Source organism: Nannobrachium achirus (assembly GCF_963921795.1).
Source record: "Nannobrachium achirus genome assembly, chromosome: 19".
NCBI classification, from domain to species: domain Eukaryota; kingdom Metazoa; phylum Chordata; class Actinopteri; order Myctophiformes; family Myctophidae; genus Nannobrachium; species Nannobrachium achirus.
Window position 1 is genome coordinate 44,270,440 of NC_137826.1, and position 144,179 is coordinate 44,414,618.

General features: G+C 41.7%; 4 protein-coding genes and 1 long non-coding RNA gene across 6 annotated transcripts; 3 read left to right on the top strand and 2 right to left on the bottom strand.

Annotated features, from left to right (window-relative positions):
• Nucleotides 1-14,351: 14,351 nt before the first annotated feature.
• LOC308304851 (solute carrier family 22 member 4-like) lies at nucleotides 14,352-22,990 on the top strand (the record flags this gene model as incomplete). Its single annotated transcript, XM_080749479.1, has 7 exons — nucleotides 14,352-14,741; nucleotides 15,302-15,405; nucleotides 16,125-16,206; nucleotides 17,360-17,418; nucleotides 19,220-19,446; nucleotides 22,227-22,409; nucleotides 22,851-22,990. The coding sequence occupies 7 exons, from the start codon at nucleotides 14,352-14,354 to the stop codon at nucleotides 22,988-22,990; spliced, it is 1,185 nt and encodes a 394-aa protein (XP_080605605.1).
• A 6,245-nt stretch (nucleotides 22,991-29,235) lies between these two features.
• On the top strand, nucleotides 29,236-36,416 carry LOC308304480 (uncharacterized protein). 2 transcript variants are annotated; one of them, XM_080749083.1, is made up of 3 exons: nucleotides 29,236-29,328; nucleotides 32,019-32,105; nucleotides 34,969-36,416. In XM_080749083.1, the coding sequence occupies exons 2-3, from the start codon at nucleotides 32,051-32,053 to the stop codon at nucleotides 36,198-36,200; spliced, it is 1,287 nt and encodes a 428-aa protein (XP_080605209.1). In that variant the 5' UTR covers nucleotides 29,236-29,328; nucleotides 32,019-32,050; the 3' UTR covers nucleotides 36,201-36,416. The 2 variants fall into 2 exon arrangements, with proteins under 2 accessions (XP_080605209.1, XP_080605210.1); XM_080749084.1 differs by lacking the exon at nucleotides 29,236-29,328 and having other exon boundaries at nucleotides 31,951-32,105.
• A 6,633-nt stretch (nucleotides 36,417-43,049) lies between these two features.
• Nucleotides 43,050-50,299, top strand: LOC308303911. Its single transcript, XR_013963032.1, has 3 exons — nucleotides 43,050-43,167; nucleotides 46,123-46,224; nucleotides 47,683-50,299. It is a non-coding gene; the product is annotated as an uncharacterized lncRNA (long non-coding RNA).
• A 2,158-nt stretch (nucleotides 50,300-52,457) lies between these two features.
• LOC308304853 (interferon-induced protein 44-like) lies at nucleotides 52,458-54,025 on the bottom strand (the record flags this gene model as incomplete). The annotated part of the gene is made up of 4 exons (XM_080749481.1): nucleotides 52,458-52,637; nucleotides 52,675-52,831; nucleotides 53,323-53,395; nucleotides 53,551-54,025. 4 exons carry the CDS (start codon nucleotides 54,023-54,025, stop codon nucleotides 52,458-52,460), a joined length of 885 nt encoding a protein of 294 aa, XP_080605607.1.
• Nucleotides 54,026-54,578: 553 nt separating this feature from the next.
• Nucleotides 54,579-71,345, bottom strand: LOC308304854 (uncharacterized protein; the record flags this gene model as incomplete). The annotated part of the gene is made up of 5 exons (XM_080749482.1): nucleotides 71,290-71,345; nucleotides 69,326-69,432; nucleotides 69,065-69,151; nucleotides 61,927-62,268; nucleotides 54,579-54,616 (listed from the first exon to the last, which is right to left on the bottom strand). The coding sequence occupies exons 2-5, from the start codon at nucleotides 69,393-69,395 to the stop codon at nucleotides 54,579-54,581; spliced, it is 537 nt and encodes a 178-aa protein (XP_080605608.1). The 5' UTR covers nucleotides 69,396-69,432; nucleotides 71,290-71,345.
• Nucleotides 71,346-144,179: the final 72,834 nt, after the last annotated feature.

Genomic DNA, 144,179 nt, shown 5'->3' on the forward strand with positions numbered 1-144,179 from the left:
GAAAATAAATGGAGTCATTCTGCTGATGTGGGCCAACTCATCAGACTGGCTGCCGTTGTAACCCAATTACTCTCCCCGCCGGTCCACATGTTTGTCAGAGCAGCGGCGTTGTGCAGACAGGGGGAAGCCCTCTCTCGCCTCCCTCCTATATGTACGATCACCCCATTAAAAAAAAAGAAAGAAAAAAACACATTTACATTTTCAGAACGAGGGATATAAAATCTAATAAAAACAGAAGGGATAAGAGGGCTCGGCCTAAGAAGTGTTGTTCCATATTACCTAAGTGACGTTTCACTGTAAAATGACTGATGGCTGCAGGTGAGAGAACTCAGGCCAGGCCCGGCGCTACAGGGGGGCCTGGGGGGGCATTGCACCCTCAGTTGCAAGTTGTGCCCCCTCAGTTGATATTCTATGTAAAGTCAAGAAAATATCAAAAACAACACATATATTGGCTGAATATTATTATTGTCATAGGGATTACAATAACAGTATTGAAAGACAGTCGAATCCGCAATTTAAAATCACCTAAACCACAGCACAGTAGCAGCGGCTGTTATTTCAGCTCCCAAAAACTGGCATCTGTTGTAATGTAGGTATTATGGATAATAATAAGAATGTTCATTATTACTAGCCTATATAAAAAAATATGTGCCCCCTCACAATTTTCAAAAGCCCCCTTAGTCATTTCATCCTGCAGCCGGCCCTGACTCAGGCCTACTCATACCCACAAGGATACTGAGAGCTTGTGAAGGAGTGGGGGAGTGGGAGAGTGACGGAAGGGAATAATATGATTCAATGCATTGACACTGTTTGTTTTGTTTCGTGTTATTCGGTTCTAAAAGACACTAATGCTCATGACAAGAGTGAGCTCTTGTAGCAGATAGTTCAGACCTGAGTTTCTGCTCCAATAACCTACATCAGGAGGTAAAACGCGAGGTAAAAAGGTGACTGTGGGGAATATGGGTAGAAGAAGAGAGATTGACAGGGAGAGTGATAGAGGGAGACATGCAGGCGGAGGTGGAGCTAAAGAAAGTGACAGGATGTGGTTTTCAGTATTTAGGGAGGAGGGTAATTAATGATGTGAGAGCGAGTGGTTGTTACATGCAACCGCATACGCAGGTCACCCCCGTCTGTCATTACGTACGCCCTTCATAAACCTCCCTCAACCCCTCTGCACTGCTACAGTAATGTTTGTGTGGAAAAGGGATTCCCCTGATAATGCTCGAGTATATTGGATGTCTCAAGTTGCTGGGTCCCCCTCCACTATATGTGAGGTGCAAAGTTGCGTCATTGTTGTGAGTTGCATGGCGTTGCTGCTTGCACGCCATGGCTGTGGTAGTTGCATTTGGATAGATTCCAAACGAAGAATCGTTGTTGTTAGTGTTTTGATTCTAGATATAGATAATGGTCTAAAGCTGAAAGTAACAGTTATAATCCATGATTGATTCATCTGTAGATTTTCTATGGGATTCCTGGCTAATAAACTACAGGAAACTACAGCCTTTCTCTTCCTGCAAAGTTAACATACTGAAATAGAAGCCATTTTTGCATTCATAAAAATAAAAATAATCTTGAAATCGTTGTTTGAAATGACCAATGACCACCTGATGTCATTGATAGGCAGGTTTCTGAGTGTCCACAGCCCCCCTCTGAGTACACAGATCAAGAAACTGTATCATCTTAAAATTATACAATGAGGGCAATTAATATCTGAAGATAGGTTGAACATTGATGAAATGCTCCTTTAAGTTATTCATCATGCTAATTAGTGTATAAACAGAGCCCTGAATAACTTTGATACCAGTGACTCTCATGGTAGCTTAACACTGAATGAATTGCAGCCTATTAATGCTGCTGAATGCAGATTATATTCTATGGTCTGTTGCCATCTAGTGGAAGATACAGGGACCATTAAAACCTTGTTTTGCTCAAACTGTTATTGTGCTGGTTGTATTGAAATACAAGTCAACGTGCCAGCTGTCAAGTCACTACAGTGAAGTTAAGTTAAAACATTTTGTAATGAATGTTGCGCAGCCATTCTGATAAAAAAGAGTTGATAAACCAAAGCATTCTCACTCCAATGTGTTTGCAATTGCAACAATATGTAGCCTATTAATATGAACAAACTCTGAGACCCAGTGATGTTCATTTGCATTTTGTTTTATTCTTTAAGGCATAATTATGGGAATCCAAATGTAAACAAAAGGGTAGCCTACATTCATAGGCGATTCTAGCCTCTTTCAGCAGGGGGTGCACGACCTCTATTACCTCATGACCGCACGACGCACAAAATTGCGGATATTAGCGGTTTTGTAATGTTGTTTTAGCGGATTTCTGCAGTTAATTTTGTACCCAAATGTAACACAATATAAACAAAAAAAAGTGTAAAACAGGTGCTTCTTTTTCTAGACACCATATGTCTATCTATAGGATTTATTTACTTATTTTGCAGACAGAGGCAGCACAGCCAGGACATATAAAGCCAAACATCAAGTTAATCATCATTCATCAAGCAATCAAGCAGTCATTTACATTGGTGGTGTGGCACAACCACACCACCAAAGATCCATAACCAGCAGCTACCAATATTTACAAGCAAGTGAAGCAAGCATGCGCGCTCGCTCGCGCGCGCGCACACACACACACACACACACACACACACACACACACACACACACACACACACACACACACACACACACACACACACACACACACACACACACACACACGGAGGAGAAGAAAACAGGCTGGCTAACTCCACAGTGAGCTTTAGTTAAATAAAGCCATGTCTTACCTTAAGAAAATGACAAGAAAATATCCAATGTTATATTGAGGTGCCCAGAAGAAAGTGTTATTCCTTGGAGGCACAGAACACATTGTGTAATCCAGCCTCGTTGAGCAGCGCCGAAAACTTTAGTTCACGTGTATGGTAAATGTAAAAGCTATCCACATGTCCTATGGATGTCTGTAGTTAACCCCAGGTAGCATATTCCACTGTGAAACAACTGTTTAATTCTGTTATTTAGATAAATCTGCAGGTGTCATCATCTGCCGTTTGTTTTTCAGCTGTGCTGTCAGAGACGTTCAGACAGTCACTGTGATTGGTTGAGAAACCAGTAGTCCTATTACCTCCCGCCCCCCATTTGCTGTGATTGGTTTAGAAGTCATGCTATGGGTGCTTCAAAGGGTCAAAAAAGGCGAATTTGAGATGTTCTTCTTCTTAATGCATATTGCGTGTTTATTATGATAAAAAAAAATCAAAATGGCCGCCTGGCGGCCAGGGGGTGCACGTGCACCCTAGGACACCCCTTAAAATCGCCTATGCCTACATTTGATATAATGGTGACCGTAATGCATTACCAGTAAGACACCCTAAGGGCGAGAGCGACCTCGCCCTTTAGAAGAAGAAGAAGAAGAAGAAGTATTAAAACGAAACAAAGGTTAAAAAGTGCTTCACATAAGAAGAAAAAAAAAGCTATAAGAGACTATAAGAGAATCAACAAAAAATTACAGCATTCAAATTATGGAAAGGACATTTTGAAAAAGTAAGCAGATTAATAATGGAAACCAAAACTTTAACCAAAAGGGCACCCAAAGGCTTAGAACAGGGATTTTCATAATTATACAAGTAGTAACAAAGTCAAGATTTTATTTCTACTATTATTGAGAAACTTAGACCAACAGTAACCTCGTGTCACCAGGTTTTCTCGGGGGCTGTTTGATCCGGTCTAGGCGGAAACCACAAGCAGAAGAAGCGGCGTCGCTTTGTTTTGGTTTTGTTTCCCCAATCCCTATTAAAATGCTCGAGTAGCCTTGTGTACAGTAGTCTTGCCAGTCGCTACGAGTTGGACTAAAAGATGCATATACCAAACAAACTTTTCAAAAGCAAACTACGGTCGTAAGGGGTTTATTAGGTAGGCCCTAAAAGTATGTCCTCTAGCGCAGGTTTTGATCTTTCCGGCCATATTTGAGTCCTTTGAGGACTACAACATGACGTAGAGTGGTTTCTGCTCCCGACCGGATCAAACCCCGAAATATGAAGGGATACCAGGCTAGTGGTTTAGGTTTCTCAGCTATGTTGTATGATATGATATGATTGTGTGATATGATGAGGGCGGTGGAATTAAAGACTAGCATTATTAATGGTCATTTGAGGAGGCTTGTGTTTCCATTCAAAAAGTACTTCAAGTGGGTGGATGTCTGTTTTTTTGTCTTTTCTCATTCACGGTGACGTCTGCACCTATGACAACACTGCGCGTTCAGAGTTACCTATAGAATAGAGACAGAATTGGCAAACTGTGAGATGAAATAAATCATTCCAAAATAATTAAAGTCCACACAACAGCATTGCTCCTAAGGGTGCAGCCAGTCACACTGAACTTTGATTCTGCCAATGCGGCGGATTCAGCCTACGTTTCAATGGGAACAGATCGGTTTATTGCCATTCATTGATTTCCACAAAAAGTGAAAATGATTAGGCAGAATATAGGCAGAATCAATGTTTGGTGTGACTGTACCTTTAAAGTGATTCTTTTTTCACTTTAAAACACAGAAAAGTAGTAGGCTACAGGAGGTAGGCTACAACATTTGGCCACACAGCCTTCATCAAGCGGTTTAAAACTTTAAAGTAGCCTATAAAAAAAAAAAGAACTTTTAGGGTATAGTCACACCAAACTTTAATGCAGCCTATGTGGGCAGATTCTGACTATGCTTTCCAATGGGAACGGAGCGTTTTCTGTAAATCAGCGAATGGCAACAAACCACTCCATTCCCATTGAAAAGCATTGGCAGATTCCGCCTCATAGGTAGAATTAAACTTAGGTGTGACCATAACCTTAGGAGCAATACTTATTCTTTTGAACTTTCTTGCCACCATGAGGCCAACATTTGGGGAGATTTTTAGACCTTGGCAGAAGTTTGCATTCTTGTTTTACCTGCATTAGCAGTAGGGGAATCACTCGGGAGCTGGTTCATGCAGGGGAGCTGGTCAAGCAGCTCGTGACGCAGCTTATACAGAGAGTAAGCATCGATCAAGGAGTTGAAAGCAATGACAACAATCCAACCCAGAATCAGAAACGTTGCATCTGGAAGTACACGCAAAATATAGGCCTATTTTGTTTATGTTTCTGTCATCAACCTGGCAATGTTAATTGTTTTGTGCATTGGTTTTATTTGAACAGTTTGCAACCCAACTAAGGTAATTGCATTTTAGGAGGGACACAAAATGGTTATTGACAAATACATACTGTACTGACATCAACAGAAAGTAAATGATCCTTCTCTCTCACCATCACGATCACAAGCTATTAGCTGGACTGTTCGACTGACGCTGACTTTGTTCAGAACAACAACACAAGTCAAGTTTCCCACTAAATGACCATGTAAGGTGATGTTGCTCATGGTGACAGGTGTGGCACTGCTCAGTGACTGGCTGCTGCTCAGGTTCAGTAGAACTTGGTTGTCCAGCTTCCATATGAACTCAAGGTCATCTCCCTCTGAAGAACAGACAACCTCCTTCTCATTCTTTGGATACATACACACTTGATACACACCTGGCTTGGATGACACAGGAGCTGGAAAGCAAACATGGGCACACACAATTCAATTCAAATCAATTCAAAGGCAGTGGCGGGCTGGCCTTCTGGCATACAGGGCATTTGCCAGGTGGGCTGGTAGGCTAGGGAGCTGGGGGGCTGGTGGCCAAAAAAAAAAAGAAAGAAAGAAAAAAAAAAAGACAGTAACATACAGTAGCCTATAGTCTACTGCATATTGAGCAATCAAATACAACTTGTTTGTCCAATTCTCAGATCAATATGCTTCTTTTCCATTCATTAGCTAACTAGCCAAAGTTCTGACACATTTTGGCACTAATCATGTTCATACTCTGCTTGTTGGTGGTGAGAACTGTACGCTAACTTATACAATTTATGGATTGTGTAGTTGTATAGTTATCATTATGTTGTTGGTAAAAGTTGTGGTATTAAAAGCTTGTGTATTTATATGTGCCGCCCTCGACCTGACGAGTCGGTAGAGTATCTGCGCGTGCGCTGGTTGTGGGGGCTGGTCTGGCCAAGATGCCAGGGCTGAATTTTAGTCCCAGTCCGTCCCTGTTCAAAGGGCTTTATTGGCATGATAAAACATACCGTACATACACACACACGATTCCAACTGGTAATCTCCAGAATCATCCTTCAGTGAGTCCAGCTTTAAAGGTCAATTAATATTGATTACCCCATTCCCCAAATTTTGGTTTTGTTCTTTTTACTGATAACATTTTATTTTCGCCTCTTATACGTATCAATGTCTATGTCATAATTACTAGTAGAGGTCAGATGAATTAACAGAGGCACACCCAATGCTGCATTTCTTTTCTTCTTTTTTTTGCATGTACAGTATGTATTTCCGGTATACATTTTGATGCCTGCATCATTTTTCTGCAAGTGTTACAAGTGTTACACACATCATTTTGCTGCAAGGTTGCAATAGTTTATCAAACAATTTAATTTAAGCCCATAACATGTCGCATCACGGCACGTTGTGAAAAGGTGACTTCATTTGTTACACAGAATGACTTTTCTTTTAGTATATCGACTAGTAATGTTTTTTTTTTTTCTTTTTGGTTCAATAGTTATAAACATGTTTAGAGGAATTATGCATTTTAAAATATTCACTTCATAAATGTAAACAGTTTTTACCATTCATATATTAATTGGTAAGTAAAGGGTCTTCTCATGCACTGCTAACGATTCTCTTTGAATTATAAGAGATTGATAAAATGGTGATAATATGCAGATATTGAAACATACCTTGTGCATTTGCTGTCAGTGCCAGAGCTGTGATGATGATGTATATGGACTTCATTTCTTCTGCCAAACAAAGTGAAAAGAGCAGGTTCAAAGTTCAAAGTTTTGTAAGAGTAAATGTACTTTTGTTTGTTTCCTTTAGACAATGTAGCAGCATTAAGTAATATAATAGTAAAGAGAAAGACATTAAAAGAAAAATAAGAGAGTCAGTAATCTAATACTATAGTAATAAGATAATAAGATCAGCGCATAATGTACAATATACAACTTCATAATGTATTAGTACGTACCACAATTCTTTATGGAACAGCAGTCTAAGTAATCCTGTGCATTGAGCAGCAGGTGTGTCTGGTGGCTTAGCCAGTTGGTAGTACACACTAGACTGCTCCTTGTGAGAGTGATGGTTCAAATCTGAGTGTCTCATCTCTCTGTCCGTGGTTTCCTGTTGCTCGACTACAACAAGCGTTGGAAACCTTCTTGACATGATTTTTTTTATTTCCTTGATTAGTGTGCTATCAACATTACGTTCTTTTGAAATATTTTCTTTCACATGAGGATGTAATGATCATTAGAGCAATAACCCACCTATCTTCCAGACTCCTTCCCCGGTCAGAGTTCAGAGTTTGAATGAATGTAGAATTATTTGCAGGATGTAATTTGCATACAGGTGTGAGGAAACTTAATTTAATTGACTATTTTTTTAAAGATTTTATTTTAAAAGAGAAATCCTCTCACACATTTATACCAGTGTGACAGTGATCACCCTCCCCCTGTGCAAGTCAGTGTCAGTTATCTACATTAATAAGATAATAAAATAAGCGCATGCATACCGGTAAGAAAGACAGTCTAAGGGTGAGAAGCGACCTAAGGGCGAGATCGGGCACTTGGGTACATGCACATGGGTTCTTTGACCTGTACAGTATACTCTTCTGCTGAGCTGGTCGAGTCATCACTGTGATGTCAGAACAGGTCAGCTATATCCATATATGGAGTCTGTGTGGTCAGATGTAGAGGTATTGACCAGCTCCATATATGGAGATCTAGGTGATGATCCAGTCGTCTCCATGTATGAATATCCAGGGTCTGATGAGGTCAGTGTCATGATCTTCATGGAGATCCAGGTGATGGAGCAGTCTTCATTTGCAAATGAACTCTGTCTGGCCATATATGGATTGCCAAATATGGGTATTCCCAGATATGCGCTTAATATTGATGACATCGGGACAAGGATTTCCATATATGGGCATTGTTATGATCAAACACAATGCAATCTCACTTAGACAGTTCATTCTAACCCTTGCTTTATTCCTGTGACCTCCTGCGATCTCTGGGGCCGCTGTCTGAGACATTTACTGTCTGGTGCGGCATGGTTCAGGCGGTGTTTCTCAATAAGTTTCCATAGGTTTTCTTATGTTTCTCAGAAAGACTGTTGCTTGTTGAGTGATATTCTTGCACAAGTATAGCTACGTGCAGAATGCAAGCATCTAACTTCCTGCCATCCTTCAGTTAGGAGCCGCCCAGATAATGTTTCCTGCACTGTGGTTGCATTTCGCTCCATCTCCTATTCCATTGTATTTGTGAAACACAGCGAGCGTTTACTCAGAAAGGTTAACCAATGTATCTTTTGATGTTTCACAATATGTAACCTCTTCTTCACCTTACCCCACGTGACTACCACTGGGATGAACTTCCTACTATGTTATAATATCTTGTCTGAGTGAATAAAGACAGAACATATTGAACTCCAACACCTGTTTGTTGTTTCAGTCTGTTCTCTGGGTTTTCATAATTTCTCTCCACATCACCATAATCAACTCAAAGGAGGCATAAAGGGGACAAGGATGGAATTAATTTGCAAGTGTGACCCGTGTCGCGTCAACGATATGTCCATATGGGCATTCCCAGATATGGGCTTAAGCCCATTGCACACAGGCGCGTTTAACCGCACGGATAAAACGGACAATATCATTTTTTGAAAAGAAAACAATGATTCTCTATGACCTCATGCACACCGGCTCCGAATTAGCCGTGCGACGAGTGGCTGCCGCCGTGCGTTTTTTTCTCGATCGAACCCAGTTCGATTCGTGCGTCTTGTCGCATGCGGTAAAAAACTCATCACTCCTTTTATGACTCCTTTTTGGATCCGCAGCGCCGATTCCGCACAGCCTTGCACACCAAATCCAATGTGTTTTATTCATGCCGCAAACGAAAAAAAACGCAACTGTCCTGTGTGCAAAGGGCTTTAATATTGATGGGCATAACAGATATTCTATTGTATGGGTATTCTCAGATATGGGCTTAATATTGATGGGCATAAAAGCTAATGTATTAGCGTCGCAATAAGAAAAATCATCAATTATTTGTGCAAACGTAGGCTATAAAAATATAAAGGCTATGAATTCTTAATGTGAACCATAATGTCAGTGTTATGCCTGCTTCACTATTGTATTTCTTAAGAAACATGTCTGCAGCACACACTTGAATTTAATGTTTTTTTTATGTCTGCCAGTGGACGTTCCAAGAAACTACTAATGCATTGCAGCAAGCTATTTCTGTATGTGTAATATGAAAACCACACCTTGTTCCATCGCCTGTTTCAACAGCAGCCCACAGCTAAAATAGGGTTTAGTTACTGCAGAATTGGGGAGAGCATGAAGAGGGGGGGAGAGGGTATGACCCAGATGGGTGTGGTAAGATGGTGGTAGATTGAGGAAGCTGGTGTGAAGAGAATTCACTTTACCCATGATGCATTGAATTTAGAGATGCATGTTTTCTCGTAATTAAAAGGGGGTTTTGGTTCAGCATAATAAATGCTCCTTAAATGTCAATGTAATTAACAGGCACGACTATAATATAGTCTGTATAGTATTATGGCTACATACAGTAGCAACTGTGAAGTAGTTACTTGGGCACTAAGCACACCACTCAAAAGCTGATCACCTTTTTAAGGTCACATTCTGCATGATACCCACAGTCACAGGGGTGTAAATATAAACTGTGCAGGCAGTGTGGTTTCACTGGGGCCCTTTGAGTGGGGAGCCGGATACAGAACGGACCCTCCAACAGTGTGTTGAATGGCCGGATGGAGAATGGACACCCACACCCACACACCACACACACCACACACACACACCACGCACACGCACGCACGCACGCACGCACGCACGCACGCACGCACGCACGCACACAAACATAACCCTAACCTTAAAAGAGATTCTATTGTATGGGTATTATTCTCAGATATTGGCCTAATATAGATGGGCATAAAAGGGATTCTATTAGTGTGGTTGCCCTAACAGGGCATCTGGGAATCAGATGTAGAGATCAGCTCCATATATGGAGATCTAAGTGATGATCCAGTCGTCTCCATGTATGGATATCCAGTGTTTGATGAGGTCAGTGTTGTGATCTTCATACATGGTTATCCAGGTGATGATAGTCAGCAGTGTTGATTCAAATGAATTATGTCTATATGGAGCGTCCATATATGGGCATTGACAAATATGGGCTTAATATTGATGACATCAGGGATCTCCATGTATGATTGCCAGAACAGGGTGTCTTGGTCATCGAGTCAACAATATGATGTCACTAACAGGTCAGCTATTAGACATTGAGGCGTTACCCACTGACCGACTGGTTTCATAGAAAACTGCGACCTACGGCAATAACTTCAGAAAGAAAAATCATCAATTATTTTACTAAAGGCTATGAATCTTAATGTGAACCATAATGTCAGTGTTATGACTGCTTCACTATTGTATTTCTTAAAGAGGTGGTGCCATAGTTTTGTACTTTTTCTGTTTTTCATGTGTCTAGGAGGTTGAAAGTACTACATTAGACCCCCTGGTGTGGTTTTTATGAGCAATTATGTATTCTCTTGGTATTTGTTTGTTTTCTCTTGGAGGCTGCCACCTTGTGGTCAAAAGTGTCAGTTAAAAAACACAGATACAATTACATCACAGAATCAACTCCTCCCCTAATTACCATTCACCCTACACTGTGGGGTGTGGCTAACTGAGCTGGGTCACCACCCACCATGACATCCATGCATACTTAATGAACTGGGGGTGTGGCCACATAAAAACCCAATTTTAACTCTTTCTGTATACTTTTTTGGAAAATATCTTCCTCCTAGTATAATCATAATACCTGATAATCATGTTTTAGAGGGGGGGGGGGGGGGGGGAATCATGGCACCACCTCTTTAAGAAACATGTCTGCAGCCCGCATTTGAATTTAACATGAACACATTGCATGTCTGCCAGTGGGCGTTCCAAGAAACTGTTAATGCTTTTGCTGCAAGCTATTTTTGTATCATATGTGTGATATGAAAACCACACCTTGTTCCATCACCTGTTTCAACAGCAGCCCACAGCTAAAATAGCCTTTCGTTATAATTACTGCAGAATTGGGGAGAGCAGCATGAGCTGAGTCTGATGGGTGGCCCAATTCTCCCTCATTATATGATTAGGAAAGCAACCTTGAAAAAATTACTTGTTGTATTGTAAAATACTGGATGATTGTGAATTGCAGTAGGCCTAGATAATGAAACGTCAGTGAATGTTTCTTTTTTTTCTTTCTTTTTTTTAGTTAATGTAGCAGGGTGGGCATTGTCCACCCTCACCCATTAGTGGGACAAAAGACACCTGTGTTAACGACACCTACCTGGTTGACACCTGCCATTTACATTGCCCTACAGAGCCAGGGTGCAGTAATTCCATCAAAGATTTGTCTGAAAATGGGTTTAAAGGTGTTTCAACTGGTCAGCCAAATGAGATATAGGCATATAATTGATATTACACTAATTGTATATCTGTTCTTCAGCGGGTAATTGTAAAACACAGATAAGTCACCATCGGTGTGTCCAAAAACGTAGTTACTGCACTGAGAGAGAGAGAGAGAGAGAGAGAGAGAGAGAGAGAGAGAGAGAGAGAGAGAGAGAGTATAACTGATATTCAGATCATCCAATGGAATACTTTTCATTCTGAGCATTACAAGAAACAACAAACTAAACAAAAATTATCTATGGGGATTCCAAGCTAATAGAAACTACCGCCTTCCTATTCCTGCTAAGTTAGCATACTGAAATAGAAGCCATTGTTCTTGCATTCATAAAAAAAAAAAAAGCTTGAAATCTTGTTTGAAAAGACCAAACCTGATGTCTGATGTTTTGGAACTGACACAGACCAACCAGACAGAAATTGTATCATCTTAAAGGGGTATTGTTCACCCCAAAATTACTTTTTTTTCTATTGATTACTCACACCATGGAGACTTGAGGCCAATAATATTTTTTTGTATTTGTCGCATTCCTAAAACAATAATTTGATTACAATAAATTGATCCCCATTGATTCCAGATGGGGACCCAAATGCATTGTATTTTACTCCACTGCAAAAAGAATTGGCCGTTCGAAAATAGCAGATCTACAAGCTCAGGCCGCCCCCCCAGTACCCCATACTTCCTGCAGTAATGCCAAACGGTTCAAGTGTACCAAGTTTCACGCTTTTATGAAGAAGTGAACGATTTTCGTCTCAATTCACTGGACTAACAGCTTGCTGCTTTAAAGAACGCAACATAACGTCTCCTCTCCTGTCTATAACTAAGACATCTTCTGCTAACAGGTATAACTCTTTCCTGAGGCCAGTACTACGTATGAAAGGTAAGAGCACATGCATGTGCAAATATTTGGCATACTTAAATATGAAAAACACTGCGCCTTAAAGGAGAACAAACTGCAGGTTGGAAGCTGCATGAGCCACTACTGAGCCTTTGATTATTTCTTTCACTTTTCTCAGTTCTAATGAAATATTTTGCCTCACTCCTCCACTGCCACCACACTGAAGTTAAGAAGTATTGATTGATTCTGTCCCACAGGCTGTGTGTAAGTACCTTTACTTAAGTACTACTTAAGTAACATTTTGAGGTATTTGTACTTTACTTGAGTATTTCCAATTTCCAATACTTTTACTCCACTATATCTTGGATCCAAACTACATTTATTTGAAAACTTTAGTTACTAGTTACTTCGCAGATATAAATTATAATATTATAAACATAGACATGAACCACTTTAGCCCTATTTTATACCTAGGCTATTTGAAAATAGCCAATCTACAAGCTCACAACGCGTCGCATCAGATCTGCTATTTTCAAACATGTTGTACTTTTACTTTTGGACTTTTGGTAATTGTATCATCTAATCAGGCTTTTATGAATACCCTGAACAGTTTTTAATTAGCTTGATTGAATATTTAGATATTTGATGTAAATGTTACCAGGCCCTCCTGGCCCAGGGCCTCTCCCCACACACACCCATTGTAACTTCAAACTTCATATGATAGATTCATTAAAAACACCCATTATTTTTTCTGGTGACTCATGCTACCCTCCTAATATGTGAGCAGGCCGTGTTTTTTCGATAACTTTTTTCATTTATTTTTAATAATTATTTTGTTGTATTTCATTTTTTCCATTTTCCCAAATAATTATAAAAAATTAATGAAAAAAGTTATCGAAAAAACACGGCCTGCTCACGTATTAGGAGGGTAGTATGAGTCACCAGAAAAAATAATGGGTGTTTTTAAAGTGATCCCTGACTAATACGACAAATATGTCTTAATACATTATAATTGTCCTCTATAACTACAATGTAAAATTAAAAACACCTTAAATATTTTATTTCTTCTAGAAATAGCTAATCTTTCACTCAGTAGGGGAAATGCCTGTCGCAAGTTGATGATGTCATAAATGCCATGTGTCATTTTTATGGCATGCATGTGCAAAAAAACAAAACACAAACACATTTGAAATATTGATTTGATGCTCATATTAACCATAGGAAGTATTAAGTTTGTTTTTATTTTCACATGCATGCCATAAATTCCATAATAGGGATAGATCACACTTGACATTTATGACATCATCAACTTGCGACGGGCATTTCCCCTATTGAGTGAAAGATTAGCTATTTCTAGAATAAATAAAATAATTGAGGTGTTTTTAGTTAGGGATCACTTTAATGAATCTATCATGGTTAAAATGGAGTTTGACGTTACAATGGGTGTGTATGTGGAAAGAGGCCCTACCACTGCTCCCTGTTGAAAGTGGAGTATCCCTTTAAGTACACAATACTTTCATACTTTTACTCAAGTACATTCTGAATTCTGGACTTTTACTTTCTCTACATTGCAGTATTGATACTTTTACTTGAGTAAAAGATGTGAGTACTTTTACCACAGGGGTACCTGCTGACTCTGCCACTAGACTGTACTTTGGTCAAATCAAGACAATGAGGTGGGTTTGCTCACTCACTTAAGTTCTAATGAGTAACTTGTGGCTTGTTAGGCACAACTCTAATGGGTTATGGCACGTGTGGTATAACTGTCATTGGAGTTGAAGGTGAAACACGTGCCATACTGCACCTGGAAGGTTCTCAGCAACCTTCCAAGCCTGGTATCTGGGAGGATTACAGAGGTTTGTTGGGATTTTCTAGCCTGAGTTTTTCTTTTTCATCCAAGGGCTTTTCTTTTTCGTTAACAAATGGGAGAATACGATGATGCCACGGCCTTCCTGGGGCAGACTGGCCCTTATTTCTGGAGGATGTTTTTCCTCATAAATGTCGTCTTCCTGTACCCCGGACTCAATGGTTTGAATAGTGTATTCATCGCCGCCACCCCAAAACACCACTGTTTCATTCCCGAGGCCAACCTGAGTGCGGCGTGGAGGAAGGCCATCATTCCCATAGAGGTGGTGAACGGACAGGAGGGGCAGAGCCGATGCCGGCGCTACAGACTGGATGAGGTCAGGAACCTGTCTGCTCTGGGCTACATCCCCGGTCAGGATGTGAACCTCACTGAACTGAGACAGGAGAGCTGTGTGGACGGATGGAGCTACAGCCAAGACGTCTTCCACTCCACCATAGTCACGGAGGTCAGTGTGTGTGTGTGTGTGTGTGTGTGCGTGTGCGTGTGGGTGTGCGTGTGCGTGCTTGCGTGTGTGCGTGCGTGTGTGTGTGTGTGTGCGTGCGTGCGTGTGAGTGCGTGTGTGTGCTGAAAATGTTAATGGCCCAAAACTGTGCAAGTTTACCAAGTTTCTGAATTTGATAAAAAAAACACCGGACTATAAAAAAAAAAAAAGAAATAGCCGATCTACAACTGGTGATGTGCTGTAAGTTTGTAGATGCGCATGTCTGTGTTTGTGTGTGTGTGTGTGTGTGTGTGTGTGTGTGTGTGTGTGTGTGTGTGTGTGTGTGTGTGTGCGTGTGCGTGTGCGTGTGTGTGTGTGCGCGCGCGCACGGCAGGGGTGGGGGCATGTGTTCACGTGTCTGCTCTGCATAAGGAATTGTTGGTTGTGAGAAAAGATCAAATCTGCTGGGATCCTTTTTTTTTAATCAAATCTGGTCCCCCCCCCCCCCTTCTATCCAGTGTCATTGTTGCTGTCTTTCTTTTTTTCTTGTGTAAATGAATCACCAGAATGATCTCTCCTAACAGTGGGACCTTGTGTGTGACAATCAGTGGATGGTTCCGGTTTCAACCTCAGCTCTGTTTGTGGGCTTCCTGTTTGGGGCCTTAATCTCTGGACAGTTGTCTGACAGGTATTTTAATTTTTTTGGTAATTTTCTCGTTTATGTTTATGTTTATGTTTATTCAACTTTCAGAGTTGGGTTATCACAGATGTTTAAAAAAAGACAGGTGCCATTAAAAAACACTGAATTATTTTGCTGATTACAATAAAAATCATAAAATCTAAAAATGCATTTGCCTATCTAAAAGTCCATATAAGCTAAAAACACAAATGTAGAATCCACTATCATTTAAGAAAGAGTCTGCACATGTATGGGATTGGTGATTTCTTGTATCTCTCAGTTTTGCATGTTGGAGTGTCCAGGTCGTCTCCATTCGCCTAAAACACAGGTTCTTGTATTGCTGCAGTTATGACTGCAGTACCTTACAAGATGATTTCCTCCTATGTAGCCAATGTATGATATTATTAATGTGATGCAAAGAACACAAATTCTGTACTCTGTATGACTCTTTTTGGTACAAACAGGAACAATCTTTGTCCATGACAACAGCTCCATCTACTGTTATGTAATGGATTTGCATGACAGAAGATGGCAATACAGTGGATCAAATGCTTAAAGATGGCCCAGCCAGCCCTGCATTCATGATGTCACCACCTCTTTCATTTCATATTCCATTCAGAAGTTTGTTGGCGTCCCTATTTTAATGTGTTGAGACGTGTTGAAGTTTTGAATTGTCATTTACATTAAAAATTTGCTTTGTTGTCAACAATTATTTCTGTTCCATGTAGGTTTGGGAGGAAAAAGATTGTCTTCTCCTCACTTGGATGTCATTGTTTATTTGGCGTGCTTCTGGCCTTCTCCTACTCATGGGTGATGTTCTGTGTCGTCCATTTTCTTGTTGGAGCCTGTCAGATAACTATATGCGTCTCCACATATGTACTTGGTAAGTACAGTATATATTCCTCAGTCACCCTTTGCTTATCTAATTTACCCAATCACCACAAGAACAGTCGATTACTGACTGTTCTTGTGAAATGACCAGTGGTGGAAAACTTATGTTTTACTTAAATACAATTATCAATACTGCAATGTAGGAATACTCTGTTACAAGTAAAAGTCCATAATTCAAAATTCACGTGAGTATAAGTAGAAAAAGTATTGGCACCACATGTAGAAAGTGTAGAAAGTTCCTCCTATGTTTTCAAATGCATAAAAAGAAATGTGACGTAGGCCTTGTAGACCTTGTAGAACGTCTATTTTCAAATCACAGAAATGTATATAGGGCTGAAATGTTTTATAATAATCTAAATCTACAAACTAACTAGTAACTACAGTTTTCAAATAATTGTAGTGGAGTAAAAGTACATTTGCCTCTGAGATGTAAGTAACTAGTAACTACAGTTTTCAAATAATTGTAGTAGAGTAAAAGTATATTTGCCTGAGATGTACTGGAGTAGAAGTAAAATATGAAAATTGTACTCAACCCTTAAGTTCTGTTTTGATTCACTTCACCTTTGTTCTGTTCGCAGTTCATTTTGACACGTGGGATATTTGGTTTCAAAAACAATCCTAATATAAATTTTAAGTTAGCAAATCATCATCATACATTGACTTTGTCTCAATCCCAAACAATTCATATGATGTTCAGATGTCAAAGCAGGTTGTGTGCTGTCGATGTTGGAAAAAGCCTCCACCTCCCCGGCCTCCTCCCTGTGGCATTTAGCTTCAGTTGTAATAGAATGTAATGTAATAAGATGAAATGCAGATTCTTCTTTTCCTTTCGGCTGTTCCCTTCAGGGGTTGCCACAGCGAATTCATCTGCCTCCATCTCACCCTGTCCTCTGGCCTCCTGCCTGGAAGTTCCAACCTCAGCATCCTTCAACCGATATACTCACTATCCCTCCTCTGTACATGTCCAAACCATCTCAGTCTGGCCTCTCTGGCTTTATCACCCAAAACATCTGACATGTGCTGGCCCTCTAATGTACTTGTTCCTGATCCTATCCATCCTTGGTACTCCCAGAGAGAACCTCAACATCTTAGTCTCTGCTACCCCCAGCTCTACTTCCCGTCTTTTCCTCAGTGAGAGTGTTGTCGTCTTGTACGTCTTCCCTTTTATTCTTGCTGATACTTTACTATCACACATCAACCCTGACACTTTAGTCCGTTCAGGTTATTCTATGATTGTGGCAATTATTGGAAGTTCATGTTTGTTTACGTACATCTGTAATTTATGCTCTGCTCTGGGGGGGTTTGATATCAGATTCGGTGTTAGGGGTACACAGATAAATCTGTTATATCACATGAGCAGAGTCACACCGCCAAACTCAATGCAATATTATTGTAATAAATGGCAAATGGTTATACTTAAATAAATAGTAAATGGTTTGTTTATTTTGAGCTGAAGTGTCTAAATGAACTACCTTTTTATTTATTTATTCAAATGAAAATGTAAAACAGGTCAAAAAGACCCGAACAGTACTGGAGGTAACTGTGATTCCTTTGGATTATATTGTCTTCCACAGGGACAGAGGTGCTGAGCAATTCTATGCGGGTGCTCTTTGCAACACTGGGGTCCTTTCTCTTCCAATGCATTGGATACACGATGATGGCCCCGATTGCATTTGGTGTGAGGACATGGAGGATTCTTCTTACGATTCTCTCCGTGGTGTCTGTGGCTTACATCCCATTATGGTGGTAAGTTCCTCATATCTGCAGGGGTCTATGAGAGGTGCTGACTGCTGACTAAAGGCATACAGTACTGTTTGGAAGTGATCAACTCAAAAGTCAATCAAATCCTTGAGTGGCTCAAACCCTTGATCCATGTGAGACACTTCCGAGCAAGCTAAAGCGAGCTTGTCGGCCTGCCGAGCGTTGCGAAGGTCGCTTGAGCCTACTCAGTGCCTCTGTTACATACCGATAGGGTCAGAATACTAAATCATGTTTGGGATGAACTGTCACTCAAAGTGCCTCTGGCCAATCACAGCTCATCCGCCGCTACAGTTCATTGGAGAGACCAGTAAAACGTGAATACTGGCAGATCACAGCGCATATTGTTCTGGACTTAGGATCTAGTTCCTATATCCGAACGTACCTCAGGTTATGAAAAGACCTGCCCCAACCTGCCTCTATTGGCCTACTTAGATCACGCAGGGCCTATACCAAACTTTTCGGAATTTCCCAGACTCTTAAAATAGAAACTCAAAAATACAAAATAAAGTTTCCCACACAGCAGGTACGTAGGCCTTGAATTACTAAAGTTTGAGAACTCCTGTTATAGCTTATAAAATCAACACCCAGTAAATACAAATTGTTTGTGCAGGTTGCTCCCAGAGTCTCCTCGTTGGCTGTTCACTCAGGGCAGAACAAGGGAGGCTGATGCCATACTGAGGTATGCAGCCAGGAAAAACAAGGTTGAAGCACCACTGGTGATCTTTAAAGAGGCAGAGGTAAGGACCATTATGCTGGTTAGTGGAAGCGTCCCATGAAATCTTAGCTTATTTTTCAATGACGACACTAATCCTGTTAAATGCCTTGTTTGTATTACTTTATAGAATGAGGTTTCACTGACACCAAAACAATACACCTTCCTTGATATTCTGAAATCCAGAAACATAAGCTGCATCACACTCTTGATGATGATTTTATGGTGAGTCCCAGTCTCATCTTTCTGTTTACAGAGAAGGTTTTGCATTCACACACATTCTGATTAAAGAGAAGGTTTAACATTAACACATATCTGCATTCTTAAAGATTCAAGTTGATTAAAAGAATATTATGCAAAAAGTGAATTGTATTTAATGAATGTGCTTGATAAAACAATGTAAGGTATCAACAAACAACTAATGTGATTAACTTTTGAATATTTGTTTTTATTCTCAAGGGTGGCAGTAGTCATGGGCTACTTTGGACTCTCCTTGAATACTTCTAATCTAAGCGGAGATCCCTTCTTAAATTGCTTCATATCATCCTCCATTGAGGCCCCTGCTTATATTGCAACTACATGGCTTTTGAAGAAATGTTCCAGGAGAATAATGCTGTCCTCATTCGTCATCACCGGAGGAGTGTTTCTCCTGCTTATCCAAATCGTCCCCAAAGGCAAGTCTAATTGTGTGTTACATGAAACCCACATAAAGGGGGAAACCACCCATTTTCAACATTGAACTGTCATTAATATACTTTAGAGGTATATTAATGACATAGTTCAATGTTGAAATGGGTAGCTTTCCCCTTTAACCTAATCTCACAAAAGCATTGATTCAAATGTTTATCTGCATGATGGCATATAACTTGTACCTATCTTGTATTAAGTATTGCCAGTGGTTATAAAAACATAATCAGACCAGGCTAAAGGCCTCTCCATACTTCGACCGAAATGTTCGGTGAGTTGTGTTTTCCGACGTGCAAATTTCCGAACTCTCGTTCGGTCCAATGCTTTTCAGAAGTCCCGAGGGATATAATTTTATGGTAGAAAAGGACCTTTTGACCGAAAATGGCGGTTTCGGTCAAAGTATGGACAGGCCTTAATACGCAACCCCAAACAGAATGTCTCATACAGTATCAAACAAAGTAATTACTACAAATTCCCATTTGCCTTCATCTTTCACAATCCATGTTCTACTTTCAGGTCAGTTTGCATGACAAACTTAATGTTTAAATATAAAAGCTTATTTAGTTAAAACAATGATTTTTTTTTTGCGCACCCACAGGGAAATAAAACAAAATTCCTTTTAAATTGTTCATTTGGCTTCCCATCAAGCCTCCAGGGCTGTGTCTGAGGTCCTTAAATAAACTTCTAACCTTTCCTTATATGTTAGTTCCGCCCACTGAGTAAGCATGTCTGAAACGAAAAGGAAAGAGGAGAACCGGAGCTAGAGAGCACTCCTTTTTGTTTGCTTGGACAGCGCGGAGGTGCCGAAAGATTTACTATTCTGTACCCCAGTGTATGAAACTCGGATGGCGCTGAGTTGGTTCATGCGACCTTCGCTACGCTAGACACGGCGATTCGCTCACTACCGCTCGCTCGGCGGTGTCTCACGTGGTTCAAGGTCGCCTCAGATGCCGCGCCTCCGCCATGGTCAATGGAAACAAGCGCTCCCGCCCAGAACTCATGGACTATTCCAAATGAAGCAGACATGAGACGCTGCCCAGGTGTCTGTTTTTTGCTGTCAATTCCCATGTGGTTGTGTCGATATGTGTGGCTTTCAGTTCTCGCTTGCATAGATCTTTGTATCGTAGCTGTGGACGCCCTCGTGACCTCTTTCCCGAAACAAGCTCACCATAGGAGGTCTGTGGGGATTCTGCCGTCCTCCATACGGCACACATGACCCAGCAAGTGAAGACGTTTAACACACACTGGGTGACTTTGATTAAACAATGATTTAATCGTAGAGTTCCACGGTATTCTATAGATTTTTGAGCGGTGGTCACACCGTCTCCTATACGTGGCCGTGTGTGTGGGTATGCGTCCGTCCGTCCGTCCGTCCGTCCGTCCGTGTCTGTATGTAGCCTGCAGTACCTTTTCTGACCACACATGTTAAGGGAGGGGCGCTGTTTTTCAGGCCAGGCACACTCACACACACACACACACACACACACACACACACACATGCACGCGCACGCACACACACACACACACATACACACACACACACACACACACACACACACACACACACACACACACACACACACACACACACACACACACACACAGCCTCCACCGCTCAGTTCACACGAGTGTGATTTTTTCTTATATCGGAGGCTCGGGGTAAAAGTAATCTGAGTAAATGTAATCCAAGTATTTCCGGAATTTTTGTGCGAAAGTATTTACTTTCACTCAGAACAGAAAAATTACAATCTTACAATTTTGGAACGGCCTGTAGAGAAGGGCTTGTTTTAAACATGAACGTGATCTGGAGTTAGATTACGAGATAAATCCACTTTTGTGAATCTCATAACACTGGCCTGTATGCTATTATTCCTACCGTAGGAGACGCCGTTTGAAGGAGCGCTCGTTTTATGATTAGAGATGTCACAGTTATTGTCCACGACATTGCAAGCGGCGCGAAGGCCAGCGGACGTTGGTCCTGCCAGGGCCAGGGCCGGCCGCGCGAGTTACGAAGCCGTGGTGAATGCAATCGTTATTACGGCCTGGGCAAGGATAAACGCATTCACACCCGCCCGCGCAGTCCAAGTGACCACAGCCGAGCGCTCCAGACCTCCGCTCCAGCCAATCACAAGCCGTGCCTTCTAATTTATGCAACTGCGTCTCCTATGATCAGGAGACTTCCCGATCACGTTGTCTCCCGTTGCATTCTGGGAATTGGAGTGTTTCTCTTCAGCCGCGGCTGCCCCATATACAGTACAGTTTAATATAAACGCGCCGTGGGCACTGGGAGACATTGACGGTTTGGTGTGTGGGCGCGTCGGGCGCATCCGGAGTGTTCGTTTATTATTGTGATGTTTTTTATCTGCTTATTGTAAATCGCTTTGGATTAAAAGCGTCTGCTAAATGCCTAAACTGTGGAGGGTATTTTTGCACGGGCCAGAACATCCCTGTTGGGCACCTTGTCTTCCCAAGAGATGCAGAGTATTTGCCGAAGAGTATTTGCCGAAGACAGTGCATATGGGAGGCATATTCTCCTTTACTGATGAGCCTTGAGTGTCCATGTCTCACAGGCATACAGGAGTGTGCTCACCACACAGGCCCTAGCTGTACCTTACTGCACTATACAACTACCTAAATAACATTTAAAGCCATCAATCCCATGCTCATTATTGGTGTCACTTTTACATTCACACACCGGCAATAATTCTTACAAAATGGGTGTCACATCTTGTCAAATGGTCTCAATCTAATTTCGGAATTAAATCTCCCTCCTCTGCAGACCATCTTGAAATTGCTGTGGCCATGGAAATGATTGGGAAATTTGGCTTCACTATGGCCTTCAGCACAGTGTACATCTACACGGCAGAGCTCTACCCCACCGTAATCAGGAACATGGGCATGGGCATTTGTTCTTCGGCTGCCCGTATTGGCAGCATCACAGCTCCTTACATCCTTTATTTAGGTAAGTATTATGTGCTGTTACTGTATGGAACACCTGAGACTTATATTGGAGTCATTCACTTAAGAGGTATACCAGGCTGTGTATACCATAGTATTGTCACTGCTCAATGCTCATACTTTACTTTATAACAGTAAGACTCCCTAATCGGTCCCTGCGACATACTAGTGTCATGTTTATTTAATAATAGATAAACAGTGACCTATTAGATAGGCTATTTTTGAAAAATGCATTTTTATACACATAATTTTGGTACTTTAAGTATATTTTTATAACATTGCTTTTGTGCAGTGTACATTTTTATAACATTGCTTTTGTGCAATGTACTGGACTAACAGATTATGCCACACTTACAGATAATAATAGTATGAGAATATAATACCGTGCCCTCTGGAAATGTTTATTTATCACAAATGGTTGCATTGTATTTGTGTGTGTTCACAGGCGCTTACAATAAGTATCTACCATACATTCTCATTGGAAGTCTCACTATCAGCTCATCTGTGGCCAACCTCTTCCTTCCTGAGACCCTCAATAAGGACCTTCCAGAAACACTGGATCAGATGCAGAAATGTCAAGGGTAGGTTCAAATCCCCCAAAGTTACTACAATGTACTTCATTCACACCGATTCACACGCAGCCTCTATGACGGGGTTTCTCAAAGTGGGTATGGTGATAGAAGTCCAGGGGTGCAGCAAGGATGCTTTGATAATATTTGGAATTTGTCAATATCACTTCAGTTCAACCCACCCAGTGCTCAGCCATCTCCAGTTATACTGACAACTCCTGCCTTACCAATCACAGTGGTATTCCAGTAACCCACCCTCCCTCCCTCTTCTTTGCTACCTCTATCCTGTTCTACAGATTCCCGGTGTGCTCTCGCAACCTACCTCAGCAGAGAAAGAAAAAAAAGGAGCTCAATGGAAATAAGACGTGTGCCTTGGTCCTCTAAGCAAAAGTATCTGGGTCCGCGACACCCCCAGAACCACCGTCATGGGCTGCACCCAGGGCCGGATGCAGGATGAAATGACAAAGGGGGCTTTTGAAAATTGTGAGGGGGCACATCTTTTTTTTTATATAGGCTAGTAATAATGAATATTCATTTTATAAATCTATAATACCTACAACAGATGCCAGTTTTATAATAATACAATATAATAATAATAATAATAATAATCAGCCAATATTTGTGTTGTTTTTGATATTTTCTTGACTTTACATATATAAACTGAGGGGGCACAACTTGCAACTGAGGGTGCAATGCCCCCCCAGGCCCCCCCGTAGCGCCAGGCCTGGCTGCACCCCTCCTAATCACACCTGCCATCCCTTGTCCAGTGCTCTTGACCATGTAAGCAGCACACTCCTCATTTGCGTGTGGTGCTGAACATAGATGATCACGCCAGCACCCCAAATGTCATTCTCGCACCCATGGCCATCTAAGCCCCACACACCACAATTGTGTGTAGTGATGAACTTAGATGACCAAGCATTCAGAATGTCATGTTATGCCCTTGGCCATCCAAGCCGCACACTCCATGCTTGCCCTTGTATAAGCGAGGGGTGTGACTTTATATGACCACTCCAGCATCCCCAATATCATCCATGCCGCAGCCCTGATGACCGTGCTGGCTCCCCATGCTGTTCGGGCGCCGTGGCTGCACACTGCACCCTTGCGTGTAGTTATGACCTTCCTTCTGTCTGATGCTTGGTCTCTCCTAGTGAAACGTTAGTTTTAATCTATCATAATGGAAACAGATGTTCTTTCAAGTTTTCCTCATGATATGCTGTATTTTAAGGTGAAATATTTACATATTTATGTTTATGTGCTATATGTGCTATATAAAAAAGGAAGTGAGCGGTGCTGCTGATGATGATGATAATAGACTTGACGTCACAGGACAGGGATCAAAATATCAGTATTTGATACCATGGGAAAACCCTTGGAAAGACACATGCATACACACAGTCATAATCAGTTCGTACCTCTCAAAAACTCAAAAGCCCCACATGGTTGAGCGGAGACCCTCAGGGCTCTATATTTATGCGCAATATGACATAAATGTGGGTGCTGTAAAGTACGTAACAATGTCATTCAGGCTAGCGTGGATGAAAACATTATTTACAGGGGTGCCCTGTGCCAAAATGTTTGAGAACATATGAGAAATTATACTTTTGTTAGTGTGTAAACTTCTATTACATTCTTCAATCAATCAATCAATCAATCAATCAATCAATCAATCAATCAATCAATCAAAATGCCTCCATTTGATGCTGCTTATTGTGGGCTCACTTTAGCAAGCGCACTTATTAGTTGGCCCATGGCCATGACACTTTTTGGACACCCTATTTCTTCCACATTTTAGAGCTACAGTACAGAGGGAACTCATAGTGTGTGTGTGTGTGTGTGTGTGTGTGTGTGTGTGTGTGTGTGTGTGTGTGTGTGTGTGTGTGTGTCAACCCGGACGAGGTAGAGGGAAGGACGGGGACTGTGTCCGTCCTTCTCTCTCGTCCGCCGGATAGTATCCATCCATCCACTAATACAGAGCAGCTGCAGAGTGCTGATTGAACGAACATCACACAGAGAAATGCTGTGTTATAATAAGTTTACAGTGTAGAAACCTTTGTGTGTAACTTATGTCTGCGACTGCGTGTCCATGTGCAACCACTGTGTGTAAAGAATGCCAGTCTGGCCTGGCACGTTGTGAAACGAGAGGAATTTGGTGGGTTCAAGACTGTTTGTTTGTGTTGTTGTGGGCTAACGCTAATGCTAAGTCTAGCATCAAGAACAGTCACTGTCCATTACAAGTGAACTGACGTTTTCTAGTGAAGGTTTAACTCACCCCAGTTGGACGTTTTGTGGGACAGTCTGTCGCCGTTTTTAACCTGAAGACAGATAAAGCTTTGAGCAACCAGCTTCGCTGCCTCTGCCTTCGTGGGAACAGATTGAGAATACAGTGAGTGAAGAAAGAAATTGAGTGGACTGAATCTCACTGACATCATAAAAATATTAACTTGTTTTTTAAAGATGATTCTTAAAGCCCCCTTTAAAATACGTACTGTACTGTTCTATGAAAAAGTAACTTGCCCATTTGGCAAAATGGCAACTTACTTATTAACAGAATATGTTGCACTGCTTTCTAGACACAACTTGACACTCTAGATTTGTTTATTCTTGACACCACTGCTGGGTCTCCACTCTCCAGTAATTAAAGTCTTTATCTAATTCCTTCATTTCAGTCCAGTTTGTGGAGTCCAGACTGCAGCTGAAGATGAACTCTCCAGACTCAGCCACGGACATTTCTATTAAACAGGAGGAACCTCAAGACCACCCACACCTCAGTGCGTATTTTAACTACACGATAATCTTGGCATAAAATATAATCATGACAATGATATCATCTGGATATTGTAGGTCCCCAGGACATTTTGTGTTATCCTTTTGGCCAAATAGTTTTACTGTACCTCTGTGCTAATTCTTTTACTATTATGAATTAGGTTAAAATATGGTTGCAAAAAGCCATTTCAACTCGTCTTTAAGTGGTTAATAACATTCAAATAAGTATATCTTCTTCAACTATTTCCAGATTTCAGTGCATGGCATGTCACTAGAAAGCTTACAGGCTGCACTTTGATATAATGTGCTGCAAGTCATGGTCATATTTCAGTTTATTACAGATTACAAGATGAGAAGATTATAATACTTGCTTTCTCTACTGGAAGCATACAAAATACATGTTACACTGATCGGCACATTGGCTTGTTAAATTAGTCCAGGCATAGGCAGATTCTTATTTAGTAACTTTTTGGTCAGTCTTAGTAGGCCATAGCTTTGTACATGGAAGAAAAGGTGATATGGAAGATAGCCTACTACTGTTGCTTTATGGTGAAGAAGGTTTGTAAAATATATAGGATATGCAGCAAAATTGTTCTGGTGGGAGGCGTGCAGATCCCCCTGCAAGCATAAACTTTCTGTGTCTGGTTTGCGCTCCTCTGCTCTGTGCCAAATTCTGTCTGTCTGTCTGTCTGTCTACCTGTCTGTCTGTCTGCCCATGGCGTGGCAGCCCAGCCATGTGCGCCGCATCGCGTGTCATCGTTGCCTAGTTAAAGACACCCAACTTAACATTTTAAGCCAGGCAAAATGATAAAAAAGACGGAACCTTGAATATTTAGGCGAAATGGCTCTTCAACGGTGGTGAAAAGACTCTCCTCAACGGCGAAAGAGCCAGGCGAAAGGACCAAATCTGTTAAGGCGAATAAGTTATAGGCGAATGGTCTGGTGACCGAAGAAAATAGATTTACATTTTAGGAATCTAGTGTTCACTATCTTTTTCCCCCCTGCTCCCTAGACATCCTGCACATAGTTGTGTGTAAAGAGGAGGAACAGGAAAAGAGTCCCAGTCTGCTCCAGGAGGAACCAGAGCCTCCACACATTAAAGAGGAACAAGAGGAGCTACTTGTAAGACCAGAGGAGCCTGATGATGAAGAAGACATCTCTTCACACTATTCTGAAGTTGAACTTGAACTTGAATCAGACACTGAAGTCACTGAAGACCATGATGATTGGGGGGAGACCAGTGGAGGTGTCCACACTGGAGAAAAACTTTACCACTGTGAACTGTGTGACAAGAGTTTCAGCCGTTCATATCGTCTCAAGAGACACCGGCGTGTCCACACTGGAGACAAACCTTTCCACTGTGAACATTGTGACAATAAGTTCTCTCAGTCAGATGACTTGAAGAGACACCAGTACGTCCACACTGGAGGAAAACCTTTCCACTGTGAACATTGCGACAAGAGTTTCATTTCGCCGTCTGAACTGAAGAGACATCAGCCTATCCACACTGGAGAGAAACCTTACCACTGTAAAGATTGTAACAAGAGTTTCCACAACTCGCATCACCTTAAGATACACCAGCGTGTCCACACGGGAGAAAAACCTTTCCAGTGTAAACTATGTTACAAGAGTTTCAGTCAGTCGGGTCCGCTGAAGAGACACCTGTTTGTCCATATTGGGGAAAAAGATTTCCACTGTAAACAATGTGACAAGAGATTCAGTCGGTCAGATGACCTGAAGACACACGAGCGTGTCCACACCGGAGAAAAACCTTTCGAGTGTAAACATTGTGACAAGAAGTTCAGTCACTTGGGTTCCTTCAAGAGACATCAGCGTCTCCACACTGGAGAAAAACCTTACCACTGTAACCACTGTAACAAGAGTTTCCTTAACTCCGATCACCTGAAGATACACCAGCGTATCCACACCGGAGAAACGCCTTTCAAGTGTAAACATTGCGATAAGAGTTTCAATGGGTCAAGTGCCCTGAATACGCACCAGCATGTCCACACTGGAGAAAAACCTTTCCAGTGTAATCGTTGTGACAAGAGTTTCAGTTGTTTAAGAAATCTAAAAAGACACCAGTTGATTCACACCAAGGGAAACACACATTCTACTATAAATTAGCTCCCTTGGAGGATCAAATGAAACACCTGTATGTTGGTAGGGAGGTGGATAGAAAAGCAGACACATATTTTGAATATTCATACTGATCCTGTCAACTGAGGCCTCCGTTAGGACTCGTCATGTGTCCTATTTTAAGTGGTAACAGTAAGCATAAATGCAGCTATCCATCACACCTTTGTACATCTATATACATTTGTTACTATACCAACGGAGCCGTATCTGCAGAGAGGACTGATACAATAGGATTGTGGGTGTGTTTTTATACCTTCTTTCTTGTGGCCTTGCATCTCAGCACACAATAATATAAAATCTCATAAGGTTAGGCTGACTGAATGCAATTCATCGATAATAATCAATTTACCTTACAGAACTATTTTCCTGTTTACTAGAACATTCTGGTATAATAACCAAACTCTGAACTGTATTACATTATTCTCTTCTCTGTGACTCTCCATGATTCCATTATACTCTTCTGCATGAATATATTTCTACTACAAAGCTGCTTTGTCACAGTGAGAATCCATCATAGGCCTACATTATGAATGTAGCCTATCATAGAAGTTGTAATATATTTGCATATACGGAACCTTAACACATGTTTAAGGGCGGCTCCGTAATAGTTTAATATAACTGGTTGCAGATTCTTGAAGGTATCACAATGTTTATAACCCATGTTTAATACATGGTATGGTATATGTTGTAACCTGCATTTCTATGAGACATGATCAGACCTGTGCAGCATCAATATGCAGTGATGGAAGCTCAAAGCTGTGATTTTCTTCAGATTAATCCAATGTTTCTTCAGATTAATCCGATAGTATATATACACTCTGTGTACCGGTACATTATCTATCTATCGCTGTGATTTTCTTCAGATTAATCCAATGTTTCTTCAGAATAATCCAATAGTATATATACTCTGTGTGTATCTGTATATACCGGTACATTATCTATCTATCGTATTGACTGAGTTGTGCAAGATTAGTGAAAATGGCGTATCTACAAGCTCAAAATGCATCTCATCTTGATTTACTGTGAGCTTGTACACCAAATATTTTCACTATTTGTAAGAATTTTCTTATAATGTCATGTCCAAAATTGTGATAAATTATGAATTGATCAATTAAGTACATTATTTATTATGAATAAAAAAAATACATAATTTATTTACTACATGATTTTTTTGGACTAACTGTAGCACTCTTAGGTGGATGTTCTCTTCTCTACATGCATGGAAGGTCACAGCCGTAGCGTTTACAGTCAGTGGACAGTACCGACAGTACCCGAAACCAACAGCGGGGGGCAGCAATATCCATTTGTGCATGTAGTTGTACTAACAGTTCTATCATCTGCTTTTTCTGACGGAGCTGAGAGGTCCGTTTTCTCCACGGACTCGCTCCACATCGACAGACAGTATATCTTCAATTTCCCCTTTTGACTCTGGAAATAACACAATACGATGTAAGTACTTGAAAGTACTTATATCCATACATACTGCATGTCATAATGGTTTAAGCCGGCTAGATTGTTAGTAATAGCAGCTTGCTTGCTAGTAAGCTAACGGCAGCAGCAGGGGGGCAATAGTCCAATATGAGTTTCAGGCTACTTTAACTATGGTTTCAGGTTTATAGCTTTAGGGCTTTCACTCCTCGCGCCCATACTATGGAGTGGAGGGAGCGGAGCAAGGGGGGTCGTTGGCAGTCCTTTTGTTATTCACTCAATTTCAATGTCAGATTCGTATGCATGAATAATGGGACCATTCCCCTGATGATAAGGTAAACAAAAGGTGATTGAGTTTTTGTGATAAGCCCTACTCTCTGGAATGACACCACTTGTTCTTGATAAAAGCTTGTTCTTTTAAAACTACTTATAACGGTCACCATTAACCCTTAGTGTTTACCGGTATTCCTATTTGGCTATCCCCACTATATTCTGAGTAGGCCTATCACATTCTGATTATAAATTGTTTGTGTAAAAGAAAAAAAAAACTGATCCCATTAATTTAGATGGGACGGGTACACCAGTTGCTCTGACTAACCAGCAACATTTGACTCAGACATATAGCCTACGTGTGTCAAATGTAGTTCTAAGAGCGGCCATTTCTTGGGTAAACACAGCCTTACACAGGTGTTCTGATTAGACTATAGCATTAGTTCTATGCAATCAAACAATTGAAACACCTGTGTTTTTACCCAAGAAATGGCCGCTAAGGACTACAATGACGTAGCCGCTGGCACACACTATTGGTCGAATCGGCTGTATGACATAGAACCTCTAGTATATAACTAGTAAGACGCCTCAGGGCGACATGCGACCTCGAGGTCGCGCCAGTTCTTGGCTATCTGGCCAGTGATGTATATCGGACCAGTTACCCAATCTCAACAGTGCCTGTTGAGATTGGCAGAACATGCCCATATATGGGCATTACCAAATATGGGCATTCCCAGATATGCCCTTAATATTGATGACATCGGGACAGGGATCTCCATATATGGGCATAGAACGGACAAGGACGTAATTATGCAAGTGTGATCTGGGAATGCCCATATATGGGCATGTTCTGACATCACATTGTCGACTATATATGGGCATAAAATATATGGGTATAAAAGGGACTTGAAGCCAGAGCGTGATGTCAGAGCAGCAAACCCATGGGATTGTGTCGCTGTTACTACATCTCATCTTTTCGACACCCGACTCTAACCCTCACCCTATCCTTAACCTCCGTGGAGTGAGTCGCTAACCCTCCGGTCGAAATGATGGGCGTTCGCAAAAGCGAGATTTTCCCGAGAGGGAGAGAGAGAGAGAGAGAGAGAGAGAGAGAAAGGGTAGAGACAGAGGGCTATAGTATCTACAGTATGTGTGACTGACCTTACCCTAAACTGACCAAACAAGATATGCAGAGTGCATTAGGAGTATCACTTAAGGCTGAATGAATGCGTGTGTCATCTGCTATGATCAAGGCCCATACAAAGATGGGTGAAACCTGCTGTAGGATGTAGAGTTTACAGTTTACAGTTTAGGCATTTAGCAGATGCTTTTAATCCAAAGCGATTTACAATAAGCAGATAAAACATCACTATAATAAACAAGATAATATGTCAGTTAGAGTACATCAACATCAACAGAATGGGTTTGGGAAAATCTCGCTTTTGCGAACACCCATCATTTCGACCGGAGGGTTAAGGTTAGGGTGAGGGTTAGAGTCGGGTGTCGAAAAGATGAGATGTAGTAACAGCGACACGCTCCCCCCCCCCCCCCTCTCTCTCTCTCTCTATCTGTCCCTATACCTCAATCTTTCACCCTATTCATCTTTATTAGTTAACCATTAGTTACCATGCATTTATTGTATTGACAGCCAATGTATGTATGGTTCTTTGTACAATTGTGATATGTATATGGATTTTTCCCGGTGAACCTTGGGGCCATGATGATAACCCATTCTTCCCACTAGACTAATAAGGATTTATATTGTCTGTGTTATTGTTTACAACCACAATTATTCACGTGTGGCAAGATCGCAGTTCCACTAGTTTTACTAGTAGGCTAGTGTAGAATCCTTTTCAGAAGTTAATTTAATGTTTTCCATTTAATGATTTTCTTATTCCTCATCTAATTTAGCGCTAATGCATGCAACTGTTATTCGCCAGGTTTTAAGGCCTAGTAGGCTTTTCAGAAGTAATTAATTTAATGTTTTCCATTTAATGATTTCCTTTATCGTCATCTTGCGCTACTGCACGCAACTGTTTTTGCCAGGTTTTAAGGTCTTGTTTTAGTTGTTTCTCATAAGTTCGCGACCCTCCTTGCCCATCAGCCCCCACCGTTGCGCTCAGGTTCACCGGGAAAACTGCGGTCGCATGTCTGACATAACCCACTCAGCCTGTTGTAATGACCCTCCCCTTTGATCCGTCCCCCTTTGGCCTAAAGGGAGGAGCAAGTTTTGAGCATAAAAGCCTGACGTCTTTACCTGTTCTGGTCATGTTATCTTGAGACCAGCTTCGGCCGAGATCAAGCTTTCATCCCTGTATACTTGTACTAATACATCTCTGAAGGACAGTTCTTGGTTCATAGTTCAGACTTTAAAGCTCAGATACGTTTCTAGTGTATATGTAGAAAATCGCCGTTACGCTTATTCAATTCCTTCATTTCAGACAAGTGTGTGGAGTCCAGACCGCAGGTGAAGATGAACCCAGACATTTCTATTAAACAGGAGGAACCTGAAGACCACCCACACCTCAGTACGTATTCTGTGCTATTTAATATAATAATATGCAGTATTTAACTTAATATTTTGACTAGTAAAGTATTCAATCAGTCAATATTATATGCACAGGCATCATTAAATATGCAACACAAAAGAAAAACTTCACCGACATTTTCTACAGAGTGGCCATAGACCAAAGCACTTAGAGCAGTGTACTGTATGTAACATAGGAGGGGGGCAGTGGTGCTTTGGTATTTTTTTTTTCAGGGCGGACGGTCATTTATTGGCATGCGCGCACGCGCCTCTAGAGGCTATTTAGAAAGCAGATCTAATGGTGGGAAAACAAAAACGATGTTTTCTAGTCTTGATTATATTTGCATTGTTACTTAGGATTTTACTTTCTAGTTTCATTTAATTCAATTAGAAAATACAGCACTACAGTAGAGAAACAAAGTTTGCTTTGAATGAATCTCAAACAGCAGCCTACATACTACAGTAATGGAGCCATGCATGAGGACAGCACACACATGCACACACAGTCACCGCTGGAAACACAGTAGGTGTTAAAGACAGTATCCATATGAATAGAGTAGCCTGCCCTGGGCTTGTGAATCTATGGGGGATGCGCTCACATCACTCACTGGTAAACATGGTAAACTTGTTATGCAAATAGCATTTGATTAGATAGGATATATGGCACGTCGTCACTCGAATCTATGGAGACGCATTCTAGCATGAAAAGTGCAAGCACTATTCCGTGCCGTTCCTGCGCGTGTGGAAAAATTATTGTCCGGACGCCGTGTGGGCACGTCTGGCCTCGAAAGCACTACTGGAGGGGGGGAATAGAGATGGGTTCCCAGACTTGACAACAAAGGTCCAATGATAAATACTTCCTGTCAAACAAAAACATGAGATTACATCGGCAGGTAAGTAAGTAGCCTTGAGAACCAGTAAGACTCCCTAATCGGGAGATAATCGACCGTCACGTCAGATACACAAACTTTAAAAGGCAATGGTAGCCAATCAGGAGGGAATATGGGAAATGGGACAGATCCATGTTGATGACATGACATGATGACTTTAGAGATACTGTGTACCGCTTTGCGTAATTTTAGGGCAAAATCTGTAGGAGCAGTGTCCACAAATGTGTTTTGCAACTGTGTACCGCTTTGCGTAATTTTAGGGCAAAATCTGTAGGAGCAGTGTCCACAAATGTGTTTTGCAAAAATTGGCCTGATGGTGGCACTAGAAGAGGTCCGTGTGAGAAATGGGGTCCGCTCAATATGCCGACGGGCCGATGTTCCGACTAGCGTTGGCACGTTAGTTACTCGTCACGGTTACTGAGGTTAAGTTTAGGGTTAGGGTTAGTTTTAATGTCGGAATACCGGCCTGTCGGCACACTGATGCGGACCCGGAGGTTGTGATTTGCCATTCAAGGAGTGTGTGTGGAAAGTTTGGCATGGAACGGGGCAATGGTGGCGGAGATAAGAGTAGGGGCAAAAGTGTGACATGACGTGTGACGGACAGACAGGCGGCCAGTGGAGCTTTTCATAGTAACTTATGACCTGGCGGTCGCAACTAGGGCTGTCACATTTATGATTTTTTGTAGATGATAATTGACGATTGACGATTTGTAAACCTTGCAAAAGTGCAGGGTTTTTAGTGGTGTAAAGTACATTTTCTTGAGAAATATACTTAAAGGGATATTTCACTTTCAAAAAAACCTTTGGTAATTTTATCGTCTAATCAAGCTTTTATGAACACCCTGAACAGTTTTTAATTTGCTTGATTCAATATTTAGATATTTGATGTAAATGTTACCAGGCCCTCTAGGCCCAGGGCCTCTCGCCACACACACCCATTGTTGTAACTTCAAACGTAATTTTAACCACGACAGATTCATTAAAAACACCCATACTACACCCATACTACCCTCCTAATACGTGAGCAGGTGTTTTTTCGATAACTTGTTTCATTTATTTCTAATAATTATTATTTTTGTATTTCATTTTTTCTATTTTCCTAAATAATTATTAAAAATAAATGAAAAAAGTTATGCATAAAACACGGCCTGCTCATGTATTAGGAGGGTAATATGAGTCACCAGAAAAATAATGGGTGTTTTTATTGAATCTACCATGGTTAAAATTAAGTTTGAAGTTACAATGGGTGTGTGTGGGGAGAAAAGCCCATAAGGTGTTTCCCTGTTGAAAGTGGAATATCCCTTTAAGTACAATTTTTAGGTATTGTGCTTTAATTGAGTATTTCCAATTTCCAATACTTTTACTCAAATACATCTTGGATCCAAATACCAAATACTCCTCTACATTTATTTGAAAACGTTTGTGCAGATATAATTTATTAAATACAGTAAATACATCCATTTAGCCCTATTTTATACTGTGACTATTTTAAAATAGACGATCTACTTGTAGATCTGCTATTTTCAATCATTTTATTCTTTTACTAAAAGTACATTTTGATACTGACACTTTCAAACTTTTACTCAAGGCTACGTTTTGAATTTCTGACTTTACTTGTAACTAGCTCCTTTCGGAACCTCTCCCTCCACTATACAGCTCCGAGATGACTGAGGTCACTCACAAATGTCATCCACAATCGCAAAGTTGCGGGGAAGCTCTGCCGTTCAGGAACACTTCTTACCATTTGTGAAAATCCTATCCAAAAAGTAAAGGTCCCATACTGGTCTCTCAGGTGTTTACTTCTCAAGCGTGGAAGAAAATCTAAGCAGCGTGTTGAAATAAAGATTTAAATCGTTCATTTTGTCAGTTACCGGTATGGGATCTTTACTTTTTGTAGGTAATAGCTTGGTACATGGAAATAGATTTACATTTTAGGAAACAGTGTTGACTATTATGTTTTGTTTCTACTCCTAGCCATCCTGCACATGGTTGTGTGTAAAGAGGAGGTTTCTCCTGAACAGGAGAGGAGTCCCAGTCTGCTCCAGGAGGAACCAGAGCCTCCACACCTTAAAGAGGAACAGGAGGAACCAGAGCCTCCACACATTAAAGAGGAACAGGAGGAGCTACTTCAAAGACTAGAGGAGCCTGATGGATCAATGTTGACATTACCAGCAGTGAAAAGTGAAGTTAAAGATGAAAACGACTCTTCACAGCACTGCTCTGAAGTTGAACTTGAACTTGAATCTGATACTGAAGTCACTGACGACAGTGATGATTGGGGGCAGACAAGTGGAGGTGTCCACACTGGAGAAAAACATTTCCGCGGTAATCATTGTGACAAGAGTTTCAGTCAGTCTGGTGACCTGAAGATGTGCCAGCGTGCCCGCACTGGAGAAAAACCTTTCCAGTGTAAACATTGTCTCAAGGGTTTCTTTCGGTTAACTGACGTGAAGAATCACCAGCGTGTCCACACTGGAGAAAAACCTTTCCATTGTAAACATTGTGAAATGAGTTTCAGTTGGTTAACTCACCTGAACAGACACCAACGGCGTATCCACACTGTAGAAAAACCTTTCCAGTGTAAACTATGTATCAAGAGTTTCAGCCGTTCATATTTGTTCGAGATACACCAGCTTGTCCACACTAGAGAAAAACCTTTCCACTGTAAACAATGCGGTAAGAGTTTCACTCGGTCATCTAACTTGCAGAAGCACCATCGTACCCACACTGAAGAAAAACCTTTCCACCGTGATATCTCTTCGCACTGCTCTGAAGTTGAAGTTGAATCTGACACCGAAGTCACTGAAGACCGTGACGACTGGCGAGAGACAAGTGGAGGTGTCCACACTGGCGAAACACCTCTCCAGTGTAAACTGTGTAACAAGAGTTTCAGTCATTCATCTAACCTGAAGGTACACCAGCGGGTCCACACTGGAGACAAACCTTTCCACTGTGAGCACTGTGACAAGAGTTTCAGTCAGTCATCTAACCTTAAGAGACATCAGCGTGTCCACACTGGAGGTAAACCTCTCCAGTGTACACGGTGTAACAATAGTTTCACATTTTCAGATGACCTCAAGAAACACCAGTGTATCCACACTGGAGATAAACCTTTCCTCTGTAAACATTGTGACGAGATTCATTACGTCAAGTCAACTGAAGTCACACTAGCATGTCCACACCGGAGGAAAACCTTTCCAGTGTAAAAAATAGAAACAAGAATTTCAGAGACTCTAGTAACCTGACGACACACAAGTGTGTATAATACTGGAGAAAAAAACCTTTCCACTGTAAACATTGTAACAAGAGTTTGTCAGTCTAGTAATCTGAGGATATACCAGTGTGCATAACACTGGATCAAACTCTTGTCTCAATTTTAAAGGAGTAGTTCACCCCCAAAATGACTTATTTTCCCTATTGATTACTCATACCATGGAGACTTAAGTTTTGATATATATATATATATATATATATATATATATATATATATATATATATATATTGTATTTGTCGCATTCCTAAGACAAAAATGTGATTATAGTAAATTTACCCCCATTGATTCCGGACGGGGACCCGAATGCATGGCCATGGATGGGGACCCAAATGCATGGCACTGGAAACCGTCAAGGTAAGTTTACTATAATCAATTTTTTGTCTTAGGAATGTGACAAAAAACTAAAAATATGATTGAACTCATGTCTCCATGGCTTGAGTAATCAATAGAAAAAGTCATTTTGGGGTGAACTGCTCCTTTAAAGGGACTACACCATGAGTTTATCCTATAGCTTAGGGTTAAATGTAGCCTTATACGGTAGAACAGTTTTTTTAAAATGTACACTTGGAATTTTTTTCTTATTTCCACACAACTCGTCTAAGGTATAATAATGACATTGTTCAATGTTGAAAATTGTTGGTTTTCCCCTTTAAATTGTATGAAATTATTAGATTATATGATAGCAAATTAAAGGTGGCACTTTTCTTTCCTCTTTTTTTCCCCTTGTTGTTTGTATTATTATTATTATTTTTTATTTTATTTTATAAAATACTAACGGGACATATTTGCAGGTCTGGCTGACCCGGTGCAATTCATCCATTATAAACACTTCATCAGAACTAGTTTACTGTTAACTAGAACATTCTGGTACAATAACCAAACTCTGAACTGTATTATTATTATTCTCTCCTCTATGACTTCATTAAATATATCTGCTACAAAACAGCTTCTTTGTCACAGCCTGAATTAATCATACATTATGAATGTAGCTCATCATAAAAATACTCATTGACGTGGTTTGAAAATTATAACACATTTCAATACATGGTATGTGTTGTTGTTTCCTTTTAACTCATTTACTGCCCCAAGAATCCACAGTAAAAGCTGTTGTTTCAGGCTGCCAGGCCTGCCTAATATAGGGCCACCAGGAGGCCACAATAACCTTCCTGATCTGGCGGAGACCTGTGCTGGGAAGGGCACTGCTTCTAGTTTGCTTGCAAGTTTGTACATACTGTATAATATTTTCACTGTTATTTGTATGATATTTTCCCATAATGGCAAGGCATAATAGGGATCAATTATGTATATATATATATATATATATATATATATATATATATATGATATATATATACATATGTCACGGTTTGATAGAGAAACAGTACGATCGAGAAACGGAGCACTCGTCGTGCGGCACGGGGCGGAACAAGCGGTCGCTTTGAGCCACAACAACGTCGCGTCGGCAGGAATGATAGCGCCTCACCCCACGGAGGTTAGGGTTAGGGTTAGGCATAGTTTTACTGAGGTTAAGGTTAGGGTTAGGGTTAGAGTAAGGCATAGTAAGCTAATGGCTAAACACTGCCGAGCTAGGCTAGTAAATAAACAAAGAGAGTCGCAAACGAGTGACGTCAGCGCCTAGTGAGTCAGCGCCTAGTGAATGGCTGTCGTCGCCATCTGGTGGTGATTGGTGTGTGGTGAACGACAAAACAAGCGCTCTTACCATGAACGTACTGAGTTACCCAAACGTACTGTAACATATATATATATATATATATAGTACTTCGAACCAGGGCCTCCCGTGTAACCATTTTGGTCCGGGGGAGATACTAGACTTTTGAGGCTTCAGGCTGGGGCAGCGACTCTCTCCGCCACACTCACCCCTCTTCAGACCTCCTTTCACGGGGATACCCGGCCGTGGGCGCGATTTACTGGTCCCACTAAAAAAATCTCCTGGTTCATTTCCTCATAGATTTTGACGAAAATATTTATAACAATTATGTTAAGCCTAAAACCAAGCCATCCAGGATGGCAGTGAATCATGAACATGAAACCTTCGTTTCTACTAAAATAACTTTTTGAAATGGGGGTATTTATTAAATGTAGTTAAATATCAAATAATTAAATATTATAATATCTTTTCATATAGGATCAAAGGTTTTATGGTCATGATTCACTGCCATCCTGGATGGCTTGGTTCTAAGCTTAACATAATTGTTATAAATATTTTTGTAAAAGTCTGGGGAAAATGAACGGGAGATTTTTTATTGGGACCAGTAAAGTTCCTATGATTGGCCGCTAGTTGCGCTGTTCTGGTACCAGAAGCAACATGTTCTCCATAGGATTCCATTCTATTCCACCAAACATTTACATTTGATTGTCTTACCTTAATAAACATCATACGTGCTGTCGCTAGTTTAAAGCCTTGTTTCAATCACCATGATAAGCGTTTTGTGAAAATATGGTTGTGATGGTTCTTCTTCATGTGCTTTATTTGGCAAGCTCAACACCACATTCTCCCAAGTATCCCTGCGGTTGCATGTGACCATTGGCAGCCAACAGCATTCGAGATGGTACCATTTCTACCAATGAAAGTTGATTTCTACAATGATGGCGGCACCCGTACAAGGGACACAAAAGCGTCATTTTCGTGTCATAGAAACGAATGGCTTAACACCGTCCATATTCTTTTACAGTCTATGTTTCAGACCAGTGTGTGGAGTCCAGACCGCAGGTGAAGATGAACCCAGACTCAGCCAGAGACATTTCTATTAAACAGGAGGAACCCGAAGACCACCCACACCTCAGTGCGTATTTTAACTGTATTATAATCTGGGCAAAAATATCATCATGACAATGATAATACATAGTTAGACACCAGTAAGTGAATACATATACAATTGTTGAAGTTTTGCATCGAAAGTCCAATTGTAATTACTTCCTGTCAAACAACAACATTAAAAAACATTAAAAAACTGAGCGCCCTACTTCAACACAAGGCCACTGGCCTTGATAAAATTCCAGCTAGATTTCTCAGAGATTCAGCCGCCACCATTGCTCCAATCATTACCCACATAATTAACCTTTCCATCGAACAGGGTCATGTCCCACAGGACTTCAAACTAGCAAAAGTAACCCCCCTGCATAAAAAAGGTAGCAAACTAGACCCTGGAAACTACCGTCCCGTTTTCATTCTTAGCTCCATATCCAAAGTCATGGAGAAAATAGTCTACGAGCAGATTGCAAGATATCTCGATGAGAATAATCTGATTTACGAGTTCCAATCTGGATTCAGAAAATCTCATTCCACCGACACATGCCTTCTCTATTTGACCGACCAAATCAAACGCGAAGCGGATGACGGCAAATATAGCGGCATGGTCATGATGGACCTCCAGAAGGCATTTGACACCGTAAATCATTCTATTCTGATTGAGAAACTAAAAGCCATCGGTCTTGACAGCGCAGCAGTGAGTTGGATGCAATCTTACCTGGTGGGGAGGGAACAGGTGGTGGAGATTAACGGTACCCTGTCCCCCCCCCTCCCAGTAAGCTGTGGTGTTCCTCAAGGTAGCATACTGGGACCTCTGTTGTTCCTAATATACGTGAACGACATGGCATCTGCTTGCGACTGCAACCTGTTCCTGTTCGCGGATGACTCGGCTCTCCTAGTCTCGGGCAAGGACCACTTGCAGGTTGAAAAGACACTTAACTCTGAACTAAGTAAGATCTTTTTTGTTTTTCTTTACATATCTACTGCATAGTACTGTGTTCTATTTGTTTGTCATTCAATGTTATATGAGATACTTCAATGGTTTACAGTGGAAATAAGCTTAGTCTTTTCATGGATCTCCTTTTAGTAGACCTTGTACCAGTGACCTGTACCTTTTCCTATGCAAACTTCTAATAAAGTCTTCAATCAATCAATCAATCAATCAAAACATGACATGAGATTCCATCGGCAAGTAAATTGGTAGCCTTGAGAACATTTAGACCAGGAGCTTATCTCCTGTTTCTGTGCCATGAAGTAGCTTGATTTACAAGTATATCCCCCACGTAAAATCATGGTTGCATAAAGCAACATTCAAATAAGTATATCTTCAACTATTTCGAGATTTCAGTGCATGGCATGTCACCAGAAATCTTACTGGCCAGACTTTAATAGTCTATAAGTAACATGAACATGACTTGCAGTACATTATATTAGATGTAAAATACTTGTTGGCCTATTGGCAGCATGCACACTACATTTTGTGCAGTAAAGTGGTTTGTGAAATTGACCCCAGACACAGACATTTAGTAACTGTTTACACTGATCAGTCTTAATTGGTAATAGCTTTGCACATGGAAGAACAATATATTTACATTTACAGTTTACAGTTTAGGCATTTAGCAGACGCTTTTAATCCAAAGTGACTTACAATAAGCAGGTAATACACATCACTATAATAAGCAAGATAGTATGTCAGTACATTAACAACAATATAGTAATATAACAAATGCATAGGAATATCAATCTAGAAAAACAATGACAAAAAGTAGACCATGAAACTAGTTAGTAAAAAAAACTTCTAAAAAACCCTATAAAATAAAATGCTATCTAGCTTCATGTATGGTCATTGGTGGTCACTGAGGGAAGGGGGAGTGTTACAGTAAGTGCTATGGGTTTAGGTGGAGTCTGAAGAGGTGAGTCTTCAGTCCATGGTGGAAGCCAGGTAGTGAGTCTGTTGTTCTAAGTGCATTTGGGGATCCAGTGTTGACTATCATGTTATGTTTCTTTTTCTAGCCATCCTGCACATGGTTGTGTGTAAAGAGGAGGTTTCTCCTGAACAGGAGAGGAGCCCCAGTCTGCTCCATGACGACCATGAGCCTCCACACATTAAAGAGGAACAGGAGGAACCAAAGCCTCCACACATTAAAGAGGAACAGGAGGAACCAAAGCCTCCACACATTAAAGAGGAACAGGGGGAACCATTTCAAAGACCAGAAGAGCCAGTGAAAAGTGGAGATGGTGATGAAGACATGTCTTCACACTGCTGTGAAGTTGAAGTTGAACTTGAATCTGATACTGAAGTCACTGAAGAGCGTGATGATTGGGGGAAGACAAGTGGAGCTGTCCACACTGGAGAAAAACCTTTCCAGTGTAATCATTGTGACATGAGTTTCAGTTGGTTAACTGACCTGAAGAATCATCAGCGTGTCCACACTGGAGAAAAACCTTTCCAGTGTAAACATTGTGTCAAGACTTTCATTCGGTCAACTGACCTGAAGAATCATCAGCGTGTCCACACTGGAGAAAAAACTTTCCATTGTCAACATTGTGATATGAGTTTCAGTTGGTTAACTCACCTGAACAGACACCAGCATGCCCACACTAAAGCAAAACCTTTCCAGTGTAAACTGTGTAACAAGAGTTTCAACCGTTCATATTTGTTCGAGATACACTGGCGTGTCCACACTGGAGAAAAACCTTTCCACTGTGAGCACTGTGACAAGAGTTTCAGTCTGTCATCTAGGCTGAAGACACACCAACGTGTCCACACTGGAGAAAAACCTTTCCACTGTGAGCACTGTGACAAGAGTTTCAGTCTGTCATCTAGGCTGAAGACACACCAACGTGTCCACACTGGAGAAAAACATTTTCCTTAAACATTGTAACTAGAGTTATACATTCTACGTATTCTAACCTCGGGAAACACCAGTGTGTATAACACTGGATCAAACTCTTGTCTCAATGTTAAAAGGACTTTAACAAAAGCATTTTGGTTTTGCAGCTGAAAATGACAGACAGACAGAACATGAACATTGAATATCTGAGTTGTTTAGTGTTTAGGCTTGAACCTGTATAAAACGTAATATGGGCCAATATTTATATAAAAAATAAAAATGTTATTATGCTGGGTGTAGTAGCACCTTTAACAGTGTGAGAAGAGCTAAAGTCAGTTAAGTGCTCTGAGAAAACATCAGTGCATTCACACCAAGGAAATAGTGTATGTTGTCAGAGAGTTGAATAGAAAAGCAAAGATATCATGGATATTTATTGTGGCCCTGTTGTTTTATGGTCCAACACTGAGGAACAGCCTGCCCGTAAACCTGCGGCTCACAGAATCCATTGACACTTTTAAACAAGATCTTTTTAGCAATGCTTTTACCTAGGTTTTAACATACTTCTTATTTGTTTATTGTTTTATATTCTTATATTTCTATATCTTTATTTGTATCTCTATTCTTATTTTGCCGTTCTGTGTTTAAATGGATTGTTCTTTTCCTTATTGTTTTTAAATGTTTTATCAAGCACATTGGGCTGCACGTGTTGTATATGTGCTATATAAATAAAGTTTGATTGATTGATCATCAGGTCGACTTTTGCTAAACACATTTTTGGAACAAAATCATGCATGCCGTGTTAAGGCTGAAGAAGACATGGCACCATTTTCACATTGGCCTATTATAGGGACCACCAGGAGGCCACAATAACCTCCTGACCTGGCAGCGACCTGTGCTCGGAAGAGCACTGCTTAGGCCTATAGTTTGTTGTGAGTTTGTACATAGGCCTATGATGTTTTCACTACTTGAGTCCGGCTTTATTTTTGTAAGTAAAGTAAAGTATTTTACTGCTGAATTTTGGCTTATAATGGCATAAATAGGGATCGATTATGCATTATCAAAATATACTACAGTTCCAGAGACCAACAGTGGGGGGCAGCAATACGCCACTGAACTGGCGTCTAGACAAACTAGTGGTCAGAAGAACATACCCACAATGCAGTTGTGAAAACAACATGGTGAGTGTTGTTGATACTTTAAAATACAAAGAAAACTAAAACGTGTTGTTTCAAAACATTTTCGTCGTTAAGCAGCAGGAGGACGTTTTGTCAGCAGCTCAACCACTGAAACAGCAGGTAAGATCAAGATGAACTAATTCACGTTGTGTTTCATCTATTTATCACTGAAGATGAACGAATCTTGTTTAATCCATGTGTCAACATTGAGTCGGAAGTCGGAACGTAAATCAAATCACTAGGCCTTTAGTTTATAAAGCGATCGTAAATCGTAGCAGCAGCAGCAACATCAAGACATGTATTAGCTCTGCTCCATAGCGTTAGAAGGAATTCTGTGTTCTATTTGTCTGTCATTCAATGTTATATGAGATACTTAAATGGTTTCCTGTGGAAATAAGCTTAGTCTTTTCATGGATCTCCTTTTAGTAGACCTTGTACCAGTGAACTGTACCGTCATGAAACTGTACCTTTTCCTATGCAAACTTCTAATAAAGTCATCAATCAATCAATCAATCCTTAACGCTATGTCAAGAGTCAAGACTCACCGTCTTGCACTCACAGGAAAGACTGCACACCCTCTCGTCTGTTGTAAAAAAACAAAAAACAAATACAGTTTCGCTGCTCACCAAAACAACAACGGCTTTATAGGGAGTTGAAGGCCTACATTCCTTAGTGGCAACACTTCGAGCCCCCCCACCTCACGTCTAAAATAGGATTTTTTTTTTTGCCAGAAAATAAAATATTTCCCCGGAAGGCAAAATCTGAGCAATGGAATTTCTAATGACAATACCTGTAGATGGCGGTGTGGAGTAGCTAAAACCTTCGGTGAAATATTTTCTTTTCTGGCTGAAATGACTATTTTAGGCTTGAGGTGGGGGGCTTAGTGTGTTCCAGTCCTGTTCCCACCAAGGACACTAGGCTTTCAGAGGTTGATCTCCATTCTCCATATACGGTATATACGTAGCCCTGAATACAGGACGGTCATGACCGTCCTGTATTCAGGGCTAGGTATATACGGTGATTGATTGATTGAAGACTTTATTAGAAGTTTGCATAGGAAAAGGTACAGTTTCATGACGGTACAGTTCACTGGTACAAGGTCTACTAAAAGGAGATCCATGAAAAGACTAAGCTTATTTCCACTGGAAACCATTGAAGTATCTCATATAACATTGAACACAGTACTATGCAGTAGATATGTAAAGAAAAACAAAAAATAAAACAGTAAGTCTAAACAAACAGTAGACCTATATACAAAGAAGGGGCAGGGGAGGGTAGGGTTGGGCTAGGTTAGTTTTTTTACCAGTTGCGAACGGCTGCTGCCTGTAAGTGGTTTTTCAGGGCAATTTTAAAGGATGCTAGAGATCCACACTCCTTTATGACCTTCGGTAAGGCTTTCCACATTTTGGTGGTATAGCAGAAAAAAGAGTTTGACCCTTTGTTGGTTTTGACTCTGGGTTGAAAGTGATCTGTGGTGCTGCCTCTGGTGTTGTAATTATGGACAGGACATCTTTAATGTTTATAAAGTATTTTGACAGGTACTTGGGTATCATAGTGGTGTAGTGTATCTTGTACACCAGGCCCATTGCAAGTTGCTGTACTCTGTCATCTACTCTGAGCCACCCCACTCTTAACTGGTGAGTAGAGGTGAGTCTGATAGGGAAGGTTAAGTAGGACCCTAATTAGTTTATTTTGGGCTGTTTGGAGTTTAGTTTTCAGGGCTTGTGGGGCGTCACGATACCATACGTGGACTCCGTAGTCAAAGAGGGGCTGGATTATTGCACCAGCTATGGTCTTCAGTGTGTTGAAATTGACCATTGGGGCGATCCTCTGTAGGAAACGAGTATGTAGCTTGTAAATCAGGAGTAGGGCCTTTACTCCGCCCACTGTAATGTTAATTTGATTGTAAAGTTACTCCATGTAACTCCAAGTCTTCATGCACCAGGTGATGTCATCATCATGCTGTGTAGACAGTGTGTCAGGCCTAGAATGTTTCCCTGTCTTGATCAAGGGCTGCAATTTGACAGCTTAGACAACCTACCTTGTCATTCACAAGGGGTTTCTTTTCTCCTTATTTTTCAAATTATATGGTGTATATAGCCTACTCCAAACTCATTTTTACATCACAATTGTACAACATGTTACTTAAAGGTATGGGATGAAATAGTTTTTTGCGACCAAAGGTCGCATTATACCCTGAGAAATCTCGTAGCTTGTCTGACTGTCAGTATTGTCTGACTGTCAGTACAGGAAGTGATGTCAGTGAGTCACAGTGATGTGGTACAGAATGACTCATATATGGACATAAAAAGGATGTCACGTGACATCACTTCCTGTACTGACAGTCAGACAAGCTACGAGATTTCTCAGGGTATGAAAGTCCATACTGTATATGGTCATTCCCAGGAAAAAAAAAGAAAAAAAAAAAACTTTTTATGCCCATACATGGAGATTTCTTGTCATAAATCACAGGCCGAAAATGAAAATGTTAGGTTACCCCCTTATGCCCATATATGGAGATCCACAGGCATCAAACCAAGGCCCTAACTCACCAAGGCCCTGCTTGGCATTACTTACGTACGTTTTATGCCCATATATGGAGATTCCTATATTGTCAATATTAAGGACATTATTAAGGATATTATGTTATCAATATTAAGGACATATATGGGCATGTTTTGACATGGCATAACTATCATGAAGGGGTCTCCATATGAGTAACTGGTCCCATATACATCACTGGCCAGATGGCCAAGAATTGGCGCAACCTCGCGAGGTCGCATGTCACCCTGAGGTCGCAAGTCACCCTGAGGTCGCAAGTCACCCTGAGGTGTCTTACTAGTATCTTCCACAATAAAACGGACAACATTGGCATTAACTGTTAGTATAGATAGGTATTCTATGGATATAAGGGGTTATATCTTCCACAATAAAATAAACAACATTGGCATTAACTGTTAGTATGTATTCTTTGGATAATAAGGGGTTAACCTCGAAAAAATTGCAAAGAAACTCTTTTAACTTGTTAATATTTAACCCCATATTTAAAGTCCTTATTTAATTCCTTAATTTCAGACCAGTGTGTGGAGTCCAGACCGCAGGTGAAGATGAACTCTCCAGACTCAGCCAGGGACATTTCTATTAAACAGGAGGAACCTGAAGACCACTCACACCTCAGTATGTATTTTAACTGGATGATTATAATAAATATCATCATGATAATGATAATTTCCAGGATATTATAGGTCTCCAGGACTTTTTGTGTTGGCCTAAATATTAATTAGCCTAATATATTACTGTACGTGTGTTATTTAATAGCCTATAATAGTATTTCATATTTTTGACAAATAAAGTATTCAATCAATCAATAACTCAATAATATGTATATACCTGTAGGCATCATTAAATATGCAACACTGAAGAATAACTGCACCGCATGGCTCATTTTCTACAGAGTGGCCATCGACCAGAGCAGTGTTATATGTCACACAGCTCAATATTACTGTAGTTCAACTAGGTTAAGTAATGGTTAACTCTTATACTGCCAGATGTTGTATTTATTTATTGGGTTTTGTGCCAGCAAAAGCACCTTACCTTTGCGATGTTATAGAAAAAGATGTATTTTTTTTTCATCATTATTATTTTATTTTCTCCTTAAATAGGTGTACCGTGGCTATACCAGCAGTAGAGGGCAGCCTCATGCAAGAATTAATGTGAAAATGGCCGCGGTAGGCTGCCGTCCGTCAAGGCAGCTCAATCGCTACAGACCAATAGATCCAGAGAAAATAACAAGGAAGAGTGTTGTTACTCCATTGATGCTAACGTCCAGTGGGTTTTTGAGAGCACTTTTACGGGAGCTGTCTCTACGGTACACACCCGCGCGACCCCTCATCAGTTTACAGACATCAAACCAAGGTACAAAAGAACGAGCCAAAGAACGTACAATTGGCATCGCGCCGCCGGGAAAAATGGGGCGAACGGGAACGTCCAAAGCGTTGATAGAGTTAATTTACCAGCCGGTTAGCCGTCAGCATGAATTCTAAGTTGTTTTTAAAGTGAAATATCCCTTTAACCGCTGTGTTTCTCACACGTTCAGATATTAAACATGGTTGCAATGGGACATAGTTAGATGCCAATAAGTGAATATATAATTATTAAAAATGCACAGCAAAATCCAGTTATAATGACTTACCTGTCAAACAAAAACATGAGATTACAGTCAGGTAAGTAGGTAGCCTTGAGAACCAATTATTCCTGAGCCATGTGGCCAATAGGCCAGGATCTCATCTCCTGCTTCTGTGGTTTGATGTACAAGTATCCCCCACACAGAAATATGGTTGCAAAAAGACATTTCAGCTGGTCTTTAAGTGGTTAACATCTTCAACTAATTTCCAGATTCCAGTGCATGGCACATCACTAGAAATCTTACAGGCTGGACTTAAATGTAATGTAACTGTAAGTAACTGAAACATGACCATGATTTGCAGCACATTATATATATTATTAAATGAGCCCCAGACACAGATTCTTTTCTTATTTAGTAACTGTTTGTTCAGTCGTAGTGAGAATAGCTTTGTACATGGAAATAGATTAACACTTCCAGTGTTGATTATTATGTTTTGTTTCTACTCCTAGACATCCTGCAGGTGGTTGTGTGTAAAGAGGAGGTTTCTCCTGAACCGGAGAGGAGCCCCAGGCTTCTCCAGGAGGAACCAGAGCTTCCACACATTAAAGAAGAACATGAGGAGCTACTCAGACCAGAGGAGCCTGAAGGGTCAGCGTCGACATTACTAGCGGTGAAAATGGAAGATAATGATGATGAGGTCTCTTCACTTTGCTCTGAAGTTGAAGTTAAACTTGAATCTGACACTGAAGTCACTGATGACAGTGATGATTGGGGGGAGACCAGCGGAGGTGTCCACACTGGTGAAAAGCCTGTCAACTGTCTGTCATCTGACCTGAAAAGAAAATCTAATGACCGCGCTGGAGAAAAACGTTTCAATTGTAAACGTTGTGATAAGAGATTCTTTCAGTTATCTAACCTGAAGATACACATGGTTGTCCACACTTTATTTTTCCACTGCAAACGTTGTGACCAGAGTTTCACTCAGTCCAGTCTGTTGAAGGAACACCAGCGTGAGCACAATGCACGATTTCACTGTGAACACTGCGATAAGAGTTTCACTCGGTCATCTACCTTGAAGAAACACCATCTTACCCACACTGGAGAAAACCCTTCACCAGATCACAATGCCAAACCATAGCTGCTCGTCCCGTTGCCCTAGCCTGGTTAATAAACCAGACTGCACAACACCACCCCCTGTTGGTAGTGGTGGTGTTGTGTAGTCTGGCCCTTCACATTAAATAAGCTTTTTCCACCAGCCCTCAGAGAGGGCGAGCCAATCAGGGCTGTAGGCTTGGGGCACGTGGTGGGTGGTGGCCTGGTTCAAAACCATTCAGCCAATCAGGCGAGTCTGTGTGTATTCAAACACATTCCCCCCTCCACTCTTATTACAGACATCAAACAGATTGTAGTCTTTGATGCTTTCAGTGACTAACGAGCTATTGACACTTGTATGGCTCAATCAATTACAGCAGCTCACAAGCCCTTTGAAGTTCAGAGGGAGCAATTAAGAGCAAGTCAACTTAACATTTTTTTAAACCACCCCCTGGCCCCTGCCCGCCCCCCCAGAAGTGGAATGTCTGCCCGAAATCTCAGACTCTCTTCCCAAAACGAAGTGTGTAATAGAGTCTGACACTTGCAGTCAGGCTACCGTTGCCCTACACTTGATTTGGAATCGCACCGCAGTTCTAGGCGGACCCACTCATTTTCTATTGACCATGACGGAGGCACACCGCCTCAGGCGACCTTGAACCATGAGAGACAAGTGCCGAGCACGTTGCCACGTCGAGTGTTTGCGAAGAACGCATGAGCCGACTCAGCGCCATTAGAATTGTAAACCAGGGTGCCAGAATAGTAAATCTTCGTCCCTCCGACTTTCTCTGCGAGGGAACACAAAGGGTTCAGCCAATCAGAAGCTTCCACTGGTGGGGTTTGCCTAGAACTGTGGTGCGATTCCAAATAACGCGTCACCTCCTGGAACTGAAAGCAAAACCTGAACCCGAAACACCAGCACCCTTCTGCAAACCTCAATTAATCTTGTGCGTCAAAAAATCAACATAAGTCCTTTGATCCCAAACTGCTTTGAAGAGAGGATGTAGACAAGTGGATCATTTAGCCTCTGTGTTTGTTCTCCACACAGCGGGGGTTAACGAGCGCACTTAAAGAGACAATGCTCTACAATATCATGGACTGCACATATGTTTGAGCTGTTGCTTGACTACTTAAAGTGATTAACATCTCTATACTGTATGTATAAGGTATCTGAAATCATGAATTATCTTTTGGAGACATAGCCCAGCTCTTTTGTTTACTTCTTTTAAAACCTCACAAACATATTGTTAAAGGTTAGAAAAACCTTGACGTATTTAAAATATATTTGGTGTTACTCATTTATGTACTATAATAGACAGAACGTGACATCACACCATTGAAAGTAACAGCTGAAAACCTACCAATATGGCACCGCCTGTCCATTGAACGGTTTCTCAAGCTATATAAATGACCATGTAAACCATATTCTGTAAGGTAGAGCTTGTTTTCGTAGAATCTTAGTGTTTTTATATTATGATTTAATATAATTTTGCTGTATTGCATGTACAATGAATGTGGCACTATTCCAATCTTTAAACAATTGGCTATGTAAAGGTTAGCCTCGGAAACCCAGGCTTTTATTTTGGCGATCGGAAGTAAAGGCGGACTTACACTAGCAGATAATCGGGGCATTTAAAACCCTCCCGAGTATCGGGAGGACTGCGTCTAGATCGGGGTTGAATCTCTGGCATAAATATCGTCTAGTGTGAGGGTTCAAAGATCCAATCTTAACCCTACCAAGTTGCAAAGTACATTTTCATCAAAGTGTACTTTGCAAGCCTTTTTTCTAATCTAAGGTATATTAATGACATAGTTCGGTGTTGAAAATTGGTGGTTTCCCCTTTAATTATTTTGGAGCACCTATGTAAGATTCCAATTGTATAAACATTTTCTGGGTATTAATTTTAAATAAATACATTTATTTTCTGTTTCAGTTTAAAAAATGTGTACATGTGTACTCGTCAGTGAAATGAACCACTGGGAACATCCCTATTATTAAATTGCATTACATTATTAGATTATGATATGATTGCAAATTTAAGCTGACATGTTTTTAAGACTACTGGAGCCTTATTTGTAGACCGGACGATTGATGGGATTATGACTGTTTTTTATACCTTCTCTTGACTCACAATAATATGGAATCTCATGAAAAGTAACTTTTTTTTAACTACATTAAATATTTCTGCTACAAAAGAGTGTCTTTGTCACCGTCTGAATTCATCATACATTATGAAGTAGCCTGTAATAGAAATATACACACACTTTTAATGATTAACACATTTTAATACATGTTATTTGACATGGTTGTATCTTGTATAATGGTTAGCTAATAGTTATGGTATATGTTGGTATGTGTTGTATCCTGTATTACTTTATGGCTGGGTAGAGCACTCACCTTTCGACCACAAGGTCAGGAGCTCGAATCGAACTGTTCGATCGATCCCAGGCACCGCCAACTCGGCGTATGAGTAGCACGGCTTGGGTGCAAGTTGTGCGGTAAGCACTGAGGTTGCGCTCCACCTCAGCAATCCTTTCCCAGGGGCTCAAAGCCGTGATAGTTGTAGTGCTGAAACCATGATTTTCTAAGTGATTATTCTATAGATTACTTTTTAGATTAATCTAATAATAATTGTAGGCCTATCAACGAATTGAGACTGTCGTCCAAGACTAGTGAAAATATAGATCATCTACAAGCTCAAAATGCATTACATTTTGATTCCTTATATATGAGCTTGTAAATAGAATATTCTCAATGATTTTAGCTTAACATTACATGATCAATTATTGTCAATTAATTTATTGTGTATTAGCAATAAAATTACATTGACATGACTACATAATTTTGTTGGATTAACTGTTGTACTCCTTGGTGAGTGTTCTCTCCTCTACAGGTCTGTATGGAAGCTCAAAGTAGGCTACTATATAAACTATAGACAGTACCCGTGACCAACAGTGGGGGGCAGCAATACACCACGTACCACAGAGTTATAGTAAGTGGTCTATGTAGTATGTATCAGGGGTTTATGACCCCCTGTGATTATTCTGTAGATTACTTTTCAGATTTATCTAATTAACCTACATATATATTATTTACCAGTCTGTGGTTCTTAGTATAATTTGGTACCCGGGTGAAAAAAAAAGGTTTGATAACCTCTGATTTAGATGAAGGATTTAGAAGACCTTTATAGAATCGGGTCAAAATATTCAAAGACTTGCACAAATCTTCAATAGACCGTTTGTCAGCCTTCTGATTGGTCCCTGAGACTCCCTGACTGGCCAACCAGAAAAAATCATTCACTTTTGCTATCGGGGGTGGAGTTTGTGCAGTGGAGAATGTTGCTTCAGGCTTTCAAAAACTGTCCGCACTGCGCGACACGGAGATCGGCCGGTACGGTGATAGCGACGGCAAGCGTCAAGCGATCTCGCTCATCATAACGAATAAGCTTCAACAAACTAGTTCACATGTACCTTATCAATGGTCTAAGAGTCACGATTGGGTACATTTAATTTAAATGGGCAGAATTACGAAAAGCCAGCCTATTATGTGAGGAGAAACATTCTCTCTGTCCTCTTCCTAGTACCCAAGATGCAATGCGCTTCTCTTTCTATCTCTTATCCAGAGGATTAAACTAATTAAAACATTTATTTTTCGGGGGAAAACTACTGTTTTGCTATGTAATTACTGTACCTTTTTCTTCCCTTTTTATTAATATCACGTAGATGTGTTTTTTGTGGTACTTTATATAGCTGTAATGAGGCTATGAAGGGAAAAAAAATCGCATCCACTACCACTATAAAAGAATCTGCAAAGAGGATTCTGTCCCACTGGGATTAAACAAATTAAAACATATATTTTCGGGTAAATCCCCTGTTTTGCAATGTAACTACTGTACCTTTGTCTTCCCTTTTTATTAATATCACCTAGGTGTTTTTCCTTTGGTACTTTATATAGCTGTAATGAGGCTATGAAGGAAAAAAAAAATCCCATCCACTTCCACTATAAAAACAATCTGCCCAGGGTTAATGTCCCATCATAGTAACAGGGCAGAATGGGGCGGGATTTGCAAAAGGGTTTATTTCTTTCATATATAGCAGATCTACAAGTATATCTGCTATTTTTTTATAGCTAAAACATAAAATAATGGTTAATGCGGTTCAAGTCCAATGTGACAGACACGTTCCAGGTGCAACTTCAGGTTGTCATGTTGTCGGTGACCTCGTCAAAGTAGTCATCGGCGAAGCGCAGCATCTGGTTGAGGGCACTGAGTAGCAGGATGTCGCAGCTCTGGTCCAACCTCAGCTCCTGGCTGTAGTTCTTCACAGGAACCACTAGGGACAGAGGAACACCCAGACGCTGGCTCACCTCCTGGGCCTGCATTGCAGCAACACAGCACAGCACAATCCAAAGCCTGGTTGTCAAAGGGTCCTCTGAAGATGGACTCGATGGACTTGAAGAAGCTGGACTTCCCGGCCCCCACTGGTCCAATGAGCAGAACCCTGACCTGGCTCACAGACCTGATGACCGGCGTGTAGGTCTGGATGTGGTCCAGCAGCTTTCTCTCATTCCTGTGGAGACCGTCAGGTGCGTCACAAGGGGTGCGTCACACATTGTAATACTTTCCAGGATTGTACACTAATAGGTGAAACACTTTTTTTTTTTTTATTATTATTTTTTTTACATTTAATACCAGGAACATGCAGAGAATGTTAAGGAGGCAGGGGCTGAATGTTCTAAAGGGGCCTTTTGGTGAAAATATGAAAAATAGCAGACCTCCAAGCTCACAACGCGTCTCAGCTGCATTCAAGTTCAGGAGAGTTTGGGCCAGGCAATTCTCTTGAATGCTGCCTTCTGGTATGGCATGGAAAAAGGGCATTTGCATTTCTTTCACCATAGTAAAAACTGAATTCATGATCTGGAGAGGGCACTTTTTACAGACGGATAAAAGGGCAGGGGCTCAAGCCCCCTTTGATGTCTATGTGTTCACGTGCCTGTATAGTACAGTATTGTATGTATAGTATGATTCAATGCATACAAATAGACTAATCCAGATACTTACTCAGGAGTCCAGTCTATGTTCCTCCATGGCTTCTCCAGGAGTTTACTTTCTGGTGAAACACCTCCTAGATTCTCTGTAGTAGAGTGCAAGAAAAGACCAGGTTAAAGGCCGGGAGCGAGAGACTGTATGGAGGAGCTATTTTGAAGAACTTTAGAAAAAGCTTGACAGTAAAAACTACTAAAACACTGAAACATCATGTTTGCATGTTAGACTTTGTGTTGAACTCACCTTCAACTTTATAAACTTCACATTCAATCAGCTGCAGGTCGTTGCCGTGCATTTCTGCAGCATTGAAATCGTAATACTTTCGACTGGGATTGCTAAACACGGTAGCTTGGCTATTAGTACAAAGAGCGAAATTTTGTCCAAAATAAGGACCATGGCTGCTTTGCATGCTCACCGCATATGCAGGTTTGGTGACCTGATATTTGATAACATTTGTCCCCTTAAACGTGAAAAGAAAAGCCTTGGCATCGTTTTGGTATTGACCAGATTGATCAAAAGATACACTGGTGTATCCCCCAAAGACGTAGCCAGAACAATTGTAGCCCACCGACAGAGTGGGCCCCTGGTTGTCACATCTCTGGTGGAACGCTGGTGCAGTGTAACCGTGGACAGAAGCCTTGTAGAGGAGCTTCAGAGTCACGCTTCCAAGCTGGGAGCACAGCGCCTTCTGCTGGACCAGGGTTAGCCCAGGGTTCATGGTGGCAGGATGGTCCTAGTGGCAAGGATGTGCAGAGAATGTTAGGGCCTTTTGGTGGAAATATTGAAAATAGCAGACCTCCAAGCTCACAGTGTGTCTCGCTGCGTCGCGTTGTGAGCTTGGAGGTTGGCTATTTTTGGTGCTTGATCCCACACTGAACTAAAGCATAATCAAGCCAATACTGGAAATGTGGTGTAACGGCATGGATGTCTATACAGAAAGATCCTGCATTCAAGTTCAGGAGAGTTTTGACAAGGCAATTCTCTTGAATGCTGCCTTCAGGTATGGCACAGAAAGAGGGAATTTGCATTTCTTTCACCATAGTGAAAACTGCTTTCATGGTCTGGAGAGGGCACTTTTTACAGACAGATAAAAAGGCAGGGGCTCAGGCCCCCTTAGATGTCTGTGTGCACGTGCCTGGGTAGTGGTCTGGATTCTGTGGATTCTCTGATTGAACACAAATAGATAGATTTAACCCATTTAGGACTGAGTCTGATTCTAAAAACATTTTATAAATCCTTATCTATGTTTTCAGAGAAACATAAATATGTTTTCAAACAAGTCCCAGTAGTATAATGTTGGAGAACTCCCCTGGGGAGAAAAAGAAAGACATGTATGGAATGCACTTCCACCGGTTTGAAAGCTGCATTCTCAGTGGACATTTTTAAGAACCAAACGTGATTTTTGTTGGTTTTGAATACTTTGTGCTGTATTTCTGTCGTATAAAGCACTTTGTGAGTTCTCTCTGGGAGACAAACTGTACATACATACCTATTTCACCACACTACGTGTTTAATAGGCTGAGCTTCGGCAGGAACTGTCCAACTCCAAACAAAAACAGCAAATGTCTTGCTGTTAAGATAATCTATTCAAACAAAATAACTAGATCCCAAAATGTGGTACTGATGAATGAAATTACTTCACTCACTGAATGCCCTGGCTGCCCTAGACACAAACCCGACATACGATGACACAGCAGGAGCTCAATACATTAGGAAGTAAGACATCAAAACAAAGGGTGTAAAAGCAAACACATTAAAATCAACATTTTGGCTCCTACAGGGATCATACTACAATTTTCTTTTTTAAATAACATTTCAGAGTTAGTGAGCGAATTACCTTCATTGTTCAGTCAACCAGAACCTCTATAGCTCTACAGAATTCTTCAAGTGTCTCCTTGGCTGGGCTGCAAGCGAAGGTTTGTTGGTAGTAACCTCATTCCGCTTAAGCTGGCCATACACTACACGATAATCGGGCCCGACTGAATCGGGTAGAATTAAACACTACAGGATCATTTTTTCAGATTATCTGGCCAGAGAATCTAAACGGGCTCACACTAGCCGTTTTGAACAGTCGGGCGCACCGCACGCTACAGGATTCTATTCCGATTGAGTCGGGCCCAAACACAGCAATAATAAATAAATAATTTATATAATGAATACAAAACGTCACTGTTCCGAGAGCTTCGCCTTGCAACACGCGCGCAGACGCACATACAAACAAACACATTATGTTATCCACTCACAAACACACCATTGCCTCACGCAACGAAAAAAAAAAAGCTTCAAATGATACTATGACTATGAGTTCACTTTGACGCGTTTCATGTTCATCCATGGATCAACTCTTATCGACTTTCCCCCTCTCTCTCCACTGCTAAAGTCAAGTGCTGCGCGCTGTCTGCTGGTGCTTCTCATGGTGCCTGCTTTATGATTAGTCGTATGACTGTGTTGCGCAGAGAACATATCAGATCTCCAAGATCAAACTGCGTCCCTCCGCGCCACTTTGTAGGGTTTGTAGATCAGGCAGTGGGCGTGTAGGCCTACTTGCACTCGTGTGCTGTTCCCACTCCAGTCTGTGACTGACTGGTAGTGACTATTTCTGCTGATATAAAACAAACTCGCGACCATTGAGTTTTAATTCCCATCGCAAGCAATCATGATACAACCTGGGAGGATGGATGTGGATCATTATTTGAAATAATAAGCAGTGTATTTATGTCTATTGCTTTTTTTTTGGGGGGGGGGGGACTAGTTTTCAGTCCCAAATATAGACCTACCTACTGTAATGCTTTAAAAAGGACAGGCCTATTAGGCCTATATCCATTATGTTTCTTTCATGTCCGCTCCAGGTTTATCATTGTCAGTTTTGATAAAGTCATTTTATTTTATAGGCCTAATAGTTAAGGTAACGTGCGTTTTCTAAACCTGCTCTCTGTTAAAATACGAAACGCCTGGCTATGCGGGGCGCGCTGTGCCCGGAGTAGCCAGGAGTTGTTAACCCAGCTGGTAGATCAAACAACGAGTTGATGATGGCCCATTAATTAAGCTACACGCTGTACCTATGGCCAATTGGAACTTGAAAGGAGTAGAGATTACATAACTGCACTGTGCACGGACCATCAGAGAAAGTGACTGACGTGGGGTGAGCTGCTGTTGTAGGCTGCTTCCACCACGGACGGTTCAAGTTAAGACAGGTTCAAGTTCAAGACAGGCACGTGTCTGCTTTTACTCCATGGCCTAGGCTTTCAATCATGATTTCCCCTGTCTTTTAACAAATTATCGCGGTGTGGGCGGATGGATCATTCAAATATAATCATTAAAAAAAGATCCGAGGGCACGGAGATCCTAATCCAATGTCCCAGAGAGAGAGAGAGAGAGAGAGAGAGAGAGAGAGAGAGAGAAAGAGGGCGGTTCTGTCTGGTCCATTTGAAGAACTGTAATCCAGCATTTTGAGGTGGAAACATGGAGAATGCACAGGTTTATCATACATTTGAGAGTGAGAACCATAAAGTTGGAGGAGGAGAGCAGAGCTGGAAAGTTATTAGCGAGTCCAGACTTGCACTAATTGGTTTGGCCTAGTTTTACGTCTTTGTTGATTGATTTCGTGTGTGTGTGTGTGTGTGTGTGTGTGTGTGTGTGTGTGTGTGTGTGTGTGTGTGTGTGTGTGTAGAGAGAGAAAAAGAGATAGCTCTGTCACTCAGATGCTCAGAGACTTGCGTCTATCAGCGGCTGCTGTAGGCTACCTATTTTCAATCAGTCCCCTGCTGCTATTCCAGACCAGTAGGGCCTACTGATCCAGGAAAATATCAAACATGTTTGAAAAGAGTCGGGCAACCCCCGATCGTCCTCCGAGCCACTCGGCTGGGCTCCGAGTGGATCTGTGAGACCTCACGCTAGACGACGTTCATGCCCGATTGTCGGGCCCGTTTCAATCGGTGGCAGCCCGATTGTCGGGAGGGTAATTAAATAGCCCGATTATCGGCTAGTGTGCGGCCAGCTTTAGCCATGCAGGTAAAGTCACAGTAGGCGGGCTCTAGAGAGAGGATCTGCAGATAGGCTACCTGGAGATTATTTATTAATATTGCAGCCTTTGTCAAATAACTGCATTTATTGTAATATCTATTTGTAACTGATTGACAAGTGTCTTGAAACCCTTATTTTGGAGTGCTGCTTCCTTCCACTTTAATTTTATTTTATTGATTGATTGAAGAATGTATTAGAGGATTGGGAAAAGGTTCGGTTTCATGACAGTACAGTTCACTGGTACAAGGTCAACTAAAAGGATAGGCCCAAGAAAGCACATGGGTTATTAACTCGTATAACATTCAATGACAAATAGACAGTGGTGTAAAGTACCGTATTTTCCGGACTATAAGGCGCACTTAAAAGCCTTTAATTTTCTCAAAAAACTACAGTGCGCCTTATAGTCCAGTGCGCCTTATATATGGATCATTCATTGACATTGACATTCCCTTTAGCACAGCTCCATCTGTTGGATGCATAACGCAACGGTAGCGTCTATTATGTGCGCCTTATAGTCAGGTGCGCCTTATATATGAAAACAGTTTGAAAATAGACCATTCATTGACAGTGCGCCTTATAGTCAGGTGCGCCTTATAGTCCAGAAAATACTGTAACTAAGTACTTTTAATTAAGTACTGTACTTAACTACAGTTTTGAGGTATTTGTACATTACTTGAGTGTTTCTACTCCACTACATCTGGAATCCAAATGTTGTATTTTTACTCCACTACATTTATTTGAAAACTATAGTTACTAGTTTTTGCAGATATGAATTATATGTTAAAACATATTAGCCCTTTAGCCCTATTTTATAATTTGGCTATTTGAAAATAGACGATCTACAAGCTCACGTGTCGCATTGTGACATGTTGTGAGCTTGTAGATCTGCTATTTTCAAATATTTTGTACTTTTACTCTTAGTACTTTAAGTACATTTTGATGCCAATACTTTGTACCCAGGTTGGGGCATGCATGCAAGTGGCTAAATATGTACGAGATGCACTGCAATCTTTCATGGTCAGATGTGACTTATGGGGGCTGGTGTAAATAGTAATAAATAAACTGACGGCTTATTGTGTCAAAAATACATATTTAGCCACTTGTATGCATGCCCCCAACCACTGAAATCAAAATAGTAAAATCACTAAAACAATAGAAAGAAGTAAATGAAAACATTTTAACACTCATCTTTTCTTTTCTCTAATGACTATCTAAAATATGAACCCTTGTTGTCCTTAAAGTGAATATCTGCAGGATTTGCATTTTTTCTTTTTTTAATTTTAAGCATGATAGATGTCATGTGTTCTGGGGAATTTGGGGAGTTTGATACCAAATCCAAGAGAAATTCAGGCTACATTTAGGAGCACCACAGGACATGGTGTCGAAATTCATTAGACTCCTGCCGGATTCAGTAGGGCTGGCAACCCTGCAACGTGTGCCTGTTAACTCTCCTATGGCACCACATCAAAACAGCATTGGAATTGTGGAACGTGTGTGTGTGTGTGTGTGTGTATCTTTGTAACTGCAAAGTGTCGTTTCATAAAAATCCACCGTAGACATGTTATGAGCTAGCCTATTTCTGTCAATAATTGCCATGCTTGTGATACATTTTCGTGTGTTTGCGGTTGGAAGTGCTCGTTGGAAAGTAGCTCAGAACAGGTCTATGGTGGATTTTTATGAAACAAACACTTTGCAGACAGAAGGAGGATCATTTTGCTATCACATCACACTAATTATGTAATACGATAGTTATGGCAGTTACATTAGGTGCTATAATTAGTCGTAGGCCTACATCATAAAAAAGACATGCTCTCAGTTAACCAAAATATAAGTAAAATAATTTAAATGGTTTGTTAATTGAATACTTTATTAATAGAGTGCCTGTACATTAAAACACATTTCTCTCACAACATACTTGTGAAAGCATTGCAATTGTTGATCGTGTGTGAAACAATACAAAATAAAAGAAATATACATATTTGTGCATTATGCACAATGTATATGTTAGGAAAAAAGCCTTCAGGTTACCCCCTTTGACCATAAAAGCCGATGGCCGTTCGACCTCTACATCACCATGTCTTGCAAAGACATTTTTCATGTGTTGGAACACTCTTATCACCCAGACTGATTAGTATGCTACAATTACAAATGTATATGTTGATGCATCTAACCTTGGCAGCACAGGGTACTCAACATAGCCAAGCAGCGTTGACCACACCTCCAGGCATTAAGTGTAAGAGCTGGTGGCAATTAAAACAAGCAAAATAGAGCCCTTATAGTAAGCGTTCCCACACATTTTAACCAATGCATTTCCAAAACTTTTCCTGAATATTTAACTCAATTTCCAGGCCTACATAACAACCATTCAGCACAATAACAGTTCTCTTACTGTGCAATGCCCAAAGACTAGCAGTGCAAACAAATAAAAAAGTAAATAAAGAATAGAATAGAATGTGCCTGTGGATTGTTTTTTGTCACATATTTTTAGGCTGCAATCATGCCTGTTGGACGAAATACTACTATGTTACATATCCTGTGCAATGTTATACATGTTTTAGAAAACTAAACCAAATGCCCAAAACAATGCACAGCCAAATATTTTTTTCCAGGACCCTTGATCAATTCCAAACCTTTTCCAGAACTGGAAAAAAAAACTATTTCAAAATATTTCCAGGATGGAAAATGTATTCAAAAGATATATCTTAACAGTATAAATCCTGTAAGTATTGATCCTACCACCATTGAGTCACCTGGACACTTAATGGGACTTTGGAACAATGGGAAGTCGGAACAACGCTAAGCACCCATTGAAACGCTGGTGTCTTTTCAGGGAACCCGACTGACTGAAACTTTTGTCACAATGTCTACAATGGTAAGGTTTCTCCTTGGTGTGGACAAGCCGGTGTTTCTTCAGGTCACCTAACCTACTGAAACTCATGTCACAATGTTTACAACTGAAAGGTTTTTCTCCAGTGTGGACAAGCTGGTGTGTCTTCAGGTGAGATCTATGGCTGAAACTCTTGTCACAATGTTCACAGTGGAAAGGTTTTTCTCCAGTGTGGATACGCTGATGGTTCTTCAGGTCATCTGACTGTCTGAAAGCCTTGTCACAATGTTCACAGTGGAAAGGTTTTTCTCCAGTATGAATACGCTGGTGTTTCTTCAGGTTAGATGCCTGAAAGAAACTCTTTTCACAAAGTTCACAGTCGAAAGGTTTTTCTCCTGTGTGGACAAGCTGGTGTTTCTTCAGGCGAGATGAATGGCTGAAACCTTTGTCGCAAAGTTTACACTGGAAAGGTTTTTCTCCAGTGTGGACACGCTGGTGTCTTTTCAGGTCAGATGACCAACTGAAACTCTTGTTACACAGTTTACACTGGAAAGGTTTTTCTCCAATGCTGACACCTCCGTTTGTGTCCTCCCAATCATCACGATCTTCAGTGTCAGATTCAAGCTCAACTTCAACTTCATTGCATTGTGAATAGATGTCTTCATCAACTTCAGTTTTCACTCCTAGTAACATTGACCCAACTGGCTCCTCTTGTCCTTCAAGTAGATCCTCCTGTTCCTCTTTAATGTGGGGAGGCCCTGGTTCTTCCTGTTCCTCTTTAATGTGTGTAAGTTCCAGTCCCTCCTGGAGCAGACTGGGGCTCCTCTCCCGTTCAGGAGAAACCTCCTCTTTAGTGTGATCCCGCTGGTGTATTTTCAGGTCAGAGGACCAACTGAAACTTTTGTTACACAGTTTACTCTGGACAGGTTTTTCTCCAATGAGGACACCTCCATTTGTGTCCTCCCAATCATCCCGATCTTCAGTGTCAGATTCAAGCTCAACTTCAACTTCAGTGCATTGTGAAGAGATGAGAGAGAGTTTACAGTGGAATGTTTTTTCCCCAGTGTGGGTATGCTCATGCTTCTTTAAATGACCTGAAGTAATGAAACTCTTGTCACAATGTTTACAAATGAAAGGCTTTTCTCCAGTGTGGGTACGCTCATGCACCATTAAAGTACCTGGATCCTTGAAACTCTTGTCACAATGTTTACATTGGAAAGGTTTTTCTCCAGTGTGGACATGCTGGTGTTTTTTCAGGTTAGATGACCAACTGAAACTCTTATTACACAGTTTACACATGAAAGGCTTTTTTTCTCCAGTGTGGGTACGCTCATGTGCCTTTAGATTGCCTAACAGAATGAAACTCTTGTCACAATGTTTACAGTGGAAAGGTTTTTCTCCAGTATGGATACGCTGGTGTGTCTTCAGATGACCAGACTGACTGTAACTCTTTTCACAATGATTACACTGGAAAGGTTTTTCTCCAGTGTGGATACGCTGGTGTGTCTTCAGACTACCTGACTGACTGTAACTCTTTTCACAATGATTACACTGGAAAGGTTTTTCTCCAGTGTGGATACGCTGGTGTGTCTTCAGGTTACATGACTGACTGTAACTCTTTTCACAATGATTACACTGGAAAGGTTTTTCTCCAGTGTGGATACGCTGGTGTGTCTTCAGACTACCTGACTGACTGTAACTCTTTTCACAATGATTACACTGGAAAGGTTTTTCTCCAGTGTGGATACGCTGGTGTGTCTTCAGGTTACATGACTTACTGAAACTCATGTCACAATGATTACACTGGAAAGGTTTTTCTCCAGTGTGGACAGCTCCACTTGTCTGCCCCCCATCATCACTCTCTTCAGTGACTTCAGTGTCAGATACAAGCTCAATGTCAACATTAGAGCAGTGTGAAGAGATATCTTCATCAACTTCACGCTTCACTGCTAGTAATGTCAACATTGACCCAACAGGCTCTTCTGGACGTGGAAGTATCTCCTCCTGTTCCTCTTTGATGTGTGGAGGCTCTGGTTCCTCCTGGAGCAGACTGGGGCTGCTCTCCTGTTCTGGAGAAACCTCTTCTTTACACACAGCCATGTGCAGGATGTCTAGGAGCAGAAAAATTAACATGATAATCAGCAATGGATTCCTAAAATGTAAATCGTCGTTTCTATCTTCCATGGTTCAAGTACCTACTCTTATCTACTAAGACTGATCAAACAGTTACTAAATAGGTAGTTTGTTGCACGTGGTTCTGGAAACTCATAACCAGGCTCCAATGTTTCTACAGTTAGGTAAACATAGAAAGAAAAGAAAATAACATTTCTGCTTGTAGTGAGGCAGACTTAAGGGAGTTCCAATGTTGGTCAGCTGTTGCCTTGCTCAATAAATATTTTTTTCCCTGCCTGACGACAGATATTTAATTTCATCCTTTTAGCCTATTATTTTACTGTACCCATGTGCTGTACGATCTTCTTTGACTAACTAAGTGTTCAATCAATCGATTCATGTGTGAGCTCTGATTTGGGAGTTAGGCTGTAGGCCAAGCCATATACAGTACAACTGGATTTGTCTGCATGTAAAGTGTGTATGCATGTCACCTCTGAATAGGGATGGGTTCCGAAATTCGGTACCGGGACAGAACCGATAAGGACATGACGGTTCCTGGGTACCCAAAAAGAATATTTACTTTCGGTACTGCTTATCGGTTCCTAGACGCACCAGTAAAAAAAAAAAAGACGTGCTATCCGTTCAAAAAAGGCTTCATTACATTACATATCTTCAAAGACGTAGCCTATTTGACTATCTGTCAAGACCTGTCCCCGGTTCCCGAGGCTAAACTAACGTGAGTTACGTTACAACTTGTATTCCTCCAAACACACACAGACACACAAACGTACACACAATCGGGGGACAACTGCGTTGCCAGTGCCACTCAGTCAACAACAACACCAAATGGCAGCGATGCTAGCGACATTAGCAGCCCAGCCACCAGTACAGCTCAGCCCTGCACAGCCACAGAGAGACGTGAGATGGAGACGAAATATATGACAGCGTGGCATTCATCTGAAAGATTGTACGGTACGGTTGGCAACAGTCAGTGCTTGCGGACCCCCGTGTGTCTCTCTGGGTTATATGGTGCAGTCGCACTGCGAGCGCAGCTCGCTCTCGCTCGCTCGCCCGCTCGCCCTCGCTCGCTCGCCGGGCTGTGTTCTTTTCTATTATTATTATTCTTTATGATTAAGAAACTGCACAACCTCAGCATTCATCCACTCCTCATCCACTGGATTTTCTCAGTAATAGACCACAAACAGATAAAGTAGGTTCATCATTCTCATCAACAGTCATCACCAACACAGGTGCCCCGCAGGGCTGCATCCTCAGCCCCCTTCCTCTATACATTATACACAAATGACTGTACCAGCCCCTCCCCCACCAATATCACCTACTTTAAATACTCTGATGACACTGCCATTATCGGACTGCTCCACGACGATAACTCTATTATGGACTTCCAGAACACCATCTCCCATTTTACACAGTGTTGCACTGACAACTTCCTAGAGTTGAACGTGGACAAAACAAAAGAGCTGGTCTTTCAAGCGACCCACACTGGACTCAACCCACTCCTCATTCATGGTAAAACAGTAGAACAGGTTGACAGCTTCACATATCTTGGACTCACTTTGGACAATAAACTTAGGTTTGATCAACACATTACATCTATCCATAAACGTTTTCAGCAAAGACTCCATGTAATCCGTAAGTTAAGATCACTGTCTGTTGCCCCCCATCTCCTGTTATTATTATACAAAAGCATTATCCAACCTATTCTGTTGTATTGCTCAGCATGTTTCTTCACTATACTGTCCATGCCTAACTAGGGATGTCAGCGGTTAACCGGTTAACCGACCGTTAAGAAATAACCGGTCATGCTTAACGGTTTCACGGTTAATTTTCATAATAATATGATCGCATTTTCCTGGTCCTGCACAGTGTTTTTGGCTATGGAGATGTGATTTTGTCAAACAGACTCTGGGAGGCGCAAGAGAGTAAGTAGTCTTATGTCATGTCCAATCGAACAGTGAATGAGAGACGGCTGTTTTAGCGTTACGTAGTGGGGTCTGTGCCACAGTGTGGTCCGGGGAGGATCAGACAACGAGCGTCGGAATACACAAAACAGAACACGTAGCCAACAGAGGTATTTCGGTCTGGGAGCATTTCAAAAGGAAAGGAGTGTAGGCGACAGTATCTTTCTCAAATACAGCAGCGACATGAGGCAACAGCGATGCTCAATCACAAGCCGTGAGTCGCAGAACGCGACGCGCTGTGAGCTTGTAGATCTGCTATTTTCATCTCGGAAGAGTTTTCTCTGCAGCGCGAGTCAACAGACTCGTACAAAACAGAACTCGTCGTCATGTTAATGGTTCTCAATAAAAATGCTCAGTCTAGGCTAGAGCTTGTTTGTTTGAAAGGCAGAATAGGCACCGCCGCCGACCACTTGTTGAAACGCGCAGGCGATGCTTGTTGTTTATTGATGATTAAGCCTAGAACAATTTATTTTTATTGTTAAATCCGTCTTTTTTGTTTGTCTTTCAAAGGAGCATAACTAAATGTCTACCATTCGTCTAGCAACATTAATTCTGTGTACTTATATATACAATTTTGGGTTAAAAAAATAATAATAATAAAAAAAAAATATTAAAAAAATATTAATTAAAAACCGTTAATTAACCGGTTTATGCTGACGGCTAACCGGTTACTGGATAAACCGTTAGTGACATACATCCCTATGCCTAACAGAAACAAACTTTACAGTATCACCTGTATTGCTTCCAAGATCATCGGACTTCCCACACCCACACTTGGTGATATGAATGATAAGGCCATCACACGCTTAGCACTGTCAATAACAAATGACACTGATCATCCTCTGTATCGTTACTTCAACTTCTTGCCATCAGGGCGATGATACAGAACCTTGATGTGGCACAAGGTACGGTTTAGCAGAAGTTTTGTCCCCTCAGCCATCGCTGCACTAAACAATCTGCTAAGCAAACGCCCCCGTCGCTAGGATGGTTTTCTGTAAATAGTGGGGTCCTGATGATCTGTCCTGTGATGTTTTGTGTTTTATGACCAGGCCCTGTTTGTCTGTGAATCTCTTTCTTGTGCTTCTTCTCCCTTTGTGCATCTTTGTCATAATGTCCAGCTCATGTCCCATCTCTCCCTCCAGCCCTTGTAGGCTGTTTTGTTCTTTAGTTTGCTAGTTTGCAAATTTCCAATCCTCCTATTTTCAGTTACCTACTGAATTATATTGTTTGTCATAACAGGGTCGCAACGCCACACTCTTGTCTCTGATCCCACTTGGAAGAGTCTGGCCTAAGGGACTTGTGCATGCAGCCAGTAGGCCAAGCAAGTACTGGGGGTGGAGGGAATAGGATTTATGAACTGTTATTGTAATTTTGCAAAATTACAACATATTATTCCATTGTAGTAGTATGAGCGCAGGTGTAATACGGACTAAATGTTTTACTTAAAGGACCACCTCACCTCTGGGACAACCAAATCTTTTGTTGTTTGGGACACGATCAACACAATCCTGAGTTATTTTTTTGTGTTCAATCTGTTTTTAGATATTTTAGTATTTCAGCATGCTACAACTGGTCATATGATGCTTTGTAGCATGATATTGCATCATCTATTGCATCATATGATGCAAAATACATTAAAACTAATCTGCCGAAACGTCTCTGATAATTAAGGAAAATAATGATCTGATTGCCGTGAAAGGCCCAAGAACATGTGGCACCCTTTTCACATTGGCCTATTATGGTCACCAGGAGGCAAAAACCTGCCGGAGACCTGTTCTCGGAAGAACGCTGCTTCTAGTTTTTCTTAGATTTCTTTTCCCACTTTTCTTGCTTTTCCTACTTTTTTCCGCTGCTTTTGCAGCTATATTATACCATTGTTTTTTTTGCCTTAAAGCAAGCCCACAATTGTTTTGAAGGAACAATATTTTTTTTTAGTTTTAAACATGAACATGATTTAAAAGTTAGTTATAACGAAATAAATCCCATTTTGTGAATCTCATAACTGGCTCTCTATGAGGGAACATAGTAATACAGCTGGCAGGGGAGGGAAAATTCTCAATGGGGTTTAATATTCTGTCTCTCACTGCCCCGTTCTGGTGAACACGCATGTTGTGAATTTAATGTTGTCATTTGAAAATAAGTGTTATCCTATTAGTGTAGGCTTATTGCAGTGCACTTTTGGCCTGCATTTGATTTGCTGTGACATCTTTTATTAGTCAAAGTAAGTAAGCCTTGCCGAATCATGAAGCCCATTGGGCAGGATCTAGCTTCGGTCCATAGTAGGCTTGTCACAATACTGTGCCCAATAATTTTGCCCTAAAAAAATATTTTAGGCGTATGGTGGGGGGCCCAGATTGTGTCCACTAAGTAGACTAGCAACCTTTGTTTTGGTGAGTATTGAAACTGTATTTGTTATTTTTGGACCAGACGAGAGGCTGCGCAAGTGCACAGGTTTTCCCTCTGGTGCACTGGATGGTTACTGACATAGCGTTAAGGAGAACTCCTTCTAACGCAATGGACTAGAGCTAGGACAGGATCCTCTCTCCTGTTTCTGTAGCGTGAGGCAGCTTGATGTGTGAACATGCACTGGACATGACAGAGTCTTTGGTATAACCTGGCCGGGTCCCCGCTTGGCACTCAGCATCAAGAGTTGGATTGGAGTAGGTCCATGAGACATACTAGTGCCGTGTCCAGAAGTTGTACTTGTACTTCATGGCAAGGTGAAACACTGTAAATCAATTAAGCCACCTCATGTTGCAGAAACAGGAGATAAACTACTATATGGCACTATATGGTCCACATGACTCTGGAATAATTAGTGGCCAAGCCACAAAGTGGCAAAGGCCACTTATTAATATAGTACTCAGGTATTATTCTTCCGCCACTTTTTCTCTAGTGGCTTGACCTATGCCAAACGGCTAAAACACGAAGCTTGCAACAATCGGCCAAAGGGTGGCGCTGTAGGAAGCCTTTGAAAATGCAAACTTTGAACAGGTATAGCTCATGCTCTGTTTGAGGTACAGCCATGAAAAGTGTATACACTTATGCGTCTCCTCATGCCGAACAACTTTTATACTCTGACTTTTGACCTCTGACCTTTAGTTCTCCCACCATTTTGAATTATATGAAAAACAGAAAAAATCTATCTCCTCCTGGGATTTTCGCGTCATGTGCGTTTTTTTTTTTTTTTTTTACATAAACTTTGGACCAATACGGTCAGATCTGTCTCGGTGGATTTTTTTAAAATTGAAACATTATTTTTTAATAATTCACTGAATATTGCAGTTTTATGCAAATTATTCCTCTGCCTCTAAATCATACATGCAAAGTGACATGTTCATGGCATTTGGCAAAGATGTAGAGAGTTAGTCCAAATATCACTGAAACCAATCTTATTCCAATTGGCCAAAGGGGGGCGCTATACGAAGCGTTTGAAAATTCAAACTTTAAACGGGTATAAGTCATGCCTCGTTTCGTTTAAAGACATGCAACTTGCTTACACACCTGCCTTGACTCAAGCGGAAGCCGTCTGTGTCTTTGTTAAGTAGGCCCCGCCCTTAGATTTTCCACCATTTTGAGCAGTTTGTATAACGCTTAAACCCGTAATGTTTGCGTCACGTGCACAGAACTTTTTTTACATTAACTTTGGTCCAATATCTAAAGATCTGTCAGATCAGATTTGTTTTTATTTGAAGCATTCTTTTTTAATAATTCAATGAATATTGCAGTTTTATGCAAATTATTCTTCTGCCTCTAAAACATACATGCAAAGTCAAATTTTCATGATGAACTACTGTAGAGGGTTAGTCCAAATATCACTGAAACCAATCTTACCCCAATTGGCCAAAAGGGGGCGCTATATAATTTTGAAAGAAGGCACTCAGTGTGTCAAGTACATTACATGAAACCTTTTTAAAAAAAACATGACTGGTCAATTATGTGTGACTGCCGTAGTGTAGTGGTTAGTGCCTGATATACGGAAGGTTGTGAGTTCAAACCCCACGTTGGGTTGAGTTGATGTTAACATCCTGGATGCCAATTACATGTGCGTATGATCTAACTCCAGATTACGTTCATGTTTAAAATGAGCCCTTCACTACCGGCCGTTATTTTTCTGTTCTGAGTGAAAGAAAATATGAAATATGATGATATCACCAGATGGCCGAAAACACATTCTTCGATATTACTCCTTCAGATTTTATCCGAAAATCACACAAATCAGTACACAGTATCTCTACAGTGATGTAATCATGACGGATTTGTCCGATATCATATTCTATCTAATTGGCTAACATTGAATTCCAAGGTTTGCAGGATACCTTTTTGAACAAAATGTCTCAAATCATGAACGCAGCCTGCTATTTGTGTGAGATTTTGCACACACATCCCCACTAGGCCAAGGAACAGATGCCACCCTTCTCACATTGGCCTGTTATAGCGCTACCAGCGGGTCAACATTTGCAAAACAAATCTTTGGGACAAAATGCCTCAATCCCGCATGCAGCGTCCGATTGCCGCGAAAGGCCCAAGAACGCATGGCACCCTTTTCACTTTGGCCTATTATAGAGTCACCAGTAGGCAAAAAAAAAAAACCTACCTGACCTGCCGGAGTCCTGTTCGGAAGAACACTGCTTCTAGTTTTTCTTTGATTTCTTTTTTGCTTTCCCTTGATGCTTTTTTGCTTTCCTGCTTTTTATGGCTTGGACACTTTATCGCTGCTTGCAGCTATATTTGGACATGTTTTTGTTTGACAGGACGTAATAAAAATTCAACAATTATATATTCAGATTATCTTATAGGTTAAAATACATACTGAGATGTGGGTGGTCTTCAAGTTCCTCCTGTTTAATAGAAATGTCTTCTGGTTCCTCCTGTTTCACAGAAATGTCCCTGGCTGAGTCTGGAGAGAATGAAATACATATAATATAAACACAACAAGAATTTAATTTCAATCATGAAATTATGAAACAATATTAAAACATAATTCTTGACACGTTGTGAGCTTGTAGATCGGTTACTTTCAGCAAATGTTCCCCATGCATAGGGATGCTAGGGTTCAAGTGGTTAAACTTACTGAGGTGTTGGTGGTCTTCAGGTTCCTCCTGTTTAATAGAAATGTCCCTGGCTGAGTCTGGAGAGTTCATCTTCACCTGCAGTCTGGACTACTCCACACACACTGGTCTGAAATGAAGTGAACAATGACTTTAATAACTAGAGACCTAGTGTTGTCAAGATTAGAATAACAGTGCTATTTGTAGAAGGTATAGACAAAATGTGTTTCTGCATATTATATATTATTGTTTGTCTTCAAATGTTTTGCACAATTCGCCCGACTTTTCGCCAAGAGCTTGCATGACTTTCGCCCAGGAATACCACTCCGTTCGCCCACCTGGCACGGCCATTTGCACTGTGTGAGTGAGTGAACACACACACACACACACACACACACACACACACACACACACACACACACACACACACACACACACACACACACACACACACACACACACACACACACACACACACACACACACACACACACACACACACACACACGGCGAACGGCCGGTTCGGTGGGCCAACCGTTCAGATCGGTGGACGAACGGACTGCGCCTAAACAGTCCATTCGTGGGCGAACGGACTTGTTACTATAGAAACAAGCCATAGTACTTTCTGGGGTTTATCCTTTTATCACCCTTGTTTTGTATGGCTCTGATATCCCCTCTCTGATATCAGGCTAAAGATAAGGATAAGAGTGCTTAAAAGGATCCCTGGCTAAAACGACAAATATGCCTTAATAAATAATAATTGTCCTCTATAACTACAAGGTAAAATTAAAAACACCTTAAATATTTTATTTCTTCTAGAAATAGCTAATTTTTGACTCAATAGGGGAAATGCCCGTTGCAAGTTGATGATGTCATAAAACCATGTGTGTTCTATCCCTATGGCATGCATGTGAAAATAAAAAGACACACACATTTGAAATATTGATTTGATGCTCATATTAACTATAGTATTACGTTTGTTTTTATTTTCACATGCATGCCATAAATTCCATAAAATGGTTTCCATAAATGGTTTCCTATGGAAATAAACTTAGTCTTTTCTAGGATCTCCTTTTAGTAGACCTTTACCAGTGAACTGTACCGTCATGAAACTGTACTTTTTCCTATGCAAACTTCTTCTAATAAAGTCTTTTATCAATCAATCAATACGCAACTCCGAGATGAGGTTCCTCCCCATTGCATGCCAGAATCTTCCGGCTGGGTGGACGATCCGCCGTTAGCGATCACTTCTTACCTTTGGTGAACATTCTATCCAAAAAGTGTCGGGTTTCTGCTGATCTATAATCGTTTTACTTCTTTAGCGTGGAAGAGAATCAAAGCACTGGGTTGAAATAAAGACTTTATATCGCTCATTTTGTCAGCCGGTCTTGTGTTTTTTAGACATTCCGGAAGTTGCGGCCGCATAGGATAACAAATCTGCCTCCCCTGGTCACGTGGTATATACACAAAGGGAAAACACAGAACCGGCTGACATAATGAGCGATATTAAGTCTTTATTTCAACCCAGTGCTTCGATTTTCTTCCACGCTAAAGAAAAACGATTATAGATCAGCAGATACCCGTCATGTTTTGGAGAATGTTCACCAAAGGCAAGAAGTGATCGCTAACGGCAGATCGTCCACCCAGCCGGAAGATTCTGGCATACGACGGGGAGGAACCTCATCTCGGAGCTGAATAGCAGTGGAGGGAGAGGTTCCGAAAGGAACTGCTAGTTACCATGTTGTAAACACGCTGTCTTGTCACCCTGTCACTCATCCAGACACACATCATAACGTTGTCACTTTAGCTCTCTGTTCCAATGTTTGCTACTAGTACTAGCATTACAACATATATTGTTTAGCCTAGCTCTGGTCCATAGCAACTTGCTATTAGCAAGTTAGCCTACTATTCTACAAAATCTTAATCTCCCCTTTTTATAATCCCATCTGATTTATGTATAAACATACAATCGCTTGCCGTTACAAACCTTTAAAATGATGTAAGTGTTGTTTATATCTGTATCCTTTTGTCTTTGCAGGACGGATTAGCCACGTTGCGTAACGTTTTTTTTTATGATGATTAACTAGAGTGAGTGAAGTGACGCACCACGATTACAAACACGACTTCCGGCCATACTTTTCAAAATAAATCTGGAAGGGGGGGGGGGGGGGGTGTTTTAAAACATGCGTCGAAATGAAATAAAGACTATTAAAATGTATAGTAGCATATTGGAAACGGAATTTATTGGAAACGGAATATCTGTAACATCAATGGGGGGCGGTGTTCTAGAAAGCTACAGGGCATATTTTATTTTGAAACCTAATCGACCGGATCCACATGCATGCTTTCGGGTTAATAATATAAAGCAAACTTGTGGTTTAGGTTTAGTTTGCTGATGTTTAGGTTTAGGGTTAATTAAGCCAGGTTAGGTTTAGGCATAGTTGCAAAAAACAACAACTGCCAATCACAGCGAGGTTAGCCTTGAACTGATGTGGGATCCATAGCCTATAATGGCCTGTCCATAGTCTCGGCAAAACCAAACTTTTGTTTGGAGATTTCCTAAGTTTCAGAAGTCGCGAGTGATGTCATTTTGTAAAAAAGTTCGGTTCATTACGAAATATAATTGATATAACATTGTTTGTGTCCCAAAAACGTTTTTCAAAAGGTTTGAGGCTAAATTACCACTCCTGAATACAGAGCCTCTGTCATTTCTGCCTGGCTTTCAGAGCATTTTCAGCTGCTGGGAGAACTGAGCTATTGAGCCAGTTTTGGCCCCACACTCCTCCCCACCTCCTGCTCAGCAGGCCTGCCCACCCCTCCCCAACTCCTCCTGCCTCCTTCTCAGTCCTGCCCACCCCTCCCCAACCCCCACTCAGCACAGCAGTAGGTCCTAATTGTGATGTCACAATCGGACCTAAACTCAAACAGCCCGTTCTGAGACCTGCTTACATAGATCTGCCCATAAACTGAGAAAGACACAATGGTCAGAAATAGGACTTTGTGAGGATAGAACGAGCTGGTGGGACACCAAAAAAATACATAAAAATTGGAAAAATGAAAATTCATGGTGTAGTCCCTTTAAACCCTCGCATCAGCCCGGTTCCAGGTTTCATTGTCTGGCCAACTTGGCTTTAAGAAATGTAATGTTCAAATTCATGCAATGGCTGGACATATCTACTAACAGCATCATTGTGGTGCTTTTGTGGCAAGGTTAAAAAGTATAAACGTGGAATGTTGCCAACAACGCCAGGAACTCTATTCAAAACTCTCAAAAATAAGGCAAACAGGTTCGTTCTAATCAGGTTTTCGAGCAGAGAAATAATCAGGCACTTCATGCAATAAACAGTTTTATTGCTACAAAAAGTATTAATTTATCATGAAACAGGCAATAACTTTTGAAAATGGTAATGAATCAACAGTGAACAGACAATGAACTTTTAAAAGACAATGTGTGGCTTCAGGTTTGCTTCCTACTAATGCGCATTGGCCCCCAGCAGTCCTTGTGGAACGCGCACAGTCCTTTTTCCCAATGTCCAATATTCTCCTTCTCTCGCAGGTCTCCTTTAGAGGGGGTCAAACAAAATAGCTTTTTCAGTACTAAGTCCCAAATGGCCTAATGGCCTCAACATTAAATTAAACACACTGCACACTAATAACAAGAGAACTCCAATAAAACAATACTAAAGTTAAAGGGAAATAAAAGCATGCAATGGTTTATATCAATATCAAAACAGTGAGGACTATTACTATAAAATGAGCTAAAAGTGTCCCAAAACGGAGCCTTTACAGTGAGTAGGAATTATGGGACCAAATAAAAGGAATAATTAAAGGACTAAAATAAGGTTAAAAACAGCACAGCAGGCACAACGCAGATATCAGAGTGTAGAGGGGTACTTAGCTCGGAGAGGGGCAAGTCTTGACTTGACCCCTCTGTTGCGTGTATCCAGCCTCCCCTCTTTTGCTCTGGCCTCGTGGGGAACGGCACCACCGCCGCCGTCTGGTCAGCGCGGCTGCTGCCTCCATTCTCTGGAGTTGCACCGCTATGCTGCTGGCCATTTCAGGACGTTTCAATCGGCGTTTCAACGTGGTTCTGGCTCTGCTTTCCCCCTCGGCTGCATACTCTGCGTCGCTATCTGTGTGTTGTCATCTCCATCGGTGTTCCTCCTCAGCACCCCACAGACAGGTCCGCTCCTCAGCACCCCACAGACGGGTCCGCTCTTGGGTGACAGGGCCCCGGCACCTGTCCATGGCCGCTCTGCTCTGCTCTCTGTCTCGAATGCACAGCCTGCTCTCACTGCAGCCTGCTTTTAAAGGCCACACCCAAGTCCAGGTGCAGGCAATTTCCCAATCAGCTCCTCAAGCCACACAAAACCAGCCCCGTTACACTTTCAAGCCCCATTATGAGCAGTTCACACTATACACCCAGACTACAGGAGCAATGGCTAACATGCCTGTGTGTTTAGTTATGTACCATTTATTTTACACTTTCTTAATGCTTTTTATTGCCTGTCTTTTACTATCTATTATTACTATGTATATTACTTGTACCCTGTCTATGGACCTGAGACCGCTAATAAAGATTGAATTGAAATCTGGTTAACGTATTGAGATGTGAAGTTTCAAGTAGACCTACACACGCAAAATAATTTGGAAAATATAGATCTATGAAATAATATCAGAAAGTTGGGTTTGTGTCTAAATTGACAATTTGCAACCCATGAACAAGACAATGAATTTCCAGTGCCATGCATTACCTGGTTCGGTCAATCTAAGCCTGACAAACTTTCTACAGCTTGACACGTTTGGTAAGGATTACTAAGGATTCAATTGCCGGGTTTCCCAAAGCGCAGTCGGAAACCCGGCCATCGTCTGGTGCATGAACTGCATGAGGTCAACTTCAATTGATTGAACGCTTTATTAGAAGTTTGCATAGGAAAAAGTCCAAGACAGTAGAGTTTACTGATACAAGGTTAACCAGAAAAGGATTAAGACCACAAGAAAGCTTTTAGACTTGTTTCCATTAATCCCTAATGGAATACAAAGGGACCTTTGTACTAAATTCATAAAAAAAAGAGAAAAAAAAAGAAAAAGATTACAGGGGACCGAGTAGATCCTACTAATTTACAGTCAAGCTGGTCACATTTGCACCTCGAGTTGCTTAACCCATTCAGGTCGGGTACATTTTAGTGTATGAGAGGGGCTTACAGTACATGTACAGTATGTATCAACACATTTGTTTTTGTAGGCTAATTTCTGATTTGGGCCTAACTATTAGGTTAGGCCTAAAGTTATATGGAGATTAACCACTTAGATGCTGTAAATTAAACATTGACGTAACATAGAAGATGGTGCCCAAGAAAAGGCCATTTGGGCATCACATCAAAAGGATATAATCTCTGCAGTATTAAAAGTTGTAAGCGATTATTATTTTGTTAAATAAGACGTTAAACAGCTCTCTATTCTGATATAGTCTTCCTCCATAAACCGATTGCTACAGAAAAAGAAGGGGAAAAAAAGAATACATTTGTTTTAAACAAATCATCTTCGCCTGCATGCTGTCTGGACTACAGAGTCTGGAAAACCCCAGAGTTTAACCAAGATCTATTAAGAAGAGAAACACTTATTACACTCAACTGCAACAATAACATAACAGACATTAAGGTTCTGACATTTGTTTTGTAAAAAGAAAAGATCATTGTTGGTCTGGGTTACTGTCAATTGTTCATTGATTATACAGTAAATGTGACCCTCCAACCCTCTGCTCATGTCTCATATAAATGCAACATACATGTATAAAACGTGTTAACAATTATCGTTTTTTCAAATCAATGTAAATATATCTGTATTTCAATGATACATGCAGACTGTATGATATATTCAGACTGCGACACAGTAAGAATATCACAAGTTATTTTGTAGCATCATATACAAATCATTGATAATAATATAAAGGAAAGTATGTTCCCAGACAGCACCGAGTGATAGGACTCTACTACAACACCATCTCTAATGTCAACCTGTGGGACCTGTGGTGTCTCGCTACGGGGAGCACCGCCAGGTAAGCGCGTCACCAGAGAGAGAGAGTGGCACCAAGGGAGAGCGAGCCCAAGAGGCCCACACCTACCGCTGGGACGCGTCATCGATGGACGGTACCTCCCCGCATTCATCCTTCATCAGACTGATGCCACCGCACCTGTGGGAGCCGGCCCGAATGAGCGACACGCCTAAAAGCGCTACTCGCTCTCCCTCACTCTCTCTCCGGTTCTCCAAGAGACTAGACGTGCAACCTGGCGGTAAGGCGAGCTCACCACTGTTCCCACACATTCTGTCCCTGTTTAAGCATTAAGACTGTATGACTGATATTGCCTTATCCTCCTCTATAGGCAACTATGCAGCGGCAATAATCCCCCTGGCTACGAGCGTGCAGAGAAGCACGGGAAAGAGCAAAGGAAGGAGCTCTGTTTAAAAGGCCCGGCGCTGCATGCCTGGCACCCCTCTTCCCCCCCCCCGGTGAAACCGATCACTAACGTCCCCATACTCACCGTGCTGGCCACCGCCTAACCCCGGCACCTATCTTACCTGGCTTGGCCAGGAAGAGGATCCGAAAGAGACATTGACTGAAACTAACCGTTATTCTCCTTTTCCCCTTAGTTATTTATTGTTTGACTTTAAGAAAAGAACTATAGACAAAAAGCCAATACTGATTACCTGTGTTCCATTTGAGCCTCTGGCAAATCATTCCTGTGTTTCTCTTTATGGTGAATAAAATAGCCTGTTGGCTTTGCAAAATCCCTGTGTTGTGCATTGGTTGGGAGCTGTACACCACAGACCTCACAAAGCAGGAAACAATAGACATCCACATCATTAGAAGGACATTGATATGCCACACGATCAGAATACCAGATAGTCCAATAACCAAACATGCTTTAACATGGAAACCGCAAGGGAAGAGGAAGAGAGGAAGCCCTAAGCTGCGTCTCAAGTCCTTAAAGCTATACTCTGTAACTTTTCCAATAGAACTAATCTTGAATTTGTCCTAACTATTAAATCGCTAAAATTTTAGAACACCCACTTCGTTAATGTCAGCCCCTAAAGCCTTCTGTAAATATGTTTTCTATGATCCTGGCTGGGGACTGGATTTTGCGTCAAAATTATGTCATCTGCATCTTTCCGTATACGTTGTATATCCGTTGGCCAATCACAGCGCGGATCATACACTACCGGCCAATCACAGTGCGTCTTGCCGCCTCTTCAGGAAGTAGCTTGCCTCAGCAACAGTGTTTACGCTGGTGTTGGAGTCTTGCCTGTTACTCCCCAACGCCTGGTCGCAGAGGAATGTGAGACCCCTCTAAAGATGCGTATCGGCGAGGTGAAGGCGGTCGCGGTGGTTTGCGGCCCGGCTCAGGTGGTCCACGGCGACCCCGGGCGGAAAACGGTCGAAAAAAGCAATACCGCTACTACTGACCAGTAGTTGAGCAACTTCCAGAGTGTAGCTTTAAATCAATCCTATTTCCTGGCTTGTATGTTAGTCCCTCCCATTGAGGAAATAGAGAAGAGGAGACGTCCCATTGGCCATAGGAAACAAGTGAAGGAAATAGGAATAATTTAAGGACTTGAGACGCGGCTAGAGCCACCTGGAGAAGAACCACAGAACAGGAAATGAAGACGCAGAGACTGTCATGGCAACAACTGATAGGGCACAAGACCGGAAAGGATGGAGGAGTTTCACCAATGGACATTAAGCTGGTGTATAGTAAGCTGACTTGACGTTATAAAACTCTTATTACAAAGTTTACAGTGGAAAGGTTTTTGTCCAGTGTGGATGTGGGCACACCTGTGGTGTAACTTCAGGTTTTTTGACTCACTGAAACTCTTGCCACAATGTTTACAGTGGAAAGGTTTTTCTCCTGTGTGGATAAGCTGGTGTGCCTTCAGGTTAGTTGACTGACTGAAACCCTTGCCACAATGTTTACAGTCGAAAGGTTTTTCTCCAGTGTGGACACGCTGGTGTTTCTTCAGATCATTGGACCGTCTGAAACGCTTGCCACAATGATTACAGTGGAAAGGTTTTTCTCCTGTGTGGATAAGCTGGTGTGCCTTCAGGTTAGTTGACTGACTGAAACCCTTGCCACAATGTTTACAGTCGAAAGGTTTTTCTCCAGTGTGGACACGCTGGTGTTTCTTCAGATCATTGGACCGTCTGAAACGCTTGCCACAATGATTACAGTGGAAAGGTTTTTGTCCAGTGTGGATACGCTGGTGTGCCTTCAGGCTTTTTGACTCACTGAAACTCTTGCCACAATGTTTACAGTCGAAAGGTTTTTCTCCAGTGTGGACACGCTGGTGTCTCTTCAGTTCATCGGACCGTCTGAAACGCTTGTCACAATGATTGCAGTGGAAAGGTTTTTGTCCAGTGTGGATACGCTGGTGTGCCTTCAGGTTTTTTGACCCATTGAAACTCTTGCTACAATGTTTAGTCGAAAGGTTTTTCTCCAGTGTGGACACGCTGGTGTCTCTTCAGTTCATCGGACCGTCTGAAACGCTTGTCACAATGATTACAGTGGAAAGGTTTTTCTCCTGTGTGAATAAGCTGGTGTGCCTTCAGGTTTTTTAACTCACTGAAACTCTTGCCACAATGTGTACAGTCGAAAGGTTTTTCTCCAGTGTGGACACGCTGGTGTCTCTTCAGTTCATCGCACCGTCTGAAACGCTTGTCACAATGATTACAGTGGAAAGGTTTTTCTCCTGTGTGAATGAGCTGGTGTGTCTTCAGATGACCAGACGCACTGAAACTCTTGTTACAATATTTACAGTGGAAAGGTTTTTCTCCGGTGTGGACACGATGGTGTATCTTGAGTACACCAGACCGACTGAAACTCTTGCCACAATAACTACAGCGGAAAGGTTTTTGTCTTTCTCCAGTGTGGACCTGATGGGGCTTCGAAGACTGGAACCTCACTCCTGAGAGAGAGAGAGAGAGAGAGAGAGCCAAAGACAACAAACACAGACGGACAGACAAAGATGGGGGTGAGAAGGCGAGTTTTTCCAAATAGTCTTGCTAAAGCGCCACTGGGAGGCAGATTTGCTAAACTAATTGATATCACTCCTACAGATTCTGTCCAAACATCATCACGCATATATCAGTACTAGGGCTGTCAGAGTGAACGCGATAATAACAAGTTTACGCAAAATGATTTTAATGGCACTATTAGTTTAGACATGCTATTAACTCATTGACTGCCAAGGCACGAGTTTCACGAGTTATTACAGTACTCCCAGGCTGCCACAGCCCGAGTTTCCCGAGTTGGAAGCCATTTTGAAAAAAAAAAAAAAAAAAATTTTTTTTTTTTTTTTTCAAAATTTTTTTTTATAAAAAAATTTCTAAAAATGCCTCAAATGTATTAGGCATGATCGCAATTGCGAAATTGCATGTTTAGCCCCATAACAAACACATCTTTCAAAATGTCAAAAATGGCTGTTTTGTCTGACTTTGAAGGCTTGTATCTCATGAATGCCTGAACGGATTTCCAAGCGGATTTTTTTGTTTGAAAGCTGTTAAAAAGTACTACACATATGGTGCATGATCTAGGCATGGGCGTGCACGATCCATGCACTAAAAATTGATCCGTGCACTAGAAATTTGGAAGGTGGCAGTGTTTGTTTTGTCTGACTTTGAAAGCTTCTATCTCATGAATGCCTGAACGGATTTCCAAGCGGATTGTTTTGTTTGAAAGCTGTTAAAAAGTACTACACATATGATGCATATATGGTGCATGGGCGTGCACGATCCGTGCACTAAAAATTGATCCGTGCACTAGAAATCTAGGATAGTGGCAGTCTGGTACTTGGGGGCCATCTTGAAATGGCATTCAATGAGTTAACAAGATGTGATTCCGTTGTCTGGGAAACCAGGAAGCTGATGCACTGATGTCGCTGGAGCAAATGAAAAACCTCTGCGTGAGCAATCAAACACTTTCTTGCTCGCTTGCACACAGTCTTTCACTCACACTCTCCCTCCCTCGTCGAATGCAATGCTAATTATTTCACAGACCCTCGTCCTCCACAATGTTACCCCCTTGAAAGTTTGTTGCTTAAAATAAATGATTTGTGTTGTTTGTAATATGCAATGTCGCAATTAGCACATCAATATTCCCATCTGTTATTTGTTGTCTCCACCAGCCGAAGGCATGGGGGAGAGTATGTTTTCGTCTCTGTCCGTCCGTGCGTCAGTGTGTCCGTCCGTCCGTCCGTCCGTCCGTCCGTGCGTGCATCGTCGCAGTTTGTTACCATCTAATCTCAATCACCGTTGGCCCGGTCGCTGGCAAAATGAGCACACACACTCCCTGGATGCCAATTCAGAACCTCTGACCCACATTTTTTAAATGGGCCTGTTCTAGTGCCACCATGAGGCCGATGTTTGCAAAACACACAAAACACACAAATTGGTTGGCAGTATCTCGACAGTCATGTGATCGACATGGATCTGTCCGATTTTGCATATTCCATCCTGATTGGCTAAGATTGGCTTCCAAAGTTTGTAGGATTGAGCCGTTTTGAACAAAATGCCTCAAATCACAAACGCAAAGTGCAATTATCATGAAATCGCACACACACATTCCCACTAGGCCGAGGAAGAAATGCCACTTAATTCTTTTTAAATCAGCCTCATGGTGGCGCTATAACAGGCCGATTTGTGGTTTTACCTGTAACTCCACCGATCAGTTACAAACATTGTAAGCGCACTCCCTAGAGGCCAAGGAAAAACCCTTTACCTGCATTTTTCACATCAGCCTTTTATAGCACCACTATGAGCCTGTTTTTTTACAAACACATTTTTTGACACTTCTCTGTCTCTGAAACTAACTTGTCCACTCACCTTGGATTGTGTTTGACCCCGCTCATTCATAACCACCTAATTCAATACCACCCAATGCACACCCACAACCAACATACCACACCTGGTGGACACCTGTGCTCGGAAGAGCACTGCATCTAGTTGGGCTTGAGTTTATGATTTCAGCATTTTTATTTTCTTCCATGCACACCTTTTGTTACTTACTTGCATTTGTATAAAGCAAACCTACTCCCATGTTGATATTTAAAAGTGGAAAAAACAAATCAGTTTAAGATAGATTTAGAACAGATACAAAATATGCGATTAATCATGATTAACTATGGACAATAATGTGAATAATCAGATTAAATATTTGTAATTGATTGACAGCCTTAATCAGTAGAGATTATCTCTAGTCATGTCATCAAGACAGACCCGTCTGATTTTTCCTATTCTATACTGAATGGCTAAGATTGGCTTTCAAAGTTTGCAGGAGTGGCCCGTTCTATACAAAAAGCCAGGTTCCTACAATAAGCTAGCTAGCCTGGGGTGACATGTGCTCAGAGTAGAGGTCTTCACAGGTCCAATTTTAACTACCCGAACCCAAATGGACACGGGGAAAATGTAGCTGTCTATTATTTGGAATTTGAGAACCGTTACCCAAGGACCCCCGAAACGTGATGGACCTGGTCCGGCGGCCCTGTACTGTTATTAGGCAAATTAGATCCGATACCCGCACAGAACGAGAGGTCCAAGACCAAACCTGTAGCCCCGGAATGACGGAATGCCAACGTTATTATATTAAGAATTGTATGAGACTACTCGCCTCTTCTCACAACAAGATGTTTTCCCAGACCAGAAAGTCAATCGATGCGGACAGTGTGTAAATACACATAAATCCATGTTTTCTTTATTCCTTCTTCTTTGGTAGCTAGCCAATTCTAATGCTATCCTTTTCTGTCGCATGTGTTGATTATAGCCTGCTTTGAAGTTTCCATTATGCTTTGCAGAGCATGACAAAACGCAATGACAACTCCATTGTGAACCACTAACCAACACGTTACGTTAATATCAAATCTTTGATAATATAACTGCCCCAGACACGGTAGACAATCTCCTCCTCCTGAATTCTAAACAACTTTATTTCACTATCTAGGCTTAAGATTACATGCTGTATCATTTAGGGCCATCTTGTGGCGAAATAGTTGTAGTGCACCTGTGCACATCTTTTTTCAATTTCGGCTGACTCGGTTCCCCTCGGGCAGGGCTCCAGGGTGCGACCTATTAGGTCGCATATGCGACCTAATTTCATAAAGTGCAAGTAAAAATGTAACCAGGTCGCACCGGCACAACTTGAAGGAGGATGAGTGAAAAAGAAAAAAAATCCTCGAACAAGGATCTCTTCTCTCTCTCTCTCGCTCCCTGCCTCTCTCTCCCTGCTCCTCCCCCTCCCCTCCCTTCTCTCTCCCTCTCTCACTCACACAGATGGGGAGAGAGATGCACACACAGACACACTCAAGCTAGCGTTGGGATCCTCACGTGGAGTCACAGACAGATTCTCTTGCTCACTGAGGATAGATCTCAGTCATTCTCACATACCTTTCTTTGTATATAACCTAGCCCCATATAGAACCTCACCCGTCGCTGCATACTGTTGTGCTCCGAGACGAGGTCCTATAAAGGTTTCCCCGTGGGGAGGCCGAACGCCTCCAACGTTGAGGTAGAAAACACTCTTCCCGAAATTTTATCCACAAAGTAAAGGTAGTTCCGAGCTCCCAGACTGTGATAACCTAATGAGGGTCCATAAACCATGAACTAGGGCACGAAACAACCCCTTAAAATCGCTAGTTTTGTCAGCCGGTAAAGTTTACAAGCCTGGAAGTTGCAGGCGGAATGGCAGCATTAGCACCACCTCTGGTCGAAAAGTAGCCCCAACCGTCGCTGCATTCGAACAGACATTCGAACAGAGGAGGCGCTAATGCTGCCATTCCGCCTCCAACTTCCAGGCTTGTAAACATTACCGGCTGACAAAACTATCGATTTTAAGGGGTTGTTTCGTGCCCTAGTTCATGGTTTATGGACCCTTGTTAGGTTATCACAGTCTGGGAGCTCGGAACTACCTTTACTTTGTGGATAAAATTTCGGGAAGAGTGTTTTCTACCTCAACGTTGGAGGCGTTCGCCCTCCCCACGGGGAAACCTTTATAGGACCTCGTCTCGGAGCACAACAGTATGCAGCGACGGGTGAGGTTCTATATGGGGATATATATAACCCTGCTTTTTCTGTTATCTCGAACTGGATAATTTATAATCCATGGGGCTGTGGGTTGCTATTAGATTAGCTTGCCTTGATTAGCAATCGCTTGTGATTGTTTTCAACCGTAGGTTACATTAAACCTACTGTTACTATGCGCACTGGAGTTGAAAACAGCTGTGGCTCGTTAAATTCCTCAGTGCCCAAAATGCGCATTTTCACTTCATAGACAATTAGCTGAAATGAAATGCACCTGTAAACTCTCCTGTCCTGTCTTTAGTGTAGCGTGTGTGTGTGTGCTGTGTGTGTGTGTGTGTGTGTGTGTGTGTGTGTGTGTGTGTGTGTGTGCGCGTGCCCAAGTGAACGTTTTCTGTTGATACTGTATTAAGGACAATTTTATTTTTCTATCCTGAATGGCAGCAGGCCTATTATGGCATATAGTCTACGTAGTGCAATCATGCAGCTGAAAGTCAAAGTTCTAGCTATTATATTGCCTTTATTAGCCTAGATATTTGTTATTTTTTCTTGAATTAATGTCGTCAGTTTGAAAATATTAACTTGAAGCAAAGATACATTAAAACTACAGCTTTTTTGTACTTATCATGAGCATCATCAACATTATATTGAATATCGAAGGCTTTCTTAATATCACACAGCCTTAATGCTGACCTATCTTGTGAACTACTGCTGCTCATGCAGAGAAACCTGAAGTTCAGATTAAAATATTTTGCAAATATCAAGTTTGGGTCATTGTCAATCTTTACATCAAGGCAAACCTAGTAGGCCTATGGAAATTAACACAACTATCATCAGCATGATAAGGCTTTTGATTGATTGATTGATTATTTAGACAAATATGGAGAACAGTACAAGTATAGTAAAGGTCTTCGGACCTGCCCGAGATCCGAAATTACCCGCGATCCGAACCGCCCCGAGCCGGGTAACGGGGCCGTTTTCGAGCTTTTACCGCGGGGCGGGCCGGGGCCGGGGCCGTCTGCCCCGGTTCCCCGGGTATCTCCTGTTACCCGAGTGGAGCCGAGACAGGCCGAGATTGAAGTGAAAGTGAACGCAACAACTGCACCAAATAGATAACGCCACACGATGGCACTAAAGATGCAGCATGTAATCTGTTGCATTGGTTGTGAGAACTGACTCACTCAGTCACAACAACACTGACTGTATCAGTTGGATTGTTATTATTATCAAAGATATTAACGTAACGTTTTGGTTAACGGTTTACAATGGAGTTGTCATTGCGTGTTGTCATGCTCTGCAGAGCAAAATGGACACTCAAAGCAGAAAGATATAATGAACAACACATGCGACAGAAAACGATAGCATTAGCATTGGCTAGCCAAAGAAGATAGAAGGAATAAAAACATGGATTTATTTGTATTTACAAACTGTCCGCATTGACTTACTGGTCTGGGAAAAGATCATCTTTTGGCGAGAGGCACAGCGCCGCTGACAGCAACAGCAGCACCGTGGCGACGTTAGGTAAGAAATATGTCTGATACAACTCTTAATATAATAACGTTGGCATTCTTTCAATTCGGGGCGACAGGTTCGGGTCTCGGATCTCCCGTTCTGCTCGGGTTTCGGATCCAATTTTTCTAATAACAGGCGGGGCCGTTCGGATCGGATCCATCACGTCTCGGGGCTGATCGGGTAACGGTTCTCAAATTCCAAATGATAGACGGGGCCATATGGGTCCGGGTCCATTTCCCCCGGGTCCTTTTGGGTTCGGGTAGTTCAAATTGGACCCGTGAAGACCTCTAAAGTATAGTCAATACAATAGAAATGTAGTACAGTACAAGTACAGTTAAACACCCTGCCTAAAAGGAACATCCCAAATAAGTCCTTTTACTGTCTTTTTCTTTACATTGGAAGGCTATGTATTAATACCACGCTATAAAAGAAAAAGATGGTGCTACCTAATTTCTGGTGGTGCTACCTATGAAAAGGTAGGTGGCACCAGTGCTACCTGTGAAAAAGTTAGTCTGGAGCACTGCCCTCGGGTATCAGGAACCGGCTATTTCACTATCAGATACCTAGGACCGGGATATACGGTGGCGGCTCTGAAACGGCCCTGACCTCACTGCGCATAAATGGCCCCATTACCCGGCTTGGACAAGGTCGGACCCCGGGTAATTTCGGATCTCGGACCTACCCGAAGACCTCTAGCTCAGAGTAATACATTTTTCTAGTTGAATTTGTTTTTCCATGCAAAATTTAGTCATTATGCCAACATGTCCAAGTCTTGTCCCTGTGTGAACACTGACTGACCTCCACTGGTCTCCTCCAAATCATCACGGTCTTCAGTGACTTCAGTGTCAGATTCAAGCTCAACTTCAACTTCACGGCAGTGTGAAGAGATGTCTTCATCACCATCTTCACTTTTCACTGCTAGTGATGTCAACATTGATCCAGCAGGCTCCTCTGGCTCCACTTCAAACATGTGCAGGATGTCTAGGAGCAGAAAAAAGAACATGATAGTCAACAAGTTCTGAAAAATCAGGCTCCAATATTTTACATAAGAAAACGTCTTTAACGTAATTTGAATTTATTTATATATTTAGTTAAAGAATAATAAAACAATACTTCACGCACAAGCTCTGACTTGGTAGGAAATTAGGCTGTGTAAAATCGGAGTATAATGAGCTAGATGTCTCACTTTTGGGTGAGCGCACTGTAGCAAGCGTCAATTTGGCTGAGTAAAGGTTGTGTCCAGATCACGTCATTAGAGACACCCCCTTGGTGCTACATAAGAACCTGCTTGAGGCTGCTGGCTATTCAAGATAAGCATTTCCCCAAGGAGGGCGTTTTGACAGGGCATCTTGCTTGTGATACCCGAATAACCAAGGTTATGTTTGATATGTTAGGTTATTCATCATATTATTCACTCAATGTCTCATTTATAGTAGTCTGGATTAACACCTCTGAGAGCCCCTGGACACTGAAGCTCCAAGCCCTGGGCCCTGATTGGTTCATCAATACTTCGGAGGGATTTAAATCTAATCACTAGTGATTCTCCCAATGGCAGATTTGTCTGGTTTCCAGCCTACACTGCTTGGCCCAGGAAACAAACAGCATTTTAGAGTTTTAGACCTATCAATACTCTACACATACTTAGGGCCATTAGCTCTGCAACCCAAGGACCCCCATTGTGGGGCTATCAAAATGCTGACAGTCAATTGTCCCTCACATTAGTTGAGTGTGGGAACAATCAGTCAATGGAGGGAAGGCGGGAGGGAAAAGAGACGGTGAAACTTACCGTGGTCTGTCTTCAGGTCACCTGGCTGACTCTTGTCAAAATGTTCACAGTGGAAAGGTTTTTCTCCAGTGTGAACATGCTGGTGTCTCTGCAGGTGATTGAACTGACTGTAACTCTTGTCACAATGTTTACACTGGAAAGGTTTTCCTCCACTCTGGACACACTGGTGCCTCTTCAGGTGACCGAACTGAGTGTAACTCTTGTCACAATGTTTACAGTGGTAAGGTTTCTCTCCAGTGTGGACAATCTGATGTCTCTTCAGTAGAGATGGCGAAATGAAACTCTTGTCACAATGGTTACACTGGAAAGGTTTTCCTCCACTCTGGACACACTGGTGCCTCTTCAGGTGACCGAACTGAGTGTAACTCTTGTCACAATGTTTACAGTGGTAAGGTTTCTCTCCAGTGTGGACAATCTGATGTCTCTTCAGTAGAGATGGCGAAATGAAACTCTTGTCACAATGGTTACACTGGAAAGGTTTTTCTCCAGTGTGAACATGCTGGTGTCTCTTCAGGTCATATGAATAATTGAAACCCTTGTCAGCGTATCGCTGGTGTACAGTACGATTAGTTGACGTTCTAAAACTCTTATCACAATGTTTACGGAGAAAAGGTTTTTCTCCAGTGTGGATTCGCTGGTGTGCCTTCAGGTAAGATGACCGAGTGAAACTCTTGTCACAATGTTTACAGTTGAAAGGTTTTTCTCCAGTGTGGATGCGCTCATGGGCCTTTAGAATACGTAACGCAATGAAACTCTTGTCACAATGATTACAGTGGAATGTTTTTTTCGAAGACTGGGACCTCACTCCTGAGAGAGAAAGACAGAAAACAGACAGGCAGAAACACAAACAGACAAAGCTGGGGGTGAGAGAGGGCAAGTTTTTTATCAAATCATCTGGCTATAGCGCCACCGGGAGGCATATTTGCAAAACTCATTGATATTACTCCTATAGATTTTGTCCAAACATCACACGTCAGTAAAATGGCTGTCAAAGTTAAAGCGATAATAACAAGTTTGCGAAAAATCTTCTAAACGGCACTATCTAACTACTAGAAAGACACCTCAGGCCAGGCGACTTACGATCTCGCCCTAAAGTGCGAGGTTGCGCCAATTCTTGGCTATTTGGCGAGTGATGTATATCGGACCAGTTATCCAAATATGGAGATCCATGTACTGTATACCCTGTATAGTACATCCCATTTATGTCCATACATGGAGATCCCTGTCTGAACCAGCCGGGTCCTGTTAGATATGGGCTTAATATGGATGACATCAGGGATCTCCATATTTGGGCATAAAAGGGATTCTGTTAGAGTGGTTCCCATAACATCACAACTTACACTATATTTTATGCCCATACATGGAGATCCCTATCTGAACCAGCCACACAGATATGGGCCATGTCTTGGCCATCTGTCCATATCGATGACATCAGGGATCTTCATATATGGGCATAAAAGGGATTCTGGGGAATACCCATAATATTGACTTTTACATAGGTGATGTCACCTGTGATGTCACACTGATGTGTCAAGGGAACCAACCTATAGACTGTAAAAATGTGTACACACACGGAGACAAGCTGTGACATTTCTCATGGTAAACTGCGAACTTCAGTCACAATAATTTACAGAATGTCTGCATGCTGACATCACTGATACAGTGTCGCCATGGTAACAGCCGCATGCTGAACCAATGCCCAAATTTGGAGTTGAGAATGCTGACATCACTGATACTAAACAGTGTCGCCACCATGGTATGAGCCGCATAATGAAACAATGCCTACATCACAGACAGGTATCGCGGGCACTGGTCTGGGTTCTCTAACATTACTTCAGAGACACTTACATTCAATCTCTCATATACTGTGCATACCCCACGGCCACAGGACTATTTTATATATACTGTATATATTTTACACGTGATTGACGTGCTGTGATGTTTGAACCGTTGTCCACGCCATAGTGTGGGGAACCAGAACGCGATAATGCAAAAATAAATTCACTAACATTTGCCAAAGGGTGACCGCAGATAAGTGTTACCAATAGAAGCAAAGATTACAATTATATTTCCAAAACATTTGATGTATATACAGTTTTTTTCATCCAGGGTTCAAAACATGACTATATTCCTTGGTCTTAATATTCTGAATTCATAGGAAAAGGTAATCTTTACCCGTCTGTTTCCAGTCTGCAATAGTGCTGTTCCTGGTCAGCCACAAGGTCGGGATGCTTTTAGCTCTGCTCGGGTAGCAACGAGATGACGAATGGGACGACTGTCCTTCATCTTTGCTTTCCGCGGCTACGCTGGAGAATTCGCTCTGATGCTGCCTTGAGGACCGTGGGTGTTTCTCCTCCCCTGAGTCAGTCAACAGCAACTCACTTTCACTGTCAGACAGGAACTGAACAGGATCTGAACAGGGAAACATCAGTCAAAATAAATAAAGAAATATGATTTTTTTAATCAAGTTCTGAAAAATGAATGGCAAGACAAAGTTGTGATAATATGAATGGTAATCTCCATGGGTGGCCCATTCTATGAAGTAACTGCAGCACTCCCTTAACACATGGGAAGCCAAGGTTTCTAACATTTCTAGCTGTTGCTGCTGCCGTCGTTCACTTACGCTTTAATTTTGAAGAGCCTCGGAAGCTTCGTGCGTGTGCACGTGTGTCCACTGACGATTGAGGAAGATAATCCATTTGTTTACAAACGCTTGCGAAACTAAAATCCAAACCGGGGCCGACCATCGCGGTAAAGTGTCGCCGTGAAAACAATCAGATCTCTGCTTCCCTGGCGTTCTTTGCACCTTATTCATAGATAAAGACCTTTTTATGTTTCAGCATAGAATAGAAATCAATGCAGCCTAGACGTGCCATTTTGTCTCTCTGCGAGCTACGTTATGGACTAGGGTCTTTCACTGACAACATAGGATGCATTTGGCAGAGCGACCTCTAGTGGCCGTATCTCGTTACTGAACGAGTTTGGCGTACAAATTGTTAACTCATCGGATGCCCACGCGGTGTCAACGCGCCAATCTCTTTGATGTTTACGTGTGCCCATCGACACGTTTGACGCGTTGTACAGTAAACTATACTGTACTGTAGCTACTGTACTTGGCTACCGCGGTGATGAAACAAACTCCATTTCCCAAAATGCAGCGCGAAATCACGTGACCAGGAAGTGCTGTCTGCCTCGTTCACTGCCCTGTAAAGCTGCTGCACAAACATGCAGTTTTCTCCGGATCTTTTCCTTTTTTTCTTTTCACATCAAAACGCGGCCTCTTCTACCGGCCGTCACACAAATGCTGTGGCGCAGGATTGATAAAAAAACGGTCCTGACTGAAAGAAAAGATTTTCGCGAAATAAACAGGACATGCTTGGATTACATTTACTCGGATTACTTTTTCCGCCAGGACCTCGAAGGTAGGCAAAATGGCGGGTTGCCATGGGCACGAGCAAATTAACCCTTACATTCATCGTGGGCAGCCAATGCCTATTTTATTGTTGAGATCACTTGATAAAATACTGACCTTTTTTATTCAAAGCCACATTGTTTCTGGTGTCTCTGCTCCGATGGTGTCTTGACCCTGGACGTTTGTCCTCCTCAGAGTCAGTTAATGGCAACTCAATCTCAGTGTCAGAACCTGGACAGCATCAACATACACACATTAATAACTTAACACTTTTCAAGCCAAGTTTCTCTAATGGGAGCAAGACAAGACACTACGGCCCTCATTTATCAATGGAGTGTAAAAAACAGCTTAATCTTTCCCCCAAATTTTGTGTAGGCCAACGTTCAAGTGGCATTTACGAACACGTCCTAAATAGACACACCTGGTGTACATTTGATCCCAACGATGATAAATGCGCAGGTTGAAATTTAAATAACACGTCTTAAATATTCTTGAAACGCCCCAACTTTACGACCAGAACAAGTGGAATACGTCCTAACAACGAAAGGAAAGCTAATAAACTTCCCTTCATGTCCGCGTCCCACACAAACCACACACACACACACACACGCATGCACGCACGCAACTACTTGGAACAGCAGCATTTTTCGTAGTTTACCCAGCAATCTTTGACCGGGGAAATGTGGGATAACCAACGGTACAATCTTGACAAGGAAGGATATAGCACTGCAGCCGACATGAATGACCCAAGTCACTGCCATACCTTTTGGATATTAATGTAAACCATATCCGTGCTGTGCGCAGACAGAGCGCGTTCATTTGATTACAATCAATCATAATTCCCCATGGCCATGATATCACAGGCTCGCCACGTTAATGACGGATATCCTGGAAACTAAAGGTCATCTGAATGCAGTGGTTGAAGAATGAAATAGGTTATAAGCATTGATGGATGAAGGCTGGCTGGAGTGCCAGCTGCTATTATTTAGTATGAGGGGATGGTTCTAACTCCGATCTCCGTGGGTGGCAAAAATTAATTCACAGCGCCCGCAGGGAAGATGGTGAGCTGTGGGCACAGGTGTTGGAGTGTCGGGTTTCATCATTAAATCCAGCATAGTGTAGGCCTACAGTAGCTACTGTATGAATTGAGAGATCCCACGGTTACGTTTGGATATTAATTTAACCCAATATCGGCGACGAGCGTAATGCGCCTTTGTGTGCTTAAACTAGCAATTATGTATATTTCTCGCACAGGCTGGCCATCTGACCGGTGGGCCGTGGCCCCCCAAATAAATCATCCACAGCGTGCACTGGGCTGGGCACAGCCAGGTTTGGATCTTCATGGTCTATCCTTAATAAAGGTCTAACGTCACTGTATAAATTGGAGGCTCACGGTCCACAAACATTTAAGATTACAGCGGCACCGCGCTGGTCCCGAAAATGCTCTCACATGCGTTCGTATCTATGCTTGTTCTGAGCCAGATCTGCTGTTAAAGCACTTAATATTACATTGCTTCCATATCACTAGATTTTAATTGCTTGTCAGTTGTCATTGTAACTTGGAAATAAAATCGGCGTGCATGTCCATGATGTAGCCAGCTATATGCTTTTATAAAATGTTCTATTTTCACAGGATTATTTATTATTGTGTTGGCTATACATTTTCCAGTGGATACATGGGTCCATTGCCCGTCAGATAGTTAGACAATGCTCCTCCGCAAATCTACAATAGAACAAAGTGGTGTAGGATGATTCCTACACCACCTGTGAACTTGACGTGAGATTTGATCCTACCCTACGCTAACGTCACGTTGAAATGATAAATGTCGAGACTTGCCTACATTTCGGTGTACGCCAAGATTTTGATCTGCACCACGTTCATAAATGAGGGCCATTATGTTTACATTAGGCCTTTACATGTTAGCATGGAAATTAAAATCCTGACTGTATGGGAAAACAAGGATCTATTCAAATTATTCATACTGATACATCTAAAACACTGATGACGCAGAGGAGAGGGAACATGCCCCCAGCACCCACAGCGTCCCCAGCTGGAATATTGGCATATTATCACTGTCACGCAACATGTATTTGCCAAGATTATCATGTACTGAAAATGAGATAGAGACAGCCATTAAAAAGGACAAAATAAACAAAAGGAGAGAAAAAGAAAGAGCACATGAGAGAACATGGCACTTACTGAGGGGTTGGAGGTCTTCAGATTCCTTCTGTTTAATAGAGACAGCTCTGGCTGAGTCTGGAGACTTCATCTTCACCTGCAGTCTGGACTCGATATACTGGTCTGACATGAAACAAATGAATAAGGACTTTAAAGATGGAGTGACATGTTTCTATTTCCTATAAAAACATTATCATTGCATTGGGTATTTATTAATATTATTTTACACAAAACAAGAATTTTAGGGCAGTGGATGTGGTTTACTGGTGCCACAAAAAAATCAGCCATTCATTTTTTCAGGTTCAGGGGAAATGAATGGAATCCTATGGAGAACATGTTGCTTTTGGTACCAGAAGAACAGCGCAACTAGCGGCCAATCATAGGAACCTTTAGTTCTGTGTTTGCTTCATTTTAAATCCAGACAACTGGACCCCTGGTCAGGAAGCATGTAATCTCCATATGCCCCTATTAATTGCTGCTTCAAAGAAACAGCTTTTTCTAAGAATCTACTTCCAAAAACGCTTAGAACGCAGAGAACTTCCAGGCTCTTCAAAATAGTGAATGGTGGCGCTCTACAGCCAAATAATTACCAAAATAATGGCAGCCCAAGTGTTAAGGGGTAATTTGTCGGTGTCAATGCAAACACACAATTAAATCCATAATCACAATTAGGCCTTTTTGATTGACGATTAATTGCAAACCTAAATTTGTAATCGTGACAGCACATTTTACACACCCATCTTGTACAACTTCACTACAGGTTGCATCCTCGCATCAAACGGCCCAAATCCCTGGTCCGTCTCTGGCTGTTGCTCTGACAATGTTGAATATGTTTTGGAGGCCATCTCTCTAGACACTGTAGACCTCTCCCTGTGGTGCACTGTGGAAATCACCATTAAAAAGACCTTACATTAATACCACATTATCAAAACCAACTATTCATGGGTTGCATTTGTAGTCCTACACCAGCCATGTTGAGGACCAACACGGGTGTTCAGATAAATTTAAACACCTGTGTTGGTCCTCAACAAGGCCGTTTAGAACTACAAATGCATGTTCAGCGGAGCAATCTTACCTCTGTTTTTCTTTTCTGTCCTTCTGTCTTTGTAGAATGTCCTCTTCTCTGTTTGAACTGGAGCTCTATCCATGGCTTGCGCATGTAACTCACCGACAGTATGTGTTGTTAGCATAGCTTGTTGCATCTGGCTCGTTGCAGCTTCTGAAGCTTTGCACAAGCGTACTGCTTTCTCAAGGGTTAAATCCTTGTCTCTTAGTAGCCTCTCTTTCAAGGAGGCGTTATTCAAGCTTAACAACAACTTATCTCTTATATTGTCAGTCTCACTTAATCCAAACTCACAGTCTTTGCTCTTCTGGCGCAGTTCTGCGACAAACCTGTCCACCGTTGTCCCATCTGCCATGGCATGAGACCAGAACTGATGCCGTTCAAAAATAACGTTCTTCTGTGGGCTGCAGTATGTTTCATACGCCTTGAGGACTGTGTCCATTTTCACGACGTCGCCATCGTCAAACGAAAATGTGTTAAACACATCCAAGGTGTCTTCTCCAATAGTGTGTAACAGTATGGAGACTTTAACGTTCTCGTCCTTTTTGATCACTCCAGTGGCCGTAAAGTACAGTTGAAAACGCTGTTTCCACCAGCGCCAGTTCTCGGCCAGGTTTCCACTGAGTAGCAGCGGTGACGGTGCTTTGAGGCTGAGCTGCTCCATCTTTTCCCAGCAGTTTCCTGCTGGAGAAAAGAGAAAAAAATGATTTATGAGTTCCAATCTGGCTTCAGAGCATCCCATTCCACAGACACATGCCTTCTCTATTTGAATGACCAAATCAAGCACGAGGTGGATTTGGGCAAATAGAGCGGCATGGTCATGCTAGGCGCTCATATTAACGGGCCGAATTCTTTACGTATCTGTCGGGCTTTGGGTCGGGTGAGGCTTTGAAGCAGCACTTGTAACTTCTGTGTAACATGAGCCTCTAACAAACTCCCAGCGAGGGTGCGTCCAGACAGTACGAGACAGATGCATTAATAACCCAGAAGACTCGGCTCTCCTTGTCTCGGACAGGGATATCTTGCAGGTTGAAAAGACCCTTAGCTCTTAACTAAATAAGATCTGGACCTGGCTCAATGACAACAAATTATCGATACATCTGGGCAAAACCGAATCCATCCTCTTTGGATCAAATCATTAGCAAGGTCGATAACTTCACAATCAAAATAGGTAACAATGTAATAAAACAAAAAAAGTCCTTGAGGCTAATCTATCCACCGAAATGATTACTACAAAGCTAATTAAAGAAATCAACCAATCGGAATAGACAAGAGAGTACAACATCTTGCAATGGGCCTGGTGTACAAGATACACTACACCACTAAAGCCCCATTTCCACTGACATGGCCCAACACCACACCACTCCACACCGCCCACTTGTGCCAGGTTTTCTACTACAAGGACCTGTGTAGAGCGGTGTGAAAGTGGTACTAAACGTGGTACTAAAAGGTATCCAATCCAGAGTAGGTCTGAGCTAAGCCAAACAGGGCCAAACAATTCATAATGACTGATAACTCACTGACTTTTCATTTAGACCAACATGACATAGTTGTAATACATGATAATAGATTCTATTGTGTTATAACCACTATTATAATTTATTGAAAATTATCATTGTAATATATTGTAATTATAATGTAAAACCACAGTTATAATCCATTATAGTGTATTATAATTAGGATAGTTGTAATACAATTGCATATTGTATTATAATCACAGTTAAAAGGGTACATTTGTTTCTTACTGATGGGGTACTTTTGTGTAATGGAAAGTGTGGATATTTTTATGTGGTGCGGTTTGGTGTGGTGTAGTGTGGTGCTAAAGCTGCAGTCGGAAAGGGGCTTATGATACCCATTTACCAAAAATACTTTCAAAATGTCAAGGATGTCCACAATTACAACACCAGAGGCCCCACTAGCCTCACGTAGCCAGGCTTTACTCATCTGCGAAGAGAAAAGCCTGGTGGCAATATAAGGCAGAAAGCGTTCAACTTCCGCCGTGTGAGCTTCCCCGGAAGTGAGCTTCCCCGGTTTTCCCCCAACGTAACTTCTGTTAAATGCAGCACTTCCGCTAGAAATCTTGGAACCAACTGGAAGGCATATTGTCTACAGGGTGGCGCCCCACAGATCATGTTAAGTCAACCATTCCAGTTAAAGAACTGTTTAGGGTCCTGCTTGGCCTTCCTTCTCGGGGCCACCTCACCGCTTATCACTCCATAAGCATAGGGTGGCTCACAGTAGCTCACAAAGAGCCTGGTGTTCAAGATACAATACACCAAGAAGATATATCCATGTACCGGACCAAATACTTCCTAAACGTCAAGGAAGGATGTCCATAACCACAACACCAGAGGGAAGAGGCAGCCCCACTAATCACGTTCAACCCAGGTTTGGCTCTAAAAAGGGCTCAAATTTGTGGAATGCCCTAGCGCAAGCCCTAAAGGAGTGTTTGCTACTCAAAACTTGTAAATAGACTAAGCCCTCTTCAGTTTATTTTATTGTTTTATTGTCCTTTTCTGCTTTTGTAATTGACATTATCCTATGCAAAGTACTGTGTTATATCCATCTGTCTTTCAATGTTATATGATATACATAAAGTGGTTCCTGTGTAAATAAGCCGTTAAGCTTACTAGGATCTCACAGATATTGCAGAATCAGCTAAACTCAGAGACAAAAAATACGATGAAAAACGAAAGTGCTGCAAAAAGCTCAAGAAAAAATTCAACCATGACCTCAAAAAACAAATTGAGCATCTTACTGCTCAATGCAAGAGACTTAGAAACCAGACAACCGCCCTAGTTAGATCCGCCAAAAAAAACTACATCGACGACAAAATCGATGAATACAAAAACAACCCACGAGACCTATGGAAGTTGCTTAACAACCAATTAGGCTTAAAATCAAAAACCATATGCCACAACATAAACATCAAAACGGACGCCGCTCTCATTTCTGACAAAGGTGAAGTGGCTACCCATTTTAACAAAACCTTTACCACCACAGCCCGTTCACTGGTCAAAAGACTGGTCGCCCCATCTGGGCGGTATGGTGAAGAATTTGTTAATACATTCTACAAAAAACTGGGCGTCAGTAAAGACAGCTTTAAACTTTCCACAGTGACAACTGATGAAGTGTTTAAAAAATTGAGCGCCCTACCTCAACACAAGGCCACTGGCCTTGATAAAATCCCAGCTAGATTTCTCAGAGATTCAGCCGCCACCATTGCTCCAATCATTACCCACATAATTAACCTTTCCATCGAACAGGGTCATGTCCCCCAGGACTTCAAACTAGCAAAAGTAACCCCCCTGCATAAAAAAGGTAGCAAACTAGACCCTGGAAACTACCGCCCCGTTTCCATTCTTAGCTCCATATCCAAAGTCATGGAGAAAATAGTCTACGAACAGATTGCAAGATATCTCGATGAGAATAATCTGATTTACGAGTTCCAATCTGGATTCAGAAAATCCCATTCCACTGACACATGCCTTCTCTATTTGACTGACCAAATCAAACGCGAAGCGGATCAGGGCAAGTATAGTGGCATGGTCATGATGGACCTCCAGAAGGCATTTGACACCGTGGATCATGCTATTCTGATTGAGAAACTAAAAGCCATCGGTCTTGACAGCGCAGCAGTGAGCTGGATGCAATCTTACCTGGTGGGGAGGGAACAGGTGGTGGAGATTAACGGTACCCTGTCCCCCCCCCTCCCAGTAAGCTGTGGAGTTCCCCAAGGTAGCATACTGGGACCTCTGTTGTTCCTAATATACGTGAACGACATGGCATCTGCTTGCGACTGCAACCTGTTCCTGTTCGCGGATGACTCGGCTCTCCTAGTCTCGGGCAAGGACCACTTGCAGGTTGAAAAGACACTTAACTCTGAACTGAGTAAGATCTGCACATGGCTTAACGACAACAAATTATCAATTCACCTGGGCAAAACCGAGTCCATCCTCTTTGGATCAAATCATAACCTCAAAAAGGTAGAGAACTTCACAATCAAAGTGGGTGATAAGGTCATAACACGAAAAAACGAAATCTCCTACTTAGGATGTATCCTTGAAGCTAATCTTTCCAGCGAAAAGATGACTTCAAAAGTAATACAAAAAATCAACCAACGAACTCGTTTCCTACAGAGGATCGCCCCAATGGTCAACTTCAACACACTGAAGACCATAGCTGGTGCAATAATCCAGCCCCTCTTTGACTATGGAGTCCACGTATGGTATCGTGACGCCCCACAAGCCCTAAAAACTAAACTCCAAACAGCCCAAAATAAACTAATTAGGGTCCTGCTTAACCTTCCCAATCAGACTCACCTCACCGCTACTCACCAGTTAAGAGTGGGGTGGCTCAGAGTAGATGACAGAGTACAGCAACTTGCAATGGGCCTGGTGTACAAGATACACTACACCACTATGATACCCAAGTACCTGTCAAAATACTTTATAAACGTTAAGGATGTCCATAATTACAACACCAGAGGCAGTGCCACAGATCACGTTCAACCCAGAGTCAACTCAAAGAAAGGGTCGAACTCGTTCTTCTGCTACACCACAAAAATGTGGAATGCCTTACCGAAGGCCATAAAGGAGTGTGGATCACTAGCATCCTTTAAAATTGCCCTAAAAAACCACTTACAGGCAGCAGCCGTTCACAACTGGTAAAAACCTAGCCCAACCCTACCCTCCCTGCCCCTTCCTTGTATATACTGTACATACTGATTGTTTAGACTTACTGTTACCTGCCCCTTCCTTGTATATATTGTATATACTGTACTTACTGATTGTATAGACCTACTGTTTTCTTTTTTTCTTTACATATCTACTGCATAGTACTGTGTTCTATTTGTCTGTCATTCAATGTTATATGAGATACTTTAATGGTTTCCTGTTGAAATAAGCTTAGTCTTTTCATGGATCTCCTTTTAGTAGACCTTGTACCAGTGAACTGTACCGTCATGAATCTGTACATTTTCCTATGCAAACTTCTAATAAAGCCTTCAATCAATCAATCAAAAATCTCCTTTTAGTTGACCTCAATCAATGTTCAACCCAGATTCAACTCAAAAGGGTCACATTCATTCTCCTTCTATAGCACGAAAATGTAGAACACCCAAAGGCCTTAAAGGAGTGCCAATCCCTAACATCCTTTAAAACCACCCTGAAAAAAAGAAGAAAAAAAAAAGAAAAACCACTTAGAGCCGCTCGAAACTGGTAACAATTAAACCTAGCCTAAACTTACCCCTTTTTTATTTGGATTTCTTTGTTTTAATACCATACAAGTGCTTTCTGATAAATATCTACTGCATACTGTGTTCTATCCGTCTGTCATTCAATGTTATGATTTCAAGAGAAGGATGTCCATGGAAATAAGCCTTGCCTTATCTGAGTTTCCTTTTCGTTGACCTTGTATTGTATCAGTGAACTGTGTAGTCATGAAACTGTACCTTTTCCTATGCAAAACTTATAATAAATAGGCTACTTCAATCAATGTTCTGCTGTCTACTGTGGGTCGGGAAATAATATCCATCTATTTTTATTTAACAATGTTGTTTAATATGTTGATTTGTTCCATAAATTAGAAAACACGTGTTTAAGAAGTATAGAAAAAGACTTTGGAAGCTTGTAGATCGGTGCTATTAATGCTAGCGTTTAGCAACAACTACTGGCACAACGAAACGTTCCTCCTCACTCGCTCTACAAAATGCGTCTTGCGTCGAGTGAAGACCCGTCCATTTCTGACAGCATTATATAGTTTTGACCGGGTTCTTTATATGAATAATAACTTAACAACACACTACCTTGAGCTTAGCTTGTAGCAACTGCAACTTCAGTATGCTTCATCACTGAGAATGTACTAGGAATGAACAGCCATGAGTAGTCGATCACAGAACGTCAGCGCAGTACTCTTAACCGAGTAGCCTACAAACACTTTTCCAAACAGTGGGTCAGTTTCACATTATGAGGTGGTTCACGGACCAAAAATACATTTTAGACAAACAGACAGATCTGGGAAATTCCATAAATATTAAATAATCATATTAAATAGAGAAGTTCACAACGTGGCGAAGAAGATATGCTATTTTCACTAGTTTGGGGCAAACACCGAATCTCTCTTTTGCGTCTCACCCTGAAATGTTTGGGAACCACTGCATCGTGTGACTATTTTCAGAATTTCTGCCTCTAATATTTGACACTTTGACCAATGTTTAATTTGTCATTTCAGAGTTATTAAAAAGCCCCTAAAATGTGCAGATACCCTCTATCTATTACACTTTGTTGGTTTGTTAACTGTTGAGTGAAGAAAACAATGTTGCACATTAAGTTAATGATCTGGGACCCCCAAAATAATTTGGGGACCATAGACTAAGGTCCCGACCCACAGGTTGAGAACCACTGATAAAGTACCACGTGCAGTTTCTTTTCTTTTTTTGGTCACCACTTTCAATTTTACTTCTCCTGATTGGATACTTTTTATTCTGACCTGGAAATGAATTGTTAATTACAAAAGAGCTGGGGAGACCTTTGTTATGGAACAAAACCTCTGATCTGGCAATGATTAGTATAATATTGTATAGAGCAATGCAAGAACGTATTTTAACAAAAACATGACTTAATGCACCTTTAAGCATGTCAATATTATTTCTATGATAAATAGACTATGATTTTACATTCAGAATGACAGTTTTGATTCCAGGTTAAGAAATATCAGCTAAAGAACAACTGAATTATCACCTTCTGTTGGGCACTAATAGAACAAAGTGACATTACATAAAATATGGAATAACACCCAAAAAATGTGGCTGGACACAAGTCTTTCTTTCCTAAATGAAATTAAATTCTTCATTTCGATACGAAAGTAGAGAATCATATATTAATACATACAAATTCATCATTCATTTGTTATATTTTAAGCTTTTTTTTTTTACACAGTAATACTCAACCATTCAGTAATGAAAATTAGAATAGCTTGGGAACTCAACATTCTGGGTACAATAAAAATAAAAAGGGCATTCATAAAGTTCAATAGAGTGACTCAGACTCTCTACTAAGGAGTAGTTGGTTGTTGCATTCCTGAGCCAAATATTTGATGGCCAGCACTAGCAGAGACTCAATCGAGTCTTCTGCTGACCAGCAACCAGGGGCCTGTTTCACGAAAGTAGAATAAACTAAGCTGGGATTTAAGACATATCCAGACTTGACAAAGCCTCCTCCATATAGACAACATTCCTGGCCGATTGCAGGAGGGAGGCCCCGCCCCCAAGTCGAAAGGGAACTTCCGGGTTCTGTCAGGCATGCATATAAACAAGAGGCAGTCACACACTCACACTCACGATAACATAACAACCTGGACTCACACTACTACTTTGCTTTCGTTATCTTTGATTACCTTCTGCTACAATGCCAACACATTGTGCAGTGCGTGGCTGTTCTAAGACTTCTGACCATCTGAAAGCTTGGCTTAATCAAGAGTGTGTGATCCATCTACCTAAGACCAAACAAAATTGTCCATGTCCTCCTATGTATGCATTCCATCAAATACCAAAAGATGATGTTGCATCTCGGATGTGGCTGAAGAATTTGAATTTGAAGAAACCACCGAAAAGGGTCTTTGTTTGTAGTTTTCACTTTGTTGACAAAAAGCCAACTACTGCAAACCCATACCCTGAGCTGTATTTGGGTTATGAACGAGAACCGAAGAAAACGAGACGACAGCTAAACCGAGTTGATCGCCAGACTGACCATGGATCTGAAGGTAAGAAAGCTGAAAATGGATTAATTTAATAGCTTAAGTAATTGTTTTGTGATGCTCTCTTTTGAGGTTAGCACTATGCTATATGTTAGCGGCTAACGTGGGCTTATACATAATTACCCCTTTGTGTTGACATGACCACACTGATACGACATAAACAGGCATCTTTTAAAACATAAATAAGCCACTTTAGCCCTATGTTATGGCTGGGTTATTTGAAAATAGCCGATCTACAATGACATACATACAGCAAGCTACAAGCTCACAACGCGTCGCGTTGTGAAAAGTATCAATACTATGTATTGATACTTTTACTTAAGTAGAAATGCGAGTACTTTTTCCACCACTGTGGCACACTAACCTTCAAAAGTATTCAATATGGCAGCTCACATGTTTATTTGCCAGTGCAAACTGTGGTACATGTGTTTACCTCTGCCATATGTATTACCCTGTTCATAAATGTTTGGCTAAATCCTTGTGTTCTCTCTGCCCCATTGTAGAAACATCCTCATGTGACCCAGAAACAGGTGCACCTGAACAACCAAATGCTCAGCCTGCACACGCTGATGGTAAGCAAGCTATTTGTTGTTGTTTTTTTAAACGTTTTTGTCTAACTTTAGTCAACTGTTGCAACATCAACATAGTTTTGTCCACATGTTTCACACTAGTGAATTATGGTCTATGCATTTATTTAGCATTCCCATACAAATGCAATGTAAAGATGCCAGGCACACCCTCCCATTCACACTGTGCATTGTTGTGCCAATGTCTTCATTTTGATTGCCAGGTAGACAATGGTGAGGCCATTTAATTTACACTCCCATACAAATGCAATGTGACGATGCCCGACACACCCTCCCATTCACACTGTGCATTGTTGTGCCAATGTCTTCATTTTGATTGCCAGGTAGACAATAGTGAGGCCATTACATTCAAATGCAATGTAATGATGGCAGACAATAATTAGTATCACATGCTCAATGCTGTAGAATTATTTGATTATAATGACATGTTATTTTTCTGCTCCTAGACATCCTGCACATGGTTGTGTGTAAAGAGGAGGATTACACTGAACAGGAGAGGAGCCCCCGTCTGCTCCAGGAGGAACCAGAGCCTCCACGTATTAAACAGGAACAGGAGGAGATACTACTGTCTGATGGGCCGATGTTGACATTACTAGCAGTGAAAAGTGAAGTCGATGACCAAGACATCTCTTCACATTGCTGTGAAGTTAATGTTGAACTTGAATCTGACATTGATGATTGGCAGGAGACCAGTGGAGGTGAGTCTATGTTAAACTCAGTGTGGGGAAAACTGGGAGTTTGCATAACGACTAACTAGAACTAAACAGTGGTATTAATGCTCCTAAACAAGGATTTGATGGAAGCTTTTCAAGTTGTATCTGTACCATTTATAACCTGTGTGTGCTTGCTTGCGTTCGTCCGTATGTGTGTGTGTGTGTGTGTGTGTGTGTGTGTGTGTGTGTGTGTGTGTGTGTGTGTGTGTGTGTGTGTGTGTGTGTGTGTGTGTGTGTGTGTGTGTGTGTGTGTGTGTGTGTGTGTGTGTGTGTGTGTGTGTGTGTGTGTCAGGAGTGAGGGCCCAGTCTTCCCAGTCTCTGGTCTTCTCCTGTTCCGAGTGCTCGTACGCCCTCACATCCCAGGTCTTCCTCCACAAACACATCAGGAGGAGACACTTCGACCTCTACTGCCAAATGCTGAGGAATGGACAGATCACCTCGTCAGCCTGTCAGCAAGGCACTCGCAAACCTGTGACCGCCACAAAACGAGGACACGACACTCAGAAGAGGCAGCAGCTGAAAAAAACCCACGTCTGCAACCAATGCGACAAGACTTTCGGTCTTGCGAGTAAATTGAAAAAGCACCAGCTTCAAGTTCACAACGTAGAGAGACAAAGACCATACCATTGCACGCAGTGAGTCATTCAACTGGCCGAGCAGTCTAAGCACACACGAACGCATCCACACACTGGAGAGAAAACTTTCTGTTGTAACTCAAAGCTCGTCGCTTCGCGCTGCGTTTCGAGCTTGTAGATCTGCTACTTTTGATGCTTTTGTGTGACGCTCTAGTGTTATCAAGTAGGGTGTTGTTAACTTTTAAAAAAACCACACAAGGTTAAAATATGCAAGGAATAGAAGAGGTTTCTGTATTATGTGAATGATGTAACATGGTAAAATGCATAGCTTTATAGATGTTATTTTTGTCATGTGACAGCTTCGCTCGAGTCTGTCTTGGTACATTGATAGTCTCATTATTGCACCGTATATGATTGCTATAGGCTATTCTGGGATCCCTTCACTTTTCGGGTTTTGATCCGGTCAGAAGCGGAAACAACTTTACGTCATTTTGTAGTTCTCAAAGGACTACAATTTGGCCGGGAAGATCAAACCGGATTCAGTTTTAACCCAAAATAATTCCCCTGCGCTCAAGGACATACTTTTAGGGGCTACCTAATACACCCCTTGATGCGGTGTAGTTTTGCTTTTGGAAAATGTGTTTGGTATATGGATCTTTTAGTCCCAACTTGAACGACTGGCAATACTGCACTAGGCTAGTCGAGCATAGGGATTGGGGAAACAAACGGGGGGAACTAAAACAAAGCGACGCCGCTTCTTCTGCTTGTAGTTTCCGCCTAAACCGGATCAAACGAACCGTTGTAAACGATCACCAGGCTTATGCTGAAAATGGGGTCAAATACTTTGGGAAAGATATGGAAAAGTTTAGAAAATTCATTGTTAAAAATGAAGCCTTGTTTTGTTTTGTGTAATTCATTGACCTGGTTGCTGGTCAGCAGAAGACTCGATTGAGTCTCTGCTAGTGCTGGCCATCAAATATTTGGCTCAGGAATGCAACAACAACCATGGAATCAAAACTGTCTTTCTGAATGTAAAATCATAGTCTGCATTTATCATAGAAATAATATTTACATGCTTAAAGGTGCATTAAGTCATGTTTTTGTTAAAATACGTTCTTGCATTGCTCTATAGAATATTATACTAATCATTGCCAGATCAGAGGTTTTGTTCCATAACAAAGGTCTCCCCAGCTCTTTTGTAATCAACAATGCATTTCCAGGTCAGTATAAAAGTATCCAATCAGGAGAAGTAAAATTGAAAGTGGTGAAAAAAAAAAAAAAAAAAAAATGCACGTGGTACTTTATCAGTGGTTCTCAACCTGTGGGTCGGTGGTCGGGTCCCCAAATTATTTTTTTTAGGGTTAGGGTTAGGGTTGGGGGGGGGGGGGGGGAGCGGCGCTCGGAGGCCCGCCAGGGACCACCGGGGACCCCCGGTGGTGGAGCGGCGCCGGCCAGAGTGGTCCACAGGCCCGGTTTTCGGGGCCTGGGGCCACTCTGGGGGTCCGCGGGGGGGTCCGCGGGGGTCCCCGGTGGTGTCATCGCGTGCGGGGTGGCGAGCCGGTCCCGTGGGTACCAGGCTCGAGGCCGAGGCCCAAACGGCGGTTGAGCAGGCGCCTTTAGCGTTTTCGAGCTTGGGTATCCGCTATGCGGTGGACGGGCTGGGTTTGGCCGTTTCGGCCGGGTTTTTTCGGGCTGCGAGGGGGTCCACGGGGGTCCCCGAGCGTGGGGGACCCCTCGGGGACCCCCTGGGAGCCGGCCCCGTCCCTGCAGGTGGCTCTGGGGCCGAGCTGTGGCCTTATATGAGATACTTTAATGGTTTCCAGTGGAAATAAGCTTATCCAAAATTCACTGCGCATTAAGTAGTGTAATTACGGTAGCGTTCACTCCGCCCCGCCGCGTTCAATGAGCCGAAGCCCCGATCCAAAATTCACTGCACATTAAGTAGTGTAATTACGGTAGCGTTCACTCCGCCCCTTGCCGCGTTCACTCCGCCCCTTGCCGCGTTCTGCAATCAGGTATACTTGGTTTGCCCTGGACCCAAACTAGTGAAAATAGCATATCTTCTTCGCCACGTTGTGAACTTGTCTATTTTAACTACTTATTTAATATGATTATTTAATATTTATGGAATTTCCCAGATCTGTCTGCTTGTCTAAAATGTATTTTTGGTCCTAGTCCGTAGGATAATGACCAGATTTTAGTTGAATCGTTCACTTTCTCATACAAGCGTGAAAATTGGTACACTTGTACAGTTTGGGGCCCTGAACATTTTCAGATATGGAGCCATCGCAAAAACGCCCCCTGGTGGCGATGGCGGCCATTTTACTTTCCGCCATTACCAATTAATGTATTTTACATCATAACTCCTGAACTAAACATGATAATACCGAATATATGAGGTCTAGACCTATGTTTTGATGGTCAAGGATTCCATTGATATCATGTACAACATCATAAACTGTTCAGGTGAATAGTTAATGGTCATTTCGGTGATGTTTTGAGGTAGTCTGCTGGTTTTGTTCGAACATTTTTCACTTTTTCATAAAAGTATGAAATTTGGTACACTTGTACAGTTTGGGACCCTGAACATTGTCGGATATGGAGCCATCGCAAAAACGCCCCCTGGTGGCCATGGCGGACATTTTAATATCCGCCATTACCAGATAATATATTTTGCGTCTTATCTCCTGAACCATACATGATAATGGAGAAATGTGATGTCTACACCTATGTTTTGATGGTCAATGATTCCATTGATAATGTGTACAACATCATAAACTGTCCAGCTGAATAGTCAATAGTCAATTCAGTGATGTGAGGTTTTTAAGAACTTTGATTACATTGTGTTTTTTCTAGATATATATACATTTGCATTTGTTATATTGTTGATGATGTACTGACATATTATCTTGTTTATTATTGTGATGTTATCTGCTTATTGTAAGTCGCTTTGGATTAAAAGCGTCTGCTAAATGCCTAAACTGTAAACTGTAAACTCTATGTGAGATGGAAATCACAATAATTCGTGTCTGTTGCATACATGTTGTTTTAGAGTTTTAGCTTTGCCCCTGATAATACAGTGAGAGCAGAGCAATATTCAATATGACAATAACAAATTAGCTTTAAATAATGTATTATTATTATTATTATTAAAGGTTTATTTAAAAGATTTTATTTCAGAAATAGTTGGTTTTGTTGTTGTTAGAACATTTTGGTTTCCTTGTCTTTCTAATTGATTTCTTAAGCACATATATTTCATTTCATATTTTTCCTAGTATTGATTTCATGTTTCATGCATGTTTTTTTGTTTGACTGATTTATTGTTGTCGTTGTTGATGACAATGAATATATTCTTCAATCTTCACTGTCTTCTTCACAGCCTCCTCCACATTGACACTATGCTGTGCACTAAGGAGGCTTTTTTGCATTTATTTGCAGCCTTTCTTGCAGCCACAACTCAAGAGCTCAAGAGCTTGGCTTGCCTGTGGAAGAATTGACCACAATGGTCTCCAATTAAGTGGGTACGTCCAACCCTAGTCTGTTGGAGATGGTATATCTGGTGCCACCTCAAATGTTTGTCCCCAACAGTGTACTCCTTGGTACACTGTTATTTTGAGGTGCTGCAACAGTGCATCCTTAGTTGGGGGTATATGCCCCATCACTCTTCCTTTTTTTGTGAATAATTCAAGATGAGCTTGATTGATGTCAAGTTGGCTGCTGGTGCGATCGTAGGCGAGAATCCAGCCTTTGTTAGCCTCCTGGTTGGTCCCTGACTGACCAACCAGCAGGCTCTAACTGCCTTGTCCCGCCCTGGTTCCGCCTTTTTTATGTTGAATTAGCTAAAACATAATTTTTGGAGAAACAAAAACATTTAAAAACATGCTGATTCACTATGCTGCCACTGGGAGGCTCTCTCCATTCCGACATGTCGCCACTCCGAAATGGACTTCTTATTGTCGGAGTGGCGACACTCCCATGGGCCTAAGGTTTAGGGTTAGGGGTAGAGATAGGGTTAGTGTCGGAATGGAGACATGTCGGAAAGGAGACATGTCGGAGTGGAGAGACTGACCCGCTGCCACTGAGCAGCTCCAATTGACTGAAACAAAGTTTGAAATTAGAATTGAGCACACAGAATAACAATATGAAGCAACTGAATTAACATGGCAGTGGATGGAATGTCCCACTGAATGTCCCACCAAGACACAGCAACCAATGGGTGTGGAGAGGGGCAGGACAATGGGCGGGACTTGACAAAGGGTGAATTGTGTAGCGTTCCATAACGGAAATGACTTGCTCTGGAATTGGTTTTAAAGCCTTTGACAGAGCCATGAAGGCCTCTGTTTCCATGTCAAAGGCATTCCAGGTTTCCCATGCTTTCTTCTTTCCCCTGGTTGCAAATGCAGATACTGTGTCACAGCCAGCAAAGGCATGGAACACAGGAAGAGCCATGGATTTGTCAGGAGTGGACCCAGAGTTTTGGCAATCTCATGGGCAGGTATAGTGTCTGAAGTGTCTTTTTTTACAGTCCCAAATGCCACCCAGCAAGCTTGGTCTTGAGTTATTCACAAAAAAGGAAGAGGAGAGCAACTAAGCACCCAACTAAGGATGCACTGGTGCAACAACTCAAAAGAGCAGTGTACCAAGGAGTACACTGTTGGGGACAAGCATTTGAGGTGGCACCAGAAATGCCATCTCCAACAGACTGGGGTTGGACAAACCCACTTGATTGGAGACCATTGTGGTCAATTCTTCCACAGGCAAGCCAATCTCTCCTTCAGCTCTTAAGTTGTGGCTGCAAGAAAGGCTGGCAGGGGCATTACAAATGCAAAAAAAAATCCTAATAGTATAGCACAGCATAGTGTAAATGTGGAGGAGGCTGTGAAGGAGACAGTGAAGATTGAAGAATAGATTCATCATCATCATCATCATCATCATCAACAACGACAACAATCAATCAATCAATCAGTCAGTCAATCAATCAATCAATCAGTCAGTCAAACAAAATCATGCATGAAACTTGAAAACAATACTAGCAAAAAAACATGAAATATATGTGCTTAAGAAATAAATTTGAACAAGACAATGAAACCAAATGTATGCAACAGACGCAACATATTGTGATTTCCTTCTCACATCACTGAATTGACTATTAAATATTCAGCTGGACAGTTTATGATGTTGTACACATTATCAATGGAATCATTGATCATCAAAACATAGGTGTAGAAATCACATATTCTGTATTATTATGTATGGTTCTGGAGATAAGACGCAAAATACATTATCTGGTAATGGCGGATATTAAAATGCCCACCATGGCCACCAGGGGGATTTTTTGCGATGGCTCCATATCTGACAATGTTCAGGGTCCCAAACTATACAAGTGTACCAGGTTAGATACTTTTATGATAAAGTGAAAACAGTTTGGACAAACATTCGGACAAAACCATTGGACTACCTCACAACATCACCAAATTAATCATTAACTATTTTTCTGAACGGTTTATGATGTTGTACATGGTATTATTGTAATCATTGACCATCAAAACATAGGTGTAGACATCATCTATTCTGTATTATCATGTTTGGTTCAGGAGTTATGATGCTAAATACATTAATTGGTAATGGTGGAAAGTAAAATGGCTGCCATGGCCACCAGGGGGCGTTTTTGCGATGGCTCCATATCTGAAAATGTTCAGGGCCCCAAACTGTACAAGTGTACCAAATTTGACGCTTGTATGAAAAAGTGAACGATTCTCGTCACTATCCTCCAGACTATCCGTGAACCACCTCATAATGTGAAACTGACCCACTGTTTGAAAAAGTGCGCTGACGTTCTGTGATCGACTACTCATGGCTGTTCATTCCTAGTACATTCGCAGTGATGAAGCGTACTACTGAAGTTGCAGTTGCTACAAGCTAAGCTCAAGGTAGTGTGTTGTTATGGTAGTGTGTTATTATTCATATAAAGAACCCGGTCAAAACTATATCATGCTGTCAGAAATGGACGGGTCTTCACTCGACGCAAGACGCATTTTGTAGAGCGAGAGGAGGAACGTTTCGTTGTGCCAGACTGCCAGTAGTTGTTGCTAACGCTAGCATTATTAGCACCGATCTACAAGCTTCCAACGTCTTTTTCTATAAACACGTGTTTTCTAATTTATGGAACAAATCAACATGTTAAAACAACATATTGGTAAATAAAAATAGATGGATATTATTTCCCGACCCACAGTTTGGGAAACAGTGATCTAGACAGCAGAACATGATTGAAGTAGCCTATCTAACATATAATTTAGCGAATGTCTGTCTGTCTGTCTGTCTGTCTGTCTGTCTGTCTGTCTGTCTGTCTGTCCCAGCGTTTCTCCTCGGTGGCTGGACCAATTGATCTGAAATCGCATCACCATCAGCATATGAACACACCTGACATAACTGTGAAGGCCGATTGTCACTTTCACAAATCGTATGCTGTATATTCGCATTTTTATGCTGTATCTATATCTATTTAGCCGACAGTACCTTTTGTGACCACACATGTTAAAGGAGTAGTTCACCCCCAAAATGACTTTTTTTCTATTGATTACTCATGCCATGGAGAGTAGAGTTCAATAATATTTTTAGTTTTTTGTCACATTCCTAAGACATAAATGTGATAACAATAAATTTACCCCCATTCATTTCGGATGGTGACCCGTTTCGAAACGGGTCACCATCCGGAATCAATGGGGGTAAATTTACTCAAATCAAAGTTTTGTCTTAGGAATGTGACAAAAAACTAAAAATATTATTGAACTCTACTCTCCATGGCATGAGTAATCAATGGAAAAAAAGTCATTTTGGGGGTGAACTACTCCTTTAAGGGAGGGGCGCTGTTGTTCAGGCCATGCACAATCACACACAAACCCACACACACACACGGGGGGGGGGGGGAAGTGTGTGTGTGTGTGTGCGGGCGGGCGGGCCCTGTTACAGATGTTGTCCAAAAATCATGCAGATCGGTACACAGTATCTCTGTAGCCGTTAAATGGAACGGGTATTTCTTACATTGATGCTCCTACATATTATCATGCAAGCACCAGTTAAAGTTACTTTCCATCCCTCATATACTGTGTGCACAGTGCACATCCCATAACCCACCCACTGCAAATCATTTCAGAGCTCATATCTTTGAACGGGTAAGGGCTAGTTTATTATAAGTTTTGCATAGGAAAAGGTACAGTTTCATGACTACACAGTTCACTGATACAAGGTCAACGAAAAGGAAACTCGGGTAAGGCAAGGCTTATTTCCATGGACTTCCTTCTCTTGAAATCGTAACATTGAATGACAGATGGATAGAACACAGTAGGCCTACTATGCAGTAGATATTTATCAGAAAGCACTTGTATGGTATTAAAACAAAAAAATGTAAATAACAAAGGGGTAAGTTTTAGGCTAGGTTTAATTGTTACCAGTTTCGAGCGGCTCTAAGTGTTTTTTTTTCCCCAGGGCGGTTTTAAAGGATGTTAGGGATTGGCACTCCTTTAAGGCCTTTGGGTGTTCTACATTTTCGTGCTCCTAGAAGGAGAATGAATGTGACCCCTTTGAGTTGAATCTGGGTTGAACATTGATTGAGGTCAACTAAAAGGAGATCCTAGTAAGCTTAACGGCTTATTTACACAGGAACCACTTTATGTATATCATATAACATTGAAAGACAGATGGATATAACACAGTACTTTGCATAGGATAATATCAATTACAAAAGCAGAAAAGGACAATAAAATAAACTGAAGAGGGCTTAGTCTATTTACAAGTTTTGAGTAGCAAACACTCCTTTAGGGCTTGCGCTAGGGCATTCCACAAATTTGAGCCCTTTTTAGAGCCAAACCTGGGTTGAACGTGATTAGTGGGGCTGCCTCTGCCCTCTGGTGTTGTGGTTATGGACATCCTTGACGTTTAGGAAGTATTTGTTCCGGTACATGGATATATTATCTTCTTGGTGTAGTGTATCTTGTACACCAGGCTCTTTGCAAGATGCTGTACTATGTGAGCCCTGAGAAGGAAGGCCAAGCAGCACCCTAACAGTTTGTTTTGGGCTGTTTGGAGTTTTAACTTTAATATAAGGCAATTGGGGCATCGCAATACCATACGAGGATTCCATAGTCTAGCAGGGACAGAATAAGTGCACCTCCTAGAGTCTTCCGTATTTTGCTATTGACCAGCGGGGCGACCCTCTGCAGGAAACGCATTCATTGGTTGACTTTTGAGCTGTGGTCACACCGTCTCCTATACGTGGCCGTGTGTGTGGGTATGCGTCCGTCCGGCCGTCCGTCCGTCCGTGTCTGTATGTAGCCTACAGTACCTTTTCTGACCACACGTGTTAAGGGAGGGGCGCTGTTGTTCTCACACACACACACACACACACACACACACACACACACACACACACACACACACACACACACAGGGGGGAAGGGTGGGTCAGCAAGATGGATGGATGGATGGATGGATGGATGATGGATGGAGGATGGATGATGGATGAATGGATTGATGGATGGATGATGGATGGATGATGGATGGATGGATGATGGATGGATGGATGATGGATGATGGATGGATGATGGGTGGATGATGGATGGATGGATGTTGGATGGATGGATGGATGGATGATGGATGGATGGATGATGGATGAATGGATTGATGGATGGATGATGGATGGATGATGGATGGATGGATGGATGGATGGATGGATGATGGATATATATATTTGTTTTGCTGTTGCGCAGCCTCCACGACCACCGCTCGGTTCACACGGGTGTGTTTTTTCTTATTACCTTGGTCGTAATTTTTTAACTGGAAAGGTTGGCCTCTAACATGATCTGTGGGGCGCCACCCTGTAGACAATATGCCTTCCAGTTGGTTCCAAGATTTCTAGCGGAAGTGCTGCGTTTAACGGAAGTTACGTTGGGGGAAAACCGGGGAAGCTCACTTCCGGGGAAGCTCACGCGGCGGAAGTTGAACGCTTTCTGCCTTATATTGTCACCAGGCTTTTCTCTTCGCAGATGAGTAAAGCCTGGCTACGTGAGGCTAGTGGGGCCTCTGGTGTTGTAATTGTGGACATCCTTGACATTTTGAAAGTATTTTTGGTAAATGGGTATCATAAGCCCCTTTCCGACTGCAGCTTTAGCACCACACTACACCACACCAAACCGCACCACATAAAAATATCTACACTTTCCATTACACAAAAGTACCCCAATATACAATTGTACAACTATCCTAATTATAATACACTATAATGGATTATAACTGTGGTTTTACATTATAATTACAATATATTACAATGATAATTTTTAATAGATTATAATAGTGGTTATAACACAATAGAATCTATTATCATGTATATTATAGGGGTGTCTTCTAAAAATCGACGAATCGACGCGTTGTTTTAAGCCCCGGGAATCGACGCCAATTGTTTGAGTCGAAGCGAAAATATATATTTTTTTTATATCACCAGTTAGCCTACTACTGCCAGTACTGCGGTGCACTGCTGGACTGGTGTGGTGTCATGTACTTCCAATGAGAAGTAGCAATTGGCGAACAGTTATTTATTGTCTCGCACCAGCGTCGGGTTGAAAAGTGAGACGGAACGGCCAGAACGGTTCAGACCGCCGCTTCGTTAAAACATTCAGAGCCGGGACAGTGTTCCGTTAAGAGGAGGAAGCACGCTGTCAAAATCCCATATTAAATAACCTGCCACAGCACAAACGCGCGTCCACGAAGTAGTAAACAATCTTCTAAAGTCAAATTAACATACACAAGTGTAGGCTACAAGTTACATTTTCTAATTAAAGTGCTTCTGAATTGTTCCAGTGTTGTAATCCATGATGAATGATTGTGTTTCGCTGTGTTTGCGTCCATGACATGTCCACACTGCTGGCTCAAAAAGGAGCTGTGCCTCCACCTGTTTATGATCCTTTTCTGAAATGAATCCGTTCTCGACACTGACTCATTACTCTGTCAGTGCTCTGTGTCCCGCGACTGCGGACTGGATCCCATCGTTCATTTAAAAGAGCCGTTCAAGAGAGCGGAATCGTTCGCGAATGTCTCATCTCTACTGCACGCTGCCGAGAGACGGGGCAGAGTTGAAACAGCGGAGATGTTTTATTTGTTTTAACGGTGTGTTATAACTATGGTTGTACACTGCTATGCAGATAACATTTGTGCTCGCGCACCGATATCACCGAAAACACTGTGTATTCAATTCATCTCTTAATGTATTATTCTATTATGTTGACGTGGTTTAAAGCAACACTTTTTTTTTATTTTTTTTACACAAAGTAGACTATAAAACGATTCGTCGACGCGTCGGATTAACCCCCGCGACTCGAGTCGACTTCATAAATCCTGTGTCGAAGACAGCCCTAGTATATTATCATGTATTTATATTAACTATGTCATGGTGGTCTAAATGAAAAGTCAGTGAGTGATCAGTCATTATGAATTGTTTGGCCCTGTTTGGCTTAGCTCAGACCTACTCTGGATTGGATACCTTTTAGTACCACGTTTAGTACCACTTTCACACCACTCTACACAGGTCCTTGTAGTAGAAAACCTGGCACAAGTGGGCGGTGTGGTGTGGTGTTGGGCCATGTCAGTGGAAATGGGGCTTTATTAGTGGTGTAGTGTATCTTGTACACCAGGCCCATTGCAAGATGCTGTACTCTCTTGTCTATTCCGATTGGTTGATTTCTTTAATTAGCTTTGTAGTCATCATTTCGGTGGATAGATAAGCCTCAAGGACCTTTTTTGTTTTATTACATTGTTACCTATTTTGATTGTGAAGTTATCGACCTTGCTAAGGTTATGATTTGATCCAAAGAGAATGGATTCGGTTTTGCCCAGATGTATCGATAATTTGTTGTCATTGAGCCAGGTTCAGATCTTATTTAGTTAAGAGCTAAGGGTCTTTTCAACCTGCAAGATATCCCTGTCCGAGACAAGGAGAGCCGAGTCTTCTGGGTTATTAATGCATCTGTCTCGTACTGTCTGGACGCACCCTCGCTGGGAGTTTGTTAGAGGCTCATGTTACACAGAAGTTACAAGTGCTGCTTCAAAGCCTCACCCGACCCAAAGCCCGACAGATACGTAAAGAATTCGGCCCGTTAATATGAGCGCCTAGCATGACCATGCCGCTCTATTTGCCCAAATCCACCTCGTGCTTGATTTGGTCATTCAAATAGAGAAGGCATGTGTCTGTGGAATGGGATGCTCTGAAGCCAGATTGGAACTCATAAATCATTTTTTTCTCTTTTCTCCAACAGGAAACTGCTGCGAAAAGATGGAGCAGCTCAACCTCAAAGCACCGTCACCGCTGCTACTCAGTGGAAACCTGGCCGAGAACTGGCGCTGGTGGAAACAGCGTTTTCAACTGTACTTTACGGCCACTGGAGTGATCAAAAAGGACGAGAACGTTAAAGTCTCCATACTGTTACACACTATTGGAGAAGACACCTTGGATGTGTTTAACACATTTACGTTTGACGATGGCGACGTCGTGAAAATGGACACAGTCCTCAAGGCGTTTGAAACATACTGCAGCCCACAGAAGAACGTTATTTTTGAACGGCATCAGTTCTGGTCTCATGCCATGGCAGATGGGACAACAGTGGACAGGTTTGTCGCAGAACTGCGCCAGAAGAGCAAAGACTGTGAGTTTGGATTAAGTGAGACTGACAATATAAGAGATAAGTTGTTGTTAAGCTTGAATAACGCCTCCTTGAAAGAGAGGCTACTAAGAGACAAGGATTTAACCCTTGAGAAAGCAGTAAGCTTGTGCAAAGCTTCAGAAGCTGCAACGAGCCAGATGCAACAAGCTATGCTAACAACACATACTGTCGGTGAGTTACATGCGCAAGCCATGGATAGAGCTCCAGTTCAAACAGAGAAGAGGACATTCTACAAAGACAGAAGGACAGAAAAGAAAAACAGAGGTAAGATTGCTCCGCTGAACATGCATTTGTAGTTCTAAACGGCCTTGTTGAGGACCAACACAGGTGTTTAAATTTATCTGAACACCCGTGTTGGTCCTCAACATGGCTGGTGTAGTACTACAAATGCAACCCATGAATAGTTGGTTTTGATAATATGGTATTAATGTAAGGTCTTTTTAATGGTGATTTCCACAGTGCACCACAGGGAGAGGTCTACAGTGTCTAGAGAGATGGCCTCCAAAAAATATTCAACATTGTCAGAGCAACAGCCAGAGACGGACCAGGGATTTGGGCCGTTTGATGCGAGGATGCAACCTGTAGTGAAGTTGTACAAGATAGGTATGTAAAATGTGCTGTCACGATTACAAATTTAGGTTTGCAATTAATCGTCAATCAAATAGGCCTAATTGTGATTATGGATTTAATTGTGTGTTTGCATTGACACCGACAAATTACCCCTTAACACTTGGGCTGCCATTATTTTGGTAATTATTTGGCTGTAGAGCGCCACCATTCACTATTTTGAAGAGCCCTGGAAGTCACGATCGTGTCCATGTTGTGGAAATTGACAGTTTTAAAACGGATGTCAGTTTGTTTACTTTCGGTTGCGAAACTAAAACCCTAACCGTGGCCAATCGTCACGGCCAAGTGTCAACGTGAAAAAAAAGTGGTTCTCTGCGTTCTAAGCGTTTTTGGAAGTAGATTCTTAGAAAAAGCTGTTTCTTTGAAGCAGCAATTAATAGGGGCCTATGGAGATTACATGCTTCCTGACCAGGGGTCCAGTTGTCTGAATTTAAAATGAAGCAAAGAACTAAAAGTTATATGATTGGCCGCTAGTTGCGCTGTTCTTCTGGTACCAAAAGCAACATGTTCTCCATAGGATTCCATTCATTTCCCCTGAACCTGAAAAAATGAATGGCTGATTTTTTTGGGGCACCAGTAAACCACATCCACTGCCCTATACAGTTGCTATCTGCACTATAAACAGTTGAAGGTACTATAATTTATATGTTTTGGTTAAAATTCTTGTTAAAAATAATTCTTGTTTACAATAATATTAATAAATACCCAATGCAATGATAATGTTTTTATAGGAAATAGAAACATATCACTCCATCTTTAAAGTCCTTATTCATTTGCTTCATGTCAGACCAGTATATCGAGTCCAGACTGCAGGTGAAGATGAAGTCTCCAGACTCAGCCAGAGCTGTCTCTATTAAACAGAAGGAATCTGAAGACCTCCAACCCCTCAGTAAGTGCCATGTTCTCTCATGTGCTCTTTCTTTTTCTCTCCTTTTGTTTATTTTGTCCTTTTTAATGGCTGTCTCTATCTCATTTTCAGTACATGATAATCTTGGCAAATACATGTTGCGTGACAGTGATAATATGCCAATATTCCAGCTGGGGACGCTGTGGGTGCTGGGGGCATGTTCCCTCTCCTCTGCGTCATCAGTGTTTTAGATGTATCAGTATGAATAATTTGAATAGATCCTTGTTTTCCCATACAGTCAGGATTTTAATTTCCATGCTAACATGTAAAGGCCTAATGTAAACATAATGGCCCTCATTTATGAACGTGGTGCAGATCAAAATCTTGGCGTACACCGAAATGTAGGCAAGTCTCGACATTTATCATTTCAACGTGACGTTAGCGTAGGGTAGGATCAAATCTCACGTCAAGTTCACAGGTGGTGTAGGAATCATCCTACACCACTTTGTTCTATTGTAGATTTGCGGAGGAGCATTGTCTAACTATCTGACGGGCAATGGACCCATGTATCCACTGGAAAATGTATAGCCAACACAATAATAAATAATCCTGTGAAAATAGAACATTTTATAAAAGCATATAGCTGGCTACATCATGGACATGCACGCCGATTTTATTTCCAAGTTACAATGACAACTGACAAGCAATTAAAATCTAGTGATATGGAAGCAATGTAATATTAAGTGCTTTAACAGCAGATCTGGCTCAGAACAAGCATAGATACGAACGCATGTGAGAGCATTTTCGGGACCAGCGCGGTGCCGCTGTAATCTTAAATGTTTGTGGACCGTGAGCCTCCAATTTATACAGTGACGTTAGACCTTTATTAAGGATAGACCATGAAGATCCAAACCTGGCTGTGCCCAGCCCAGTGCACGCTGTGGATGATTTATTTGGGGGGCCACGGCCCACCGGTCAGATGGCCAGCCTGTGCGAGAAATATACATAATTGCTAGTTTAAGCACTCAAAGGCGCATTACGCTCGTCGCCGATATTGGGTTAAATTAATATCCAAACGTAACCGTGGGATCTCTCAATTTATACAGTAGCTACTGTAGGCCTACACTATGCTGGATTTAATGATGAAACCCGACACTCCACCACCTGTGCCCACAGCTCACCATCTTCCCTGCGGGCGCTGTGAATTTATTTTTGCCACCCACGGAGATCGGAGTTAGAACCATCCCCTCATACTAAATAATAGCAGCTGGCACTCCAGCCAGCCTTCATCCATCAATGCTTATAACCTATTTCATTCTTCAACCAATGCATTCAGATGACCTTTAGTTTCCAGGATATCTGTCATTAACGTGGCGAGCCCGTGATATCATGGCCATGGGGAATTATGATTGATTGTAATCAAATGAACGCGCTCTGTCTGCGCACGGCACGGATATGGTTTAAATTAATATCCAAAAGGTATGGCAGTGACTTGTGTCATTCATGTCGGCTGCAGTGCTATATCCCTCCTTGTCAAGATTGTACCGTTGGTTATCCCACATTTCCCCGGTCAAAGATTGCTGGGTAAACTACGAAAAATGCTGCTGTTCCAAGTAGTTGCGTGCGTGCATGCGTGTGTGTGTGTGTGTGGTTTGGACATGAAGGGAAGTTTATTAGCTTTCCTTTCGTTGTTAGGACGTATTCCACTTGTTCTGGTCGTAAAGTTGGGGCGTTTCAAGAATATTTAAGGCGTGTTATTTAAATTTCAGCCTGCGCATTTATCATCGTTGGGATCAAATGTACACCAGGTGTGTCTATTTAGGACGTGTTCGTAAATGCCACTTGAACGTTGGCCTACACAAAATTTGGGGGAAAGATTAAGCTGTTTTTTACACTCCATTGATAAATGAGGGCCGTAGTGTCTTGTCTTGCTCCCATTAGAGAAACTTGGCTTGAAAAGTGTTAAGTTATTAATGTGTGTATGTTGATGCTGTCCAGGTTCTGACACTGAGATTGAGTTGCCATTAACTGACTCTGAGGAGGACAAACGTCCAGGGTCAAGACACCATCGGAGCAGAGACACCAGAAACAATGTGGCTTTGAATAAAAAAGGTCAGTATTTTATCAAGTGATCTCAACAATAAAATAGGCATTGGCTGCCCACGATGAATGTAAGGGTTAATTTGCTGGTGCCCATGGCTACCCGCCATTTTGCCTACCTTCGAGGTCCTGGCGGAAAAAGTAATCCGAGTAAATGTAATCCAAGCATGTCCTGTTTATTTCGCGAAAATCTTTTCCTTCAGTCAGGACCGTTTTTTATCAATCCTGCGCCACAGCGTTTGTGTGACGGCCGGTAGAAGAGGCCGCGTTTTGACGTGAAAAGAAAAAAAGGAAAAGATCCGGAGAAAACTGCATGTTTGTGCAGCAGCTTTACAGGGCAGTGAACGAGGCAGACAGCACTTCCTGGTCACGTGATTTCGCGCTGCATTTTGGGAAATGGAGTTTGTTTCATAACCGCGGTAGCCAAGTACAGTAGCTACAGTACAGTATAGTTTACTGTACAACGCGTCAAACGTGTCGATGGGCACACGTAAACATCAAAGAGATTGGCGCGTTGACACCACGTGGGCATCCGATGAGTTAACAATTTGTACGCCAAACTCGCTCAGTAACGAGATACGGCCACTAGAGGTCGCTCTGCCAAATGCATCCTATGTTGTCAGTGAAAGACCCTAGTCCATACTAGGGCTGTCCTCGACTCGGGATTTTTGAAGTCGATTCGAGTCGAGGGGTTCATTCCGACGCGTCGACGAATCGTTTTATAGTCTACTTTGTGTAAAAAAAAAAAAAATCCAAAAAAAAGTGTTGCTTTAAACGTCCACATCAACATAACACAATAATACATTAAGATGAATTGAATACACGGTGTTTTCGGTGATATCGGTGCGCGAGCACAAACGTTATCTGCATAGCAATGTACAACACCGTTAAAACAAATAAAACATCTCCGCTGTTCAACTCTGCCCCGTCTCGGTGCACTGCCGTGCAGTAGAGATGAGACATTCGCGAACGATTCCGCTCTCTTGAACGGCTCTTTTAAATGAACGATGGGATCCAGTCCGCAGTCGCGGGACACCATTCACTGACAGAGTAATGAGTCGGTGTCGAGAACGGATTCATTTCAGAAACGGATCATAAAAAGCGGGAGGCACAGCTCCCGCTAGAGCCAGCAGTCAGTGTGGACATGTCATGGACACAAACACAGCGAAACAAACATCATCATGGATTACTTACAACACTGGAACAATTCAGAAGCACTTTAATTAGAAAATGTAACTAGTAGCCTACACTTGTGTATGTTAATTTGACTTTAGTAGATTGTTTAATTACTTCGTGGACGTGCGTTTGTGCTGTGGCAGGTTATTTAATATGGGATTTTGACAGCGTGCTTCTCCTCTTAACGGAACACTGTCCCGGCTCCGAATGTTTTAACGATGCGGCGGTTCTGGCCGTTCCGTCTCACTTTCACCCCTACGCTAGTATAGTGCGAGACAATAAATGACTGTTCGCCAATTGCTACATCTCTCAATTGGAAGTACATGACACCAGTCCAGCAGTGCACTGTAGTAGTAGGCTAACTGGTGATATAAAAAAATAAATTTAGAGGACAGGCCTAGTCCATACTCATAACGTAGCTCGCGAGAGAGAGACAAAATGGCACGTCTAGGCTGCATTGATTTCTATTCTATGCTGAAACATAAAAAGGGCTTTATCTATGAATAAGATGCAAAGAACGCCAGGGAAGCAGAGATCTGATTGTTTTCACGGCGACACTTTACCGCGATGGTCGGCCCCGGTTTGGATTTTAGTTTCGCGAGCGTTTGTAAACAAATGGATTATCTTCCTCAATCGTCAGTGGACACTCAAGTGCACACGCACGAAGCTTCCGAGGCTCTTCAAAATTAAAGCGTAAGTGAACGACGGCAGCAGCAACAGCTAGAATTGTTAGAAACCTTGGCTTCCCATGTGTTAAGGGAGTGCTGCAGTTACTTCATAGAATGGGCCACCCATGGAGATTACCATTCATATTATCACAACTTTGTCTTGCCATTCATTTTTCAGAACTTGATTAAAAAATCATTTCTTAATTTATTTTGACTGATGTTTCCCTGTTCAGATCCTGTTCAGTTCCTGTCTGACAGTGAAAGTGAGTTGCTGTTGACTGACTCAGGGGAGGAGAAACACCCACGGTCCTCAAGGCAGCATCAGAGCGAATTCTCCAGCGTAGCCGCGGAAAGCAAAGATGAAGGACAGTCGTCCCATTCGTCATCTCGTTGCTACCCGAGCAGAGCTAAAAGCATCCCGACCTTGTGGCTGACCAGGAACAGCACTATTGCAGACTGGAAACAGACGGGTAAAGATTACCTTTTCCTATGAATTCAGAATAGTAAGACCAAGGAATATAGTCATGTTTTGAACCCTCGATGAAAAAAACTGTATATACATCAAATGTTTTGGAAATGTAATTGTAATCTTTGCTTCTATTGGTAACACTTATCTGCGGTCACCCTTTGGCCAATGTTTGTGAATTTATTTTTGCATTATCGTGTTCTGGTTCCCCACACTATGGAGTGGACAACGGTTCAAACATCACAGCATGTTAATCACGTGTAAAATATATATACAGTATATATAAAATAGTCCTGTGGCCGTGGGGTATGCACAGTATATGAGGGATGTAAGTGTCTCTGAAGTAATGTTAGAGAACCCAGACCAGTGCCTGTTGGCCAGAACAGTCACCATTGATGTCCAGTTGTGCAATACCTGATGTCCAGTTGTGCGATACCTGTCTGTGATGTACCATGGTGGCGACACTGTTTAGTATCAGTGATGTCAGCATTCTCAACTCCAAATTTGGGCATTGTTTCAGCATGCGGCTGTTACCATGGCGACACTGTATCAGTGATGTCAGCATGCAGACATTCTGTAAATGATTGTGACTGAAGTTCGCAGTTTACCGTGAGAAATGTCACAGCTTGTCTCCGTGTGTGTACACATTTTTACAGTCTATAGGTTGGTTCCCTTGACACATCAGTGTGACATCACAGGTGACATCACCTATGTAAAAGTCAATATATGAGTATTCCCAGAATCCCTTTTATGCCCATATATGAAGATCCCTGATGTCATCGATATGGACAGATGGCCAAGACATGGCCCATATCTGTGTGGCTGGTTCAGATAGGGATCTCCATGTATGGGCATAACATATAGTGTATGTTGTGATATTATGGGAACCACTCTAACAGAATCCCTTTTAGGCCTAACAAAATAATATGTTGGTTTCCGGTTGGCGACCGACCCTATTAAATACGTGCGACCCAGATGATTTTATTGGCATTTGGAGTGAAAATAAAAAAATAAAAAAAATTAAGTCAAAATCCGACGAGTCGATCAAAAACGTCTTACAAAAAATATATTTGGTGCGACCACATTCGCGAAGTTTAATCAAAGTTTTCTTTCGTCTAAAATATCATGTGCGCAAATGTTTTGTTTTACTATTCAGCGTCATCGCAAGGAGACGCGTTGGTCAGGGACCGCGTTGCTCAGGGACGTGCAGAGAATGTTAAGAGAGGCAGGGGCTGACATTTCTAAAAGGGCCCTTTGGTGGACAATTCTCTCTTAAAAGGGCAGGGGCTCAAGCCCCGTTTGATGTCTGTGTGCACGTGCCTCGGTGCCTGGCGACTGGCGTTGGTAAAAGCAAGAGCAGCAGCATCGCATCGTCTATGCGAAGCGTCACAGCAGCTGTGATGGAAGTTGGAAGTGGAACAACCACGACGTGAAACGAGCAATTATAATCACACCAATGGATTATGTTTTCGTTTAAACCAAATTAGGTAGTCTACACAGAGGGACGGAGGGAGTTTTACCGTGAACGTGGCTGCGTGCAGGCAGACTTGTGAGAGAAGAAATCCATGCTTTACATAGTGTTTTCGGTGGAGAAGTCTCGTAAACAGTCTGCCTTCCCGTCACTACCAAATGAGTCGCCCGTTTCAGCTTGACTCGTTATCATTCTGAATCAATTAAAGTTACATTGTGTGATTAAACGTGAGCACGTTTAACTCAAGAGGCAAAGCACTGTGTCTGCTAGGCGGAGGACGGACGGTCAGTGTGAAGGGAAAGTTAAGTAGCTGGAGGTTTATTCTTCGCTGTATGTCGGTGTCGCTAAACATGCACCCTTAATCTACAAGCCCACAACGTATTGGATCAGCGACGCATTGTGGACTTGTAGATCAGCCCACTTTTGCAGCGGCGAATGGAGACTTCTGCCTCGCGAGACCAGCCACATTTTAACGTTACATGCGGCGGCAGATTTGTTTTAATTAAATATAAATTAATTCGAAGCTCAATTTTTACTTTCGAATGTTCTTATTTTATTTTTGGTATGTGAGTGATACAGCACTTTACTTTGGTACTTTACTTAGAGTTGAATTAAAACTCAAAAGTATTCAACCAGTGTGTGGACATTCTATTCAAAGTTTTCAATTGTTTATTGTTTGTTGTTTTCAGACACTATTTTGTAAGTGCAGTGTACATGAACCATTTAATGATTTAGAAATTGGTAACTCAGGAAAACAGAATATATTAAAAAAGAAGCATATTGATCATTGCCATAGGAAAAAAAAAACTACCTACCTACCCATCCTTCCCATGAGGAAATAAAATAAAATTCCTTGCTACCCATCATGCCCACAAAAAAATAAAATAAATTCCCTACCTACTCAGCCCTAAAATTACAGCCAACCGGAAACCAAAGTTTTATTTTGTTAGGCCTTATGCCCAAATATGGAGATCCCTGATGTCATCCATATTAAGCCCATATCTAACAGGACCCGGCTGGTTCAGACAGGGATCTCCATGTATGGACATAAATGGGACATACTATATACAGTACATGGATCTCCATATTTGGGTAACTGGTCCGATATACATCACTCGCCAGATGGCCAAGAATTGGCGCGACCTCGCACTTTAGGGCGAGATCGTAAGTCGCCCTGACAGTGATGTTACTAGGTTTTCATTGTAATGGGTCCAGGGACCCACAGGTGATCATTCAAATGGGTCCCAAAAAAGTTTGAGTCCTCAATACAATGTTTTCGAGCGCTGTGAGCTTGTAGATCGGCTATTTTCAAAATGTTTGCCTATTTCTTATATTTATTTTACAATTTGGCTAATGTTTGAACTTAGAACTAGGATTTCTAAATACACTAGGCTACAGACACCCATTTAATTATATTTATATCACTGGGACCCCAATTTATATTAAATGTTAAAATACTAGAGTACAAATGGAACAGGTCCATTTGGTTCCATTTGTTCACCGAGTTACAGACCCATAAAGTTCTATTTGGTTCCTAACTATCATTTATCTGGGGACCCCCTGGAACTCCCTCAAGGACCCAGGACCCCTCTTTGAGAACCACTAGTGAAAATAGTTTTTAGCTGTTCCAGGTTTAACTGATAATAAATCTTTACAGTGTTTATCTTACACAATACATTAAAAAACGAATTAAACTATCCAAACTAATATAGCAACTTAAGTAGAAGAAGTAAATTATTTTAACATGGACTCCAATGGAGGCGCATCCCCGGGACCCCAGGACCATGACATGAATGAGTCCCTGGGCGACTTGAATGAGTTTTTGATGCGGGATGCGCACGTAATGACATCACTGACCTGAGGTGTCTTTCTAGTAGTTAAATAGTGCCGTTTAGAAGATTTTGCGCAAACTTGTTATTATCACTTTAACTTTGACAGCCATTTTACTGACGTGTGATGTTTGGACAAAATCTATTGGAGTAATATCAATGAGTTTTGCAAATATGCCTCCCGGTGGCGCTATATCCAGATGATTTGATAAAAACTTGCCCTCTCTCACCCCCAGCTTTGTCTGTTTGTGTTTCTGCCTGTCTGTTTTCTGTCTTTCTCTCTCAGGAGTGAGGTCCCAGTCTTCGAAAAAAACATTCCACTGTAATCACTGTGACAAGAGTTTCATTGCGTTACGTATTCTAAAGGCCCATGAGCGCATCCACACTGGAGAAAAACCTTTCAACTGTAAACATTGTGACAAGAGTTTCACTCAGTCATCTTACCTGAAGGCACACCAGCGAATCCACACTGGAGAAAAACCTTCTCTCCGTAAACATTGTGATAAGAGTTTTAGAACGTCAACTAATCGTACTGTACACCAGCGTATCCACGCTGGAGAAAAACGTTTTCACTGTCAATATTGTGACAAGGGTTTCAATTATTCATATGACCTGAAGAGACATCAGACTGTCCACACTGGAGAGAAACCTTACCACTGTAAACATTGTGACAAGAGTTACACTCAGTTCGGTCACCTGAAGAGGCACCAGTGTGTCCAGAGTGGAGGAAAACCTTTCCAGTGTAAACATTGTGACAAGAGGTTCATTCAGTTCAATCACCTGAAGAGACACCAGCATGTTCACACTGGAGAAAAACCTTTCCACTGTGAACATTTTGACAAGAGTCAGCCAGGTGACCTGAAGACAGACCACAGTAAGTTTCACCGTCTCTTTTCCCTCCCGCCTTTCCTCCATTGACTAATTGTTCCCACACTCAACAAATGTGAGGGACAATTGACTGTCAGCATTTTGATAGCCCCACAATGGGGGTCCTTGGGTTGCGGAGCTAATGGCCCTAAGTATGTGTAGAGTATTGATAGGTCTAAAACTCTAAAATGCTGTTTGTTTCCTGGGCAAAGCAGTGTAGGCTGGAAACCAGACAAATCTGCCATTGGGAGAATCACTAGTGATTAGGCCTAACAAAAAAAAAGCTTTGGTTACCGGTTGGCGACCGACCCTATTAAATACGTGCGACCCAGATGATTTTATTGGCATTTGGAGTGAAAATAAATAAAATTAAGTCAAAATCCGACCGAGTCGATCAAAAACGTCTTACAAAAAATATATTTGGTGCGACCACATTCGCGAAGTTTAATCAAAGTTTTCTTTCGTCTAAAATATCATGTGCGCAAATGTTTTGTTTTACTATTCATGCGTCAAGCTGAAGCGAGCAGCAGTCAGTGAGAAGAGGAGCTTGTTTATTGTTCTCAGCTCCGCCCGTTTTGTCAGTACTGTGGTAATGTATGTGGATGCGGAAGAGGGTAGTTTTGTTTTTTAACAAATCAAGCGCTCCTTTTCTCAAGCCTCAGCCTTCCCTGTACTAGCGCTCACAGTCACAGTACTGAGTGAGCACAGACGAGAGCACACAAGTAAACATACTTTGCGTGTAGTGGAGTTGTCGTGGGCTGTGGAGTAGACTTCTTAAGAGTTTTATATTAAACAATTCGCTTGCATCGCAAATCGCGATGCGGCCGTGCGCGATTCTCCATTGATGCGGGGATGTGACATAATCGATGTTTGTTGTTGATTTTCCTCAACCATGATGAATTAGCTACATGCTAAGGCTATTGTCCCGTACACCCGTTCCTTCCAGGTTCCTTCTGCCTGTGCGACAGTCATAAAGTTATTAGTCAGTCCTTTTTCATAGAGGAGAATCCACTAATCATCTGTGATTTATAACAGCCGTTCTACCGAGCGTTTTTACGTTCGACACGCTCATCAATACACCGCGTCTTCCCTCTCCTCTCCTGACTTGAGTCCCGTTCAGTAACCTCAGTAATATAATAATTTAACTCAGAGTCTGAGATTAACATTGAGGGGTGGCATTTTAAGCTAAATGATATGCCTGTCTTCTAAGACAAGTCCCTAACTTCGCTATTTGGATCTGTATATCTGTAGGCTGCTTTATATTTTTTATTGTAGGCCTATATTTTATTTCTGTAAATACAGCATCTTTCAGTTCACTGCAGAAGCTGGGTTTGTTTTGTTATTGAAAACTGAATATTCAGTTTCTCACAATAGATGTAGTCAGGGAACATTTGCAGAATAGCTGTCTGGGAATAAATTCCTTACCAAACAATTTCTTCACCAATGTGTTCGTAAAGGTGTCTAGTAACATATCTAACAAAGATTGAAATTTAACATCCCTAGGAAAATCTTCAGCTAGGGTAATTCTGGGTCTCATTCACTTACTATACACTATACTAAGTGTATAAGGAAAAGATGACTCCCAAAAAATATGCTTTAAGTAGGATGTGAGGGGTCTAACTAGGTGTTTTTAATTGTTCTGAATCCATTGCAAGCATTTGTTTTGCACTAAAAAGTCCTTGGGCTAAAAATGGACCCCATACCACTGAAAAGTGATGACTCATCACTAAACCATAATTTTTATGGGCTGTTTTTAGCCCAATGAATGTTTTTCGTGCAAAACAAATGCTTGCAATGGATTCAGAATAATTAAAAACACCTAGTTAGACCCCTCACATCCCACTTAAAGCATTTTTTCCCCCTCATAGTATAGTGTATAGTAAGTGAATGAGACCCAGAATTACCCTAGCTGTCAAAGATTTTCCTGGGGATATTGAATTTCAATCTTTGTTAGATGTTACTAGACACCTTTACGAACACATTGGTGAAGAAATTGTTTGGTAAGGAATTTATTCCCAGGGTTTTATTAATATTCCCTGACTAATGTCTTATCGTGACATAACTCGGACGGCGCTGAGTTGTCTCATGCGACCTTCGCAACGCTCAACACGGCTACTCGCTCGCTTTAGCTCGCTCGGCGGTGTCTCACATGGATCAATGTCGCCTGAGACGGCGCACCTCCGTCAGCGCGGTGAGTGTGAGGTCGGCGGAAAAAGGCAGAGCGAACGGCCCGGGAGGGCGATTTGGGTCTTAAATTACATTTGTTGAGGTCTTAAAAAGTCTCAAATTTTGCTTTTAAAATGGTGCAGGAACCCTGCCCTCAGTCAGCATTTGACCGATTGTTTGCAGCCCAACGTAACGTGCACTTGCCCACCGCCAAACAAGCTCAGAACAAAAAGGAGGAGTTGTTTAACGACGTACTAAACTTACTACGAGAGAGACAAGTCGGCTTCTCAATTCTTTATTGTTTGTTGTTTTCAGACACTATTTTGTAAGTGCAGTGTACATGAACCATTTAATGATTTAGAAATTGGTAACTCAGGAAAACAGAATATATTAAAAAAGAAGCATATCGATCATTGCCATAGGAAAAAAAAAAAACTACCTACCCATCCTTCCCATGAGGAAATAAAATAAAATTCCTTGCTACCCATCATGCCCACAAAAAAATAAAAATAAAAAATTAAATAAAATAAATTCCCTACCTACTCAGCCCTAAAATGACAGTCAACCGGAAACCAAAGTTTTTTTTTTTTAGGCCTTAGATTTCGATTAGATTCCCTCCGAAGTATTGATGAACCAATCAGGGCCCAGGGCTTGGAGCTTCAGTGTCCAGGGGCTCGCAGAGGTGTTAATCCAGACTACTATAAACAAGACATTGAGTGAATAATATGATGAATAACCTAACATATCCTTGGTTATTCGGGTATCACAAGCAAGACGCCCTGTCAAAACGCCCTCCTTGGGGAAATGCTTATCTTGAATAGCCAGCAGCCTCAAGCAGGTTCTTATGTAGCACCAAGGGGGTGTCTCTAATGACGTGATCTGGACACAACCTTGACTCAGCCAAATTGACGCTTGCTACAGTGCGCTCACCCAAAAGTGAGACATCTAGCTCATTATACTCCGATTTTACACAGCCTAATTTCCTACCAAGTCAGAGCTTGTGCGTGAAGTATTGTTTTATTATTCTTTAACTAAATATATAAATAAATTAAAATTACTTTAAAAACGTTTTCTTATGTAAAATATTGGAGCCTGATTTTTCAGAACTTGTTGACTATCATGTTCTTTTTTCTGCTCCTAGACATCCTGCACATGTTTGAAGTGGAGCCAGAGGAGCCTGCTGGATCAATGTTGACATCACTAGCAGTGAAAATTGAAGATGGTGATGAAGACATCTCTTCACACTGCCGTGAAGTTGAAGTTGAGCTTGAATCTGACACTGAAGTCACTGAAGACCGTGATGATTTGGAGGAGACCAGTGGAGGTCAGTCACTGTTCACACAGGGACAAGACTTGGACATGTTGGCATAATGACTAAATTTTGCATGGAAAAACAAATTCAACTAGAAAAATTTATTACTCTGAGCTAGAGGTCTTCGGGTAGGTCCGAGATCCGAAATTACCCGGGGTCCGACCTTGTCCGAGCCGGGTAACGGGGCCATTTATGCGCAGTGAGGTCGGCGCCGTTTCAGAGCCGCCACCGTATATCCCGGTCCTAGGTATCTGATAGTGAAATCGCCGGTTCCTGATACCCGAGGGCAGGGCTCCAGACTAACTTTTTCACAGGTAGCACTGGTGCCACCTACCTTTTCATAGGTAGCACCACCAGAAATTAGGTAGCACCATCTTTTTCTTTTATAGCGTGGTATTAATACATAGCCTTCCAATGTAAAAAAAAGACAGTTAAAGGACTTATTTGGGATGTTCCTTTTAGGCAGGGTGTTTAACTGTACTTGTACTGTACTACATTTCTATTGTATTGACTATACTTGTACTGTTCTCCATATTTGTCTAAATAACCAACCAATCAATCAATCAAAAGCCTTATCATGCTGATGATAGTTGTGTTAATTTCCATAGGCCTACTATAGGTTTGCCTTGATGTAAAGATTGACAATGACCCAAACTTGATATTTGCAAAATATTTTAATCTGAACTTCAGGTTTCTCTGCATGAGCAGCAGTAGTTGACAAGATAGGTCAGCATTAAGGCTGTGTGATATTAAGAAAGCCTTCGATATTCAATATAATGTTGATGATGCTCATGATAAGTACAACAAAGCTGTAGTTTTAATGTATTTTTGCTTCAAGTTAATATTTTCAAACTGACAACATTAATTCAAGACAAAATAACAAATATCTAGGCTAATAAAGGCAATATAATAGTTAGAACTTTGACTTTCAGCTGCATGATTGCACTGCCGTAGACTATATGCCATAATAGGCCTGCTGCCATTCAGGATAGAAAAATAAAATTGTCCTTAATACAGTATCAACAGAAAACATTCACTTGGGCACACACGCACGCACACACACACACACACACACACACACGCTACACTAAAGACAGGACAGGAGAGTTTACAGGTGCATTTCATTTCAGCTAATTGTCTATGAAGTGAAAATGCGCATTTTGGGCACTGAGGAATTTAACGAGCCACAGCTGTCTTCAACTCCAGTGCGCATAGTAACAGTAGGTTTAATGTAACCTACGGTTGAAAACAATCACAAGCGATTGCTAATCAAGGCAAGCTAATCTAATAGCAACCCACAGCCCCATGGATTATAAATTATCCAGTTCGAGATAACAGAAAAAGCAGGGTTATATACAAAGAAAGGTATGTGAGAATGACTGAGATCTATCCACAGTGAGCAAGAGAATCTGTCTGTGACTCCACGTGAGGATCCCAACGCTAGCTTGAGTGTGTCTGTGTGTGCATCTCTCTCCCCATCTGTGTGAGTGAGAGAGGGAGAGAGAAGGGAGAGGGAGGAGCAGGGACTGGAGCAGAGAGAGAGAGAGAGAGAGAGAGAAGAGATCCTTGTTCGATTTTTTTTCGTCTCTGTTCTGTTCTCTTCTGGGCTTGTGTTGACCTCAATGACCCCTGACCGATTGACCCCATGCTGTGGTGTGTGTGTGTGTGTGTGTGTGTGTGTGTGTGTGTGTGTGTGTGTGTGTGTGTGTGTGTGTGTGTGTGTACTGTGTGGTCAAGAGAGGTATTGCAGGCTACAGACAGACAAAGTCACACACACACGGACGTTTCAAAACACAGGAGTGGCTCCACCACTCAAAAAGATGTGCACAGGTGCACTACAACGATTTCGCCACAAGATGTCCCTAAATGATACAGCATGTAATCTTAAGCCTAGATAGTGAAATAAAGTTGTTTAGAATTCAGGAGGAGGAGATTGTCTACCGTGTCTGGGGCAGTTATATTATCAAATATTTGATATTAACGTAACGTGTTGGTTAGTGGTTCACAATGGAGTTGTCATCGCGTTTTGTCATGCTCTGCAAAGCATAATGGAAACTTCAAAGCAGGCTATAATCAACACATGCGACAGAAAAAAGGATAGCATTAGAATTGGCTAGCTACCAAAGAAGAAGGAATAAAGAAAACATGGATTTATTTGTATTTACAAACTGTCCGCATCGATTGACTTACTGGTCTGGGAAAACATTGTGAGAAGAGGCACGGCTGGCAGCAGCAGTAGCTGCTGCAACCATTACCATGGCGAGTAGTCTCATACAATTCTTAATATAATAACGTTGGCATTCCGTCATTCCGGGGCTACAGGTTTGGTCTTGGACCTCTCATTCTGTGCGGGTATCGGATCTAATTTGCCTAATAACAGTACAGGGCCACCGGACCAGGTCCATCACGTTTCGGGGCTCCTTGGGTAACGGTTCTCAAATTCCAAATAATAGACGGTCCGGCTCCATTTTCCCTGTGTCCATATGGGTTCGGGTAGTTAAAATTGGACCTGTGAAGACCTCTACTCTGAGCACAAGTCTCCACCAGGCTAGCTAGCTTATTGTAGGAACCTGGCTTTTTGTATAGAACGGGCCACTCCTGCAAACTTTGAAAGCCAATCTTAGCCATTCAGTATAGTATAGGAAAAATCAGACGGGTCTGTCTTGATGACATGACTAGAGATAATCTCTACTGATTAAGGCTGTCAATCAATTACAAATATTTAATCTGATTAATCACATTATTGTCCATGATTAATCTCATATTTTGTATCTGTTCTAAATCTACCTTAAACTGATTTGTTTGTTCCACTTTTAAATATCAACATGGGAGTAGGTTGGCTTTATACAAATGCAAGTAAGTAACAAAAGGTGTGCATGGAAGAAAATAAAAATGCTGAAATCATAAACTCAAGCCCAACTAGAAGCAGTGCTCTTCCGAGCACAGGTGTCCACCAGGTGTGGTATGTTGGTTGTGGGTGTGCATTGGGTGGTATTGAATTAGGTGGTTATGAATGAGCGGGGTCAAACGCAATCCAAGGTGAGTGGACAAGTTAGCTTCAGAGACAGAGAAGTGTCAAAAAATGTGTTTGTAAAAAAACAGGCTCATAGTGTTTTTCCTTGGCCTCTAGGGAGTGCGCTTACAATGTTTGTAACTGATCGGTGGAGTTACAGGTAAAACCACAAATCGGCCTGTTATAGTGCCACCATGAGGCTGATTTTAAAAGAATTAAGTGGCATTTCTTCCTCGGCCTAGTGGGAATGTGTGTGTGCAATTTCATGATAATTGCACTTTGCGTTTGTGATTTGAGGCATTTTGTTCAAAACGGCTCAATCCTACAAACTTTGGAAGCCAATCTTAGCCAATCAGGATGGAATATGCAAAATCGGACAGATCCATGTCGATCACATGACTGTCGAGATACTGCCTACCAATTTGTAGGATTTTTGGACAAAATCTGTAAGAGTAGTATACAGCAATGTGTTTTGCAAACATCGGCCTCATGGTAGCACTAGAACAGGCCCATTTAAAAAATGTGGGTCAGAGGTTCTGAATTGGCATCCAGGGAGTGTGTGTGCTCATTTTGCCAGAGACCGGGCCAACGGTGACTGAGATTAGATGGTAACAAACTGCGATGCACACACGGACGGACGGACACACTGACGCACGGACGGACAGAGACGAAAACATACTCTCCCCCATGCCTTCGGCTGGTGGAGACAACAAATAACAGATGGGAATATTGATGTGCTAATTGCGACATTGCATATTACAAACAACACAAATCATTTATTTTAAGCAACAAACTTTCAAGGGGTAACATTGTGGAGGACGAGGGTCTGTGAAATAATTAGCATTGCATTCGACGAGGGAGGGAGTGTGTGAGTGAAAGACTGTGTGCAAGCGAGCAAGAAAGTGTTTGATTGCTCACGCAGAGGTTTTTCATTTGCTCCAGCGACATCAGTGCATCAGCTTCCTGGTTTCCCAGACAACGGAATCACATCTTGTTAACTCATTAAAAGCCAACCCCGCGATGTCGCGGGAAAAGTAATAGAGTATCTATAGTGCCATCCACGCGATGTCGCGGGAAAAGTAATATATTACTGTAACGGCGAGTAAAAATACCTAGTACAATGGCCGACGCTCCGGAGACGAAATCCGCGCTGATTTGTCATCATCACGGCTCCACGAGCACACAATAGTCATCCCATAACATTGAGGTGGACGGCCGATCTCATCTTTAATGTCCATTATCTCAAAACTACACTTTAGAAGCTAGGATGGAGGCAGATGCTCGCTTATTTTACACAGTTATAAAAGCTCCCGGTCGGCCATTACACAACTCCACGTGGACACGCATCGGTTCCGGCGCACGATCCGATGACGTCAGACCGGAAGTACTTCCGGTCTAGACTTCTGGCCTTCAAAATAAGACAGCGGCCGTTAATGGGGCCGGGAGGGGGCACTCTGGACCCCCTAATCCGTTAATGTCCTGGGCTCAGAATGAGTTAATAGCATGTCTAAACTAATAGTGCCATTAAAATAATTTTGCGTAAACTTGTTATTATCGCGTTAACTCTGACAGCCCTAGTACTGATATATGCGTGATGATGTTTGGACAGAATCTGTAGGAGTGATATCAATTAGTTTAGCAAATCTGCCTCCCAGTGGCGCTTTAGCAAGACTATTTGGAAAAACTCGCCTTCTCACCCCCATCTTTGTCTGTCCGTCTGTGTTTGTTGTCTTTGGCTCTCTCTCTCTCTCTCTCAGGAGTGAGGTTCCAGTCTTCGAAGCCCCATCAGGTCCACACTGGAGAAAGACAAAAACCTTTCCGCTGTAGTTATTGTGGCAAGAGTTTCAGTCGGTCTGGTGTACTCAAGATACACCATCGTGTCCACACCGGAGAAAAACCTTTCCATTGTAAATATTGTAACAAGAGTTTCAGTGGGTCTGGTCATCTGAAGACACACCAGCTCATTCACACAGGAGAAAAACCTTTCCACTGTAATCATTGTGACAAGCGTTTCAGACGGTGCGATGAACTGAAGAGACACCAGCGTGTCCACACTGGAGAAAAACCTTTCGACTGTACACATTGTGGCAAGAGTTTCAGTGAGTCAAAAAACCTGAAGGCACACCAGCTTATTCACACAGGAGAAAAACCTTTCCACTGTAATCATTGTGACAAGTGTTTCAGACTGTCCGATGAACTGAAGAGACACCAGCGTGTCCACACTGGAGAAAAACCTTTCGACTGTAAACATTGTGGCAAGAGTTTCAGTGAGTCAAAAAGCCTGAAGGCACACCAGCGTATCCACACTGGACAAAAACCTTTCCACTGTAATCATTGTGACAAGCGTTTCAGACGGTCCGATGAACTGAATAAACACCAGCGTGTCCACACTGGAGAAAAACCTTTCCACTGTAAACATTGTGGCAAGAGTTTCAGTGAGTCAAAAAACCTGAAGGCACACCAGCGTATCCACACTGGAGGAAACCCTTTCCGCTGTGAACATTGTGACAAGAGTTTCAATCTGTTAGACAATCTAAAGGCACATGAGCGTATCCACACTGGAGGAAAACCTTTCCACTGTAAACATTGTAACAAGAGTTTCAGTGGGTCTGGTCGCCTGAAGAGACACAGGCGTATCCACACTGGAGGAAAACCTTTCAGCTGTAAACATTGTGACAAAAGTTTCAATGTGTTATGTAATCTAAAGGTACATGAGTATATCCACACTGGAGAAAAACCTTTCTGCTGTAATCATTGTGACAAGAGTTTCACTCAACTTGGTACCCTGAAGACACACCAGCGTATCCACACTGGAGAAAAACCTTTCCACTGTAATCATTGTGACAAGAGTTTCAATGTGTTATGTAATCTAAAGGTACATGAGTATATCCACACTGGAGAAAAACCTTTCTGCTGTAATCGTTGTGACAAGAGTTTCACTCAACTTGGCACCCTGAAGACACACAAGTGTATCCAAACTGTAGAAAAACCTTTCCACAGTAAACATTGTGACAAGAGTTTCAATCAGTTAGGCAATCTAAAGACACATGAGCGTATCCACATTTATCCCCTGAAGAGACACCAGCCTATCCACACAGGAGAAAAACCTTTACACTGTAAACATTGTGACAAGAGTTTCAGTCGGTCAGATGAACTGAAGAAACACCAGCGTATCCACACTGGAGCAAAACCTTTCCACTGTAAACATTGTGACAAGAGTTTCAGTGGGTCTGGTCCCCTGAAGAGACACCAGCGTATCCACACAGGAGCAAAACCTTTCCACTGTAAACATTGTGACAAGAGTTTCAGTGGGTCTGGTCCCCTGAAGAGACACCAGCGTATCCACACTGGAGCAAAACCTTTCCACTGTAAACATTGTGACAAGAGTTTTAGTCGGTCAGATGAACTGAAGAAACACCAGCGTATCCACACTGGAGCAAAACCTTTCCACTGTAAACATTGTAACAAGAGTTTCAGTGGGTCTGGTCCCCTGAAGAGACACCAGCGTATCCACACAGGAGCAAAACCTTTCCACTGTAAACCTTGTGATATGAGTTTTAGAACGTCAGGTCAGCTTACTGTACACCAGCTTAATGTCCACCTACTTAATTACATAGGCCTTTAAATACCCTTAGGAACACAGGCCATTGGTGAAACTCCTCCATCCTCTCCGGTCTTGTGCCCTCTGACACAGTTGTTGCCATGACAGTCCCTGCGTCGTCTTCTCCTGCTCTGTGGTTCTTCTCCAGGTGGCTCTAGGCCTTCCTCTCTTTTTCTTCCCTTGCGGGTTCCTTATTAACACATTTAGGCCTAGAATTATTTAATGATTTAACTATTGAAAAATAGCACATATACAAGCTCACAGCGCGGCACTTGCTCCAAGCTTGTAGATCTGCTATTTTTGAGAAATCGTGATTTTAATATATATATATTTTAAAGCGAACATTCACTCAAATATTTGCGTCTGGGTGGTGACTGGAGCATCATATTTTGAGATAGGGGTCCGCGGCCAAATACATGTAATTTTGGGGGTCCTTGACATGAAAAGGTTTGAGAACCCCTGTTCTATCACCAGTTCAGGTTAAAGATTACTGACCCGGGTGACCCCTAGTGGACATTTTGGTATTGGTTTTCCTTTCCTTAATTATCACTTAACCAAACACCTTGTGCTCCCTATGTGCTCATTAGACCAGAGAGCAGCAGATAGCCAGGCTAAGGCGCACCACAGACATTTGCGTGAAACATCTTCTCCGTATCGTCTGAGAATGGCCACTGGGGGCGCCGTACTAATGCATTTTCAATGGCAGGTTGTTTGGTGTTTTGTCGTTGCCGTGTCTCTTGGCCAAAAGACAGGCTGTGGTTGAGCTTGAGACACGGCAACGACAAAACACCAAACAACCTTCCATTGACAATGCATTAGTACGGCGTTCCCAGTGGCCATTCTCAGACGATACGGAGAAGATGTTTCACGCGTATGTGTGAGTCCAGCCTTACTCATCTGCGAAGAGAAAAGCCTGGTTACGAAGTGAGGCTGATACGGCATAGAACGGTGCTACTTCTGCTGCAAGAATTTCACCGGATGTTATCTTTTTTATTTTTTATTTTATTTTTTATTTTTTCACAATGTGGTGTATTCCCTGCAAAAAAAAAGTTGTACTTCTCCCGACGCTTTTGTTGCGCTCGTAATAAACAATATCCAAACAAAAACATGGATTCTGACAAAGTTACACCTATTAAGAGCTACAATCTATTTATTTTTTTATTTTATTTTTTGCTGGCGGATGTAAACAGACCTGCACTGCGTGACCTCCCTTAACCGCAGCACTTCCGCCACTATTGTGGCCAGCATGGCCTCGAAGTTGATATGTCTTGTAAGTAGCAATGTAAAACCACCAGCTTCGACTGCTCTCTTCGCATTCAATCCGACTTTTTCACCATTTCTCAGATGTTTGAATGCAGAGAGTATCCACTGGGTATCCACGGAGGAGTATCCACGGTATCCTGTTCTCCGTGCACTTTGAAGTACGCATGCGCCGATATCTCTCGCCTTGAATATTATTCCCCTCAGGGGAATCGAACCCAAACCGTGGGTTTGTTGCATCCGTGCTCTACTGACTGAGCTAATGAACGGATGATGTGACTCCTTTTTTGTGCATTTATCTTTGACGTGGATAGTGGGGTAGACGTGGATAGTGAGGGACTGAATATTTACTATTCTGTCCATAACGGCACATAACTCGGTAACGCGGCTGAGTGGGATTGGGCGCCGTTCCCACCGCTCGTCGCGGCAACTCGGCTCGCTAGCGCTCGCCTCGGTGGCGACTCACGGGGGTCATCGGTGCCCAATACCGCGCCGCTCCGTCGGGGTCTGTGGTGTGGAGCGTTACACCGGGGAACAGAGAATACTTGGCATCTGGTTCAAGGCTGGGATTCACCTCAGGTTTTATTTTTGCGCTCCTCTGAGGTTGACCACTAGATGTCGACATTTTACTACTAATATCTCTGCATTGGTGAGATATTGGATACTGGATATCCAAGTATCCGTGGATACCTCTGCATTGAAGAGTCTGAAAGCACGTGAATATTTCGCATTAAGTGCGTTGATATAATTCGAAACAGGTGCGTAAAACAGTGTTGTGATGACAGTTTTCATATGAAAGTTGCTATGAAAAATAACTATTTTGTACATGGAACTATTTACAACTATCTACAATTCTGTGATTTATTTAGCATATGTGGCCTATGCAGTATTTTGATACATGCTTGTCTTGTATTTCCTTTATCTCCATTTATATTATTATTATTACACTTATTATCCTTTTATCATGTTTCCTTTATATCCATTATTACCCTTATTATTTGTATTATTATTACCCTTATTAGTTTTGTTTGTTTCCTCTCTTTTTCCTTTTCTTAATTTTATTTTATCTGCTAGGCTGATGTATCCTTAAATCTTAAACACTTCTAAATTATTATGTTCCCTTTATCTCCATTGAATTGTTTTTTTCCCCATTCTCATATCTGCTATGAGGCCGATGTATCCTTGAATTTCAAACATTCCTATAACTAATCACTATTTTATTCCATGAATAAATAGGATAGGCTTCTACAAGCTTTCAGCTTCAGCCTATTCCTTTTGATCACATGTAACAATGACTAAATGGATCTATGACTTAAAAATGTGAGTGATCAAATAAACTACACTAAACTATTTTCAGTTTTACAGAAGCGACCAGTAAAGCCACACTTTTGCAAGAAAACGTTTGCTGGAGTTTGTTGTTAGCTATCCGTCAAACTGGACTGTGAAGATGGAATAACCACTGATTTAGAAGAAGAATTTAGATTACATTAGAGAATCAGGTCAAAAACATTCAAAGACTTGCACAAATGTTCACAATTTTTCAGCATCCACTTCCATGTTAATAGGGGTATAAAAGAGTTGAAAAATATTCCTCTACATTGTGAACCGGTACAAACCGATGACTTGGTTGCGATTAATAGTGCAATTTAGATAAATCATGCAATTAATCGCAGTTAAAATGCTTAATCGTTGTACAGCACACAGCTATGTATACATAGATATAATGTATTTTATAAACATTAAAGGTGATACACCATGAAATTTCACTTTTCCTATTTTAAAACCTTTTTTTGGGGTCCCACTAGCACCTTCTATCCTCACAAAGTCCCATTTCTGACCGTTGTGTCTTTCTCTGGTTTTGGGAATGCGAAGGTTAAAAGTATCCCACGGGTTCTCAAAACAGGCTGTCCAGATTTGCTGCCGATCATGACGTCATCATCGGCACCCCCCCCCCAGCTCCAAACTAGAAGACGCAAGATGTTAAAATTATGTTTGTTTGTTGTAAGAAGAAAAAAAAAGAAAAAGCTTTTGAGAAAAATTTTTATATGCACTGATGTGACTATGTGATATGCCTGAACTTTCCAATAAAAAATATGAATGAAAAGAAATAATCCCAGACGGCTTTCACTGCAGCTGAGCAGCCAAATTACCATGACAACGCAAACCCACGTGCACGTTGCAGCAACACAGCATTTCACAATTGCCACATCCACATCCACCAAGCTGGTATCTGCCCCAGTAAACACAAGCCGTCATTTAGCCCAATGGTTATGTTTAGCCCTCATTTGAACCGTCTATCGTCAGTCTGTCTATAGACCGATTGTAGCTGATTACATTTAATCCATTATTCCATACTTGTTGATTAAAAAAACAGCTTTAATATCCACACCTGGTTTTCAAATATTGGACTAAAGTAATTTTAAGAACCAATTTCACTATATAGTCTAGTTGAGTTGTAGCCGTCATCTGAACGCTTCCATAATAACGATATATTACCGTTCAGGACAAACGTGTGTTAGACCATCTTTTTTTTAAATACATTTTTATCAAGTTGTTCATTATCGGATGCTAACAGTATCTCCCGGTTTTACCTTAATAGTTGATTGCATCCACTGAGCAGTTTCTGGCCATTGCACATCTTATAGCCGTCTAAAAGACGTGCTGGTCAATACCTTTGAAAAATTCTAAAAGTGTATTAAATAATTGCATAATGCCGTGGTACGCTGCTCATGACAGCATACTATTACTTCTCTGAGTTACATAATTCATTCTGACACCAACAGCCACAAACACACAAGACTGCATGTCACCCCCACCATACGATAATGATTAAATAAAATCGTTTTATAGCTATGCATCAATATAAAGTTAGTTTGTGTTGTCAAACAAATGCACCGACCTCAAACGAACAGCGGGAAGCGATATGTCAACTACTAATAGCTGCTGGAACCCCTTTGAATCACAAGCTGCCGTGGTCGAGCGGTTAGCGCGCAGGTTTCAAGTACAGTAGATCCTGAGTTCGAACCCCGTCGACTCCCAGTGTCAAATAATAACAGTGCAAGAAATCATCACAAATACGATCAGCTGCGGTGGTACGGGTAGGATACGGCTCTCAGAGCTAAGGAAAAATGATTTTAAATCCTGCTGGCTGCCATCATTTTCACTAAGTTTTCACTACTTTCGGCGGCCGCTAGGGGCCGCTAAAGGCGTTTAAATGACGGTGATACAATGGCTTGGCTTGGCATAGACGGTGAAAAAACTTTAACATTTAAACTCGTCACAGACTGGATCTAGCTATACGTCCGGTTTAGGCGAAGACGTCATCTGAACGCGATTTAACCCCCAAATTGCTTAGTGGGGCTGTATGTCTCGTTAAACAATAATCCATTTCCAGGGTCGGCTAGGCAGCCTAGCCTAGGAGGCTAGCAGGCGCTAGCTCCAAACAATCCACCGTCTTTTAATGACTTCTAATCGTTGTGAACTGTCCAGAACCGGGGGCTGTACTCTGCTTGCTTTGGTCGCGCTACCATGTTAAACTTAAAGTTATACCATGTAACTTTTTTTATAAAACAAATCTTAAAATTGTCCTAACTGTTAAATCGCTAAAGTTTTAGAACCCCCACTCTGTTATTTTCAGCTTCTGAAGCCTTCTCTTTATATGTTTTCTATGAGTTGTGAGGGGGGGAGAATTTCCCGGCAAAATGATGTCATCTCCCACATGATACACTACCGGCCAATCACAGCGCCGATCATACACCACCGGCCAATCACAGCGAGTCTTGCTGTCTCTAAAGGAAGTAGCTTCCCTCAGCAACTGTGTTTACATTGGTGAAGGAATCTTGCTTGCTACTCCCTCAATTCTGGTCTAAAAATGATGGGAGACGGCTCTACGGAATCGTATCGGCAAGGCGGAGGTGCTCGCGACGGCCGCGGTGGTCCGCGGACCCCCGTTCCGGTGGTCCGCGGCGACTCCGGCCGAAAAAAGCAATACCGCTACTGACCACTAGTTGAGCAGCTTCCACAGTACAGCTTTAAACAACTAATTTCTAATCTGTAGTAGGCTATTAGTCCAGTCTCGTTGTGGATGCTCCACAGCATGCTGCAACTCCAACTGTGTCACTTTCCCTTTGAACTTTGCGTGAACCCTGAGATTAACCCTTCAACCCATGGAGCTTCTCTCTAGAGATGCAGTGTACTGTAGCATAGATGGCTGGATAATAATATTCCGTTTATAATGGTTGGAATATGCTAGAAAGAAAACTATAACTATAATCGAAATGAAATAAATATTAAAAAATGTTTTTTTTTTTTTCTTTTTTTTTTAAGACTTTTCGTGTAGTGTTTGGTTGGGGTGCTTATCTGCACACACAAAGGGCAGAACTGCGCCACCCCCCTCAGGCCAATTTTATACTGCAGCTGAAAATGCTCTGAGAGCCATTCAAAAATGAGAGAGGATCTCTATTCAGGAGTGGTAATTTAGGCCCCGGCTACACGGAGCTGGATTGTTGATATCCAGATAGATTGTTGATATCCAGATAGAAAACTATCTAGGTCCACACGGAGCTGGATATCTAGGTCTAAAATATGAGTCCCCAGACCTCCACTAGAGGGAGGCATGGAGGGAGGTCTATAATTATAGGCTCCAACAAGCATGCCAGGCCAGTAGGTGGCGCCGTGGTGGTAAGGGATAAGTAATACCCAGAGTGCTCTACCATAGAAGAAGAGGCTCAGCATCTCAGCATGCGCAGTACTAAGCCGGAACACCGGCAGTGAATCAAAAACAAAAACAAACAGCTACTGAAAACACGTGAGTGAAGTCATGGAGAGCAAGAAGAAAAAAGATAAAAGTGAAAAAAGTGATAAAATTTGTATATGGACCGACGATGAGGTTGAGTTGCTGCTTAATATCGCCGTACAATACAAGGCCATGAGAGCACAAGAGAGTGTTGACTGGGATTCGTGTTACATGCCAAAAGAATCAATGGGCATGCGCGAAGATTACGGTGATGTCATTGTCTTCAGAAATATCCGCCTATCTTGACTACACGGATCCAGTGAAGCGGATAGTTTTCAGTGTCTCCACTTATTTATCCGGATTGAAAACTATCCAGATTCACTGCCAAACTATCCAGCTTCGTGTGGCTACATGCCCCAACAGCACAAAAAAGTGTCTAGATATCAACAATCCAGCAACAATCCAGCTCCGTGTAGCCGGGGCCTTAGCCTCAAACCTTTTGAAAAACCTTTTTGGGACATAAACAATATGACATAAATACTTTTTAAATGCATGGTGTATCACCTTTAACATCACTTAAGAGGAAAAACAAAAGGGTAGAAATTAATGCTCAAGTAGTTTATTGATTGATAGGGATTTGATTGTTGAGAAATAAGATAGAAGAGAGAAAATCAAAGAACATTTGATGTTGTGAAAACAAAACAAATGCTGGAGAGGTGAGATTAAATTAAACTCCCCCTTGATTAAAAAAAAAAGGTATTCATATGAATCAATAATAATCAAAGAAAATATTTCATAAAGTATAATATGGGGCTCGTTGCATCATTTCAGGTCAGGGTTCACAAGGCTCCACGTCTCCACCACCTTAACCTCAAAAGAAAAGATCAGTTTTAACAGATGGCAACACATACAAACACTGCAGTTCAAATGTATTATAATTTATTATTACTGCGACCAAAGAAAACTATGAAAACCAGCACATCTTGTCTTTCTGTAACACCTAAAAGTCCTTCCTTCTGTAACGCCTCAATTTGTTGACATTGTGCCATCACCATATCATATAGCCAAGCCAACAAGGACCACATTGAACATTATTCTTTCCTTTGAAGACCATCCCCCGTATCATGTATTTAAGAAACTACGTAGCTTGTTTAGCAACAGGTTTAAGATGCCTAAATACTCTACTGAGCGAATGAGGAGGTCCTTTGTTCCTGCTGCTGTTAGATTCCTTAACGAACACCGCTAGCTCTGCTTTGGGAGGGTCTCTTTTTCTTTCCTTTTTTACTGTGTTATGTAATGTTTTGTAATTGTATTGTATGTATTGTTACTTGTTTGTGTATTTGTTTACACTCAGGTGGCAGCATGTTTCCCCTCATGGATTAATAAATACACCATACCATACCATCACGTGACATCACCTCATCAAAGATCAAACCCTGGATATCCATACTACATGGAGGTGACTGGATCATCACCTAGATCTCCATACTGTATAATGTATGGAGCTTACCTCCACATCTGATTCCTAGATGATGCCCTATTAGGGCAACCACACTAATATAATTCATTTTATGCCCATAAAGGACTGAGAGACAGATACTGACATGCACAGACGCATGTCTGGGGTCCTACAGACAGGGATCTCCATATATGGGCATAAAAGGGATTGTATGTATGATGTCAGACGTCATAGGACCTTCACATAACGAGTAACGGAGTAAGCATGTCTGGGATCTCACAGCACACGGTTGGTTTTACAGACGCCTCAATGTCTATAGCTGACCTCAATATCTATGGCTGACCTTCCCATATATGGAGATCCCTGATATCATGGATCTCCATAAATGGAGCTGACCAACACTGACATCAACTATCACCCGGATTAGTAGTAAATCTCCTGTTCTCCCGCATATATGGCCAAGACAGATGGCGCGACCTCTGCCTTCAGGGCGAGGTCGCTTTTAGGCGTCTTACTAGTTATTATTATTCAGATCAAATCAAACTTTATTTATATAGCACGTTTACAAACAGTCAAGCTGAACCAAAGTGCTGTACAGGTTAAAACACAAACAATTAAAATAATCAAAGCAAACAAAGCAATTAATCAAAGCAATAAAAACAGCAAAACAAAAGATGTATCTTGTTTACCTTTCTTCGGTTTCTCAGATTTTGGCATCTCTGGATGATAATCGGAGAGAGAAGAAAACAAAAAGAGAATAGAAGGTACAATATAAAATAATAATAATAATAAGGGCAATAATGATGACGATGATGAGGAGAAGAAGAAATGTATAAATAAATATCAATTCCTTTAAAATCTGAACTCTCAGATTAAATTATGATGAATAAGTATCGCTTTATGAATTCCAGTGTTTGTAGGTGTGTTAATAAGTGTGTTATGTATATTATCTATTTACCGTCACATACAACACCAGCATCTTCATCGTGAACACAGTTGTGGTTTCCGAACCCAGAATTGCTGCACTGTGAGAACCTTGATTCACTGCCTGAACAGCCGACATCATCCAGCAAGATGCTCCCACAACCCTGTCCGAAGTGTGCAGACCCTGGTGCTGACAGAGCCTTTCCACAGCCTAACTGTCTACACACTACCTGGGCAGTATTCAGATGCCAACCATCGTCACACACCGTCCCCCAACTGCCATCATAGTACACCTCTACTCTGCCAGAACAGGAGTTTGGGCCGCCGACCAGCCTCATTGGATAATCAGCTGAGTGAGAAGAAACACATACAAAAAAGCATCTTAGTGCATCTTATGCTTAAGAATTGTCTTATTTTAACTTATAATGGAACATTAATGTCTTCACAAAAGTAGCTAATAGTACCATAGTCCATGTCCATCAATAAACACTAGGCCTACAGTGGGGGAGAAGAGAAGGAGAAGGCAGTATTATGCAACGGAGACAAACATGGTCTAGAGTAGACAGACGAGGTCTAATGTGGTTCCTTGCTGCATGCGGTTGACAACATGCAGTTTGAGCGCAAACGCATTCATTAAATATGCAAGAATGTAGCAACTTCACCCCCCCCAATCGCACAGAGTCAACCAAATTACTGTAAGTGTTGGAATATGGCATTACAGTCATTTTGGGGTGAACTATTTCTTTAAAGTGATTGAACTGATTGTGGTGCTACAGGGCAGTGTTGTTTTTGACAGCAAATTTTGATTTAGTTTAAGTCATAGTCTTTTGAATAAAATGTATTTTTGTTTTAGTCAAAATTTAGTCACCGGAAAAGTATTAGTTTTAGTCTAATTTTAGTCGACTAAATATCATAAGATTTTAGGCGACTAAATCTACTGTTGATTTAGTCAACTAAAATGTATTTTGGCAGGCCTTGATGGCATCGTAATGACTGATTTTACACTTGGTTGCGTGCTGAAAATAGCAGATCTACAAGCTCACAACGTGTCACTGCGACGCGTTATGAGCTTGTAGATCTGCTATTTTCAGCATGCAACACCTGAGAGCAACCAAACATAAAATGACTCTCTTCTCCACTAGTCCCTTCCTAACGTTTTAGTCTAGTTTTTATTTTGTTGACGAAATTGTCAATATATTTAGTCTTAGTTTTTGTCATCACAGCTTAGTTTTTATTTCGTTTTTATTTCGTTTTCGTCAGTGAAAAAAATCACACCCGTGTGAAGTGGAGCTGTGTGTGTGTGTGTGTGTGTGTGTGTGTGTGTGTGTGTGTGTGTGGATCATGTGTACCGATTTTTGTGACATTTGAAGAAAATATGTAGGAAAAGGAGCAAAAAGTGTGTTTTGGAGAAAATTCAAGATGGCGGAAAATCTATCATGGCGCAAATGGGCGTGGCCTATATGGGGAGATGCGTCATGACCCAAGGAATCCAGGGAAAAAATATTTTTAATTTTCCGACCTACGGTTCAAGAGTTACAGGCCAAAACGTAAAGTGGGGTGTTATGGCGCCACCATGCGGCCAAATGACACAATTATTTTTTATTTAATCCTTGAAATCATTATGAACCTCCTCTCCAAGTCTTGAAACTCTAGCCCCTATGGTTTGCGAGAGACAAATAATTGAATGTGAGTTTTTGCGATTCCCATTAGAAGTCAATGGGGAAAATTAATTCACTAATAAATTAATATCAATTAAACTATTGAACCTTTCTCTTAGCAAGTTACTAGCCCACGATTCCCGAGTAAGCCGGTCGATTTGACATATGGCGCGAGTGTGTGGTGGCAAAACTGTGGGACTAGTAGCGTGCCGAAGTTTAGGAAGTTCAGGCTACATACAGACACACACACAGACAGACACACAGACAGACCCACACGGCCACGTATAGGGAGCCTGTGCTTCACACAGCTCCAAAAACGCAGTCGTCAAACATTTTTCGTCA

Bases quoted from the DNA above. Each gene is read 5' to 3' on its own strand.
- LOC308304480 (XM_080749083.1), top strand. From the start codon at position 32,051: ATGAACCCAGACATTTCTATTAAACAGGAGGAACCTGAAGACCACCCA. The intron at 32,106-34,968 runs GTACGTATTCTG...TTCTACTCCTAG, and splicing joins TGAAGACCACCCACACCTCA to CCATCCTGCACATGGTTGTG.